The sequence below is a fragment of the Apodemus sylvaticus genome, chromosome 6 (genome assembly GCF_947179515.1).
Source record: "Apodemus sylvaticus chromosome 6, mApoSyl1.1, whole genome shotgun sequence".
Classification (NCBI taxonomy): Eukaryota; Metazoa; Chordata; class Mammalia; order Rodentia; family Muridae; genus Apodemus; species Apodemus sylvaticus.
The window spans coordinates 83,875,674-84,019,852 of NC_067477.1; positions in this window are offsets into that span (position 1 = coordinate 83,875,674).

The following is a 144,179-nucleotide window of genomic DNA, read 5'->3' on the forward strand; positions in this document are numbered from 1 at the left end:
CCTTCTTCTCCTCCTTCTGTTTGTCCTCTTCCTTTTCCTTCTCTTTTTCTTCTTCAATCACATTCTAAGTGGAATGAGTGGAATAAGTGCTGCTGAAATGTGTAGGAGTTGAGACATGCACTAGAGCACAGGAGACCTACCAAAGACCACACCCTCACAAAGAATGTGCATCCAATATTTCTTAACACAATTAGAGTACAGCACAGTTCTTTCCAGAAGAAAGTTAATACAAAATGCATGTCTGACACGTTTGTCATAGCCTTCTAAGTGATGATAATACTTAACATTTATGGAGCAATTACTTCACATCCTGTACCATTTCAAACCCTCAATAATCCTCCTAAGAGTACCCCAAGGTGACTATTATGCATTATTCATATTTTAATGTTGAGAAACTGGGGTACAGACAAGGTGAATTCTATGCTCTATGTGGTAATGGTGGACTGTGCATCCAGCCACTCAGGCTCCAGAGTAGACCTAGGCACTCTGCTGTTCTTCCATCTACATGTTGCGAAAGCTCATGACAAGGCTGTTACTGGAGAAACTGCACACTCTTGTTGATGGGCAAAGCCTTCCACAAAGCCTCATTATATCACACGCTATCACACCGCCAAACACTCACTATGAGGGAGTTTTTCCATCTCATAAGTTTAGTTCATTGCTTGACTTTACAAGTGATTATAGTTGGTGAACTGTAGATTGCTTCCACAGTACAACAGTTAGAATCATCTCTTGGAGTTTTAAAGAATCTGTCAAATATATCAATAAATTTTATAATTAGAATAACTATATTTTGATGAAAACAAATCTTAGAATACTTGAAAAAATCATTCATTAGCATTTTATAGGGCTTAGTTTCTTATTTTTGAAACTATAGATGAAGGTTTTTGTACTTTGGTCCCCTCCCTAATCATGTTTTAGACAACAGGTTTTTAGGGCCCTCATGCTAGAACACAATGCTGCTGATAGAAAATATTTGAGAAAACCCAGACATGAAACTTTTGAGAAGACACTATTATCTTTCTCTCTTCCCTCTTCTCTCTTCTCACTTCTTACTTCTCTCCTCTCCCCTTCCCTCCACTTCCCTACCCTCCTCTTGTCTTTGTTCCTCTTCTTGTGCTCCTGTTAGACTCATGGTAAATTGCGTGTGTTGCTGCAAGTATGTCATGTATCAGACACCAATCTACACTGACTGCGGTCAGAATGTGGCCATGGGTGGAGGCAAAGTATAGGCTTCTGAGATCTTTCTGGTTCCTAGATCTTAGAGAATGGGGAAGAATGGCAAACAAAGGGTCCTGTAAACTCATAGTTTACAAGCAAGATGCAGGATTGTGAATTGATTCCTTTCCAAGGTTTATTTAGGTTAAGCCTGGAAATGAGTGTGTTATTTTGTTAATTTTAATTCCATATAGTTTAAAGATATTTATTGAACTTTCACTGGTTATTTGTTCATCTAGAAAGGAACATATTCTTCATGTGGTTGTTACTAAGTCTTCTATCAGAGTAGACATTTTTCACTTTAGTTCCCAAGAAAAGATTGTGATTTAAGTTCATTTGACTATGGAAGAACACTTTTGGAAAAGCATCATTCATGCTTTTGGGGTTTGGGGACCACTGTTTCATCGGTAAATGCATTGTCTTTGTTTTTATTTTTCTTGTTTAGAATATTTTATATGTTCATCTGATTTTATTGTTATCATCTTAAAAGTTCACAGGGTTGTATGGAGGCTAAAATACACACTGATTGTAATAATTACTATTTGTTTACTTAGAATGTCTATTTTTATACACTTGGAATAGAGAACTGTTCTTTCACAATCTATCAAAATCAAACAGTTAAACAAGCTTGTAACTAATATATTTGAAATATATATTTAAGGATCTATAAAACAGTGAAGGAAACAGTTCATATAATCGAGTTAAGTAGATGGGTTAGATTAAAAAACAACGCTTTGGGATAAAAGAGACTCAGCTGTGATGATTATGGGTAAGTGCTACCCGTTGTAATTTGAATTATAATGGAATTGAATTTGGAAAAGAAAATCAAGTCATACAGATCTTAGTTTTGTTTCAAAAATCCTAGCCACACCAAGGCTTCAGTTAGCAGATTCCAAAACTGACAGAAGTAGCAAGACATTTTTTCTTTCTCCTTTTCTTTTTGTTGAAAATAGATATCTTTCATAGAATATGCTCTGATTATAGGTTCCCCTCTCCATTCTCCTCCCATTTCCTCCCCACCTCCTCTCCCATTCAGTTCCTTTTGGTTCCTCCCTAGAAAACAAACAGCTATATCAGAAATAATAATGAAAATAAATAAAATACATGGAGAAACCCTTCTATTTAAGTTGCAGCCTACCATGTCTGGATAGCTCCTCTGAGCTTGGCACAAAATTGAGGACTCCTTTTCCTAGCAGTGCTTCCTCTTCTCTGCCTGACCTTATTTAGGGAGCCTTACTTCCATACCCTTTACCTGGAGAAAGCTGAATAGGTCTTGGCAAACCTACAAATTCAACTTCCTCTTTCCTGGTCAGAGATTGCCCAGCAAGTATGTGGGAATCCTGACTGCCTCTCCATGCAAATGAGGCATTCACATTACTTTAAACTCCAACCAATGATTTATGTTCACCTTGAAAACTCCTTCCTGAACTCCAAAGTTCACATATAACCCTTTTCTATCCTAAATAAGGTGTATGTACACAAGCTGATTCATTAAAGATTGTCTAACACAGTTTCACAGAGTGCCCTGCAAAAGAGCTGTAACACTAAAATCCTCTGAGAAGCTCCCTCGCCCTTCCCCCTCACCCCAAAGCATTGCTAGCCAAACTGGATTCCTGCAGACCCCACCCACTCTGGGCTCTGCTTCACTCTTCCAGTCCGGTGTGAAGCAGCATCTGAACACTTCGACAGAGAAAGATGGCACCCACAAAAGTACAAAAATGAGATTTTAAAAAACCAGCTCAGGACAAAAACAAAACAAAACAGAAAATCAAAAACTAAAACTAAAATCCCAAAACACCAAAAAACAAAAACAAAATTAAAAAAACCAGAAAGAAAACCCAAACCAACCCAACCCAAACCAAACAGAAAAGGCACAAGAAGCATACATAGACACAGAGATACTCATGTTTGCACCCACAAATCCCATAAAAATTCAAAACCAGAAAATCAGAAATGATAATAATTGTACAAATAACCTATAGGGTTAGAAAATTCCCTGATGATATTATGAACAAAAGATTTCCAAAGATGCTATTGATTTGTTTCTGCTGGCCATCTTCTACTGGGCACAGAACTTACTGCTAAGAATGGTTTGTTTCCCATCTGAGATTTTTTAATTTCGTTGTTGTTTGCAAGTGGTTATCAAGTGGAGTCAGAGTCTGGGTTAGGGATCAGGGCATGAGTTCATATCCTTTTTCAGCTCCAGGACCTCATCTATTATAGACTTGGGCAGGCCCTGTGTATGCTAAGTCTCTGTGAGTTCATATGTATATTTGATCCTGTTAATTTAGAGGGCCTTGCTCTTTTGGTTTCTCTATACCCTCTGACTTTCACACTTTTTTCTTTTGCAGGGTTCCCTAGTCCCTGAGTTGAGGGACTTGATAAAGACATCTTTCAGGGGTAGGGGACTGAGTGTTCTAAGGTCTCTTACTCTCTGCCATTTTTCTAGCTGTGGGTCTATGTACTTACTCTAATCTAATTTAGGAGAAATATTTTCTTATGATGGCTGAGCAAGGTACTAATCTATGAGTAGAACAGAATGTCAGTAGGAGCCATTTTACTGCTAACTTTCTTTAGCAGAATAGTAGTATTTGGTTTTACTCCAGGTCCTTGGCCTATCTAGTCTCAGGTTTTGGCCACCTAAAAATCTCTGGATGTGCATTCCATCTAGTGGAATGGGTTTAACTCAGATAGTGGTTGGTTACTCCCACAAGATTTGTACCACTGTTGCACCAATGTGTTTTTCAGGCAGGTTACTCTCCTAGATCGAAGGTTCTCTAGTTGGGTTGGTAACCTGGAGACTAGTTTGTAGTAGTGAAGGCTGTAAGGAGGCACCAGCTTAATTTCTCTTTGTTTAGTGAGTTATGGAGACATTGTCAGAAATAGTGCTATCAGACTGTGGAGAGTCACTGATAGCTTTGTCAATAGCCTGAGTTGTTTGGGGTTTTTATGGGACCTATTTGGCCAGCAACTCAATTAGATATAACATATTCCCGGTACTGGAAGCTTTATTGGTAATGAGTTTTCTAGCTCTGTCTCCTCTGTTATTTTCTGATTTCATGTAGACTGCTTCTATATATGCATATATTATCGAGAGCTTCTACTTTATTAGAATTTCCATATAACTCAAAAGGTTCTTAGTTTCGACTGTCACTAAATATCTTCAGCCACTCACTTTGTTTTTTACCCCTTACTCTGATCTTCTCAATGCAGTCACCCATCATTCATTCATAACAGCCTATTCTGTTTGCTCTTCCTATTGAGAGATACCCCTCTCCTCTAGTTTCTTACTCTATGACTAATCTCTGTGGTTATATAGAGTGTAGTATGTTTGTTAATGACTTAACAGCTAACATCCTCATATAAGCAAATTGATGCCATGTTTGTCTTTCTGGGTCTGACATAATTCACTCAGGATACATTTTTTTCTAGTTCCATCCATTTATAAGTAATTTTCAAGATTTAATTTTAAGTGAGTTCGGTTTTTAAATGTAGCATATTTTCATTGTCCATTTTTCTGCTGACAAACATCTAAGTTGTTTCCAATTTATGACTGTTATGAATAGAGCATCAATGAACATAGTTGACCAAGATCCTCTGTTATAGGAAGAAGCATCCTTCGAGTTTATGACTAAGAGTGGTATAGCTGGAACCTGAGGTACAGTGATCCCCAGCTTACTCAGGAACCACTATATTGATTTTCATAATGCCTTTATGAGTTTGTATTCTCACCAGCAATGAATGAATGTTTCCTTTACTCTACATTCTCACCAGCATGAGATGTCTGGAGCAGAAATTCTAGTTTTGTTGGCCATTCAGTTATGTCATGTCATGATTTTCTGGAAACTGTTTTATGAGAGGATTTTTTTCTGAAGCAGACACATGGGAGAATGTATTGTTGAGAATAGACACATGGTGTTTTTCTGGAAGAGCCCTAGAAAACAGGTATGTGGCGTTTTCTAGAGCAGACACTTGAGAAGACTCCTGATGCTTGGAAAGGATATAAGTCTAACCCAACAGACAGTGGGTGATGCTGTGACTTTGGTTCAACTTGCCTTCTTTGATTGGCAGAAGCTCACAGTTTCTTCTGACTTGAACTGCCATTGCTGTTTAATTAATGGTGTTTGAGAGTAGATGAAGCTACCATGCTGATTCTTGTGAACTGAATTCCTGATAACCTAACAATGAAGACTGTAATTTTCCTAAGGAACCATTGCTAAATAGGTCCACATCCTCCTTTGCCCTATTAATCTTTCCTTTCCACTGCCTCTGATGGGTGGTGAGCTACAAGGAGGTTAAAACATTTAAGAACCCTTATTAAAGTAGATTTTGAAAAACCTAAGCCTACAGACGTCTTTTATTTTATTGATCTGTTCTGATTTGTATAAGATGAAATCTTAAAAAAAGAAAACAAACACTTTTTATTGTTTCTTTCTGATTTTCACATGGTACCCCTCAATATCACTGATGCCTGCACTCCACCATTGCAATGTCTTCCCCAACAGAGAAAAAAACTCATTGTGGAAGCTACGGTGTGACACAGTATATTCCACAATGTGCCCTTTTGTGCACACTTCTTCACTTGCAAATGCTTATTACAATGACTTCTTGGTTTGACACAAGACCTCTGGCTTCTGCTGTTCTATCAATACTGAAACTTCACTGGGACCTCTCTCAGATAATCTGTTGTGTCATGCAGATCCTATAGTTTTGGATCTGTAAAAACAGTCCCTTCAGATACTCTAATAGTTCATTGATGGAGTTAATATTAGGGTAGGCCATTCAAAGCCCTGGATCTGGGTCTGAGAGGTATCTGAGCTGGTCAGCCTGGCTGAATTTCCCACCCTCGCGCCCACTGGGGCTGGCTTACTGGTAACTCACACAACCAGGGCTAGCATTCCCCTGCTGTCAAGGTGAGGTGAAGGGGACATTTCCCCAAGTGACACAGCTGGTGAGGCACATGACTAGTTCTCCCACTCTTATGACCCAAGTGTCAACTCTTCTGCCTGCCATAGATAGCTAGGGATGAGGGACAGGAAGAAGGCATCTCTCCTCAGTCTGTTCTGTCAACTGCTGTATCAGGTGAGGGCCAGGGCCAGCTCCTCTAATCTCATGATGCCAGAGCCAGGTCTCTTGCCTGCTGCAGTTGGCAAGGCGAAAGGACTGGGGAGGACATCTCTCCCTTGCCCACACTACTGTACAGCAGACAAGTTGTGAGGCTGACTCTCCCATGCTCACATCCTTGGGGCAGCTTACCCATTTGGTGGAAGGCATGGTTTTGTTCCAGGCAGTGGCATCTGAGTGCTTTGCAGATGGCTCACCTTGTGAGAAATACCTGAGGGTTAGCTCCTGTGTGCCGGGCATATACCATTGTGACATTATCTGCAGCGCAGCCTCAGCTGTCTTTCCTGGGACTGGCTGTGGGGGTGAGCCCTGTATGCTGTATGCTCTTTGTAGCTTTTTCTGTCACTTTGTCTGTACTGGGTACGATGACATACTAGAACTTTCTTAGTAATCTATTCAATTAATGGTGGATATATTAAAAATATATGATGGAATTGAAAGTATGATTATTGAGTCAACCAAAACCTTAGAGAAAGTTTGATGAAGAACAAATAAGAAACATGCAGTTTTCCTGGGGCACACAATTGTTCTCAGAAAAGTACATAATGCACACTGACTATCCCTTGCAAGAAAAGATTAGGGAAGTTAATGAGTACACATGAACATGAAAACATTAATTAGTTTAAGAACAAGGAACTCACCATGTAAATGCCAAAACTTGAGTAGTTAGAAAATAGAAAAGGTTGGTCAAGAGTCAACAAGATCTTGTGCCAAGAAATACATTTTCTTATTATGGCCATGGTTGTGGAGGACAGAAATTAAGATTCCGTTGATGTAGACTCAGATAAAAACGTGTAGTAATTGTTTAAGACATAGTGTGCTAGCCACAACGATCATAGAGATGTGCTTAATTATGAACCCATAAGGTTACATATCTGCCTGGGGAAAAATAAAGTATATGCCAAAAAAAAAATTAAACAACAAAAACCCGAAACTATTACAAAAAACCTTCAGAGAGCTATGGTCTGGTTTCTTGGAACATATATGAGGAAACAAAACTGAAACTGTATGCTTTATGACTTTGAAATGAAGTAAATAGAGAGAAGCCTGAGCTATTCGGGGTCATCTCCTATACAACAAGCTGATAGTCATCTCCTTCATCACTCTGACATCTATGTCACTGGGGTCATTGAAACTCACTGGAGCTGGACTCCAGCACCCACTCCCCCGCCAGCAGGGTCTCCTCTAATGTTGTTGCCCAGGCAAGGTGCAGGCCCTGCTCTCCTGAGTGCTGGAGCAGGTGAGGCTTCAGGCAGCTCTCCTGCTCTTATAGCTCCATCAGTACCAGCTTTCTATGCTAGCTCTCTGGACCAGCTCGCCCATGCTCTCACCACGAGGGTCAGCTCTACTCTGCTGCCCAGGTGAAATACAGGGCCCGCTCGTCCAAGTGCTGTAGCTGGTAAGGGCGGGGACAACTCTCTTGATCTCATGACCTCTGGGCAAGACTCTCAGCTGCCACAGGTGGTGAAGGGGAAGAAGCGGTGAGGGTATTTTTCCCCCATCCATGCCACCTAATGGGGGACTAATGACTGGGATATCTCTCCCGTGCTCCTATCCTCTGGGACAAGTGGCCTACTTTCCAGAGTACTGCAGTGTAATAGGGATGGGGTCAGCTTTTCTGGTCTCTCCCCAGGGCCATCTTTCCCAAGATTCCTAGATGAGGGGTAAGACCAGTGCTGCAGCACAGCTCAGATGGTCATGGTGGTGAGAGGCATGGTTATAACCCCAGCTCTGGAGGTAGAGACAAGATCCTCAGAACTGTGGCCAGAAAGTCTAGCTACTACATATGTTCCAGACTCAGTGAGGGAAGCTGCCTCAAAAGGCAGGAGGAGAGCAATCATAGAAGGCCCTTAAAATCACCTTCTGGCCTCCAGTCACACAGTAAGACATGTATCCTCATCCACAACAACCACCACCCACAATGAGTAAGTAGCTAAAATAAATAAATAAGCAAGTAAATAAAAACAATTAATTAAATAGATAAAGAGCAAGTGCAGGAATCAGCAAGCACTTGATAAATAAATAATATGTTATTATTTTTCACTGAGCTGAATTGGTCTCTTCAGGAATGGGCCATAAGCATGAGGGCTAGGGGAGGGGACAGTGCTTGATTTAAGGAGATCACATTAGCATGTGCTTTCCTAAATGCTTTGATTTTTTTTCCTAGATGGAAATCTGATATTTTGATATGATTTTGCCTAGACTGTGATATTTTGGTTTTCAAAATTCTGGGTTGATACAGTGATACAAATCCATCTCCTGTGACCATATGTTTTTAGTAAAAACCAAGATATTCCAGTGTTTTATATGAGTGTCAGGGGGAGATAAATCTAAGAAATGTGATAGAAGGAAGTTGGGGGAATTAGGGAGAGAAACAAAACAAAACAAAACAAAGCAAAACAAAACAAAACAAACAGCAGTAGCAGCAGCAGCAGCAACAACAAGGACACCACCCATCGGTGTAAGATCAGGAAGCCTGTGATGTTCCAGCCATTTCTCCCAATCACTCCCCTACTGGAAAGTGTCATCGCTCTCCCCAAATCTTGGTCCGTCACAGACTCTCCCCCTTCTTCTTTTTGTGTATCTCCAACTAGTGCTGACTATTGGGAAAAAGCAACAGAAAACGAGCAGCAAAGGGGTGGGGGAGTCCAGTTTTAAGAACAGAAAGTTCCAGCCTTAGAATTCAAAATTTAAAAGGGTAAATCCAAGGCTAAGAGGCTTTATGCTCTGTTCTTGATGAATTAAAATGGGGATTGTAGTCGTTTCCCTCATTCTCCACATTCTAATAATTGTCTGAGCTTGTTTAAACTACTACGGAATATATTTGTCACCATTTAGAGCCCATTGTGGTAGGATTGATGCATTGATACAGTATTTGAAGGCTTTCTGTGATACTAACACATATAAAATGATGGATACAGATAGCCCAAATATTATAGAAAATATGCTGTTTTACATGCTCCTCATCTAAAATATAAAATGTGTTTGAGACCAATAGTTTTCTTTTATTGCTTGTCACAGTGATGGTAAGCCATCTCTCAGCAGTTTGAGGTAAATTCTGGTAACTGCCATAACAGAAGTTACATAGGCAAGTCTGAAGTATTATATGTGCATAGTTGTCAAGTAAAGCTCATTCAGCTAGTGTGACACACTTGAGAGTGGAGGGGATTATGATTTTAGTAATGCCAGTGTTTAGGAGTTGGGTTTTTTTATTTTTAATTTTATTTTCTATATTCTTTGTTTACATTCCAAATGATTTCCCCTTTCTTGGTTCCCCGCTCCCCATAAGTTCCATAAGCCCTCTTCCCTCTGCCTGTTCCCCAATCAACCACTTCCCACTTCTCTGTCCTGGTAATCCCTTACAATGCTGCTTCAAGCCTTTCCAGGACCAGGACCCTCTCCTTCCTTCCTTCTTGGGAATGATTTGATATGTGAGTTGTGTCTTGTATATTCAGAGCTTCTGGGCTAATAGTCATTATCAGTGACTGCATTCCATGTGTGTTCTTTTGTGAATGAGTTACCTCACTTAGTATGCTATTTTCCAGTTCCAACCATTTGCCTAAGAATTTCATGAATTCATTCTTTTTAATTGCTGAGTAGTATTCCATTGTGTAAATATACCACATTTTCTATATCCATTCCTCCATTGAGGGACATCTTGGTTCTTTCCAGCTTCTGGCTATTATAAATAAGGCTGCTATTAACATAGTGGAGCATGTGTCTTTATTGCATGCCAGGTAATACTCTGGATATATGCCCCAGTTCTTGGAACTGCTTGGATTAGCTTATGAGGGGCAGATTTGTTGGAGGAGCTATGTCACTGATGGTGAGCTTTGGGGTTTAAAAAAACTCAAATCATTTTGAGTCTTTCTCTTTTTGCTTCCAATTCTGGTACAGAGTGTAAGCTCCAGGTCACTACTCCAGTGATGTGCCTGCCGCTGCTATGTTCCCTGCCATGATGATTATTACACACTCTAGCCTTTTAAAATTATAAGCCTCAAACTCTTTGTTTTTTAAATCATTTTGATTATGATATCTTATGATAGGAACAGAAAAGTAACTAAGAATCATATTATATATGTTTGTATGTGTGTATGTGTGTTGGTGATGCTTATAAAAAACCCTGGGTCCTACACATGGTGCACAAATACTATATGGCTGATCCAAATTCACAGAGAATCCTGTGTTTGTTTATGTGCATCTGTATTTATGTGTGCATGTGTGTGTGGTCTACACATAAATGTGTATGCAAATGCGCATGGTGGAGCACGTATGGAATCCATGAGGAAATGTTTTGTCACCTACTTTATCTCTCTCCACCTTGCTCCCTTGATACAGAGTCTTTCTTTTAACTTGGAATTAGGTGAGCAATCATCAAGTCCCTGCAATTCTGGCCCCACCCTTCTCCTCCCCACCCCATCACAACAATACAGTTATAGGTGCTTAATCCCAAGTTCAAAATTTACAGTCCTAGGCAATTGAATTTAAGTACTCATACTTGCATAGGTATGTTCTTATTTTCTAAGATAACTCCCCAGGCCTTGCCTCTGTATTTTTAAATATAACATCAAATTTAATATCACTGAAACCTGGTAGTTTCTGCTTCATCCTACCTAGTATGTGTTTAAATTCTCTGGTTACATTATAGGATATAGAATGCAGTATTGAGTCTATGTCCATCATTTAGCAATTTGCAGATGCAATTCCCATCAAAATTCCAACACAATTCTTTATAGACCTTGACAGAGCAATTCTCAACTTCTTATTAAAAAAACAAAATAAAAAACCCAGGATAATTAAGGAATCCTGAAAAATAAAATAACTTCTGGAAGTATCACAATTCCTGACCTCAAAGCTGTACTACAGAGCAGTAGTGATAAACAAAACTGCATGGAATGTGTACAGGAACAGACAAGTTGATCAATGGAATCAAACTGAAGACCATGAAATAAACCCGCATATCTATGGATATTTGTTTTTCGACAAATAAGGCAAAACTATACAAAGGAAAAAAGAAAGTATCTTCAACAAATGATGCTGGTCTCACTGGGTATCTGCATGTAGAAGAATGTAAATACAACCATATCTATTACAGGGCACAAAACTCAAGTTCAAGTGTATCAAAAACTTCAATGTAAAACAAGATGCACTAAATCTATTAGAACAAAAGTGGGGAATAGCCTTGAACTCCTTAGTACAGGAGACAATTTTGCAAAGGACACTGTTAATATTGCAAAATGGCAGCCTACAGATTGGGAAAGGATATTCATCAACCCTACATCTAACAGAGGTCTAATAACCAAAATATATAAAGAACTCAAAATTAGAGACCAATAATCCAAATAACCCAATTAAAAATGGAGTACAGAGTTAAACAGAGAATTCTCAATGGAGGAATCTCAAATGGCTGAGAAGCACTTAAAGAAATGTTCAAAGTTCTTAGTCACTAGGGAAATACAAATCAAAATGATCCTGGGATTTCATCTTATACCAATCAGAATATCTAAGATAAAAATCTCTAGTGATAGCACATACTGGCAAGGAGCAAGGGAAACACTTGTCCATTGCTGTTGGGAGTGCAAAATTCTACAACCACTTTGGAAATTAATTTGGCAGTTTCTCAGAAAATTGGGAATACTTCTACCTCAAGACTCAGCTATACCACTCCTGGGCATATACCCAAAAGATGCCCCCACTATACCACTGGGACACTTACTCAACTATGTTCATAGTTATTTATTTGTAATATACAGAAACTGTAAAGAACCTAGATGTCCCTCAACTGAAGAATAGATAGAGAAAATGTGGTAATCTACCCAATGGAATACTATTCAGCTATTAAAAATAAAGACATAATAAATTTCACAAGCAAATGGATGGAACTTGAAACAGTATTCTGAGTGAGGTAACCTAGACTCAAAAGGACATGCAAGGTATGTATTCACTTATAAGTGGATATTAGCCTCAAAACACAGGATACTCATGCTATATTCCACAGACCCAAAGATGCTAAAAAAGAAAAGCCCAAGCAAGGATGAGTGAATCTCACTTAGAAGGGGAAATAAATAGGAGGCAAATGAAGGGAGGGAATTGGGTGGGGGAGCAGATGGGGAAGGAAATGGAGGGTTGTGGGGACAAGAGAGATGGCCAGATGGTCATGAAAATGAATGGAAATTTGCAACTGGAGGAGAGGGCATAGTGAGGATGGGCCAAAGATCTGGGATAGGTGAGGTAGTCAAGAATCAATGGGGGTGACTTTAGCTGTGACTCACAGCATTGGGGATATAATAGAGCATGGAGAGGCCACCCATGGATCCAGGCAAGAACCCCAGTGGAGTGATAGAGACACTAACCCATCCACAAAACTTCACCCCCAAATTTATTCTGTCTACAAAAAATGCTAGGATAGAAGGAGAGACTGAGGGAATGGCAAAGCAATAACTTGTCCAACTAGAGACCCATTCTTAGGGAAAGCACCGATCCTTGATATTATTGATGATAGTCTGTTATGATTGCAGACTGGAGACTAGCAAGGCTGTCCTCTGAGAGGCTCCACCCAGGAGCTGATTCCAGAAGGATGTAAAGACCTACAATCAACCACTGGACTGAAGTATGGGACTCTTATAGAAGAGTTGGGGGGAAGGATTGAGCACACCTAAGGGGATAGGAACTCCACAGAAAGACAAACAGAGTCAACTAACCTGGACTCTTAGGAGTGTCAGAGACAAATTAATCAGCCAAAGAGCATACGCAGGATGGATCTAGGGCCCCTGAACATATGTAGCTGATGGGTAGCTTGGTCTTCATGTGGGTCCTGAATAACTGGAGTGGGGTCTATCCCATAAGCTGTTACCTGTCTGTGGGATATGTTCTTCTAGTTTTGCTGCTTTGTCTAATCTCAGTGGAAGGCCTGATGTGTCAGAGTAAGGGGATATTATTATTATTTATTATTATTAATGAATGCATGTTTTGTGTATGCATGCATTTCTGTGTGTTTGTGTGTGCATGTGAATGTGAGGCTAGAAGAGTAATTCAGATCCCCTGAAGCTGAAATTAAAGGTGGTTGTGTGTCACTCAATGGTGGTGCTGGGAACTGAACTCTGACCCTCCTGAAGAGCAGAAAACAATTTTGATCACTAAGCCATCTTTCTAGCCCAAGATGAACTGTTTCTTAGTCAAATAAGTTTTCTTCATTTTTTACCTTTGCCTTGATTTCTTTTTCTGTATGACAACTTAATCACTATCTCTCACATCTCAGACTTCTTTATAACCCTTCAGTACCCACGACACACTCCCTCATCAAATAGTAGGCACTAGCATGAATGAATATTTAGTAAATTCTTAGTAAAACAAACTTCTATGGAGTCTTGCATACAGTATTTATAAATTACAGTTTTAATGACTAGAAAAAAAGGTTTGGTATTTTAGGGGCTGAAAGTCTCATTGCAAAATTGCCAAAGTTGAGAAAAGAGTTTCATTTATTGTGAACCATCCACAGAGATAACTGCACTTCTTTGATCTGCTGTCCTTTCTGCCTGCTTCTTTTCCTTCACGAGGCTCAAAGCTGTATCACATTTTCCAATGTTCATACAAACATTTAAATGTATGCACCAGATTCAAGATGCTCATCCAAAATCACATCCATATGTGAGGCCTGAGGTGCAGGCCTACACTATATCTTTGTTTTTGCAACTGATTATTTTTGGCATATTTGCAGAACAAAGTTTTCTCCAAAAACAGCATGAAAATAAGTCAACAATTCTAAGTCACTGCACTCACCATGGCATGCCTAGCAGCAACCAGCTCCTATGTTTCTCTCTAGGGTGCCCCAGGGTATTTGGGAAGGGGGCTTTTGATGTGAAATTGCATGTAGATGAAGTGAAGACAGTGTTTGTACAGCTGCTGGTAACCTTAGAAACTCTGCTCTGGAAATCCACTTTAAGAGGAAAGTGAAAAAACAGAGATCTCCCTTAGTGTCAGCATAATTGTATTGCAACGTGACTTGATCTTTTCTTTCCTTCATCAGTTATATACTTCATGTGAAAATTCATTTTTGCTGCATTATGTCAGAAGAGAATCTTCATCTCTGCCTCTCTCTCTGGAAAACACTAGATATTAGCTGTAAATTCTCTTCTGTGATCTTAAAACTATCATAATAAGGGAGTGTGCACATAAGTCCACTCCCACAAACATAGACAAACAAAAGCTCTTTCCTGGATTTATTCCTTAAGTGACTATTACCAGTCATAATTGAAAATTTAAATAATTCTTATTTATCTATCTGCAGAGTTTTAATCAGAACTCAAATTAGTTCTTTCTTTATCTGTTTCCTAATTGATATTCTTACTGAATCTGGACTTACCCTTTTGGTAGGAGGTTAAAAAGGAGGGGTGAGGAACCATGGAGAAGAAGGAGAAAACAGGAGGAGGAAGAAGAGGAGGAGGAGGAGGGGGAGGAGGAAGAGAAGGAGAAGGGAAGGAACTGGAAGGAAAGGGGAGTGGGGAAAGACAAACAACAGGGGGGGGGGATTAGAAAAGCAAGGAGAGGACAAGTTAGTGTTTGTGCTTGAAGAACAGGTCCTTCAGAACCAGCCAGAATGGTCCTGCTCCCTGGTTATCCCAGCACTCAGGTAGTAGAGAAGAGATGGCAGTGAGTTTGATAGTAGGCCGGGTTACCTCAAGGAGGAAAAAAAGCAGCAAGATAAAACAAGGCCCTGAGGTAAAGCTCAGTGCTGAGCATTTCGTAGCATATGCAAGGCTCTGTTTGATGACTTGCCTATCAGAGTAGACTAACCAATGGGCTACAGATGGGCTAGGATACAATTACCAATGCCCACAAGTACTTGCTGACTGGAGCTGGATATAGCTGTCACCTGGGAGGCTCTGCTAGTGCAGGAGAAGAAACACAGAGGGGGCCACTCTCAACCACCCATTAAACTGAGCACAGTGTCCCCAATGGAGAAGCTAGAGAAATGACCCAAGGAGCTGAAGGGATTTGCAGCACCACAGGAGCAACAATATGAGTCACCCAGTACTCCCAGAGCTCCCAGGGACAAAACCATGAACCAGAGAGTACACATGGAGTTACCCGTGGCTCCAGGCAACAGAGGATGGTCTTGTTAGACACCAAAGGGATGAGAGGACCTTGGTTCTGGAAAGACTTGATGCCATAGTGTAGAGGAATACCAGGACGGGAAGCAGGGGAGGGTTGATTCAGGAAGGGGAGATGGCTTATGGGATTTTCAGGGGGAGAGGGGAACCAGGAAAGGGGACATTTGAAATGTAAATAAAGAATATATCTAATAAAACAAAAAAGGTATAGAGAAGGAAGAGATGACAGCATGAATAAGAAAGAAAGTAGAACTGACATGTGGCACCCCAAAATGGACATGAAGCTAAGCCCAGGTCAAATTTAAATAGCAACAGAAAAAAATAGCCTTTCTCTCATGGTCTGATGAATGGATACAAGTTAAATATGCCAGTCAATCTATAGTACATTTGCATGTACATACACAGGTAATATGTAAGTAATGACTTAGGGGATTGACTTGGCTCAAAGAATGATTCAAATGTCACCTTTACTACCTGCTTAGAAACAGAACTAAATATTCAAATGAGAAATGTAGAAGAATCTACATGTTCTCTACAGTCCATAGACTAGTGCTGAAAATGTGTTCTCTTGATATCTGGTCAGAGCAATTCAATACATTGCACATTTGTTCTATATAAAACTCAAATTATCTACAATCATAAAGTATGAGACTCTCAGGAATGGTTTGGATGACTGGCACAGGGAAAAACATTCCAGAACACACATTGTTTTTTAGAAAATTATGTAATATCACTCCTCCTTCTTATTTTGCTTCTAAGTTTGTAGGTAGAACACATAATTTATCTCTCAAACATCTGTGAATATAAATATCTCAGCACATTCGTAAGTCTGTGCATACACGATCTCTTGAGCATTTTGGCTTCACTTTTCAACTGTGCTTTCTTTTGTAACCACTTATGAATTCAAAGAAAAAAATCTCAAATGCTACCTTGAAAGGAGGAAATCTGACTTGTGTTAAACATCATTTGAATTTTGACAACTTAATTGAACTACATGAAACTGAGAACAAAATGAGCAGCACTTTCATTAGATTGGAGCTTTTATAAAATGTTTCGGTAGCAAATCTTTTCACATCTGAACTCTGATTCACCTGCAGGCCTTCAGAAACCAAGTTGTTCAATAAGATATAATCAGTCTGCAGTGTCAATAGGATGGAACTTTGTTTCCTTATTGTGGTACTCTTGGTAAGCAGATATCTCTATTTCTTATTTTAATTTCTATTAAAATATTACAAAATAATACTATATAGTTTTCTCACCAGTTTTACTATTTCCACAAGGATGGCAACTTCATTAGTACTTTGCTTTCCAGCTATAAGCTGGAAGATTTTAGTTTGGTGAGCTCAAGGTTTTAACTCTGATCAGACAGAATCATGTGATTAGAGTATGCAAAGAATGTCTAGTTTTCCATTTTGTTCAGGAGGTACCAGGTTTTCAGGCTTTCAAGCTTTCAGGCTTCCAGGGATAAAGGGACTTATTAGTAAAAGATTGTTTCCCAGTGGATTACCATCAAATAAGATGACTCCTGAGGGAAATGGGCACAAATGCCGACTATCCATTCCTTTGGAGTTCAATATGAATATGTGAAAATTTGAATCATTTGGAACTGAGTTTAAATGATTATTGCAGTTGAGTTACAATGTCAAAGATTTGTACATTTCATTATTGGGTAAACTCTGGTGACTTCAGATCAGAGAACACTCTTGTCTGGTCAGAGTAGATGACCTGATTCAAATATTGTGTATGTAGTGTGAGCTAGCAGCAATTTATTTATTTATTTATTTTATTCTAAGACATCAAAGGATGTTGATGATGGAAGAATTTTTTAATATGGACTTCTGAAGTAATTCTAATACTTCTGATTAAAGAACTTTGCTCAGAAGTGATATGTCATGGCTATTCCTGGTTGTCACTTTGACTACATTTGGAATGAACAACATTCCAGAAATGGAGGACACACCGGTGATCCAGATCTTAAGGCTAGAAGATACAGATTTCTGACCTGGATCTTGACATGGAGATATTGAGGCATAGTGGCCATGAAAATATCAGGGTTAGGAAAAGTAGTACACACTTTTAACCCTGGGAGACTGAGACAAGCAGATCTCTGAGTTCAAGGTCAGCCTGGGACAAAGCAAATTCCAGGTCTAGGTGTGGTAGTACACACCATTAATGTGGGCCAAAACCTTCTGCTGGAGGCCTACATAGGGACATTGGAAGAAGGAAGATTCACTCTTCTTCAACACCTTATATTACTTGCCAGCACATTTATTGGAACCTGTTTCTACAGAAGACCAACTCAAACAACTAGTCTCATGGGCCTGAACAATTGGTAGATTCTTGGACTTCCTATCGACAGCAGACCATTGTTGGGTTAGTTGGACTACAGACTATAAGCTGTCACAGTAAATTCCCTTAATATATATAGACATTCTATAAGTTCTGTGACTCTAAAGAACCCTGAGTAACATATAATGAGATACTTCTCATATTTCATTAGGTAAATATATTTACATAGACTTTCCTCACTGTTAAAGAGTAGTAAATTACCATGAACATGGAAGAAAAATAAGAATATTTGTGAACATGTCTGATAACTAACACAAAAGCCAAACTGGACCTTCAGACTGTAGGTTGATCCCTTGGATCCTACCCATCACTACAGCAAAATATCTACAAGTCTGTGAGATCATTGTGCTCAGTAAATTACCATTAATTGAGCAGAGGTTTTTAAGATGTCTAAAATGAAGCATGTTAAATTTCAACATTAATTCATACATTTCCTTTTTATTTTTGAACAGTAGCATATCATATAGTTAAAACATTGAAAAAGATTAAAATGGCTGCACTAACACACTTAATGATAACCATTCTTATTAGTAGTTTCTGGCATGTTCTATTAGTATATTTTGTAAATTGTCTTTGTATATTTTATCTTTATGTCTCTTCCTTTTAAACATATATGTTTAGCATCCTTTATTGACTATACTGTGTTTTGCAACACTTGCAGTTTAATACCTTTGGAAGTGTGATTTCATCACAATCCTAGAGATTTTTCAACATTACCACCTAGAATCTTTACTTCCTTTAAGTTACATATAATCTTCTAAAGAGTGATGATTTTATAGAGGAAAGGGACTTGTTAGCTATAATGTTGGTACCATAAATCATACTGTAAACTTAATTCCTTGTATATATGGGAAGGGCCCAAGGATAAATACCTTGAAGTGGGTTTACTGTATCAAAGCAAAGGGTTTTACAGGGTGATTTTTACAAATTACTCTCCACATGTGAGAAATTCCCTATAAATGCTTTTCCTAAAGTATTTAAATCTTTAAGAGGTTTTTTTTTTTTTTGTAGTTTGATACATAAAAAGTTGAACTTCATGAGATATAATTTAATTAAAGAGCTGTTTGTAAAGTTGAAATTATCCCAAGTTTAGAAATTCTTGGGACAATCACTAACTCTTCCACCAATGCTAACTCTAAACACAGAGATATCATATGTTTTCTATGTGGCTAGATGGTTTTTGTTTTTGTTTTGCTTGATATCAGGCACTCAGCTTATTTGTTACTGTTATCTGAATGTGTTGAAAGGTGCTTCTTGTCCCATCTTTTTCATAAACATAAAATTTTTTTTGCTAAGTGGTAACAGAGCGTTTCTGTGAGAGACAAGGTTTCATTAACAGATTTTAACTATATAAAACAATGTGTGTCATTCTGATATTTTCATGTGTATACAAAGCATATGTGGATCATATTCACCTCCTTTGTCAGGGACATTATCCCTCTTCTCTCTCCACCACCTGCCAAGGACCAGCCTCAGCAAGGAGAGATGGGTTATGAGAAAAGAACACTTGAAGAAAAAGCACGGATCCAAGCTGGTTGCCTAGATTCGGCAGAGGTGGCCTTCCAGATTGTTTGCTCTCTCTTCTTTCTCCCTTTTCTCTCCCTCTGTTCTCTCTCTCTCTCTCTCTCTCTCTCTCTCTCTCTCTCTCTCTCTCTGTGTGTGTGTGTGTGTATGGCTCTGTGGTGCTGTGTGTATATACACACATGCACTTATGCGCGTGCGCACACATACACACACACACACACACACACACACACACACACACACACACACACAAGCATTCTGCTGCACTCTAACCAGCTTTTTCTTGCAATTCTAAAAACTCTCTGGTTGAGACAGTTCTCCTAGCTCATAGCTGCTATTAAACGTTATTGGATCTTCTGAGCAAGTCAGAAATCTTATTAAGAAAAAAAAATCTTGAAGATCTGTATTGATCTCCAAAGATCTCCAGATAGGTTTGCTCTCTATATAGAAAAATTCTAAAGAAAAACTGCTATCTCTTTTTGCTATCTCATATCGTGCAGATCCAAGCTCCCGTTTCTTATTTATATATCAATCCAGATGCTTACTCCAAGTTTCCTTTTGATAATCCTATGAATCTGCACTTAGTGACCCAGCCCATTGATTCTTTTTTTTTGAAAATTTTATTAGATTTTTTTTAAATTTATATTTCAAATGTTATCCCCTTTCCTGGTTTTCTCTCTGAAAACCCCCTATCCCATGCCTGCTCCCCCTGCTCACCAACCCACCCACTCCTGCTTCCCTGCCCTGACATTCCCCTATACTGGGGCATCGAGCCTTCCCAGGACCAAGGGCCTTTCCTCTCATTGATGCCCAACAGGGCCATTTTCTGCTACATATGCAGCTGGAGCCATGGGTCCCTCCATGTGTACTCTTTCGTTGGTGGTTTAGTCCCTGGGAGCCCATTGATTCTTAAGAGACAGCAAGCACGCATTTTTTTTTTCTCTTAACATGGAAGAACTGCAGGGATGGAAATGGAGAGGAGCCTGAGGAAAAGAAGGTACGGGGACAGGCCCAAAGTAGGATCCAGCTCAAGGGGAGGCCCCAAGGCCTGGCACTATTACTGAAGCTATGCAGTGCTCACAATACGGGGCCTAACATAACTGCCCTCTGGAAGACCCAAAAAGCAGCTGAAAGAGTCAGATGCAAATATTTGCACCCAGCAAATGGACAGAAGCTCTTGACCTCTGTTGTTGAATTTGGAAAAGGCTGGAAGAAGCTCAGGAGGAGGACAACCATGTAGTCTCAATTAATCTGGACCTCCCAGATCTTTCAAACACTGGACCACCAACCAGGAAGCATACACCATCTGATATGAGGCTCCTAACACGTATTCAGTAGAGGACTATGGGGTCTGGGTTCAGTCAGAGAAGATGCACCCAACCTTCATGAGACTGGAGGTCCCAGGGAGTTTAGAGGTCTGGTGGGATGTGGGTTGATGGGGACATTCTTGTGGAGATAGAGGGGGCAGGGAGGAGGTATGGAATGTGAAACAGTTGGAGGATGGACTGGGAGGAAAATAAAATTTGGAGTGTAAAGAATAAATAAATGAATGAAAGAATAAATAAATAAATAAATATATAAATAATAAAAGATTTTTTTTTAAAAAATTGCAAAAATCCTCAGAGATCTGTCAGGTTAAGCTAGTCAGGTACGTTTCTGACAGGTTGGCTCTTGTGTAGGTGCCTTTGCTCCTTTACATTAATGAAGCCACTCATAATTTATATTGCATCCTTATATCTTGCATAGTTGAGAAATTATATGTATTTTGAGCTCATGTATTTAGAGCTCTTTTCCACAGACTTGTGGGCTGTCCTGAAGGTGCCAGTGTTTACCATTTTGCTGACACATTAACCACACCCCCGAATCCTGACTCATGCTGTTCCTAATTCTCATGGAGTCATTAATTTTAACAGAGAGGACATTCCTTGGAGGAATGTGAAAATATGTACAATATTATGCAAACAAGCCTTATGTCCACAGCAGCCATCAATGCTCATGGAAGCTCACAGTGGGGCCCTGTCCCAGGGGCAGAAGCCATGACACCGTGTCACTCTGTTCCTACCAAGGCCATGCGGGCTTCCCACCTTCCTTCTTCACCTAAGCTATCTTTCTACTTCACGTCTTGCCTTGTCTTTGTTTATTTCTCATTTAGTTGGTAGATTTTACATATGGAAACCATATCACTGCTACATTTCTTGGGTCTGGCTTATTTTACTTGACAGTATGATTTCTACTTCCATCAATTGTCCTCGAGACAATTTTGGTTTTTTTTTTTTTTTTGGTTCTTCATGACTAAATAGTACTGTGTAGTGTTTATATACCACATTATCTCTAGTCATTCATCTCTTGATGGCTATGTTAGCTGACTCTACGAAATGACTATCATTAATATTGTCACAAAGATATGTGAATAAAGAATCTTAGCATATGACAAGAAGTAATATAGCTGAAAAGAACCAAAATTAGAAACAAATATTAATCAAATGAATAGAGATGATAAAAATTCAGCACAGATCTCCCCTCCCAACAAGAATGAAAAGAACAAAACAAAACTGTCAAACTTCTCAAATGACCAATCAAAATAAAACTGGATATTCAGGAAAAATAAAACAGACAAAAAGTCATGTTATTAAAGCAAAGATAAAGTGTACAACAGATAAACTTAAAAGATAAAAATTTCAAACTGAAAAATTTCTGAAAATGGAATGTAAAACTTAAATTTGAGTCATAACAAATATTGGAGCCTCTGACTACTGATACTTCAGCTGAAATACCCTGATAACAGTGCACACATTAACCTTTTTGCCTTGAAAGTATTTTCTTTTTTTTTTAATGTTTTTTTTATTCGATATAATTTATTTACATTTCAAATGATTTCCCCTTTTCTAGCCCCCCCACTCCCCGAAAGTCCCGTAAGCCCCCTTCTCTTCCCCTGTCCTCCCATCCACCCCTTCCCACTTCCCCGTTCTGGTTTTGCTGAATACTGTTTCACTGAGTCTTTCCAGAACCAGGGGCCACTCCTCCTTTCTTCTTGTACCTCATTTGATGTGTGGATTATGTTTTGGGTATTCCAGTTTTCTAGGTTAATATCCACTTATTAGTGAGTGCATACCATGATTCACCTTTTGAGTCTGGGTTACCTCACTTAGTATGATATTCTCTAGCTCCATCCATTTGCCTAAGAATTTCATGAATTCATTGTTTCTAATGGCTGAATAGTACTCCATTGTGTAGATATACCACATTTTTTGCATCCACTCTTCTGTTGAGGGATACCTGGGTTCTTTCCAGCATCTGGCAATTATAAATAGGGCTGCTATGAACATAGTAGAACATGTATCCTTATTACATGGTGGGGAGTCTTCTGGGTATATGCCCAGGAGTGGTATAGCAGGATCTTCTGGAAGTGAGGTGCCCAGTTTTCGGAGGAACCGCCAGACTGATTTCCAGAGTGGTTGTACCAATTTGCAACCCCACCAGCAGTGGAGGAGTGTTCCTCTTTCTCCACACCCTCTCCAACACCTGCTGTCTCCTGAATTTTTAATCTTAGCCATTCTGACTGGTGTAAGATGAAATCTTAGGGTTGTTTTGATTTGCATTTCCCTAATGACTAATGAAGTTGAACATTTTTTAAGATGCTTCTCCACCATCTGAAGTTCTTCAGGTGAGAATTCTTTGTTTAACTCTGTACCCCATTTTTAACAGGGTTGTTTGGTTTTCTGGAGTCTAACTTCTTGAGTTCTTTATATATATTGGATATTAGCCCTCTATCTGATGTAGGATTGGTGAAGATCTTTTCCCAATTTGTTGCTTGCCGATTTGTCCTCTTGATGGTATCCTTTGCCTTACAGAAACTTTGTAATTTTATGAGGTCCAATTTGTCAATTCTTGCTCTTAGAGCATACGCTATTGGTGTTCTGTTCAGAAACTTTCTCCCTGTACCGATGTCCTCAAGGGTCTTCCCCAGTTTCTTTTCTATTAGCTTCAGAGTGTCTGGCTTTATGTGGAGGTCCTTGATCCATTTGGATTTGAGCTTAGTACAAGGAGACAAGGATGGATCAATTCGCATTCTTCTGCATGCTGACCTCCAGTTGAACCAGCACCATTTGTTGAAAAGGCTATCTTTTTTCCATTGGATGTTTTCAGCCTCTTTGTCGAGGATCAAGTGGCCATAGGTGTGTGGGTTCATTTCTGGATCTTCAATCCTGTTCCATTGATCCTCCTGTCTGTCACTGTACCAATACCATGCAGTTTTTAACACTATTGCTCTGTAGTATTGCTTGAGGTCAGGGATACTGATTCCCCCAGATTTTCTTTTGTTGCTGAGAATAGTTTTAGCTATCCTGGGTTTTTTGTTGTTCCAGATGAATTTGATAATTGCTCTTTCTAACTCTGTGAAGAATTGCGTTGGGATTTTGATGGGTATTGCATTGAATCTGTATAGTGCTTTAGGCAGAATGGCCATTTTAACTATATTGATTCTACCGATCCATGAGCATGGGAGGTTTTCCCATTTTTTGAGGTCTTCTTCCATTTCCTTCTTGAGAGTCTTGAAGTTCTTGTCATACAGATCTTTCACATGTTTGGTAAGAGTCACCCCAAGATACTTTATACTGTTTGTGGCTATTGTGAAGGGGGTCATTTCCCTAATTTCTTTCTCAGCCTGCTTATCCTTTGAGTATAGGAAGGCCACTGATTTGCTTGAGTTGATTTTATAACCTGCCACTATGCTGAAGTTGTTTATCAGCTGTAGGAGCTCTCTAGTGGAGTTCTTTGGGTCACTTAAGTAGACGATCATGTCGTCTGCAAATAATGATAGTTTGACTTCTTCCTTTCCAATTTGTATGCCTTTGACCTCCTTATGTTGTCGAATTGCCCGAGCTAGTACCTCAAGTACAATATTGAAAAGATAAGGAGAAAGGGGGCAGCCTTGTCTGGTCCCTCATTTCAGTGGGATTGCTTCAAGTTTCTCTCCATTTAGTTTGATGCTGGCTACCGGTTTGCTGTATATTGCTTTTACTATGTTTAGGTATGGGCCTTGAATTCCTGTTCTCTCCAAGACTTTAAGCATGAAGGGATGCTGAATTTTGTCAAATGCTTTTTCAGCATCCAATGAAATGACCATGTGGTTTTGTTCTTTGAGTTTGTTTATGTAGTGGATTGTATTGATGGATTTCCGTATATTGAACCAACCCTGCATTCCCGGGAGAAAGCCTACTTGATCATGGTGGATGATCGTTTTGATGTGTTCTTGGATTCGGTTGGCAAGAATTTTAATGAGTATTTTTGCATCGATGTTCATAAGGGAAATTGGTCTGAAGTTCTCTTTCTTTGTTGGATCTTTTTGTGGCTTTGGTATCAGCGTAATTGTGGCTTCGTAGAAGGAATTGGGTAGTGTTCCTTCTGTTTCTATTTTGTGGAATAGTTTGAAGAGTATTGGTGTTAACTCTTCTTTGAAGGTCTGGTAGAATTCTGCACTGAAGCCATCTGGCCCTGTGCTTTTTTTGGTTGGAAGACTTTCTATGACTCCTTCTATTTCTTTAGGCATTACGGGACTGTTTAGATGGTCTAGTTGGTCCTGATTTAATTTTGGTATTTGGTATCTGTCAAGGAAATTGTCCATTTCCTCCAGATTCTCCAGTTGTGTTGAGTACAGGCTCTTGTAGTAGGATCTGATGATTTTTTGGATTTCCTCAGTTTCTGTTGTTATATCTCCCTTTTCATTTCTAAGTTTGTTAATTTGGATACTTTCTCTGTGCCCTTTGGTCAGTCTGGCTAAGGGTTTATCTATCTTGTTGATTTTCTCAAAGAACCAGCTCCTGGTTTTGTTGATTTTTTGTATGGTTCTCTTTGTTTCTACTTGATTGATTTCGGCCCTGAGTTTGATGATTTCCTGCCTTCTACTCCTCCTGGGCGAAATAGCTTCTTTTTGTTCTAGGGCTTTCAGGTGTGTCATTAAGCTTGTAATGTATGCTCTCTCCATTTTCTTTTTGGAGGCACTCAGGGCTATGAGTTTTCCTCTTAGCACTGCTTTCATTGTGTCCCATAGATTTGGGTATGTTGTGTTTTCATTTTCATTGTGTTCTAAAAAGTCTTTAATTTCTTTCTTTATTTCTTCCTTGACCAAGGTATCATTGAGTAGAGTATTGTTCAGTTTCCACGTGTATGTGGGCTTTCTGCTGTTTCTGTTGCTATTGAAGACCACTTTTACTCCATAGTGATCAGATAGGAGGCACGGGATTAGTTCTATCTTCTTATATTTGTTGAGGTCTGTCTTGTGACCAATTATATGGTCGATTTTGGAGAAGGTACCATGAGGTGCTGAGAAAAAGATATATTCTTTTGTTTTAGGATAGAATGTTCTATATATATCTGTTAAATCTAATTGGTTCAAAGTTTCAATTAGTTTCATTGTGTCCCTGTTTAGTTTCTGTTTTCCTGAGCGGTCCATTGAGGAAAGTGCAGTGTTGAAGTCACCCACAATTATTGTGTTAGGTGCAATGTGTGCTTTTAGTTTTAATAAAGTTTCTTTTACGAAAGAAGGTGCCCTTGCATTTGGGGCATAGATGTTCAGCATTGACAGTTCTTCTTTTTGTATTTTTCCTTTGACCAGCAAGAAGTGTCCCTCAGGGTCTCTTTTGATGACTTTGGGTTGAAAGTCAATTTTATCTGATATTAAAATGGCTACTCCAGCTTGTTTCCTGAGACCATTTGCTTGTAAAATTGTCTTCCAGCCTTTTACTCTAAGGTAGTGTTTGTCTTTGACCCTGAGGTGTGTTTCCTGTAAGCAGCAAAATGTAGGGTCCTGTTTACGTATCCATTCAGTTAGTCTGTGTCTTTTTATTGGGGCATTAAGTCCATTGATGTTAAGAGATATTAAGGAATAGTGATTGTTACTTCCTATCATTTTTGACGTTATTTTTTAAATTTGATTGCTTAACTTCTTTTGGGTTTGAGGAAAGGTTACTATCTTGCTTTTTCCAGGGTGAAGTTTCCCTCCTTGTATTGGTGTTGTCCTCCTATTATCCTTTTTAGGACCAGGTTTGTGGATAGATATTGGGTAAACTTGGTTTTGTCATGAAATATCTTAGTTTCTCCATCTATGGTGATTGAGAGTTTTGCTGGATATAGTAGTTTTGGTTGGCATTTGTGTTCTCTTAGAGTCTGCATGAGATCTGCCCAGGACCTTCTAGCCTTCATAGTCTCCAGTGAAAAGTCTGCTGTGATTCTGATAGGTCTTCCTTTATATGTTACTTGGCCTTTTTCTCTTACTGCCTTTAGTATTCTTTCTTTGTTTAGAACATTTGGTGTTTTGATTATTATGTGACGGGAAGTATTTCTGTTCTGGTCCAGTCTGTTTGGAGTTCTGTAGGCTTCTTGTATATTCATGGGCATCTCTCTCTTTAGGTTAGGGAAGTTTTCTTCCATAATTTTATTGAAGATATTTGCTGGCCCTTTAAGTTGTAAATCTTCACTCTCATCTATGCCTATAATCCTTAGGTTTGGTCTTCTCATTGTGTCCTGGATTTCCTGGATATTTTGGGTTACAAGCTTTTTGCATTTTGCATTTTCTTTAACTGTTGAGTCCATGGTTTCTATGGAATCTTCAGCATCTGAGATTCTTTCTTCTATCTCTTGTATTCTGTTGTTGATATTTGCATCTCTGTCCCCTGATTTCTTCCCAAGGCTTTCTATCTCCAAAGTTGTCTCCCTTTGAGTTTTCTTAGTTGTTTCTACTTCTGATTTTAGATCCTGGATGGTTTTGCTTAGCTCCTTCACTTGCATGTTTGTGTTTTCCTGTAATTCTTTAAGAGATTTTTGTGTTTCCTCTTTCATGAGCTCAGCCTGTTGACCAAAGTTCTCCTGTATTTCTTTAAGAGATTTTTGTGTTTCGTCTTTCATGACCTCAGCCTGTTGAGCAAAGTTCTCCTGTATTTCTTTAAGTGTTTTTTGCATTTCCTCCTTGTTGGCTTTTGTATTCTCCTGGATTTCTTTCAATGATTTTTGTGTTTCCCTTGCAAGGGCTTCTAACTTTTGATCCATTTTCTCCTGAATTTCTTTAAGTATGTCCTTCATGTGTTCCTGTACCAGCATCATGACCAGTGATTTTAAATCCAAATCTTGTTTTACTGGTGTGATGGTGTATCCAGGACATGTTGGTAGAGGAGAATTGGGTTCAGATGTTGCCATATTGCCTTGATTTCTGTTAGTGACGTTCCTGCGTTTGCCTTTTGCCATCTAGTTCTCACTGGTGTTAGTTTGTCTTGTCAGTGCTGGACTCACCAGTGCAAGCTGCCCCTTCCCAGTTGGCCTCTGGTGCACAGCTTACCTCCTGCACTGCTTGTAGACAGGGTGCTGCTGCCCAGGCTGTTCAGATCCCAAAGCAGGCACCCGAAGGCTCCCGCTGGGGCCTGATGGATTCACTGGAGCACACTGACTTCTCCCAGCTGGCCGCCCGGAAACCCAGCTAGCCACTTGCAGGACTTGGAGATGTGGTGCTGCAGCCCAGGCTGATCTGGGCAGCCGAACTCCCAACCGGGTTGGTGCACACAAGGCTAGCCTAGCTGCTCAGGCCCTGAGTCTAGGCAAAAGCCTGGCAGGCCAATGTCGGTGCAAAGTTCCCCTCAGCTGTGGGTGTTAATTGGGTGTGTCAGGTGGCTAGGATGGTGGTGTGCGCGAGTTCCCTGAGAGTGCTGGGAGAGTCTGCTGGGCTAACAACCTCCTGGCTGGGTCAGCACACAGATGGCCCAACGAGCAGCCCAGGGCCTGGGGGCAGTCCAGGGCCTGACTGTCTGAGACCCCTGCTATGTCCGCCTTGGGCTATGCCTGTTAGCTGGTTTGGTTTTGCCTGCTAGGTCTCTCTGGCTTCCCGTAGGCAAAATGGCAGCGGTGCGCGCCGGCTCAGGCAAACAAGCTCCTGGCTGGGTCGGCACACAGATGGCCCGCCGAGCAGCCCAGGACCTGGGGGCAGTCCAGGGCCTGACCGTCTGACACCCCTGCTATGTCCGCCTCGGGCTATGCCTGTTAGCTGGTTTGGTTTTGCCTGCTAGGTCTCCCTGGCTTCCCTTAGGCAAAATGGTGGTGGTGCGCGCGCTGGCCCGGGAGGAAAAAAACCTCCTGGCCGGGTTTGCACCCCGGTGGACCCCCGATCAGTCCAGGGCCTGGGTGCAGGCCAACGCCCGTCGGGCTTAGACCCCTGCGATGTTGGTCTCGGGTTATATTTGCGTACCTCAGTCTGATTTCTCTGGCGACCGAGAACCAATATGGAGCCCTCGTAACTGACTGGCGGGAGGCAGAGTTCTCGAAAGTATTTTCTTAATTTCTGAGTTCATAATTTCTCCCTCTCCTTTCCTCCTTCTAAACTCTCCCACATACATTTCCTAATTCTCCTTCTAATTCATGCCTTCTTTTTCACTCACTGTTGCTTCATGAGTATACATATTTGTGTATACATATATATTCTTAAATATACCCTGTTCAGTCCATATAATGTTATTTATATGTGTGTTTTTAGGGCACAGAATTTGGCACTGGACAACTAATATATGTTCTTGTCCTTGGGGAAGAATGCCTCTCCTGCTCCTAGCTTTCCTCAGTTGCTATTCTTGTGTGTGTGTGTGTGTGTGTGTGTGTGTGTGTGTGTGTGTGTTATAGGGCTGAGGACTTGTTCATTTATTCCTGTGGTTATTGAAGTAAGTATGAAGATTTTTCTGCTCTTGAAACATTTAACTTATTCATTTAAAAATTTCCTTCAACTAATAATGCATCATCTCCATCTCCGCTTCCTGCTCCTGATCTCTCGCCCTCTCCTATTCTCTCCCACTCTTCCCTGCTCTGCTCTGCCTAGTTTTTATAGGAACTTCTTGTAAAACTTAGGTGTATCCAATTTGTGGCCTTCCTGCTTTGACCTGCTGAGTATAGCTCATTAAATTAATATGATAAGTAAAATCTATCTTTTGTTTTCATGAGTAATGCATGATTTCTTGTTGCCGTTATTGTTTTGCTTTCAAGCTCTAGCTCTCTCTAGCTTTGGTTGTCTTAGAACTCACTACATAGAGTAAGCTGGCCTTGAACTTAGAGGTCCACATGCCTCTGCCTCTGGTGGGCTGGGACTAAAGGCATGTATCATGGTGCTCTTTGTTTTCTTTTGTGTCTGTCAAGAGAGCTTTTAAACCTATCTTCAACCACAATTTATACATTTTTACCAGCGTTTTTTTCTTGACAATTTGATATTTGTTCTTGCTTGTGAAAGTGGAATTCTTGAAATTCTTGTTTCAGGTTTCACATTTTGTTAAAAACACTCAATAATTTGAATCTCCCATTCCTACCACCGAACCTTCTTCCATTAAGTCAAGGTAGGGTATAACTACAACATATTCATTCTGGTCTTGAAAGGATTCCATGATTATAAAGGATTAATATATTTGATATCGGTCATCAATCTTTTTCAATAAATGATAACAAAAGTACTCAATGGTCATTTGAATTTTCAAATAAAATTTCATAAGCAATGCTATGTTCTGTGTTTAAATAGAAAAAATAAGCATGAAACTTTGATGATTACTTTTCACTTTGAATATTCTATTTATTTATATTGTGGATATCAAAAGGGATGATAACAAAATCTGTACAGAAAAATTTGTAGTTACCTCAAAACACATGTTTCTAACTTATTTTATAAAACTAGCTGAGGTTATCTTATCTTTGGTTTCTTTCTTGAAAGGTTAAAAAACAGCAGAGAATTCATTCAGGAAAGTAAAAAAAAAAATGACCACAAGGCTTCCAATGCTTTTACTATATTCTAACCATCTGATTGAACATGACATACAACAGAAATCATCTTTATGTTACTGAGGAACTTAATAAGCATTATCCTTTCTGCTTTTGGAAGTATTCTTGATGTATTTCAACTTGTTTTTATAGTGTATTTAAAGAAGCAATGTTAAATTATCCATGTTGTAATGGAGAGTCAGTTAATTTGGTACCTCTTTTATATAACAAGATTGATTTGGACTTTCCTCATTCCCTTGAGATAAAATTGAATCTTCTTGAATACTTTTATACCTAATTTACATTGAACTGCATTGAATCTTATGCAAAATTAACTACCAAAAGATCATGAGGATATGGAAATAAAAAGTGACATGACAAGGAAGCCAAGCATTGCTTCCCAAGCTTTCTCCTAACTTTATGTCTCAGCTATTTCTCTTGGGAAAAGAGATTACATGGAATAATTTTGGGCTAAATTTAACTTTCACTTAGGGTCCAAATTCTGCTTAGAAGCACTGATTTAAATGCATGTAAGTAGAACCACACTTTTATGCTTTCATTGTAATTGCTCTTTGATTTAGGAATTTAGAATATTACCATAAAACCATTCAGACATAAAATTTTAAGAAGTAAAACTTTCTCACAATCATGACTATATGGACAGCACAAATTGGACTATGTATGTCATTTTAAAAAGTTGAATACATGAAGTTTGGAAGTATACAGTAGTTCAGGGTACATCAGGGAAAAATCAAGGGAAGAAGGTGAGGGGTGAATATGATAAAATACATTGTAAGAAATTCACAAAGAATTAATAAGAATACTGTGGATAAGGGGAGCACTCCCCATTGCTGCTGGGAATGTCAAATCTGTACAGCCAGTATGGAAATCAATATGGCAGTTCCTCAAAAAATTAGAAATTGATCTACCTCAACACCTAGATATGGATGCTCCATCCTACCACAAGGATACTTGGTCATCTACATGTATTGCTGCTTTATTCACAATATCTGGAATTTGGAACTAATGTAGATTTCTCTCTGCTGAAGAATGGAGACCAAAAATGTGGTACATTTATACAGTAGAATATTATACAGCTGTTAAAAATCAAAAAATTTGTAGGCAACTAGATTTAACTAGAAAAAAATTGTGAATGAGGTATCCCAGACCCAAAAAGACAAATATGATATATACTCACTTATAGGTGGATATAGCTGTTAAGTAAAAGATAATCATCTTATAATTCACAGACACAGAGTAAGTAACAAGGAGGGCTCAAGGAGGGACTTATGGATCTCCCAAGGAAGGGGAAATAGAATAGAGTTTTAAGGAAATAGAATAGACAGGTAGGAGTGGGAACAGGAGGGATCAGGTGAGATGTGGAGGTTTGGAGGGAGAGAGTACTCAGAGACTGAAATAGGGCAGCATTTCAGAGATGATGTTGAAACCTAGTGCTCTGGAAATTCCCTGGAGGATATGAGTATACAGAGTCTGAACTGGCCATCTTATCTGACCATATAAGGCTTCCAGTGGGTATTTACACAATGGAATACTACTCAGCAATTAAAAACAATGAATTCATAAAATTTTTAGGCAAATGGTTGGAACTGGAAAATATCATCCAAAGTGAGGTAACCCAATCACAAAAGAACACATATGGAATGCAATCTCTGATAAGTGGATATTAATTAGCCCAGAAGCTCTGAATACCCAAGGCACAAATTGCATAACAAATGACTCCCATGAAGAAGCAAGGAGAGGGTCCTGATCCTGGAAAGGCTTGATCTAGCATTGTAGGGGAGTATCAGGACAGAGAAAAAGGAGGGAGGTGATTGGAGCATAGGTGGAGAGAAGAAGGCTTATGGGACATATGGGGAGGGAGGAACTGGGAAAGGGGAAATCATTTGGAATGCAAACAGAGAATACAGAAAATAAAAAAAATAAATAAAACACTGTATGTTTTAAAAACAATAAACAAAAAAATTTTGTTTTTTGTTAAAAAAAAAAAAAAAGGCTTCCAGTGGCAGGATGGGACACACCCACAATGCTGTCCACTTTCAACCTGGCCTGCTTATAGGATATATTGGGGCAATTGTGCAACAAAGCTGTCCAATCAGTGACTGGTTTAACTTGGGGCTCACACAGTGAGAGGGAGCCTATATCAGACACTGTTCAGATGCCTGGAATGAGAGGCTAGACATCCCAGAGACCTAGGATGGGAGCAGGTATGACTGGAAAAAAAGTAAATGAAAAGATTTCTAATAATACTCTGCTATACTTGTGAAGTGGTGTCTAATCATCACCAGAGAAGCTTCCTTCAGCCACTGATGGAAGCTGATGCAGAGCCCCACAGACAAACATTGAATGGAGTTTAGGGAACGTCATGGAAGACAGTGAAGAAAGTAGGAGCTGAAGAGGTCAAGGATAAGAGGAGAACACAGCCCACAGAACCAACTAACCAGGGCTCATATGGGCTTCAGAGATTCAAGTGACAACTAGGGAGCCTGTATGGTTGTAGTCTAGGAAGCATATATGTTGAGGTTGTGTAACTTGGTGTTCTTGTGGGACTCCTATGAGCAGAGGTTGTCTCGGACTCTTTTCCCTGTTCTCGTGACCCTTTCTCTCTTACCAGTTTCCCTGTTCCATATTGATATGAGGGTTTGTGCCCAGTCTTATTGTAACTTGTCTTACAGTGTTTGGTTGATATCCCTGAGAATCCTGGTGTTTTATGAAGGGAGTGGAAGAGAAGTGGATCTTGCGGGGAGATTAAGAGGAATGGAGGTAGGGAAAGCTGCAGTTAACATGTATAAAGAAACAAAGTAAGGTTTATAGAGAACATGTAGACCCAATAACTAAGGCGTTCTTGCCTTGAGGTATATAGCAAAAATTATCCAGGACAACCAATCCAAATCTGTGTTAGTTTTAGCAATCATTCATTATGATTTGGTTGAGTCTTTAACACAAATAGTAGAGAGCTTGCAGACTGTAAGAAGAAGGATCTGGCACACAGCTTCGTACCTGCTTATGGCCTGGGTCAGTTTTTCTTGGGAACTTTGGAGTCAGTCTTTTTATGAAATGTTAACATCAGGAAAGGCAGCATTTCAATGAAATCTCATATTTAGGGGTGCCTAATTTCTGTCAAGAACAATTAGCATACAGGGCCTATTCTAGAGGTGAAATGATTATGTTACACCTGTCACATTTTCTATACTTGAAAAGTGTGTGGAAGCTCAGACTTAAATGAATTAGTGGAAGCAGTTTATGACTACTGCAAAGCAGATATGACTGGCTTTTTGGAATAAAACATTTGTCTTTATTTTGTGATAGAAATGTTCTTTTCCTCTGCTTGGCCTAATATAATAAATTTTTAGGAATCTATTCCTAGAGATGTAAATAGCATGTAAGAAACTGATGTACAGATCTAGATTTATCCTGCTTATTATAGTTTGTAATACATTCTGGATTGGGGTGATTCACTTGTATATGATAATCTATTAATAAGACATAATTTCAGATTTTGCTTTTATTTCTTTTGGCTTCATACAATAAGGTGTTATCATGGGATGGTGTGTAGAGGAGAAGGCTCCCAGGTTGTACTCACCTTATAGGCCAACGGATCAATCCAGTGTGATGATTTGGATAACATATTTAGCATTGTGATTGGTGTACTATAATAATTATCAAGTTCTGCTTTGACTATTTTTTCAGGTCTGCATTGCAACAATACCTACTTTTCTTTTGGAATTGTTTAATTGCTCAGGTTTCGCTTTATATATTGTCTTCATTTTATAGGTAAGACTTTTGTTTTAAATACAGTGGGATGTATAAAAATTCCATGAGCTTTCTTCTTTCTATTCTTATCTACATTTTCCTCTCCCTTTATTTTTTGCTCTTTCTTTTCTTTGCCCATACCCATGTCTGCATCCACGCCCTTGCCATGTCTCTCCTTTCATAACATTCTCTGTTTGTCTGTCTTGAAGAAGGTGATGGGAAAGAAAATAAAGTTAAGGAAAGAATGCCATAGCCCTTTGAAGAATACTGATTTGCATAAGTCCCTTGTCTGACACCAGACTCATTTAGGGTACCTCTGTCTTTTTGAAATGGTGTGTGAGGGAGTGCTTACTGCTTTGTTAGACCAATTGTGCTTATCTGTTCTCAGCTCCCCCTTTAATCCACTTCATTAATAATGTGAATTGTATACCATGGGAATCAGCAAACATTGAAGGGATAGGTAGTGGCTACTCCTTTATCACTAATGCCTCCTATGGATGCTTGTAGGTTACTCTGTGTGATAAAATGGTGTCCTGAGGAGCTAAGTTGCTTATGGAAAGAACTTATTTAAGAAGATGGCAAATATTTTTATGAGGAAGCATCACATGTCAGAATGAACACTCTGAGAACTTACCATGTCTACAGCTCTTTTCACTGTGCTTAAAGACATGTTTTTTTAAAAAAGAAAATACTGTTAATCCTATTTAATAGAAGATATACTAAGGCTCAGATTTTAAAAAGTCTTCAATAAAGAAAACACAAAGGCAACTCACTGATTAGTATAGAACTAGCCATGTATAGGTATCTTTTGTTAATGCTGACAATGATGTAGGGATAAATGATTGCCTCAGAAGTATTTCCTTGTTTTAAATACTTCATATCCATTAAAATTTATAGGTACACTTCCCTTTAGTGGAGAGCTGTGTTCTTGTTTATTTTGCAAAGTGCAGAGCTCTGTAGAACTTCTACTTTCCTTATTTGGCTTCTAACCAGAATGCTACTGACAGCAAGTTCACTGTGGTGACTGAAAATATCTTTCTTCATATGTATGCTGTGATTTATATATAATGGGGTTAATGGCTTTTGAATTTTATGAAATGATATGAATTTGTATTCTGTTCATTGTTTCCATTTCTTTTCAAGCTGACAATACAGTTACAGTATTCATGTGTTTCTCACAGTTTGTGAATAAGTGTTTCTCAGGAAACATTGGGCTCAAAATAACTTGTTATTCACTCCAGTACCCACAAATGCAATATTATCTAAGAATGATTATCTGTAACAATAAAATCATATAGTAGCAAACATAAACTTGACAGAAAAGAATTTCAAGTAGAAATTTTCCTGTTAAATTTGAATGACAGGGTCTATTCAAAAGCCAAGGTGGAGCCCATAGAAAAGATAAAATCTGGAATGAGAGTGATTTTCCCTGCAAACACTCACTAAAAGCTCTAGTTCCTGCTTGTCACTAGTTCCTGCTTGACACCAACCAGTTTGATGAAACCCAGATCCTATGCTTTATGCCTCTTGTGAAGGGGGTAGAATTACTTGAGACCTGAAGATGCACGTTAGATATCTGAGCAAGAGTCATCCACTGATATGAAAAGAAAGATAAAGCGCAAAGTGATTCATCATTATCTCTGAGTATTTCTGCAGACAAAACTCATTTTACTTTGAAATCTGACAATTTGTAACTCTTAGTCACTATGAAAATCATCAACTACTCAACCTACTTACATCTCATGAGACATTCATGATCTGTATTTAATTGTTGCAAAATGCTAAGCCTGCAATGAAAAGAAAGAAAAAAAAACTAATTTCTTAGTATTTGAATATTAGCTAGTTTATTCAGTCTTTATGTTCTTATTTTTACTACATTTTAATTACAAATTAGTATCTTCTGGAATCATAAATGATGTGTCTAACATTACACAATTGATGAGGAATAAGTTATGTCTTACAGTTTTTCAACCTAGGAATTGAATGCTCACAAAGCATCCATGAAATTATACCATTGGCATTAATAGAAAAAAATTGATAGGGAGAAAACCATTATCACTTCTAATTTAAACACCTGACAAGGATTCTTTTGACTATGTAAACTCTTAATTGGTTACCCTAGAGAAGATGAGAATCTTTTTTCATTAAGGTAGATAGCCATAAATATTGTAGGCTTTGAGGAAAGATATCAGTGAAGGATATAATTTTAAATGCAAACATTTAAAACTACAAATAGTACTGAGCTTATATGTTAAATAAGAAAAAGTATCAATAGAATGGCCAGCTATATGCTATACAGGTTTTGAAGAAAGTGGAACCCTCACTTTTGATGGGAAAAGAAATTTGGGCAACCACTCTGGAAATAAGTATAATGATTCTTTCAAAAAAGAAGAAAAAATAAAAACCAAACCAAATCAAACAAACAAACAAATAAAAACAACCCAAACATAAAAGTAAAACTACCATATGACCTAATGTGATGGTTTGTATATGCTCAGCCCAGGGAGTAGCATGATTATAAGGTGTGGCCCTGTTGGAGTAGGTGTGTCACTGTGGGTGTGTGTTATAAGACTCATCCTAGCTCCCTGGATGTCAGTATTCTGCTAGCAGCCTTCAGATGAAGATGGAGAACTCTCAGCTCCTCCTGCACCATGCCTGCCCGAATGCTGCCATGTTCCTGCCTTGATGATACTGGGCTGAACCTCTGAACCTGCAAGCCAGCCCCAATTAAATGGTGTCCTTTATATGACTTGATTTGGTCATGGTGTCTGTTCACAGCAGTAAAAACCTAACTAAGACCCCCAGCTATATCACTTCTTGGATATTGTCCAAAGGACTTGACATCTTCCTCTGCAGATACTTGCTGAGCAATATTCATAGTTGCCCTATTCTCAATAGTCAAGAAATGGAAACAACCTAAACCCACTTCAACTGATAAATGGATAATGAAAATGTGGCACATTTACACAGCTCTCAAGAAAACCAAAATCATGAAAGTTGCAGGTAAATAATTGGTCTTAGAAAAGGTAATGTTGAGTGAGGCAACCAGGCCCAGAAAGGCAAACTTTGCACATTCTCTCTCACAAGCAGCAACAAATCATGCAGATGTGGTTACAAGTCATGAGTAATTACAGAAACCAGGGAAGTATAAAGGAACCTGCAGGGTGGAAGAGGTGGAGAGTGGAATAGAAAAGACACAGATAATGTGAATACAGTAAGATACAGATAATATAAATACAGCAAAATACAGGAATAGGAATACAGCAAGATACAGGTAATAGGAATACAGGAAGATACAGGTAATAGGAATACAGGAAGATACAGGTAATATGATCTGGGAAATGAAAAAGTAGGATGGTGGTTTCAGTTGAGGAAAGGGAGGGAGGTCAATATAGAAGAGGAGGGACTAGGGACAAATAGCACAAGGTTGTTTAATACCTAAAGTTATACATAATACATACATCTATATCAATGGAAGCTAAGCCACTTGAGTTACAACACTCCCCATAAATACCATTAACTAATTAAAATCCTAATACTAGGCACAAAAACATGTTTTCAAATGATTTACTGGCAAAGTCCAAGTAACTCCCCAAACAATAAACCCTATTGATATACCTCTAGGTTACTTGTCAGAGGTTAAAGGCCAGCCCTGATTGTTGAAGATGCCACCCACCTACCCACTTGGGGCATAGAACTAAGATAGCTTGAGCTGGATCTAACCTGAAAGATTCCTTCATATGATCTAGCTTTCATGGTACCAGAAAATACTACATAAGTATTAAAGAGAAGATATTAATAATTCTATCCATCTGTACCACCTATGAACCATAGCAATGGCCAGCATGGTAAGATCTGTGTCACTCACATGTTAGTGGTTGCCAAGAGCTGATTATTGGACTTAAGGCCCACTCAAAACAGGAGAGAAGTCATGCCTTGTCTATTAACCTCCCCAAACCTCCAAGGTTAATAAAGTCATGGACTCTAGAAAAAAAATAATCTATTACTTCTTTGCTAGACTAGAATAAATCCTTCCAATTTCTAAATCAAATCCTTATACCTATAGATAAATGTTACTACCACATTTAATCAAAACAATCTCTTTTTACAGCAAATGGAGACCACTATAGAATGTCACAACCAGACACAGGGCAGAACTCGATGATTTGTGGGGAGGCCAACCCCAATGGCTGTATATACGTAACAGTTCTTGCATTTATGATTCAGGGAACGTAAGAGAAGGGAGAGTGGAAAGACTATTAGAGCCAGATTATCAGGATATATGCTGTGATATAGTCTTTCCCAGAAATGGCTGAATAAGCAAGCCTGGAACAGTGGCAACATCAGGAGACATATTAACAGAAACAGTGAAGGTTCAACAGGTCCCATTCCTAGGTGAAGAACTACGGGCTTCTAATGACTTCAAGGAGACAGAGAATTAGCTTCTTCGAGGTATAAGCCTACTTATTGGCTATACAATATAAGATGGTTACCCATGAAACCATATATACACAAGCAATAAAAAAATGGACTCAGCAGATTCTATTTTTATGTTTGTATTTTATATATTTATACACACACACACACACACACACACACACACATATATATATATATATATATAAAACAATAATAAAATCAAATAGACTATCAATATGAGAGAAAGAAGATATGGTAGGGGTTGCAAGGAAGGAACCAGTGAGGATGTGGAGAGAGTAAGGGGAAAATAGGTATAATTCTATTTAAATTTAAAGACATAAAATTTTAAAGAAATCTCATTATTTACCAAGTCCCTGATGCAACTCTCCAGCTCACACTGGTTGTATATAACATTAGTACAGGATATTAGAATAGTCTCATCAGTAATGAGGCCTTCTTTCTTTAAAGAGAGCATGGATCCCCTGTTGCTTTGTATCAAGATGGCCAGAGATTGGGATATGACAGCTCCTAATGTGAACCTCACATAATGGAAAGGTTCTTGGTGCAGATTGGAAACTAAAGCTAGTAGAGCAAGAGTGAGAAGAATCCCCAGGAATCCTTAGGTTCCTACAGAGATGTCCCCTTCCTCTGAAAAATCTTATGGAAATCTCTGGTATCCTGCTCACAGCATATGCTAGAGAACCTCTAGGTTAAGGACCCTTTTATTCTCTCATTCTCCCACTTTCCTTTTGTATTTGGACTATCCTTATTTCCAGAGGAACTGGGGTTCCCTACTTTGGGGTTATCATTCTTACTAATAAAAGATGTTAGAAACTGACATGAAGGAAGCTTGAGGACAAGTTTAACAGTCAAGATAGAAACAAGGTAGTCAAGTTGCAAGTCTCTGCAGCTCCCGAAAAGGGGAGATGGAAGAGGAAACTCCATGCTCCGTGTAGCAACCATGAGCCAGACACAGAACCACATGGCAGAAAGGGAAGAAGGGGCTTTCAGAGAAAGCTGAAAGAGCCCCAAGTTTCTGAGTGAGCATATGCAGGGATTGGCCAGTATCTAAAAGAAAAGAATCAAAGACCAAGCCTTCGATATGGAGGACCAGGGGGATAAGACCGTGTACTGCCGATGCTGGAGGTCTAAAATATTCCCGTTCTGCAATGGGGCTCACATAAAGCACAATGAGGCGACTGGAGACAACGTGGGACCTCTGCTCATCAAGAAAAAAGAAACCTAATGGATAGTTGTGAGGCTGCACCTCAGCGTGCTGTGATGTCACCTGATGATTTAAGTAGAATGGCACCAACCCACGTCTGATTGCCCCCACCCCCGGTCTAGGTGTGGTTGGTGCCTGCCAATCACAGATCTCTTATCCATGGCGTTGGCCTTGCTAATGACACATTTGTTGAAAGAAGAAGAAAGGGAAAGGCTAAACCAACCTCATTCTATGTGGGTTATTTTGGTCTTGTAAGGATCCATTCCTTTAAAATAATGGTCTTAGAATATAGTTGTATCTTGAGGTTAAAGTATTAAATTATTCCAAAATCATGTACATGTACAAAAAACAAACAAACAAACAAAAAACAGTGTTAAAGACGTGTACAAACTTGTTGAAGAACTCATGATTATTTCATACAGTAATAAAGAAAATGGCCTTTGAACTGTTCATATTTAGTTCCACCCCGCTACAGAAGTGTACCAGTTGGATTCAGAACTTGTAGATTTCATATTCTGGATTTAAATACTGTGTCATTTTGTTTCATTCCACTACTTCCATTCATAGAACAGCTCCCTCTAGAAACAAAATTAATTCCTGCCATAAGTTGCTTCATAGTTATTTACTGTTTTGTGCAGCATTTTTAACCTCATAGACATGCCCTTGGGACTCATGTGTCATCATCTAAGCCAATGTATACAGGACAAAGAAAGGTGTTGGGGGTAGGTCAGTCATGGAGCCAAACCTTAGCATCTGTGAAGCCCTGAATTCAATGCCAACTCAACCATACCATACCATACCATACCATACCATACCATACCATACCATACCATACCATACCATACCATACCATACCATACCAGGACACATAGGCTTGCACCCGCACACACACACACACACACACACACACACACACACACACACACACACACTGCAGACATATGTGTGCACACACAACACACACTTTCACACACAAAGAAAGGAGAAAAAGAAAATAAATTAAGGAAAGAAAGAAAGAAAACTAATTTAGAGCAGCCAGCACCTGGGTGCAGTTCTGCGTATTCCTCCAAGCTTCCTTACAGAATTCATTTACTTGAGCAGCTGGGGAGCTTCTAAAGAGGATTCCTGGGAAAATCTTAATGTGTAATGGAATCTGCTAACCAGTGTTGCAAGGGACTCCATTTAGTGAGCTTGGCAGGAAGGAAAATCAAACCGTTTAGCACGTTTCCCTCCGAATCCATCTATAAACTCCCACTCTGTTCCATTCTTTACCTAGAAGCTCTTTCCTGCTCTCCACAGAGCCGTGGCTGTGCATTCTCTTTTGTGGGCAATAGCTCTATCTGATTTAATAAATACCATTTTACACTAATGTAACTCTTAAGAGGATTTGGAACCATTAAGAATGTGGTATTTAAAAGCCTCATTGGACCCTATCAATGTTCTCTGGAGCAAATTACAGGTTTAACACATTAAAATTATATCTTGAGAGGTTTCTCTGAACATTTTCTAAAAGTAGGTATTGAAGATATTATTGAAAAATAATAGGAAGACTGCACAGAACATTTTCTAAGAAATTCACTACTGAGAGAATGATTCAGTCCTTTACCTAGCAAATTATCTGGTTGATTCATCAGCAAAAGTGCACCAAGTTAAAGTTGCTATAATTATTCAACTGAAAAGTATTATTATTATTATTATTATTATTATTATTTATTATGTGTGCATGCACATGTTTGTGTGTGTATGCTGTGCATGGTGGCATGTGTTCTATAAAGCTTGTATGGAGGTCAGAGAATAACTTTGTAGTAGGTTTTCTTCCTTTACCTTTATGTTGATTCTTGGGAAGGAATACAGATCATAGAGCTTTCATAGCAATCAACCTAACATGCTAAGCCATATCTCTCCTCTTGTGGTTTACCTTTTTATATTAATTAAAACATGGCTTTATTCAATTTCTTACTAAACTCCTGTCTGTTTCAAACATTGGAATATGACCTTCCAGTTTGCAAGGCAGAAACTAAACTAAGCATCTATTTTCAAAACATCTCCATCTTAAAATCTTTTTTAAAAAGCAGCCAAAGAAAAATTATAAAGGAATTTTCATACATCCTCTCTGCCCCTCCTTCTTGCCCTCTTTTTCCCTTCCCATCCCCTTTCTCCCTCTCTTCCCCCTTTTCCCCTCCTCTTCCTCTTTCCCTCCCTTGTTTACGCTCCTGTGTCTACACACTTCTCCCAGGTCTCCAGGTCTGGACACACATATTCTCTTTGTGTGCTACTATTCACAGATGTATTATTTTAAGACAGTGAGCTTTCTCTTTAGCCTCATCTCTTCATCTCTTTTGAACTGGCACCAAGATTTCGGTATGTGGACCATGCTGAATGCTAGCTGGCCAAATCTACATCCCTGATTTCAGTGTTTTAAATAAAATCTGGATGGAGAAGACAGTGTCAATGTGGTGAATATTAGGGGTAGATTTTAAAACCCAAAGAGCCCATTTGGAGCCAAAGAGGGACTTTTGGATTCTTCCAAGCCTCACAGTTGAGCAGATCCAGCCTAGCTGCAGTATCAACCTGAGTCTGCTACTCTGTTGCTCTGAAAAAATGCTTTCACTCTGGCTGCTTTGATGGGGATTAATGGGCTCTGTGCCCTGAAGGGAAAAATTAACTAGTACTCATTTCTATCAAGAGTTTCCTCTTGGGAATGGCAAGCAGTTTACCCTCACTCTCTCCAGAATTGCAGAAAAACTATGTCTTAGTGAAATTTAGGACCAAGTGACTAGCTGCAGAAAAGAAGATCAGGTATAGAATATTGAATTTGTGAAACTGATGTATTTAGAAAATGCCTTAATACACAATAGCAGAGACTGGTATCCAAGGTTGTGAGAAGCAGAATTATGATGGAATCTATTTTGGGCAGTAATATTCCTATCCTTGTTATTAAGTATGGTGAAATTCATTCTTATTGTAATTGACTTGTTTAGTACTAAGTATTGTAACAGATAATACTGAAAAAAATTCTAAAAGCTCCCTAGTCATAATTATATTTTCTATGATAAACTTATCCTCCTATGGTTCAAGCAAAATTTATGCAATTCTATTAGTCTACATATAATTCCAAACCACTAGCTAGGCACAGAGACTGAGTACTTCATACGTAAATTATAAAAACACTGAATTTTGAAGACTCCATACAAAATTTAGAAGGACAATGGTTTTTACACTAATTAGAGATTACGAATCTCAGGACAAGCAGCTCAATTCCTTGGAAAATATGAGGGTAATACAAAATCCATGATATGTTTTCTCCATATTCAATTTATGGTACCCTTCTGTCATCACAGTCCTTGTGAAAGGGCTAGTTTGTATACATAGTGAAACTCCTGTTAAAAAGAGATCCTGTTTCGAGTACAATTCCAGCCAGTCTAGGAACAGTGTGGGAGAGAACCACCATAATTCATAATTTCAGGAAATGATGAATTCCATTGCCTTGCTCCCTAAAACCATTTTCTTTTCTTTTTTTAATTGGATATTTTCTTTATTTACATTTCAAATATTTTTTTTCCTTTCCAGGTCTCCTTTGGAAACCCCCTATCCCATTCTCCCTTCCTCCTGCCTCTATGAGAGTGCTCTCTCACCCACCCACCCACTCCCATCTTCCTGACCTGGCATTACCCTACCCTGAGGCATCGAATACCCTCAGGCCCAAGGGACTCTCCTCCTACTGCTGTATGACAAGGCCATTCTTTACCACATATGCGGTCAAAGGCATGGGTCCCTCCATGTATATTCTTTGGTTGGTGTTCCAGTCCTAGGGAGCTTCAGGGGGATCTGGCCCATTGAAACTGTTGCTTCTCCTATGGGGCTGCAAACCCTCTCAGTTCCTTCAGTCCCTTCTCTAACTCCTCCATCGGTAACCCTGTGCTTAGTCCAATGGTTGGCTGTGAGCACTTGCCTCTGTATTTGTCAGGCTCTGGCAGAGCCTCTCAGGAGACAGCCATATCAGGCTTCCATCAGCAAGCACTTCCTGGCAGCCATAATAGCATCCAGATTTGGTAACTGTATATGATATGGATCCCCAGGTGGGACAGTCTCTGGATGGCCTTTCCATAAGTCTCAGCTCCACACTTTGTGTCTGAATTTCCTCCTGTGAGTAATTTGTTCACCCTCCTAAGAAATACTGAAGCATCCATAGTTTGGTCTTCCTTCTTCTTAGGCTTCAAACAGTCTGTGAATTGAAATTTGGGTATTTGGAATTTGGGGGCAAATATCCATGTATCAGTGAGGACATACCTTGTATGTTCTTTTGTGACCAAGTTACCTCACTCAGGATGATATTTTCAAGTTCCATCCATTTGCCTAAGATTTTCATGAAGTCCTTGTTTTAAATAGCTAGGTAGCACTTTATTTTATAAATGTACCACATTTTTTGTATCCATTCCTCTGTTGAGGAACATCTGTGTTCTTTCCAGCTTCTTGCTATTATAAATATGGCTGCTATGAACATAGTGGAGTATGTTTCCTTATTATACATTGGAGCATCTTCTGGGTATATGCCCAGGAGTGGTAAAGCTGGGTCCTCAGGTAGTACTATGTCTAATTTTCTGAGGAGCTGCCAGACTGATGTCTAGAGGAATTGTACCCTCTGGGCAAATATCCCACCAGCTTGCAATCCCACCAGCTTGCAATCCCACCAGGAGTGGAGGAGTGTTCCTTTTTCTCCACATTCTTTCCAGCATCTGCTGTCACCTGAGTTTTTGATCTTAGACATTCTAATTAGTAGGAGATTGAATCTCAGGGCTGTTTTGATTTGAGGTCAGGGATGGTGATTTCACTAGAAGTTCTTTTATTGTTGAGAATAGTTTTTGTTATCCTGGGTTTTTTTTTTTTTTGTCATTCCAAATGAATTTGATAATTGCTCTTTCTAACTCTATGAAGAATTGTGTTGGAATTTTGATGGGGATTGCATTGAATCTTTAGATTGCTTTTGGCAAGATGGCCATTTTCACTATATTAATCCTGTCACTCAACGTGCATGGTAGATCTTTCCATCTTGTGAGGTCTTCTTCAAGTTCTTTTTTCAGAGACTTGAAGTTCTTGTCATAGAGATCTTTTACTTGTTTGGTTAGAGTTATACCAAGATACTTTATATTGGATTGTTGTACCAGGGAGCCGGGAAACTCCACAACCTTCTGTGCATAGCCCACCAGGAGAGAACGATCTCCCAGCAGTACTTTCACTTCTGAGTCCAGAGGAGAGATCTCTACCTTCTCTCTGGAGGGGACCTTCTAGGAGCACACACGGCATAAGATCAGTGGAGCAGCTAGAACTGAAGTCTTCCCGCCTGCATTGGCACCAGGGAGCCAGGAGACTCCACAGCCTTCTGTGATCAGTGGAGCAGCTGGGACAGAAGTCTTCCCACCACCATTTGCATCAGGGATCCAGGAGACTCTGCAACCTTCTGTGCATAGCCAGCCAGGAGAGAGTGATCCCCCAGCAGCTTCTGAGCTCAGAGGTAAGATCTCCACCTTCTCTCTGGAGGGGACCAGCTAGGAGCACACAGGGCCTAAGATCAGTGGAACAGCTGGAATGGAAGTCTTCCTGCTGCCATTTACACCAGGGAGCCAGGAAATTCTACAGTCTTCTGTGCATAGCCCTCCAGGAAAGAGAGATCTCCCAGTAGTGCTTTCACTTTTGAACCTAGAGGAGTAAGGACACAGGCTTACAGGCCCACAGGAGGAACAAACACCAGCCAGATACAACAATACCAACTAGCACCAGAGATAACCAGATGGCAAAAGGCAAGCAAAAGAAACCTACCAACAGAAACCAAGGCCACATGGCAACATCAGAACCCAGTTCTCCCACCACAGCAAGTCCTGGATACCACAACACACCAGAAAAGCAAGAGTTGGATTTAAAATCGTATCTCATGATGCTGATAGAGGGCTTCAAGAAAGACTTAAATAACTCCCTTAAAGAAATACAGGAGAACATTGGTCAACAGGTAAAAGCCCTTAAAGAGGAAACACAAAAATCTCTTAAAGAAATACAGGAGATGATGGATCAACGGGTAGAAGCCCTTAAAGAAGAAACACAAAAATCCCTTAAAGAATTACAGGAAAACACAAACAATCAAGTGAAGGAACTGAGTAAAACCATCCAGGATCTAAAAGTGGAAGTAGAAATAATAAAGAAATCACAAAGTGAGACATCTCTGGACATAGAAAACCTTGGAAAGAATTCAGGAGTCATAGATGCAAGCATCAACAACAGAATACAAGAGATAGAAGAAAGAAACTCAAGTGCTCAAGATACCATAGAAAACATTGACTCAACAGTAAAAGAAAATGCAAAATGCATAAAGCTGGTAATCCAAAAGATCCAGGAAAGCCAGAACACAATGAGAAGACCAAACCTAAGGATTATAGGTATAAACCAGAGCAAGGATTTACATCTTAAAGGCCTAGTAAATATCTTCAACAAAATTGTTGAAGAAAACTTCCCTAACCTAGAGAAAAAGATGCCCATGAACACACAAGAAGCCTACAGAACTCCAAACAGACTGGACCAAGAACAGAAACTCCTCCAAGCACATAATACACCAAATTCACTAAACAAAGAAAGAATATTAAAAGCAGTGAGGGAAGAAGGGCAAGTAACTTAAAAATGCAGACCTATTAGAATTACACCAGACTTCTCACCAGAAACGAAAGCTAGAAGATCCTGGACAGACCTCATAAAGACCTTAAGAGAACACAAATACCAGCCCAGGCTACTATACCCAGCAAAATTCTCAATCATCATAGATGGAGAAATCAAGATATTCCACGATAAAACCAAATTTACACAATATCTGTCCACAAATTCAGCCCTACAAAGGATAATTGATGGAAAATGCCAACACGAGGGAAACTACACCCTAGAAAAAGCAAGAAAGTAATCTTCTTCCAACAAACCCAAAAGAAGATACCCACACAAACATAAAAATAACATCAAAAATAACAGGAAGCAAGAATCATTATTTCCTAATATCTCTTAACACCAATGGACTCAACTCCCCAATAAAAATATATAGACTAGCGAAATATTTTTCATGTAACTCTTCAATTTTATCAGAAAATGTTTATAATTCCCTTTTTAATTTAGTAATTTTTTATGTCTACCATTTTATCTGCATCATTTTTCATGATAATCTTCAATTTTAATGTCTATATACTTCCTCTATTTTATCAGAAATGTTTTCAATGTAAATCTTTGATTTTATCACAAATGTTTCTTTTTTTTAATTTTTTATTCGATATATTTTTTATTTACATTTCAAATGATTTCCCCTTTTCTAGGCCCCCACTCTCCGAAAGTCCCATGAGCCCCCTTCTCTCCCCCTGTCCTCCCACCCATCCCTTCCCACTTCCCCATTCTGGTTTTGCCCTATACTGCTTCACTGAGTCTTTTCAGAACAAGGGGCCACTCCTCCTTTCTTCTTGTACCTCATTTGATGTATGGATTATGTTTTTGGTATTCCAGTTTTCTAGGTTAATATCCACTTATTAGTGAGTGCATACCATGAGTCACCTTTTGAGTCTGGGTTACCTCACTTAATATGATGTTTTCTAGCTCCATCCATTTGCCTAAGAATTTCATAAATTCATTGTTTCTAATGGCTGAATAGTACTCCATTGTGTAGATATACCACATTTTTTGCATCCACTCTTCTGTTGAGGGATACCTGGGTTCTTTCCAGCATCTGGCAATTATAAATAGGGCTGCTATGAACATAGTAGAGCATGTATCCTTATTACATGGTGGGGAATCCTCTGGGTATATGCCCAGGAGTGGTATAGCAGGATCTTCTGGAAGTGAGGTGCCCAGTTTTCTGAGGAACTGCCAGACTGATTTCCAGAGTGGTTGTACCAATTTGCAACCCCACCAGCAGTGGAGGAGTGTTCCTTTTTCTCCACACCCTCTCCAACACCTGCTGTCTCCTGAATTTTTAATCTTAGCCATTCTGACTGGTGTAAGGTAAAATCTCAGGGTTGTTTTGATTTGCATTTCCCTAATGACTAATGAAGTTGAGCATTTTTTAAGATGCTTCTCCACCATCCGAAGTTCTTCAGGTGAGAATTCTTTGTTTAACTCTGTACCCCATTTTTTAATAGGGTTGTTTGGTTTTCTGGAGTCTAACTTCTTGAGTTCTTTATATATATTGGATATTAGCCCTCTATTTGATGTAGGATTGGTGAAGATCTTTTCACAATTTGTTCGTTGCCGATTTGTCCTTTTGATGGTGTCCTTTGCCATACAGAAACTTTGTAATTTTATGAGGTCCTATTTGTCAATTCTTGATCTTAGAGCATATGCTATTGGTGTTCTGTTCAGAAATTTCCTCCCTGTACCAATGTCCTCAAGGGTCTTCCCCAGTTTCTTTTCTATTAGCTTCAGAGTGTCTGGCTTTATGTGGAGGTCCTTGATCCATTTGGATTTGAGCTTAGTACAAGGAGACAAGGATGGATCAATTCGAATTCTTCTGCATACTGACCTCCAGTTGAACCAGCACCATTTGTTGAAAAGGCTCATTTTTCCATTGGATGTTTTCAGCCCCTTTGTTGAGGATCAAGTGGCCATAGGTGTGTGGGTTCATTTCTGGATCTTCAATCCTGTTCCACTGATCTGCCTGCCTGTCACTGTACCAATACCATGCAGTTTTTAACACTATTGCTCTGTAGTATTGCTTGAGGTCAGGGATACTGATTCCCCCAGAATTTCTTTTGTTGCTGAGAATAGTTTTAGCTATCCTGGGTTTTTTGTTATCCCAGATGAATTTGTTAATTGCTCTTTCTAACTCTGTAAAGAATTGAGTTAGGATTTTGATGGGTATTGCATTGAATCTGTATATTGCTTTTGGCAAAATGGCCATTTTAACTATATTGATTCTGCCGATCCATGAGCATAGGAGGTTTTCCCATTTTTTGAGGTCTTCTTCCATTTCCTTCTTCAGAGTCTTGAAGTTCTTGTCATACAGATCTTTCACATGTTTGGTAAGAGTCACCCCAAGATACTTTATACTGTTTGTGGCTATTGTGAAGGGGGTCATTTCCCTAATTTCTTTCTCAGCCTGCTTATCCTTTGAGTATAGGAAGGCCACTGATTTGCTTGAGTTGATTTTATAACCTGCCACTATGCTGAAGTTGTTTATCAGCTATAGGAGTTCTCTAGTAGAGTGTTTTGGGTCACTTAGGTAGACTATCATGTCATCTGCAAATAATGATAGTTTGACTTCTTCCTTTCCAATTTGTATCCCTTTGACCTCCTTATGTTGTCGAATTGCCCGAGCTAGTACCTCAAGTACAATATTGAAAATATATGGAGAAAGGGGGAAGCCCTGTCTAGTCCCTGATTTTAGTGGGATTGCTTCAAGTTTCTCTCCATTTAGTTTGATGCTGGCTACTGGTTTGCTGTATATTCCTTTTACTATATTTAGGTATGGGCCTTGAATTCCTGTTCTTTCCAAGACTTTAAGCATGAAAGGATGCTGAATTTTGTCAAATGCTTTTTCAGCATCCAATGAAATGACCATGTGGTTTTTTTCTTTGAGTTTGTTTATGTAGTGGATTGCATTGATGGATTTCCGTATATTAAACCAACCCTGCATTCCCAGGATAAAGCCTACTTGATCATGGTGGATTATCGTTTTGATGTGTTCTTGGATTCAGTTGACAAGAATTTTAATGAGTATTTTTGCATTGATGTTCATAAGGGAAATTGGTCTGAAGTTCTCTTTCTTTGTTGGATCTTTTTGTGGCTTTGGTATCAGCGTAATTGTGGCTTCGTAGAAGGAATTGGGTAGTGTTCCTTCTGTTTCTATTTTGTGGAATAGTTTGAAGAGTATTGGTGTTAACTCTTCTTTGAAGGTCTGGTAGAATTCTGCACTGAAGCCATCTGGCCCTGTGCTTTTTTTGGTTGGAAGACTTTCTATGACTCCTTCTATTTCTTTAGGCATTATGGGACTGTTTAGATGGTCTAGTTGGTCCTGATTTAATTTTGGTATTTGGTATCTGTCAAGGAAATTGTCCATTTCCTCCAGATTCTCCAGTTGTGTTGAGTACAGGCTCTTGTAGTAGGATCTGATGATTTTTTGGATTTCCTCAGTTTCCGTTGTTATAGCTCCCTTTTCATTTCTAAGTTTGTTAATTTGGATACTTTCTCTGTGCCCTTTGGTCAGTCTGGCTAAGGGTTTATCTATCTTGTTGATTTTCTCAAAGAACCAACTCCTGGATTTGTTAATTCTTTGTATGGTTTGCTTTGTTTCCAATTGATTGATTTCAGCCCTGAGTTTGATGATTTCCTGTCTTCTACTCCTTCTGGGTGAATTGGCTTCTTTTTGTTCCAGGACTTTCAGGTGTGTCGTTAAGCTGCTAGTGTATGCTCTCTCCATTTTCTTTTTGGAGGCACTCAGGGCTATGAGTTTACCTCTTAACACTGCTTTCATTGTGTCCCAAAGATTTGGGTATGTTGTGTCTTGATTTTCATTAAATTCTAAAAAGTCTCTGATTTCTTTCTTTATTTCTTCTTTGGTCAATGTGTCATTGAGTAGAGTATTGTTCAGCCTCCATGTGTATGTGGGCTTTCTGTTGTTTTTGTTGCTATTGAAAATCACTTACACCATAGTGATCTGATAGGAGGCATGGGATTAGTTTGATCATCTTATATTTGTTGAGGTCTGCCTTGTGTCCAATTATATGGTCGATTTTGGAGAAGGTACCATGAGGTGCTGAGAAAAAGGTATATTCTTTTGCTTTAGGGTGAAATGTTCTATAAATATCAGTCAAATCCAATTAGTCCAAAGCTTCAATTAGTTTTACTGTGTCCCTGTTTAGTTTCTGTTTTCCCGATCGGTCCATTGAGGAAAGTGGAGTGTTGAAGTCCCCCACAATTATTGTGTTAGGTGCAATGTGTGCTTTGAGCTTTAGTAAGTTTCTTTTACGAATGAGGGTGCCCTTGCATTTGGCGCATAGATGTTCAGAATTGAAAGTTCTTCTTGGTGGATTTTTCCTTTGACCAGCAAGAAGTGTCCTTCTGTGTCTCTTTTGATGACTTTAGGTTGAAAGTCAATTTTATCTGATATTAGAATGGCTACTCCTGCTGTGTTTCCTGTGACCATTGGCTTGTAAGATTGTCTTCCAGCCTTTTACTCTAAGGTAGTTTTTATCTTTGACACTGAGGTGTGTCTCCTGTATACAGCAAATTGTAGGGTCCTGTTTCCTTATCCAGTCTGTTAGTCTATGTCTTTTTATTGGGGAATTGAGACCATTGATGTTAAGAGATATTAGGGAATAGTGATTATTACTTCCTGTCATTTTTGATGCTCTTTTTATATTTGAGTGGTTATCTTCTTTTGGGTTTGATGAAGGAAGGTAACTATCTTGCTTTTTCCAGGGTGTGGTTTCCCTCCTTGAATTGGAGTTTTCCTCCTATTATTCTTTGCAGAGCTGCGTTTGTGGAAAGATATTGTGTAAATTTGGTTTAGTCATGGAATATCTTGGTTTCTCCATCTATGGTGAATGAGAGTTTTGCTGGGTATAGTAGTCCGGGCTGACATTTGTGTTCTCTTAGAGTCTGCATGAGATCTGCCCAGGATCTTCTAGCTTTCATGGTCTCTGGTGAGAAATCTGGTGTGATTCTGATAGGTCTTCCTTTATATGTTACTTGGCCTTTCTCTCTTACTACCTTTAATATTCTTTCTTTGTTTAGTGCATTTGGGGTTTTGATTATTATGTGACGGGAGGTATTTCTGCTCAGGTCCAGTCTGTTTGGAGTTCTGTAGGCTTCTTGTATATTCTTAGGCATCTCTCTCTTTAAGTTAGGGAAGTTTTCTTCCATAATTTTGTTGAAGATATTTGCTGGCCCTTTCTGTTGTAAATCTTCACTCTCATCTATACCTATAATCCTTAGGTTTGGTCTTCTCATTGTATCCTGGATTTCCTGGATGTTCTGGGATACAAGCTTTTTGCATTTTGCATTTTCTTTGACAGTTGAGTCAATGGTTTCTATGGTATCTTCAGCATCTGAGATTCTTTCTTCCATCTCTTGTATTCTGTTGTTTATATTTGCATCTATGGCCCCTGATTTCTTCTCAAGGTTTTCTATCTCCAAAGTTGTCTCCCTTTGTGATTTCTTAGTTGTTTCTATTTCTGTTTTTAGGTCCAGGATGGTTTTGCTCAGTTCCATCATTTGTTTGTCTGTGTTTTCCTGTAATTCTTTAAGAGATTTTTGTGTTTCCTCTTTCATGACTTCTGCCTGTTGACTCAAGTTCTCCTGCATTTCTTTAAGTTTTTTTTTTGCCTTTCTTCTTTATTGGCTTCTATCTCTTGGGCCTTATTCTCCTGCATTTCTTTAAGTGTTTTTTGTGTTTCCATTATACGGGTTTCTAGCTTATTCATGTTCCCCTGTATTTCTTTAAGAGATTCATTCATGTCCTTTTTGTGTTCTTCTAGCAGCATCATGAACAGTGATTTTAAATCCAAATCTTGTTTCTCTGGTGTGTTAGCATAACCAGGACTTGCTGATGTTGCAGAGTTTGGTTCAGATGCTGCCATATTGCCTAGATTTCTGTTAGTAGCGTTCCTGCGTTTGCCCTTTGCCATCTTGTTCTCTGGAGCTAATTGGTCTTGTCTCCGGCTGGTGTTTCAGCCTTCTGAGAGGCTCTAGGGCTATTTCTGCAACACTGGAGGGCAGGGTTTCCCCTGTTGCAGATTGCTGATGTGCTTTCCTCCTCTTGGGTGCCCTTGTAGCCCTAGCATTCTTTGCCCCAGATTGTGTCTGTGAGCCAGAAGGTGCTGGCTTGCTCCTTCAGGGAGTGCTGAGGCTGTATGCTGCAGGGACCTTTTCTGCGTGCTGATCTCTCTGCTGGGCAGCGGAACTCCCAACCGGGTTGGTGCACACAAGGCTAGCCTAGCTGCTCAGGCCCTGAGTCTAAGCAAAAGCCTGGCAGGCCAATGTCTGAGCAAAGTTCCCCTCAGCTGTGAGCGTTAATTGGGTCTGTCAGGTGGCTAGGATGGTGGCGTGTGCGCGCTCCCTGAGAGTGCTGGGAGAGTCTGCTGGGCTAACAACCTCCTGGCCGGGTCAGCACACAGATGGCCCACCGAGCAGCCCAGGGCCTGGGGGCAGTCCAGGGCCTGACCGTCTGAGACCCCTGCTATGTCTGCCTTGGGCCATGCCTGTTAGCTGGTTTGGTTTTGCCTGCTAGGTCTCTCTGGCTTCCTGTAGGCAAAATGGCGGTGGTGTGCAAACCGGCCTGGATAAACAACCTCTTGGCCGGGTCGGCACACAGATGGCCCACCGAGTAGCCCAGGGCCTGAGGGCAGTCCAGGGCCTGACCGTCTGAGACCCCTGCTATATCTGCCTCGGGCTATGCTTGTTAGCTGGTTTGGTTTTGTCTGCTGGGTCCCTCTGGCTTCCTGTAGGCAAAATGGCAGTGGCGCACACCGGCCCGGGCAAACAACCTCCTGGCTGGGTCGGCACACAGATGGCCCACCGAGCAGCCCAGGACCTGGGGGCAGTCCAGGACCTGACCGTCTGAGACCCCTGCTATGTCCACCTCGGGCTATGCCTGTTAGCCTGTTTGGTTTTGTCTGCTAGGTCTCTCTGGCTTCCCTTAGGCAAAATGGAGGTGGCGCACGGGCATGTGCGCCCCGGCGGGGGTGGGGTTGGGGGGGGGTGGGGGGGCGGACCTCCTGGCCGGGTTTGCACCCCGGTGACCCCCCCCCCATCAGCCCAGGGCCTCGGTGCAGGCCAACGCCCGTCAGGCTTATACCCCCGCGATGTTGGTCTCGGGTTATATTTGTGTACCTCAGTCTGATTTCTCTGCCTCATATCTGACTGGCGGGAGGCAGAGTTCTGATGTGGCTTCTGCGTGGTGAAAGGTGCCATAAATCCCCCGCTGCTTGCAGCCTGGCTGGCCAGCTATGGGCAGTGGTCGTGGGCGCAGGGTCTGCCTGGACCCTGTCCGCTTGGTTCTACTGCTGATGGCCCTTCCTCTGGACCAGCCGCTGCTGCTGCTGCTGCTCCACAAATGTTTCTAATTCCACCTTCAATTAATTTAGAGAGTTTTTATATCTTCCATTTTATATGTAAAATTTTCCATGGAATAGTCAATTTTAATGTGTTTGTCTATTTCTTAAATTTTACCAGAAATATTTTCCATGTAAATCTTCAATGTTATCTAAAAATGTTTATAATTCCACCTTCAATCAACTTAGTATTATCTTTATGCCTATCATTTTATCTACATAATTTCATGATAATCTTTAATTTTAACATGTTATTTCTATACTTTTCTTCAATTTTATCAGAAATGCTTTCCATGTAAATCTTCAAGTTTATCGGAAAATGTTTATAATTCCACTTTCAACTTAGGAATATTTTTATACCTACCATTATTATATCTATATAAAATTTTCCATGATAATCTTCAATTCTAACATGTTTTTCTACATTTTCCTACAATTTTATCAGAAATATTTTCCATGTAAATCTTCAATTCTATCATAAAATGTTTCTATCCCATATTTCAATTAATTTAGCAATGTTTTACATGTCTATCACTTTACTCTTTAATTTTCCATGAATATTGTCCATTTTAAGGTGTTTATCTGAAATATTTTCCATGTAAATTTTAATTTTATCACAAAATATTTTTATTTCCCTTTACTTTCCTTTTCAATAAATAAAAAAAATTAAAAAAAGATAATTTATATTGATTGTGACTATTGTGAAGGGTGTCATTTCCCTAATTTCTTTCTTAGCCTATTTATCCTTTGAGTTAAGGAAGGGTACTGATTTGTTTGAGTTAATTTTATATCCAGCTACTTTGCTGAAGATGTTTATCAGTTGTAAGAATTCTCTGGTGGAATTTTTTTGGGTCATTTAAGTGTGCAATCATATCATCTGCAAATAGTGATAGTTTGACTTCTTCCTTTCCAATTTGTAACCCTTTGACCTCCTTTTGTTGTCTAATTCTGTAGCTAGAACTTCAAGTAATATATGAGAGAGAGAGAGAGAGAGAAAGAGACAGAGAGAGAGAGAGAGAGAGAGAGAGAGAGAGAGAGAGAGAGAGAGAGAGAGAGAAAGAGAGAGAGAGAGAGAAGAAATCTCCAAAGAAATATATGTAGGATTTTTTTAAATTGAAGGTGAGATAGGTGTAACCATCTTTTCTCCTGCTTATCTTACACATCACTATTAGAAATAAAAATCTCTCAGTTCTTTTGACATCCTAAATGCTCCTAGTCCCCCTCAAAGAGTCCTTTCCTCTCTCCCCCTCCCCTTCTCCTTTGAGAGGATTCCCTCTACACACACACACACACACACACACACACACACACACACACACACACACAAAATCATGTCTCTGCAGAATTAGGCATATCCTCTCTTCTCCCACTGAGATCAGACAAGGCAGCCTTGTTGGCTAACTGAGTCCATAATCAGGCTACAGTTTTAGGGACAGACCCCACTCCAGTGTTTGTGGGACCTGCATGAAACCAATTCTCACATCTGCTACATATGTGCGAGGGGCCTTGGTCCTCTTTGGTTGGTTGCTCAGTCTCTGAGAGCTCCCAGGGGTTCTTGTTAGTTGACTGTGTCGGTCTTCCTGTAGAGTTCTGATCCCCTTCCAGGCCTTTAATCCTTCCCCCAACTCTTCCTTAAGAGTCAATGTTTGGTTGTGAGTTTCTGCATCTGTTTTCACTCAGTTGCTGTGGGTAGAGTCTCTGAGAAGACAATTATCCTAGTTGCCTCTCTGCAAATATAGCAGTATTATTAATAGTGTCAGCAATTGGTACTTGCTCATGGGATGAGTCTCAAGTTGGAGCAGTTATTATCTTGCCATTCCTTCAGTTACTCTCTGCTCCATCTTTGGTCCTAAATTGTTTTCAGAAAGGAAAAATTTTGACTTGAAAGTTTTGAGAGTTGGTTGATGTCTTTATCCATCCATTGAGGGTCCTGCCTGCCTGTAGGAGGCGGTCTCTTCAGATCCAGTGTCCCCACTGTTAGACATCTTTCCTAAGATCACCTGTGAGCCTCCCCATCCAGATCTCTGGGACTTCCTAAAGATTGTCCCCAAACCCCCACCTTTGGCAGCTGCAGATTTTCATTCATTCTCCTGGCCTTCTGGCCTTCTGGCCCTCTGGCCCCCTGGCCCTCTCTCCTATCTCTCCCCACTCTTGCTCTTGCCTACTCCATCCTCCTCCTACTCTATTCTCTCTCCTAGTTCCCTCCCTCTCTCTGTTTCCTATGACTATTTTAGTCTCCATTCTAAGTTAGATTCAAGTACTCTTATTTGGGCCTTACTTCTTGTTTAATTTTTTGAGTCTGTGGGATATATTATGGGCATCCTATACTTTATTGGTAATATCCACTTATGAGTGAGTACATACCATGCATGTGCTTTTGAGTCTGGGTTACCTCACTCAGAGTGATAGTTTCTTTTATCATTATTATTTTTTTCTAAATTCTTTGTTTGCATTCCCAATGCTTTTCCCTTTCCCCTTTCCCCCCTCCCCATATGTCCCATAAGCCTTCTCTCCACCCATTCTCCAATCACCTCCCTCCTTTTTCTCTATCCTGGTAATCTCCTATAATACTGGATCAGGCCTTTCCAGGATCAAGGCCCTCTCCTTACTTCTTCATGGAGTCATTTGATATGCTACTTATGTCTTCAGTATTTAGAGCTTCGGAGCTAATTAATATCCACTTATCAGTGATTGCATTCCATGTGTATTCTTTTGTGATTGGGTTACCTCACTTAGGAGCATGTTTTCCAGTTCCAACCATTTGCCTAAAAATTTCATGAATTCATTGTTTTTAATTGCTGAGTAGTAGTCCATTGTGTAAATATACCACATTTTCTGTATCCATTCCTCCATTGAAGGACATCTGGGTTCTTTCCAGCTTCTGGCTATTATAAATAAGGCTGCTATGAACATAGTGGAGCATATGTCCTTATTGCATTCCAGGGAATCCTCTGGGTATATGCTCAGGAGTGGTATAACAGGGTCTTCCAGAAGTGTCATGTTCAGTTTTCTGAGAAACCGCCAGACTGATTTCCAAAGTGGTTATACCATCTTGCAATCCCACCAGCAGTGGAGAAGTGTTTGTTTCTCCATATCCTGGCCAACACCTACTGTCTTCTGAGTTTTTAACTTTAGCCATTCTGACTGGTATGAGGTGAAATCTCAGGGTTGTTTTGATTTGCATTTCCCTAATTACTAATGATGTTGAGCATTTTGTAAGGTGCTTCTCAGCCATCCAAGTTCTTTAGGTGAAAATTCTTTGTTTAGCTCTGTACCCCATTTTTAATAGGGTTATTTGGCTCCCTGGGGTCTAACTTCTTGAGTTCTTTGTATATATTGGATATTAGCTCTCTATCAGATATAGGGTTGGTGAAGATCTTTTCCCAGTTTGTTGGTGGCCATTTTGTCCTTTTGACAGTGTCCTTTACGTTACAGAAACTTTGTAATTTTATGAGGTCTCATTTGTCAATTCTTGATCTTAGAACATAAGCTATTGGTGTTCTGTTCAGGAACTTTTCCCCTGTGCCCATGTTCTCAAGGGTTTTCTTTAGTTTTCCTTTCTATTAGCTTCAGTGTGTCTGGTTTTACGTGGAGGTCCTTGATCCACATGGAGTTGAGCTTAGTTCAAGGAGATAAGAATGGTTCAATTCCCAATCTTCTGCATGCTGACCTCCAGTCGAACCAGCACCATTTGTTGAAAAGGCTAACTTTTTTCCACTGGATGTTTCCAGCTCCTTTGTCGAAGATCAAGTGACTATAGGTGTGTGGATTCATTTCTGGGTCTTCAATTCTATTCCATTGGTCGACTTGCTTGTCCCTGTGCCAATACCATGCAGTTTTTAACACTATTGCTCTGTAGTATTGCTTGAGGTCTGGGATACTGATTTCCCCAGAAGTTCTTTTACTGCTGAGAATAGTTTTAGCTATCCTGGGTTTTTTGTTATTCTAGATGAATTTGAGAATTGCTTTTTCTAACTCTATGAAGAACTGAATTGCAATTTTGATGGAGATTGCATTGAATTTGTGTATTGCTTTTGGCAAGATGGCCATTTTAAATATATATATTTATTTTTATTCAATATATTTTTTATTTACATTTCAAATGATTTCCCCTTTTCTGGTCCCCCACTCCCCGAAAGTCACATAAGCCCCCTTCCCTCCCTCTGTTCTCCCACCCATTTCTTCCCACTTCCCTGTTCTGGTTTTGTCTTATACTGCTACACTGAGTCTTTCCAGAACTAGGGGCCACTCCTCTGTTCTTGTACCTCATTTGATGTGTAGATTATGTGGTGGGTATTCCAGTTTTCCAGGCTAGTATCCACTTATTAGTGAGTGTATACCATGTTTGATATTTTGAGACTGGGTTACCTCACTTAGTATGATGTTCTCCAGCTCCATCCATTTGCCTAAGAATTTCATGAATTCATTGTTTCTAATGGCTGAATAGTACTCCATTGTGTAGATATACCACATTTTTTGCGTCCATTCTTCTATTGAGGGATACCTGGGTTCTTTCCAGCTTCTGGCTATTATAAATAGGGCTGTAATGAACATAGTGGAGCATGTATCCTTATTACATGCTGGGGAATCCTCTGGGTATATGCCCAGGAGTGGTATATCAGGATCTTTCAGAAGTGACATGCCCAGTTTTCTGAGGAACCACCAGACTGATTTCCAGAGTGGTTGTACTAATTTGCAACCCCACCAGCAGTGGAGGAGTGTTCCTCTTTCTCCACATCCTCGCCAACATCTGCTGTCTCCTGAATTTTTAATCTTAGCCATTCTGACTGGTGTAAGGTGAAATCTCAGGATTTTTTTGATTTGCATTTCCCTGATGACTAGGGAAGTTGAGCATTTTTTAAGATGTTTCTCTGCCATCCGAAGTTCTTCAGGTGAGAATTCTTTGTTTAACTCTGTACCCCATTTTTAATAGGGTTATTTGGTTTTCTGGGGTCTAACTTCTTGAGTTCTTTGTATATATTGGATATTAGCCCTCTATCTGATGTAGGGTTGGTGAAGATCTTTTCCCAATTTGTTGGTTGCTGATTTGTCCTTTTGATGCTGTCCTTTGCTTTACAGAACCTTTGTAATTTTATGAGGTCCCATTTGTCAATTCTTGATCTTAGAGCATACACTATTGGTGTTCTGTTCAGGAACTTTCCCCTCCTGTACAGATGTGCTCAAGGGTCTTCCCCACTTTCTTTTCTATTAGCTTCAGAGTGTCTGGCTTTCTGTGGAGATCCTTGATCCATTTGGAGTTGAGCTTAGTACAAGGAGACAAGGATGGATCAATTTGCATTCTTCTACATGCTGACCTCCAATTGAACCAGCACCATTTGTTGAAAAGGCTATCTTTTTTTCCATCGGATGTTTTCAACCCCTTTGTTGATGATCAAGAGGCCATAGGTGTGTGGGTTTATTTCTGGGTCTCCAATCCTGTTCCATTGATCCGCCTGCCTGTCACTGTACCAATACCATGCAGTTTTTAACACTATTGCTCGGTAATGTTGCTTGAGGTCAGGGATACTGATTCCCCCAGAATTTCTTTTGTTGTTAAGAATAGTTTTAGCTATCCTGGGTTTTTTGTTATTCCAGATGAATTTGAGAATTGCTCTTTCTAACTCTATGAATAATTGAGTTGGGATTTTGATGGGTATTGCATTGAATCTGTATATTGCTTTTGGGAAAATGGCCATTTTAACTATATTAATCCTGCTGATCCATGAGCATGGGAGGTTTTTCCATTTTTTTGAGGTCTTTCTCTAATTCCTTCTTCAGAGTCTTGAAGTTCTTGTCATACAGATCTTTCACATGTTTGGTAAGTCACCCCAAGGTACTTTATACTGTTTGTGGCTATTGTGAAGGGTGTCATTTCCCTAATTTCTTTCTTAGCCTGCTTATCCTTTGAGTATAGGAAGGCTACTGATTTGCTTGAGTTGATTTTATAACCTGCCACTTTGCTGAAGTTGTTTATCAGCTGTAAGAGTTCTCTAGTGGAGTTTTTTCGGTCACTTAGGTAGACTATCATATCATCTGCAAATAATGATAGTTTGACTTCTTCCTTTCCAATTTGTATTCCTTTGACCTCCTTATGTTGTCTAATTGCCTGGAAAAGATAAGGACAAAGTGGGTAACCCTGTCTAGTCCCTGGTTTTAGTGGGATTACTTCAAGTTTCTCCCCATTTAGTTTGATGCTGGCTACCGGTTTGCTGTATATTGCTTTTACTATGTTTAGGTATGGGCCTTGAATTCCTGTTCTTTCCAAGACTTTAAGCATGAAAGCATGCTGAATTTTGTCAAATGCTTTTTCAGCATCCAATGAAATGACCATGTGGTTTTGTTCTTTGAGTTTGTTTATATAGTGGATTGCATTGATGGATTTCCGTATATTGAACCAACCCTGCATCCCTGGAATAAAGCCTACTTCATCATCGTGGATGGTCGTTTTGATGTGTTCTTGGATTCGGTTGGCAAGAATTTTATTGAGTATTTTTGCATTGATGTTCATAAGGGAGATTGGTCTGAAGTTCTCTTTCTTTGTTGGATCTTTGTGTGGTTTTGGTATCAGTGTAATTGTGACTCTGTAGAACAAGTTGGGTAGTGTTGCTTCCGTTTCTATTTTTTGAAATAGTTTGAAGAGTATTGGTGTTAGGTCTTCTTTAAAGATCTGATAGAATTCTGCACTAAAACCATCTGGTTGGGAGACTTTCTATGAACCCTTTTATTTATTTAGGGGTTATGGGACTGTTTAAATGATCTATTTGATCCTGGTTTAATTTTGGTGTTTGATATCTCTCTAGTAATCTATCCATTTCTTCCAGGTTCTCCTGTTGCTTTGAGTATAGGCTTTTGTAGTAGGATCTGATGATTTTTGGATTTCCTCAGTTTCTGTTGTTATGTTATATCTCCCTTTTCATTTCTACTTTTGTTAATCTGGATACTGTCTCTGTGCCCTTTGGTTAATCTGGCTAAGGGTTTATCTATCTTGTTGATTTTCTCAAAGAACCAGCTCCTGGTTTTGTTGATTCTTTGTATGGTTCTCTTTGTTTCTACTTGATTGATTTCAGCCCTGAGTTTGATGATTTCCTGTCTTCTACTCCTCCTGGGTAAATTGGCTTCTTTTTGTTCCAGAGCTTTCACGTGTGTCATTAAGCTGCTAGTGTATGCTCTCTCCATTTTCTTTTTGGAGGTACTCAGGGCTATGAGTTTTCCTCTTAGCACTGCTTTCATTGTGTCCCATAGATTTAGGTATGTTGTGCCTTCATTTTCATTAATTTCTAAAAAGTCTCTGATCTCTTTCTTTATTTCTTCTTTGGCCAAGGTGTCATTGAGTAGAGTATTATTCAGCCTCCACGTGTATGTGGGTTTTCTGTTGTTTTTGTTGCTATTGAAAACCACTCTTACTCCATAGTGATTGGCATGGGATTAGTTCTAACTTTTTATATTTGTTGAGGTCTTTCTTGTGAACAATTATATGGTTGATTTTGGAGAAGGTACCATGAGGTGCTGAGAAAAAGGTATATTTTTTTGCTTTGGGGTGAAATATTCTCTCTATATATGTTAAATCTAATTGGTCCAAAGCTTCAATTAGTTCCACTGTGTCCCTGTTCATTTTCTATTTTCCTGATCGGTCCATTGAGGAGAGTGGAGTGTTGAAGTCACCCACAATTATTGTGTTAGGTGTAATGTGTGCTTTGAGCTTTAATAAACTTTCTTTTACCAATGAGGGTGCCCTTGCATTTGGAGCATAGATGTCCCAGATTGAGAGTTCTTATTGGTGTATTTTTCATTTGACCAGCAAGAAGTGCCCCTCAGTGTCTCTTTTGATGACTTTGGGTTGAAAGTCAATTTTATCTGATATTAGAGTGGCTACTCTGGCTTGTTTCCTGAGACCATTTGCTTGCAAAATTGTCTTCCAGCCTTTTACTCTAAAGTAGTGTTTGTCTTTGACACTGAGGTGTGTTTCCTGTGTGCAGCAAAATGTAGTGTCCTGTTTACGTATCCAGTCTGTTAGTCTATGTCTTTTTATTGGGGAATTGAGTCCATTGATGTTAAGAGATATTAAGGAATAGTGATAATTACTTCCCGTCATTTTTGGCGTTATTTTTTATATTTAAGTGGTTATCTTCTTTTGGGTTTGATGAAAGGTTACTATCTTGCTTTTTCCAGGGTGAAGTTTCCCTCCTTGTATTGGTGTTTTCCTCCTATTATCCTTTGTAGGGCTGGGTTTGTGGAAATATATTGGATAAACTTGGTTTTGTCATGGAATATCTTGGTTTCTCCATCTATGGTGATTGAGAGTTTTGCTGGGTATAGTAGCTTTGACTGGCATTTGTGTTCTCTTAGAGTCTGCATGAAATCTGCCCAGGATCTTCTAGCTTTCATAGTCTCTGGTGAGAAGTCTGCTATGATTCTGATAGATCTTCCTTTATATGTTACTTGACCTTTTTTGTCTTACTGCCTTTAATATTCTTTCTTTGTTTAGTACATTTGGGGTTTTGATTATTATGTAATGGGAGGTATTTATGTTTTGATCCAGTCTGTTTGGAGTTCTGTAGGCTTCTTGCATATTCGTGGGCATCTCTCTCTTTAAGTTAGGGAAGTTTTCTTCCATAATTTTATTGAAGATATTTGCTGGGCCTTTAAGTTGTAAATCTTCACTCTCTTCTATGCCTATAATCTTTAGGTTTGGCCTTCTCATTGTGTCCTGGATTTCCTGGATGTATTGGGTTACAAGATTTTGCATTTTGCATTTTCTTTGACAGTTGAGTTCATGGTTTCTGTGGTATTTTCAGCATCTGAGATTCTTTCTTCTATCACTTGTATTCTGTTGTTGATATTTGCATTTATGGCCTCTGATTTCTTCCCAAGGTTTTCTATCTCCAAAGTTGTCTCCCTTTGTGATTTCTTAGTTGTTTCTACTTCTGTTTTTAGATCCTGGATGATTTTGCTCAGGTCCTTCACTTGCTTGTTTGTATTTTCCTGTAATTCTTTAAGAGATTTCTGTGTTTTCTCTTTCATGTTCTCAGCCTATTGTCCAATGTTCGCCTGTATTTCTTTAAGTGATTTTTGTGTTTCCTCCTTATTGGCTTCTATCTTTTGATCTGTATTCTCCTGAATTTCTTTTAATCATTTTTGTGTTTCCCTTGTAAGGGCTTCTAACTTTTGATCCATTTTCTCCTGAATTTCTCTAAGAGATTTGTTTATGTCCTTCATGTGTTCCTGTAACAGCATCATGACCAGTGATTTTAAATCCAAATCTTGTTTTTCTGGTGTGTTGGGGTATCCAGGACTTGCTGTTAATGGAGAAGTGTGTTCAGATGCTGCCATATTACCTTGATTTCTGTTACTAGCGTTCCTATGTTTGCCTTTTGCCACCTAGTTCTCACTGGTGTTAGTTGGTCTTATTGTCACTGGCTGGCACTTCAACCTCCTTTGAGCCTGTAAGGCTATTTCCACAACACTGGATGGCTGGGTTTCCCCCGGTACAGATTGCTGATGTGCTGCCCTCGGGTGCTGTTGGAGCCCTGGTGTGTCCTGCCCCAAACAATGTTATACTTGGCTTGTCTCTGTGGTCTGAACCTGGTGCTGTCAGTTTGCTTTGTCAGGGAGCGAAAATGGCAGTGGGGGTCCCACAGGGCACCAACCCCATGCCTGACTGGCACACAGACAAACTGCTGCTCTCCCAGATCCTGGGCACAGGAGGCAGCTATGAACATAGTGTAAAATGTGTCTTTATGGTATGGTGAAGCATCTTTGGGGTATATGCCCAGGATTGGTACAGCTGAATCTTGAGCTAAAACTACTCCAATTTTTCTGAGAAACCACCAGATTGATTTCTATAGTGGTTGTTCAAGTTTGCAATCCTACCAGTAGTGGAGAAATGTTCCCTTTTCTCCACATCCTCCTCAGTATGTACTGTCCCTTGAGTTTTTGATCTTAGCCTTTCTGATTGGTTTAAGGCAGAATCTCAGGGTCATTTTGATTTGCATTTCCCTGATGATTAAAGATGTTGACCATTTCTTTAAATGCTACGTGGCCATTTGCGATTCCTCTGTTGAGAATTCGCTGTTCAGCCCTGTGTCTCATTTTTTTTTAAATTGCATTATTTGGTTTGTTGCAGTCTAATTTTTGAGTTCTTTACATTTTTTTTAAATATTAGCCCTCTGTCAAATGTTGGGTTGGTGAAGATCTTTTCCAGATCTGTAGTCTGCTATTTTGTGCTATTGACAGTGTCCTTTACCTTACAGAAGCTTTTCAGTTTTATGAGGTCCCATTTATCAATTGTTGATCTTAGAACCTGAGACATTGATTTTCTGTTGAGGAAATACCTGTACCAGTGAGTTAAAGGCTATTTCCCACTTTTCTCTTCTATTAGATTTAGTCTATCCAGTTTCATGTTGGGGTCCTTGATCCTTAAATAGTTTTTGGAGATTTGTAAAAAAAACATGTTTTTAAAGGGAATTTGGTGAAAACAATTATCAGAAAAACTCATCAGTTAAATAAATGGCACATTTCATTAAATACTCTGTTATTTGTCTGACAGACTAGTTTAGGAATGTGCAGGTATTTAATCTTATAGAAAATCATATTTGGTTGATATCTCTAGTTGATATCAATCTAGTAGATTTGGTTGATCTCTAGTTGATATCCACATGTGCCAAGCAAACATAGAGTTCTCAGTTAATAGTTATAAAACCCTTTTTCTATTTACTGTTTTATTCTGATATCTGCAAAATTATTCTCTTTCATTTCCACATGTCAACCTGTTCTGAGGAATAACAATGAAAGAAGTTACAATATGGTTCAAAGACATGTATGATTAGGTTCTTTGGGTCTGTGTATTGCAGTATGGTTTTCCTGTACTTTATGGCTAATATTCAGTTTTAAGTGAGTACATACTATGCATGTTCTTTTGGTTATTGAACCACACAACAGTTAACAGACCCAAAGAACCCAGCAATGAGGAGGGCCCAAGGAAGGTTGGTTAAATCTTTCTCAGAGGGGAAATAAAATAAATACTGGATTGCGATGGAGGGATGGAACTGGGTAGGATGGGAAGGAAAAAGGACTAGTGGGAGGATTGGGAGTAGGGAGAACAGGAAAGACAGACCATAAAAATTGGTGGTAGACTGAGGGATGGGGAGACTCCAGGATGGCAATGGAGGTGACTCTAGCTGAAACTCCTAGCAGTGGAGGATATGAATCTGGAAGTGTCCACTTTCTGTAGCCAGGCAAGACTCCCAGTAAAAGGATAAGTACAGCAACCTACCCACAATATGTGTCCTGTCTACAAGATGTGCAGGGGCAAAGATAGAGCAGAGATGGAGGAAATGGCCAACCAATGACTGACTCAAAGTATGATACCATGCGCAAGAACCAATCCCTGATACTATTAATGATACTCTGTTATGCTTGCAGACAGGAGCCTAGCATAACTGTCCTCTCAGGGACCTGACCCAACACCTGACCAAAACAGATGCAGATACACACAAATATTAGGTAGAGCTTAGGTAATATTGTGGAAAAGTGGGGGGAGTATTGAAGGATCCGAATAGGACAGAGACTTCACAGGAAGACCAACAGAGTCAATGAACCTGGAACCTTTGGGGCCCCCAAGACTGAACCATCAACCAGAGAATGAATATGGACTGGACCTATGCCCTCTGCACATATGTAGTAGATGTGCAGCTTGGTCTTCATGCCAGTCCCCAACCACTGGAGTCTGGGCTGTTCCTTAATTTGTTGCCTTGACTGTGGTTCTTATTCCCCTAATTGGGCTGCCTTGACTGGCTGCAGTGATAGAGGATGTGCCTAGTCCTACAGTGAAGGTAACTGGTGTTTTGTTTGTGGAAGGCCCACAGCTGGCTACTGCATACATGCTGGAAGGTTCAAAGCTGGCTATTATATAAGATGTATTTGTATGACGATTTCTATAAGCATTTGTTTTTCTAATCTTGAACAAGATCACACAAGGATATTAATATGAGTCTGCTTCCAGCCTTGCATGTGTTTCTAAAATTATCAAAGAGAAATGACTAATATGTGTTGGCGTTGCTCTGTAAAAAGGAATTCTTATTAGCTATATATTCTTACCTTCTTAGATGTGAAAAAATCTTAGGATCATAGCTTCAATCATTGTAAGGAGGGGTGAGTTAAAATCATGGGATTTTCTTTTTTCTCTGTCATTTTCAGGGTAGTGGATTAAAATATAAATTATGGATCTATGAGATAGACACCAATGAAACACTAATGCTGGCATACTTAGATACTCCTTCATTTCAAATTGTTTTAGAAAGAAGTGTTGCCTATAAGGATGGAGTTTAGCTAATTTTAAGTGTTTGTGTGACACACTGTGCTAAGGTGGAATTTACTGTAAAGTTGACATGGGGTGTAGAGAATAACTCTGCAGTCTCCACAGAATGGTTAGGGTATGCTTATGTTTCCTAAAGTCTGCTGTTGAGCTGGTTTCATTACTGTGTTCCTCTTGTTTGTATGGAAGTTTCAAAATGAATACACATCAAAGACTATGTTTGAGGAAATTAAATTTGTGTATGCTTAGTATGTTCCATCAGTAAGTAATGAAAAAAGTCGTGGTTCATTCTATCTTCCCTCCCTCCTCGACAGTTGGGGCTCCTAAGATTCCCTCAAAGTTTATGATGTTTCTTTCCAAAATTTTATGAGAATTTGTCTCTTCTCTATGATGAAAGGACTTACTGAGAGAGGTTAATATGATTATATTTTATGTGGGTTGAATAGTACACTCAATGTTAGCTTTTTAAACACTTAAAAATAACTCTCTCCTTACATCTTTTATTTACTCTTAACATTGGTCAGAACAAGCCACACATGTGATATCTCTGAATATTAAGAAAGTTTCCTTTTCTCAGGGTCATGAAATCTATCCAATATGAACACCGGGGAAACTTGCTTTTTAGAACCTCAGTTAGGTATTAATATAACACAATATTAAACTCAAGATAGAAAAGATCCGCTTGCTTAGTAATTATTTATGGAATTGAAAATAAAAAAAGAAAAATATTTTCTTGACTCATTTCATTATATTTTGGAGAAAACAACCAAAATAATTTCATTGAAACTTGCAAATAATAAGCAATCTCACATCATTTATTCCCATAAGATTCAAGGAAAGTACTAATTTTATTTCCAGAATTTTTATATTTTTAACTAACTAGATTTTATGAATAGCTGTCCTATTCAACTAGTTACTAGTATAATGAAATATGATGCTAAATTTAGACTGTAAGATGCTTGACTCCCTTGCTCTCAAATAAGGGAAGTGTTATTAGAAATAGGATTAGCTCAATACTCCACGTATTAGGTGAACTGAAAACCTACAATTACCCCTTTTTGGCATTGTTCTATTTGAATCCTCCCATCCTCATTTACTTATAGTTTATTTATTTACCCACTCTTTTTTAAGCCTGAATTTCACTATTCCTTTCAATTCCTTGTCTCTTTAGGAAATTTTGTACAATCTGCTTGCTAAACTGACCTGAGCTATCTTCCTCTCCATGTTTTAAGTTTCTCCATTTTGTTTGGGATTGAACTCTAAAGTTCAGCACGTGTGAGGCAAGAATTTTTCTTTTCCATTATGGAACTAGAAGTTTCCAAGCAAAGCAGGGACTTCCATTTATAAATCTACCTTATAAAAGTCCTTAGCTTGGCAGTTAGGATGGTGTTTGAGGCAGAAGTATTGCAAATTCCAGGTCAACTTAGGCTACAAAGCGAGATTCTATCTCAAAGCAAACAAGCAATCACACACACAAGAAAGGCAAGACAAAACAAACAAAACAAAAGCCAAGCAAAGGCAAAAGAAGCACCGTAAAGTATGCTTTTCTATTTCCAACTGAATCTCTATGATGTAAGCTGAGCATTGCCCAAGCTACTCCATTTAGAACATCTGCTCCATGATCTAAAGATATGTCCACCGTCTTTGCTTCTTGAGTAAGGACCTTGAGCTGAGCATGCTTAGGAATACACCTGTTCCCAACATGCCAATCCCTTCAAGAAGTTGAATACTTTGTTCCTAGAGGACATTGCTTTAGAAGTAATTTTTCTGCTGCCTGGTACTAATAGATCTCTCGCCTGTCATTTATTCTTGGCCATAATTGTTTGTTTGTGTACTCACATTAATGGGAACCTGTGTCAGAGCAGGAGCTGAACAAAACTATACAGATTGACATGTGAAAGCTTTTTTTAAAAAAATGCACTGCCTAAGCACTATGAGAAAAACAAAATCCAAATCTCCCACAATACCACTGAGCTCCTTTTGTGTTGGCCATCTACTGTTGGGGATAGAGCCTGCTCTTCCGTGTGTGCTTTCTATACTCAGTGAGACTACCTTGGAGAAAACCAATTTTTTTTCTTTGCAAGTAGTAGTTGATTGCAGGTAGCTTCTGTCTCAGGAATGAATGAGTGGGTCCACTTCCTGTCTCGTCCCTGGACCAGCGCCCCTCTCCCATCCCCCCTCCCCGGCTTAGACCTGTGCTGGTCCTGTCTCAGAATTCATATATTATTATATCTAAAATGTCTGTTTCCTTGGTATTCTCCGTCCTCTCCGGCTCTTACACTCTTCCTGCCTCCTTTTCCACAGTGTTTCCTGAGCCCTATGATGAGCTCCATCAAACGGAGCGATTTGATGGAGACATCCCATTTAGGACTCAAGGGTTCAAGGTCACCAACTCTGCACATTGTCCAACTATATTTGTTCCTGTCTGCTGCAGGAGGATGTTTCTCTGATAACAGCTCAGTCTTTTCAGTTTGTTTTTATTTTAGATGATTACTATTTATTATTACTACTTTAGAAATATGTTTGTATTCTAATGAGAGAAAGAAAGGTGTGGATTTGGGCAGATGGAATAATGGGGGGATCTAGGAGGAGGTGGGAGAGGAATCTGTAAACAAAATATAATATATTAGAAAATGCATTTTCAATTGAAAAACCTGTGCAAGTAGCCTGTTTGCAGTGGTAGACTGGAAGCCTTTCTTTACCTGAGCTTTATCTAAGGATCCCAACATGCAGGAAGAAAGCAATCATTTTTAAAAGCTTTTAAGACACTAGAAGGAAGCAGGGGCTCTAAGAGTTATATATGGTGTGTGTGTGTGTGTGTGTGTGTGTATGTTTTGCTTTGAAGGCTCTTTCCTCATAAGCACACTTCAATTCTTGGGACTGCTTTAGCTTTCTTAATAAGCTGTCTCTATGCTTCTGATAATGGATCCACAACACTGGGCATACTCCCTGTTTCTCTGATCTCCAAGGCTAACTTGAAAGGCAAGGCTTTTTCTGCATTTCTTCTCCTGATGGCTAGGACTTTCAGATCACCTCTATAGTTCTCCCAAACGCTAATAAAACTGTCCTTGAGTTTCATTATAACTCCATTTTAAAATTCTTTTATTATGTACCCAGAAGAGGGGCTCTCAGTTTCCCTGGCAACAAGCTCATTGCACTCAATTACATACAGCATCCCTTTGATTTTCATGGTATCTAGTTGTATTGGCTTAGAAACTGTATTGAGCTTCACTGCAAAATTTCTCAGTCAGACTCCACATGGTCCTCTTTCTCTCTTGCATGCATGTATGCATTTTCTGTACTGTCTACATGTCTCCTTGAGGATTCATCCTTAATTTTTATAGTCTATTTATGTGTTTATTGGTAGGTTGGCTTATAACTTATTATGGATTTTAAGATTAGTTATTGAAACTAGTAATTGCTAACTAATAGCCATACTTCTTGCCTCAAAGTAAAACAGATATAAAATATCCACCTTAGCATTTAAGCAATACTTCACAGTGTCTTCCATAACAGATTTGTAACTTGTAAGCGGGCTCATCATAATTTAATTAAGTTAGAATGTGGGAAGAAATTCAATGCCTTTATATTCAGCTGTTTCCAGGGAAATTCAATAAAAGGATTGTATTTTTATTTCAGTTTTCTACAAATAGAGAGAATAGCTGTTGCCTTTCCAACCTCCCAAATCTTATATAATAAAAATAATACGTCTTTATTGCCAGTGATAGAAAAGCAGTGATTAAATTTAAAATGATGTGGGAGATAAAATTCCGGACACCTGTTAAAAACACAGTTGCAGTAAAAATGTTGACAGTGTTTTGTGCTGGCTAAGCCACAGGCAAAGGAGACTATTACACAATACAGAATGTAACATTTAAAATGGGAAGCTAGGAGTGAAAGAGATGCCTTTGCAGTTAAAGGGCTTGCTGCTCTTGTAGATTCAGTGCTTGTACCCACATTAAGTGCCTCACTTAACCTGTAGGCAAGGTTCCAGGGGCTCTGACACCCTCTTCTGGCCTCTGGGGAAACTTTTGTGTACATGGTGTGCATATGTACACCAAAGCAGACACACACTCATAAAATTTAAAAGATGCAAAATTGTTTCATACAGCAGTTTAGGTTTAAAATTTTGTCTGTTCTTAAGCTTTCATAATTCAGCACATGTTGTTCTGATGCATCATGTCTGCACAGCCAAAGCCATACTCAATAAAATGAGTCAAAGAAGCAGTTCTATGTGTTTATGGGCAATCACACTTCATTCTCAGAGCAATAGAGGTTTTATTATGATCCTCCTCAAATAAAAAGGCAAAAGAATGTTCATAAAGTTAGGCTTTTTAAAGTCCAGACTCAGATAGCTGGTGAACAGAATGCAAGCAATATTGATAAATATGTTCTCAACAATATCCATGATCTGTACCACTTTGGAGTGAACTAAAATCTAATTAATGGAGATGAATTTGTCTAATTCTAGAGATTTATCAGTCTGTTTAGAGAGGCCCAAAACAGAATTGCTTGGTTGTTTTATAGTGGCACCTCATTCATTTTATAAAATCAAAAAAGTTATTAATTAGCATATTATCTACCATTTTAAAACAACAATCAAATTGTAAACTTGAATAAGTGAGACTAGTGCTGTCAATTTACTTTTTCACAGTATCCTTGGCTTTGATCCAAGTTGTTGAGATCTTTAATGGATCAGTACTTCATTTTTAGTGAACAAATTGTGTTTAAGCTTATACAGTACACTTGAGGTAATACAGTAACTCAAATAAATAGCAAAGAACATCAAAGTTACAAATGGTTACATCATTAAACAACTCTACTAGTCCGATGACACCCAGTGATGGTTCTTGGCATAGTCCCAATAAAACAGGCTGTGACTGATGTCAAAGTCTGAGTAGCAACAATATTATTTTTTATTTCTAAATATTTAGGCAATGACATAAAAATCCTGTTCTTAGAGTTTGCCTATATTTAGCCATATCCTTTTTTTACATGACCATGTATTTTCTCACGTAGGCAAATCTGATAGATTTAGCAATCAAAAAAACCTCTTTTTATTCTGAAGTGGATACCCATATTTTACTCTCCTACATATTCACTGATCTCAAAATGCCAACGTGACATAACTGCATAAATCTAAGATATACTTCTTGGCTAGCCTGATTAATTTCTAGAATATTTAAAAACTGGCAAATATACGAAGTAGAAATATTGAAAGCAGAGGTAAGACATAGGAGGGGGTGAGCAGTGAGTTGACTAATGATTTTTTTAATTTCTGGTTTTGTTCATATTTTTACACTTAAAAATATTATTTTGATTTAAATTTTAATTTACGTGTATCTTTGTGAGCCTGTGTGCATGCGTGCATGTATGGAAACCATAATTGTGTGCAGTTCCCTCAGAGGTCAGAAGAGGGCGCTGTACACCTAAGAACTGTAGTTCCAGGCAGTTGAATTCCCAGTACCACGTGGGTCCTGGTGGGTCCTCTGCAAGAGCAGTCAGTGCTTACATAACACAGGAGCCATCTCTTCAGCTCTGGTTCTGATCATCTTTGAACATAGTAATTGAATTTTTCTGACTCACTGGAATTTTTTTTGATCATTTAAAAACAAAAATATAATTATTAATATTTTGTAGAAATCCATTTACTTTGCCTAATATGTGAAACAATGTTGCTCTTTGGGAATGAAAATTCATTCAATTTTTTTTCGACTGATGATAATTATACTCATAGATGCAACTATGATTATTGTAACTTATGTTTATAATGCGTGTCACACCTTCTCATGTATGATCTCACCCATTCTTCTAAGGAGCATCTTGTTCAGTTTCTGGGGATGTGACAAATAGCATTATCAAAAGCAGCAGAGGAGACAAAGGGATGTTTTTCAGTTTAGAGTCCATCCTCTAGAGAAGTCAGCTCAGGAACTCAAGCAAGAAGCAGAGGCAAAAGCTGTGGAGGAATACTTGGTGTTGGCATGCATACGGTGCTGTGTGTGTAGCTTTCTCAGACAGCCCAGGACCTATCCAGGTAAAAATGCCACCCACACTGGCATGAGTCTTCTTAAATCAATGAATAACCAGAGATATGTTCACTGGCCAGTGCGATTTGGATAATCCTACAACTGAAACTCTCTTCTTTGAAGACTCTAGGCAAAGGCAGTTAGAACAAAGTAGGACACTTGTTATCCTGAAGTCATTATTATCACCACAGTTCACATTGAAGAAGATGAAGCATGGAGAAAGCAGTAATGTTGTCAGGATCATCCAGCCCTAAGAACCAAAGGCAGGACAGAAATGTGCGGTTTGCACTCAAATTATTCTGTTCTCTAATCAGTAAATAGCAATGCTGATACTAAAAGTATAATGTGTACCAGAGGGAGGAAAAGAGAGAGAGAGAGAGAGAGAGAGAGAGAGAGAGAGAGAGAGAGAGAGAGAGAGAGAGAGAGAGAAAGAGAGAGAGAGACAGAGACAGATACAGAGAGAGAGACAGAGAGAGAGACAGAGAGAGACAGAGGCAGAGACAGAGAAAGGTTCTTTGGAATATGCCTTAGTTAATGGACTTCCTAACTCCCTTGATTGTGAACTTGTACATCAGGAAACTGTTTATACACAAATTTTCAGAGTCTTTCTTATCATTCATCCACAATCATGAAACAACAATGTTTGCTCTTTTATTATAAATGCAAGCTTTTCCAAAAGACTTCAAATGCATCTTAGCAAATTTTATAACATAGCCATACAATTGGCAGGAAATGAAAGTTTTATAAATTTATGATTAATACCAGGTGGTAATATATAGCTCTGGAAGATAATTTAGTGTATTTTATATTTAGTCTTGTAATGCTATTTTTAATCCTTTTTAAAAGACATGATGAACAACATTACCATGTGAACATAAACTAAGGAATGGAGGTTTATTGCTTGGGCCTGAGGAGGGTGATGAGGAAAAACTGTGTGTGATCGCATGACATGGGAGCTTTCCTCTACTTATACATGCTCGTAGATGTCTGCTGGCTGGAATGCGTCATCATAATTTAATTCTATTCTCAGCGAGTCAAGTGCAGAAGACCTCAGGCTTCAAAAGAAGCACTTGATCTTCTTGTTTGAATTTAAAAGGGCTTCGGAAACCTGCTTTCTTTGTCTGTAAGGAAATATGTCACAACTTTTATGTCTGTCACTAGCCAGACACTTATTAGGGTACTAGTCATAAAATACTGCATCCAATTAAGGAAAACAGGAAGCCTTGGACCCTCTTTTGCTCTTGTTGTGAAGAACTCTGAGGTGTAGACCCAAGAAAGGTGGAAATAAGTTGAGATGTTTATTTGCCTGCCATTCAACGGGTCAAGCAGAAGTCAAGTTACACACAGGCTCTAGGTTACCCAGACATTTTGTCTAGTGCCTAGAATTTATTGTACAAACAAAAAAGTGCAGTGCATCTGTGCTAAGCAATGTCCTGTAGTCACACTGGGGGACTCATCAGTGGACTCAGAGTGCCCTTCCAAGATTATTATTAGTTGTTCTGTATTCTTCTTGAGAAAGAATATGAATTTATTTCTTCTTTCATAGAAACATGTGAGTAGACCCTTGAAAGGCACTTAACAAGATTCCTGAACCATCAATATTCAATATTACTGCTAATAAATTAATAATCTGAACTCTCTATTTTATGCTCAAATTACAATTTTGGAAAATTCCTTCTGTTTCTGAGTATTTTCTATCATTAAAATACAATACCTACTGTGCTGTAATGTATGTAGACATATCTGTCTGTATTCTACATATATTATATGATAATATAATATAATTACATTTTGCTATTATTTATGAACCACTTCAACCAGAATCTTAAATTGTCAAATTATCTTTCATTATAGGCATTTTAAACTGTACATGATGAAAGTGACCTACATTGTACAAAAAATTTAAAATATTTACTATAACACAAAATAAAAATCACTAGAAATTATAAGGCTACATACATCCTCCTTAGCTCTGTAGCAACTTTCTTTCAAGGAATTTAGACTGTTTAATGTTGATTTAAGCAGTAGCATACAAAGCCAAGTCTCCTAATGTAATTCAATCTATTTTATAGGCTATTCAACTTAGACTTAGGCTAGCTATCCTCATCAACTGAAATTGTATCTTATTCTGGGTAAAATAAAGAGATCTTTATTTTTTGCTCATTCACAGATACCCATGAGTTTTATTTCATATAAGCCCAGATACTTTGAATAAATTTGTATATCTATGCATTTGTATATATGTATACTATATATAAATATATGTGTCTGTAATTATATACACACACACACACATACACACACACACACACACACACACACACATATATATATATATATATATATATATATATATATATATATATAAAATCTTGAGACTCTCTCCATTTTCCACTTTTAAATGAAAATTTTAGTATTGCTGTTTGAGGACTCACTGGGAAGACCAAAGAAAAAATATTTCCTCTTTTGATTTAGCAACAGTTATATCTTAAGATAAATGGATAAAAATAGTTGAAATTCTAATTGGTCAATGTTTCTGTGGTGCATACTGGACAGTTGTAACATTTTTCCAAAGAAGATTGTTACCAATAATTTACAAGCAGTGAATTCACTAAAGTCAAACTCAGAACTTGGTCATTGAAATGTTTTCATTTTCTTTGTAAACACTGTGGCTGTGCAGTACTAGCAAACTTCAGCAAGCTGAGATGTTGGGGGAGAGCTGGGAGTGGAATGAATCTTACCAGTGCAGGGGCAACAGAGATATCCTTTTCCATAGAGACTTAAGCAGTAGCAGCAGTTCGTAGAGTGTGTGCTTAAAGCCCTGGACTCTCTCCTCAGAGACACATGAACTTTATGCTGAAAAAAATTGCTCTGAGAGATTAAATGCAAACAAAAATTTTGAAACACAAGATAGCTTTGTGGATTGGAACCACCAGTGGGACTAGATGTTTGCTCTCCACAGAGAGCAGTGTGATTTAACCCGTTCCCACTGAGGATTCCAGCAAGCTTTTGGTTCCTTACAGAATTTGACAAGCTGATTATGAAATTTTCAGGGAAAAACAAAGGAGCTGAAATCCTGTTGAAGAAACAAATCAAAATCAAACCAACCAAAAACAAAATCATGGAAGACGTTAGGACTGTTTTTTAAGAATCATTCTCAGTTGATTAATCACTATACATGATATGTAGGAGAAAGAGGAGCCGTCAATGAATCAGAGGCTCTCAGAAATGGCTCTACACAGTCATCTGAGTTTCAAAAAAACAGCCAGATCACTCAAATGAAGAAAGAAATATGCTTCAAGACATTTCTAGAATATTTGTGAAAAATTAATGAAACTAGGTCCCTAATTCACACTATTCAATTTAATGTGAGAAAGAAATGTGAGTTAATTTTTAAGTAAGATAAAACATGTAGCTCAGTTAAGATATATTCCCTTCTTTTGCTATGTAGCCATGAAGATGAAATACAAAATATACTTTAGTACTGGATTCTTAGCATTTGAATAGAAGAACTGGAGATAGATTCTTTAAGAGACTGGATGAAGAGTCATGTCCAGGCACATCTACTTGTTTTACTGATTATAGACTTGATCTAACTCTTTGATCTTATCAGGATATTGAAGACATGGACATTGTTTCACCTTTTACTTTGTTTAGGGACCACATTTTCTCACAAGTCTACATCTTTCCCTTTAGTTATAAGTTAGGATGCTTACACATTATTTAGGCTGGACTGTGGTCTCTATAATAGGGAACAGGGATCGTATACAGGAAATAAGCATCTGAGGTGAATTTCAGACTCTGAAGTTTGAGGATGTAGCGATGGAATGAAAATGAGGATATATTGGGGAAAAAAATGAAAGCCAGCTCAGTCCCAGAAGAATTGTGAAAAATGGACTAGCCTGGGCTAGCCTTTCCATTTATATAACTCTGGTGTTTCTTTTCTTAGCCACGCTCCTGCCTTCATTTCTTATTTGGGATATCAAGAGCCATTGCAACACTGATCCAAGGCTCCAGACAATTCTCTTAAAACTACCCACTCCATGTATTCTCTCACAGAGAGTGCGGCAACCAAAGGAGCTGGTGAGGAAACACTGAAGGTCCTCGCATTTCCCTTGGGCTCCAAACATCTGTACCTGTGGATGGGGATTTCAAGGTAAACTCACTGAAAAAGGGACTCAGGCAGGGCCTGTTTCTGTATGTAATATGCAGAACACTTTTATCTCTAAATTGCCACAACAGAAATCCTGAAGAGCTCTCAGGAATTTTAATATAAGAGGAAAGCAAAATTCAGACTCTTAACAGTTGAATGCAGAAAGGAGTAATTAGATGCAGATGGGTAACTGGATCCTGAATGTTGGAACACTGGGCAATTGTGCTATGTATCTACTGTCTGAGGATGCATCAAGTTCTTTGCCTCGTGCGTTTCGCTACCGGATAAAATTAAGTGTTCTGTAAACAGAGTCAGAATTAGGACTAACATATCTGCTTAGCGCCCCCTTAGACCTGTAGTTCATGTAAAACATACCACCAGCCTGTTTGGCCCAGGGTGCTCTAAGAAAATAATTAATAGTATTAATTATCACAGTCCAGGAGTCAATTTTAATACCATGTCACTGAAAGGTGATCCTGGGAATACACTTTAACATCTCACATTAGTTGGAGAGAAAAATTGTGGGGCGAAGAACGATAATCTACCACAGTCTGCAGGTTGCTTTTTACGTTGCTCCTCACAGAGTCTGGGTGAAAGTAAAACTGATTTTTCATTTACAATTTGGTTCTGATTTGAGTCCAGTCGCTCTACAAGCCTGCCTTCCTCCTTCAGGTACCTTGGAGCCTCAGGCCATGTTTGTATCTGTCTGCCTGGAATCACTGACAGGAACCTAGGCTAGTTGTCCTCTGAGAGGCTCCACCCAGCAGCTGACCAAAACATGCAGAGAGCCACAGCCAAACATTAGACTCAACTCAAAAAGTCGTGTGGAAGAGGTGGTGGAAAGATTGAAGAACGCGGAGGGGATAGGACTCCACCAGAAGACTAACAGAGTCAGCTATCCTGCACCCTTGGGGGCACCCAGAGGCTAAACCACCAACCAAAGAGCATACAAGGGCTAGGCCTACACCCCCATTATGCCCCTCCCTGTATACGTAGCAGATGTGAAGCTTGGACTTCAAGCAGGTCCCCCAACAACTGGAGCGGGGCTGACCCTGACTCTGTTGCCTGCCTGTGGAGCCAGTTCCCCTACTTGGGCTACCTTGTCTGGCCTCAGTGGGAGAGGATGTGCCTACTCCTGCAGTGATTTGAGGTGCCAGGGGGGTTGGCACCCAGGGGGCAGCATCTTCTTCTCAGAGTGTAAGTGGAGGAGTGGGGGGACTGTGTGAGGGGAGACTTACTTGGAACAGAGGGGCTCTGATGTAAAGTATATAAATCAATCAATCAATTAATTAATGGGGGGAAATGCTTGACTTTCCAACTGTCATGGAATGTCATTAAATCAGTGTTTGAAACAAGTAGGGTTCTCTTTTCTTTCCCAACCTGTCTTTCTGTTTCTCTTCCCCTCCCTCTTCTTTCTCTTTTGTCCCCTTTCTCTGCATAGGCATATGTTCATTATAACCCTGCTATGGCAAACAGGCTTTGACCTGCCTTTTGTCATTTTAATTTGCCATTTCATTTGCCAACAATATTTGCCTCGTGTCTATAGCAACAGTCTAACTTGTGATAGAACTAAAATAATTGAAAGGCTTGTAAAAGTTGTTTCAACATTCCAAGTTACAAGCGCCTTCTACTGAAGCTAACAAAATCATCTTGCCTGTAGTCCATGAAATCAAAACCGCTGAAATACAAAGCCGATGCCATAATTATCTCTGAAATTTCTGGTATCAAAGGATTTAATCTTTTTTGACAAAGTATAGTTGTTGTATAACTAAAAATTATCAACACAGTTTAGTCTCTTGTGCTAGGGCAGAACCAAAATAGTGGTGGATAACAATATCAGTCTCTACTTCTGGTGCAGTGGGACTGAACCTCGGTGTGAGACTGGAGCAGAGAGGAGGACGGAAGTAGTAGATGTCACTGCAAGGCTGACTTCCAGGAAGAGTATGGTAGCTTCGTTCCCCACACTCTCTTCAGTAATTGATGCTAGATTTATATTCTTCTTTCACTCTTTCCATTAACAAATTCCTGTGTCGATACCTATTTCTATATGCTTTGTCATTGGTATACTAGCATTTCAAGTGACTTGTGAACAGCTATTACAGATGCATTCTGTATTCTCTGTTTAACTCTGGCATCGAGATGTATTTTTCCTGTGCCTTTACTGTTGAGTGATTTCACACTTTTACTTTTAAGAGCTCCTTTTAGTGTTTCTTGTAGTGGTGTTGAATTCTCTCAGCTTTGCTTGTCTGAAATCTCTGTATCGGTTCTTCACTAGTAAATGACTATCTTCATGGAAAATACTCTTTTTCTCTACACTTTGAGTATAGCACTTGGTATTCTCCTGGATTGCAAAGTTTATGCTAAGTAATTCAGATGAACATATCAATCTTCTTTTGTTTGTGACGTCATTTTATTGCAAAGTTCTAATTTTCCCTTTAAATTTTGATTATTTAATTTATTATTGGGTATCATTCAGCAGAATGTTGCTGAATGCAGACCACCTTTGAGGCAACTTAGAACCTATTTAGAATCTACTTAGAGCCTTTTGGGTATATGAGCCAGAGCACCAATTTCTCTTTTAGCTTGGGGACTTCTAAGCCATTTTTTATTTGAAAAGTGAAAATACTTCCTACTCAATTTTCTTTTCTCCTTTTTTTTTTTATAGAATTTTCATTGTGCTAAATGATGCCATACAAGCTTGTAATCTTCCACACACTTCTTATTCTCATTCTAAATTTTCTCTAACTGGGTAATTTCAGATAATCATTTTTAAGTTCATTGAATCTTTGTTTAAATGGGTAAGTCTGCTGTTTGAGTTCTGAATAAAAAAATTATTTCAACTATTATATTTGTTTTCTCCAGACTTCTTGAGGCGTTTACATGTTCTACTTCCTAGTTAAGTTCCTCATTTTGTTCATGGAAATTACGTCTAATGCTGTTGAGTTGTTTGTATTTTCTTTATCTGGCTGCACTCCTTTAAGAAAATTGTTTTGTCAGTAGACATGCTAAAGTTGATGGGGGAAGCCCAGGAGGCGGCCCCAATCATTCATTCTTATCTACAGACAAGTAAGGAATGCTTAGAGTTAGAGAAACAGTCTTCTCCAGGGAAGAGCCCACTGATTCTTGATTACTCAAGCAGTGTCTAGCTACTCAAGCATGGATTCCATCTCACGGAGTAAGCCTTGGAAATATCAGATACCGATTGGTTAAAATCACAAACTTCATACCCCCTTGCACTGGCATATCGTGCAGACAGGACACCATTGTAGATCAAAGGGTTTATAGCTGTGTTGAGGTTTATTTTTCTCATATGGAAGCCCCACCATTCTTAAACAATGATGCTAACATGTAGTGATGAGGGCTATATGTAGGCAACAACCTGACTTCTCTATATTCAGTGTGTTGTATAGGTGTTGTCTTAAGCAAGGAGGTCTTCCCATCAGTTTGTGGAGACCAATCTATTGACTTGGCAACAGCCTAGGTTGTTGGGGGTTTCCTTGTCACATCTTTGGCCCACAATTCAATTACATATAATTTATTCACAGTACTGGAAGGTTAATTTGGTTTCAAGTTATTCAGTTGGGGCTCTATCTCCCCCATAATTTGGCTATTGCCAGAACACTTTCTTCTTCTTTTTTTTTTTTCTTTCTTTTTTTTTAAAGACCTGAGCCGGTGAATGATATCTTGAGGGACTGTGAGAGTCTCCAGGAAAAAGGGCAGAGGGCCTTTTACCTCAAGTGCATTTTTCTTCCCTAGAATATAATTAGACATGATTCTGGGTATCCTGTGACAAACATTTACATTCAACTTGTGAGTTAGGTTTCTTCTTATTAGATGTGAGATTATAGCTATAGAAACCAATTTGGTCAGCATACCCTGAATCTGGATATGACCTTCTGCCTTACATTCATATGTTCCAAGATACAATTCATAACAAATCCCAGGCAATTGCATTTAAATTGGTCCATCCTGAAAAAATTCCAAGAAAGGGCTGTTCTATTAATATTTATCATGTGCTTACTGATGTTTATTTACACGTTTTTCTGAACTGAAACAATCTTCCTTGGATCATTGCTCTTTTTGTTTCATTTGTGAATAAAGTATCCTGAAGCTAAAGAAAGGTTGTCTACAGTTTTAGACTTTGATCCACCCCATTCTTTTAGGATCTCAGATTCCAGGTCCATCAGACACAGCTCTACATAGGTTGGTGAAAGTTGACAGACTATTTTATTTTAATCACCTTCATATATATATATATATTCATATGCATTTTATGAAGCTTCAGGTTCAGTTTATCTTGATCTTTATGTTGAGGTTTTTTGATCTACTCGCATTTGAACATTTTGTAGTGTGTTAATATAGATCTATTTGGATTCTTCTACATTCTGTCAACTCGTTTGACCAGCACTATTTGTTGAAGAAACTGTTGTTACAGTGTATATTTCTAGATTCTTTATTAAAAAAAAATCAGGTGCAGATTTGTCCTGGTCTTCAATTTGATTCCATTGATCAACCTGTCTGTATTTATACCAATATCATGATGTTTTTATTACTATGGCTATGCAGTGCAACTTGTAGTCAGGGATGATGCTACTTTTAATAGTTCTTTTACTATTCAGGATTGTTTTAACTATTCTGTATTTTTCATTTTTCCATATAAAGCTGAAAATTGAGCTTTCAATGTCTAGGAAGAACGGTGTCACTTCCTGAGTACCCTGTTATACCACTACTGGGCATATATCCAGAGGATTCTTCAGCATGCAATAAGGACACATGCTCCACTATGTTCATAGCAGCCCTATTTGTAATAGCCAGAAGCTGGAAAGAGCCTAGATGTCCTTCAATGGAGGAATGGATACAAAAAAATGTGGTATATTTACACAATGGAGTACTATTCAGCCATTAGAAACAATGAGTTCATGAAATTCTTAGACAAATGGATGGAGCTGGAGAACATCATACTAAGTGAGGTAACCCAGTCTCAAAAGATGAATCATGGTATGCATTCACTGATAAGTGGATATTAGCCTAGAAACTTTGAATACCCAGGACATAATCCACAAATTAAATGATGTCCAAAACGAATGGAGGAGTGGCCCCTGGTTCTGGAACGACTCAGTGCAAGAGTATAGGGGAATTCCAGAACAGGGAAGTGGGAAGGGGTAGATGGAAGAATAGGGGGATGGAAGAGGGCTTATGGGACTTGCGGGGAGTGGGGACCCAGAAAAGGGGAAATCATTTGCAATGTAAATAAAATAAAATAAATAAATAAATAAAAAGAAAACACATTGAAAAAAATATCCAATATCTTTAAAATTCAAAGTTTTTTAAAATATTCAAAGTCTCTTAACTGTGGGCTCCACTAAAATACTTTCTTCCTTCAAGAGGGAAACATCAGGGCACAGTCACAACCAAAAGCAAAACTCAAACTCCAATAGTTCAATGTCTGGGATCCAACTCACGATCTTCTGGGCTCCTCCAAGGGCTTGGGTCACTTCTTCAGCTCTGCCCTTTGTAGCACACAGCTTGTCTTCTAAGCTCCAGCTGCATGTACTCCACTGCTGCTGCTGTTCTTGGTGGTCATCACATGGTACTGGCATCTCCAAAATGCTGCTATCTTCCACTGTAATTAGGCTTCACCAATAGCCTCTCATAGGCTCTCATTAGGGTGACAAGCCTCTGCTCCTATGCATGACCCCTTCAAGTCCTGGGCCATCAATTGCAACTGAGGCTGCACCTTCACCAATGGCCTTCCGTGGCCTTTCACTGTGCCAAGAGCCTCAGCTGCTCTTCATGACCCCTTCATGCCTTCAAAACCAGTACCATCTGGGTGACTCTTACACAGTACCAAGTCCAGCTACAGCACAAAATACAACTGTGACTATCTCTGGAACATACTCTCTGTGCTCTCAGAAAACACTTCCAAGAAGATTTCATCTCAGTGATGCTGGTCTCTTCTTAATCACCGCTAATTTCTTAGCTCCAGCTAACCAGCATCAATAGTCCCAGTAACACAAAGGTTTGCTTTAGTGATCTGGTATCTTGTTACTTACAGCTGATTCTTCAGCCCCAGTTAACCAAAACTACAGAATCTTCACAATCAAAACATGGCCACTTTAAGAGTCTTTAATCTTCCCTCTGAAATTTCACAAGCCAGGCCTCCATCTTCTGCACTGTTTGTAACATTGTCTTCCAATCCTACAGAACTTTCCACAGCTTTTCTAGCTCAAAGTTCCAAAGTCCTTCCACAATCCCCCCCAAAATACGGTCAGGTTGTCACAGGAATACCCCACTACGCAGGTACCAATTTGTCTTAGTCAGGGTTTCTATTCCTGCACAAACATCATGACCAAGAAGCAAGTTGGGGAAGAAAGGGTTTATTCAGCTTACACTTCTGCATTGCTGTTCATCACAAAAGGAAGTCAGGACTGGAACTCAAGCAGATCAGTAAGCAGGAGCTGATGCAGAAGCCATGGAGGGATGTTTCTTACTGGCTTGCTTCCCCTGGCTTGCTCAGCCTGCTCGCTTATAGAACCCAAGAGCACCAGCCCAAAGGTGGAACCACCCACAAGGGGCCCTCCCCACTTGATCACTAATTGAGAAAATGTCCCACAGCTGGATCTCATGGAGGCACTTCCCCAACTGAAAATCCTTTCTCTGTGATAACTCCAGCCTGTGTCAAGTTGACACACGAAACTAGTCAGTACAGAAGTCAACTATCACCATGTGACGGTCAATGAGCTTTTACCTGTAGTAGCGTTTCTTTTAAGAACTGGGTATTCTTGTATTTTGCTTATAAAGGTTAAGTATAATATCTTCTTGGTTGATTTTTTTCATTGATGAATATGTAGTGTCTTTCTCTGTCTCTTCTAGTTAGTTTTAAAGCCTCTTTTGTTATATATTAAAATGGTCACACCAGCTTGTTTCTTAGGCACATAAGCTTGGAATATCTTTTTTCTATACATTTACCCTGAGGTGATATCTATCCTTGATCTTAATGTGTGTTTCCTGGATGCATCAAAAAATGGATACTGTTTTGAATTGATTCTTTTGGTCTAGATCTTTTAACCAGGGAATTGAAACCACTATTGTTAAGAGTTATTAATGAGCAAAATTTATTGATTCCTGTTATTTTGTTTTAGTGATGTATGTGTGTTTTTCATTTTTTGATTTTCTAGTCAGGGCTTATTTGAGGTTTTGTGACTGTGATTAACTTCTTTAAGTTGGAGTTTTCCTTATAGTGCTTTCCGCAGACTTGAATTTTTAGAATGCTGTTGCTTAAAATTGGTTTTTATCATGAAATATCTTATTTCCTCCCTCTATTGCGATTGAAAGTTTTGCTGAGCATAGTAGTCTTGTGGTATCTGTGGTCTCTTGGAGTTTATAGAAGATCTGCCTAGGTCCTTCTGACTTTTAGAGTCTTTATTGCAAAACCAGGTGTAATTATTTTTTAAATTAATTAATTTATTTATTTACATCATAAATCATGCTGTCCTTCCTTATAGTCCCCATTAACACCCAAAGAAATTACTAAGATGGAAAGCCCAAACAAGGATGACTGAATCTTAATTAGAATGAGGAATAAAAATAGTCATAGGAGGCATGGGGAGGAAGGGAACTGGGTAAGAGAGAGGATAGAGAGGAGATTGGGGGATTCAGGATCAGATATGGGGAGAAACAAAAGAGAGTAGTGCCAGAGGGCCAGGAGAATGAATGGAAAACTGCAACTGCTAGGAGTATCCGGATAGGAGGAATCTCTAGGTAGCACCAGAGACCTGGGATGGGGAGGTTCCCTAGATTCAATGTGGGGTGACCTTAACTGAGATTCCTAACAGTGGGGACATGAAACCAGAGGTCACCTCCTGTAGACAGGCAGAACCCCCAGTAAAGGGATAAGGACACTAAGCCACCCACAAAACTTTCAAACCAAAATTTGTTCTGTCCCAAAGAAATGCAGGAACAAAGATGACTGACCAGACTTGAGACCCATATCATGTGCAAGCACCAGAGGAAATTCTAAAAGGTCTGCCTTTATATGTTACTTGGGTTGTTATTGGTTTTGTTTCCTTCCTTCCTTCCTTCCTTCCTTCCTTCCTTCCTTCCTTCCTTCCTTCCTTCCTTCCTTCCTTCCTTCTTTCTTTCCTTCCTTCCTTCCTCCCCCCCCTCTTTATTTATTTCTTGCCTTGAAGCTTTTGATATTCTTCCTTTGTTCTTTATGTTTGGTGTTTTGATAATTATGTCATGGTGACTGTCTTTTCTGGTCCAGTCTATTTGGTGTTCTCTGGGCTTCTTTCTACCTTGGTAGGCAAGGGAAAATTTCATCTATGATTTCATTAAAAATATTTTCTGTGCCATTAACCTGCGTTTATTCTCTTTCCTCTATTCCTATTATTTTAAGATTTGGTCCTTTCATAGAGTCCCACATATCCTTGGTGTTTTGTGCTGAAACTGTTTTAAATTTAACATTTCTTTTAAATGCAGCATCCATTTCTTTTATCTTGTTGTCAGTGATTTGGATTTTTTTTTTTACATCTCTTGTACTCATATCAAGACTTGCTTCTGAGTTTCCTATATGAATTACTATTACTATTTTCATTACAGAGATTTTTTTCCTGCTTTATTTTATTCAATTTCCATTTTCATGTCTTGAATTGTTTTGCTCATTTTCTCTGTTTGTATTTTCGTAGATCTTTTTTAAAAAGAGATTTATCCATTTACTCTTTAAGGATGTCTATCATATTCCTAAAGACCACTTATGGTATTTGTTTTATGTTTCAGTTCAGTTGCAATTCTCGAGGGCATATTTTAGTAGGGCTATGGGATCATAGTAGGACATTCTGTCTTGGCTGTTATTGATGTTATTTTTATGTTGGCATCTAGGTGTCTGGGGTTTGGATGACTGTAATATCTGAAAAGATGGTATATCCCCCCCATCTTTTCTTTATTCAATATGTTTTCCAGATCTTGGCTTCTTCTTCTCTCTTAGTATTTTAGGATGGTGTTGTACCTATGTTACCTGGTAGGGAATTTTCTGGTATTGGACTAGGTGTGGCCACTATGGTTATTTGGTACAATGTGTTTCTAGGTATTGGGAGCTTACCTTTAAGGGCTTGTAGTCTGAAGAAGGGGCTTAGAGGCTATAGGAGGAAAGCAAGCAAGTGTTCCATCAGGTTTTGTTTGGGAATAGGAGCAGAGACTTATGAGAAACTCCAAAAATAGTTATTACAGAACTGGGAATGAGATGGGGGTGGTGCGTAGAAGAGAGGGGAGATTAAAAATCTGTAGATAGGCTACAAGATTCCAGTCAGAGTCACCTTTGGTATTTGGGGATGTACCTGCTAGTATAGAGGGTTAGAATAAAGCAAGGACCATGGAGGAAAACTGTTTTAGAGGATGATCTGTGGGATGCACTAGGGATCAGGGGAGGGAGTTGGGCGTTGGGGGAGGGTTGCAGCAGGTGGTCTGCTACAGAGCTGGGGTGAAAGTAAGGGATTGGATTTGGAAGTGGGGAAAGCTGAAGATCTGTAGTTAGCCTATCTGCTTCTCTAGTTTCCAATCTTTTAGTTATTTAATAATTTGTTTAGTCAAGAAGATAAAACCAACTATATTAATATTCTGTTTAAGACTTCTGATATTTGTATCAGGATAATGGATTTTCTTATCCACGTTTTAAAGAACATTTATTGTGGTCTCTAGTGGGATGCTTATTATTTAAATAGAGACTTCTCATTGTCCCTATGATCTTTTTATAGGAAAGTGAGCATCTAATTTGAAATTGGTACTAGACTAGGATATTGCCCTACTTCTCTTGCTGGTAAGAAGCTAACCCTGGGAGTTCCCTAAGGCAAGTCTTCCTTTAATTTAAAGTCTCTAGTTTATCCGTGAAAGCCTTAATCCAGTACAACAGAGACACAGCACACTAATTAATTACCTTGCCAGTTGCCCTGGGGACTGCACTAGCTCCCAAGCTAGAATGTCTCTGATATGGGAGACGTTTGGCGCTCCATGTGCAAAACATTCCTTTTGCTGGAGTTCCCATTGAGATGTCAGTTGCTCATCTCTGCAGGCTTGCTTTTCCAATTAAATCCCATCTGTTTTGTTTTGTTTTATACTTAAAAATTCTTCAATTATCCTTGCCTTCTGAAGAAATCCTTTCTATTATCCTAGGATTGATTCTTCTATAATTTCAAAGTTTTAGGAGGGATCCTTACATCGTCAGCTTGACCTAGAAACTGAATGATGGATTTTGAAAAGTAACATTATATTCTAAAAGGAAAGCAAAGATTTTATTTCTAATTAGAATAGCACTTAAAGGGATATTAATTTAATGTCTAAAATCTACATTAGATAGGACAAAATAATTTCTTTTTTTTTAATTATTCATCTTTTATATTTAAGTGGAAACAATACGGTTTGGGAGGAAGGAAGGAATCCAGGAGAAGTGAGCATGATGACAATGCATTCATAGCTTGGAAAAATCAAATACAGAGTGTGCAGAGGAAAAAGCTTTAACTTCTTACTTGTGCCAAGTGGTATTCCAAGTTAACATTTACTGGGGGACCAGCATTTTCTGTTCTTTGCCCTTTGCTTTAAATCCATGACATATCCATCACTGATTCAATAATTCTTATACTTGAAGACTAACTCTTTCTCTCTCTCTGTCTCTCTGTCTCTCTGTTTCTCTCTCTGTGTGTGTGTATGTGTGTGTATGTGTACATATACTATGTGTGTGTTTCTCTCTGTGTCTATGTGTTTTTCTCTCTGTATCTATTTGTCTCTGTCTCTCTCCCTGTGTATGAAGCTACCTGTTGAAGCCAGGGCTTGACATTGAGATGTCTTCCTCACTTGTTTTCCTGTCATATTTTTTGAGACAGGGTCTTTCATTGGACTTAGTGTTCCCCATTTTGGCCAAACTGACTGGCCAGTGAGCCTCAGGGATTCACCAGACTTCCCTGCCTTGTTCCCAGCACTGGGGTTATAGGCATGTGCCACTGTGCTCAGCTTTTTTTATGTGGGTCCCGGGTATCTGAACTCAGGCTCCCATGAGATCGGAAGCCAGGCCCTTGTACCCATATAGAAAGCATTTTACCAGCCAGGTGGTGGTGGCGCACGCCTGTAATTCAAGCCCTTGGGAGGCAGAGGCAGGCAAATTTCTGAGTTCAAGGCCAGCCTGGTCTACAGAGTGAGTTTCACGACAGCCAGGGCTACACAGAGAAACCCTGTCTCAAGGGGGAAAAAAAAGCATTTTGAGAAAAACAAAAAAGCAGACAAAATAATTTCTTATCATATATTCCTGATTTCTACTAATGGTTTCAAATATGCAATGACTTGGGTCAAAATAGTCAGTTAGTAATGATTTGAATAAAGTGGTTCAGTCCTTACCATGATCATTCAAAGTAAACACAGAGGAGTAATTTTGAAGAAGATTTCTCTCAGGGACACAATTAAATATATTTATCATAAAAGTGCTCTGTATTATATGAGTGAACACAACATTTAATGAGGCATGAAATAGTATTTTGATACTTATTTTGAAATAAAGTCAAGTTTAAACTATTAATTTCTGTGTTGTCAACATAGTGACATAGGCATATGCCACCTTGTGGGAACAATATGGAAGGACCAATGGCATTGCACATTGCAGACAGCACAAGAGAACCACAGCACCCTGTCTAACTTTACTGTGAACCAGTAATCCTACAGTGGCCATGAAATGTTTGCAAGTCATTTAGATAACAGTAGGAGAGATTTCCATTTGCACAGTAGTAGTAAAAGTATCAACAATAGCAGTAAATCATCAGAACAAAAACAATACCAACAGTCTTTCAGCTCAGAGGATAGTTCTTTGTAAATGAGCTAAATGAAAAGTCCTATAAAAGCTTGGTTAGATCCTAAATCTTTTAAATCCATGATTGGCAACAATATAAACTGCCCAGCTTCCCAACTTATCTGTGGCTGTGTCACAGAGTATATGCATCTGGGATGACATCCTACAGAAGCTGGTAATTTCTTAGGCATCAGTAATATTTATCTGAGGCACTAAAATGAAAGAATCAAAATAGGAAAGACCCAGAAATTTAGATATGCTCTAAATTTTGAACAACATTTTAAACATTGCTTAAGTATAAAATAAAAATCTCACATCCTTTGTCGAAGATCAAGTAACCATAGGTGTGAGGATTCATTTCTGGATCTTCAATTCTATTCCATTGGTCCACTTGTCTGTCACTGTGCCAATACCATGCAGTTTTTAACACTATTGCTCTGTAGTATTGCTTGAAGTCAGGGATACTGATTCCCCCAGAAGTTCTTTTGTTGTTGAGAATAGTTTTAGCTATCCTGGGTTTTTTGTTATTCCAGATGAATTTCAGAATTGCTTTTTCTAACTCTGTGAAGAACTGAGTTGGGATTTTGATGGGGATTGCATTGAATCTGTAGATCGCTTTTGGCAAGATGGCCATATCTTCGATAAAGGAGCCAAAAACATCCAGTGGAAAAAAGATAGCCTTTTCAACAAATGGTGCTGGTTCAATTGGAGGTCAGCATGTAGAAGAATGCGAATTGATCCATTCTTATCTCCATGTACTAAACTTCACTCTAAGTGGATCAAGGACCTCCATGTAAAACCAGACACACTGAAACTAGTAGAAAAGAAACTGGGGAAGAACCTTGAGGACATGGGCATGGGGGAAAAGTTCCTGAACAGATCACCAATAGCTTATGCTCTAAGATCAAGAATTGACAAATGGGACCTCATAAAATTACAAAGTTTCTGTAAGGCAAAGGACACTGTTAAAAGGACAAAACGGCAACCATCAATTTGGGAAAGGATATTCACAAACCCTACATCTGATAGAGGGCTAATATCCAATATATACAAAGAACTCAAGAAGTTAGACCCCAGGGAACCAAATAACCCTATTAAAAATGGGGTACAGAGCTAAACAAAGAATTTTCACCTGAAGAAATTCGGATGGCCGAGAGGCACCTTAAGAAGTGCTCAACATCATTAGTCATTAGGGAAATGCAGATCAAAACAACCCTGATATTTCACCTTACACTAGTCAGAATGGCTAAGGTCAAAAACTCAGGAGACAGCAGGTGCTGGCGAGGATGTGGAGAAAGAGGAACACTCCTCCACTGCTGGTGGGGTGTAAGATGGTACAACCACTTTGGAAATCAGTCTGGCGGTTCCTCAGAAAACTGGACATGACACTTCCGGAGGACCCTGCTATACCTCTCCTGGGCACATACCTAAAGGATTCCCCGGCATGCAATAAAGACCCATGCTCCATTATGTTCATAGCAGCCTTATTTATTTATTTATTTATTTATTTTTAAAATATTTTCTGGGCTAATTAATATCCACTTATTTATAATAGCCAGAAGCTGGAAAGAACCCAGATGCCCCTCAAAGGAGGAATGGATACAGAAAATGTGGTATATTTATGCAATGGAATACTACTCAGCAATTAGAAACAATGAATTCACAAAATTTTTAGGCAAATGGTTTGATCTGGAAAATATCATCCTAAGTGAGGTAACCCAATCACAAAAGAATACACATGGAATGCAATCTCTGATAAGTGGATATTAATTAGCCCAGAAGCCCTGAATACCCAAGGCACAAATCACATAACAAATGACTCCCATGAAGAAGTATGGAGAGGGCCCTGATCCTGGAAAGGTTTGATCTTGCATTGGAGGGGAATATACGGACAGAGAAAAAGGAGGGAGGTGATTGGAGAATGGATGGAGAGAAGAAGGTTTATGGGACATATGGGGAGGGGGCATCCGGGAAAGGGGAAATCATTTGGCATGTAAACAAAGAATATAGAAAATAAAAATATAAAAAAAATTTACACATCCACACAAATTTAACAAGGAATAGAAGTTTTAATAATTCATTAATACAGAATATGGTATTGACTTTCAGTCCATAACTTGTCAATTAATACTAGGGAGCACAGATAAAATTATATGCAGACCACCATTTCTGTTTCAGGTGCTACACTCCAGTGTCATGGAAGATGATTGAAGAGAGAGCTCTGTCAATATCAAACTGAATTAAGCTAATCTAATAAATGTGTAATGTGGTCCCAGGAAGAATGGGATATTGTACTTGGTTTTCTCTTGGGGAATCATAGGCTTCAAAGTACAAACCCGCTGTTAAAGATTTATAGGCTAAGTAGAGAGAAAAATATATACAAGACATATTATAGAAAGAGAGGTAATGTGAGTACATGAAAAAAATGAGGAAAAGAGAATCAGGAAAAACAAACTGGGGAACTAAATACCTTCATGGACTCACTTTTTCTTAATTATTATGAATGACATTTCTTTGGAGTTAAAGAAATGACTCAAAAATTTAACTATCTTATAATGTTCTAAAAATATTCTTTTTTATTTATTTATATTTTTATTCTTTTTATTCGATATATTTTTATTTACATTTCAAATGATTTCCCCTTTTCTGGCCCCCCACTCCCCAAAAGTCCCAAAAGCCCTCTTCCCTCCCCCTGTTCTCCCATCCATCCCTTCCCACTTCCCTGTTCTGGTTTTGCCCTATACTGCTACACTGAGTCTTTCCAGAACTAGGCCACTCCTCCGTTGTACATCATTTGATGTGTGGATTATGTTTTGGGTATTCCAATTTTCTAGGCTAATATCCACTTATTAGTGAGTGCATGCCACGATTAATCTTCTTATATTTGAAAACAAATTACTAATTTCATTTAATGTTTCCCCATTTTCTTGTCAACATTTTCCAATTTAAGGGAATTGTGTGTGTGCTTCTTGCTTGTATATCAAATCCTTGTACAGAGCCAGGTATGGAATAATATCTGACAATTTTACCCTTTTAACTGACAAACTCAGGAATGCAATTTATTGCTTTGAACAATGGATCTATAGGCCATAACTCAAATGGCCTATAACACTGTAGTTGCTTGAAAAATATGTTAGGTTGTTAGTAAATAATAGAGTTAATAATGACATTATGGAACATTTAACATACAACTTTATAGAAACTATAATCACTTGTAACCCTGCTGCATGCAAGGTTTTTGAATTTGTTGAATATCTTTTGTTATATTTCCAAGTGAACTTATCCATGGTTATGGATAGCTTGTTTTAAGGCAGGAATCTGATAAGGTAAATGTTCTTCTTTGGCATGATTTCTTTATGTCTTAATAAATATTTTATTAAAAGGAAGTTTAACATGCATTCATTTCATTGTTCCAAATGATATTTTTAGTTTTAAAAAAAATATTTTGTTTAATGAAAGCACAGTTTATAAAGATTAGGTACTGGTTACTTAATTGAGAACTTCAGCTATAAATATGTCAGTGAGTAAGTTTTCACTAATGCTTTTGCTTACCCATGCATTCCTTAATATATATTATTGAGACTTTGCATTGGGTGCCAAGGATTCTATGAAGAACATTTTGGCAGGTGGAGAAAGTCAAAGGCTGTGCTCATAGATCTGCAGTGGAAGTGTTTCTTGCTTTTCCTTTCTATTTTCTCCATCAGGTAGGAACCACAGCAAAAACAGAGAAGGCAAATAAAATAAGTCTTTGTCTAGAAACTGGTTATTTGGTGAAAGTGGCTGTTTTGTTCCCAATGGAACAAGGGCCCAGATAACACCAGGGGAAGGGTGGAGGCTGTAGGCCTGGAATGTCGCAGCTTGAATAGGCCGAAGATAACGACAGGGGAAGAGTGGGGGTTGCCAGCCAGGAGGGTCACAGCTAAATGCTGTGGGGGGAAGGGATAGAACGTAATGTGTTCCCCAAAACTTGACAGGGTTCATTTAATTTAAGTACTTGTAAAAGATTAATAGTGCCATTTTGTAGCTTAAGAAACTCCATAGAATAAAAATAATCAATTTTATCTACTGGACTCAGTGTTGGAAACTAGATTCCAAGATGAAGTTCCTATTTAAAAGATAAGTATTATTTTCTTTCTCCTTTTACAATGAAGCACCACTCTTTGATGTGAAACCAGCTTCCATGTTTTAAGTGAATGTTTCACAAGGCTGCTTGTGAACTAGTAACTATAAAGGACTCAGAAGTGGGTCTACAGAAAATCCCTTTGCATTAGAGGGCAGAGAAGTCTGAACTAAATGGGAGTTAGTTGCATGCATGCCTCTCCACCTGCTTTTTACTTTGTCTGTGGAGTAGCCTTCTGGACAGCTATTAATTGTACATACTGAATATTTATGTGATTCCTTATCATTTTTAAAGAACACTTTATTTACTTGTTATTTTTGTGTGTGTGGGTGTTTTGCCTGTATACATGTTCATGCACCAGGAAAGGACATCAGATCCACTGGTACTAGAGTTACAGATTGCTGTAAACTGTCATTTGGGTGCTCTGAAATGTACCTGGATCTTCTGGAAGAACAGCCGGTGCTCTCCATGGCTGAACCTCTCCAACCTCATTCATCTACTTTGGATAGCTACTTTTTCTGTGCTTTATTTTTTCCTTTCCCTAACAATGCGCTCCTATTTTGTGCACTTGGAAAATATTTATCTCTCACTCAATCTCAAGCACAAATATTTGTCTATTTTTGCCTATCCCTGCTCATTCTCCATAGCCAGTTAAAACAATACTGGCACCCTTATGTGTGTGAACACAGAATCGAATGCTCTCCACTCTTTAGCATCTGTCTCACGTCACTTCACTCTGCTTCATTCTCACCTGTCTAAGTCCCTAGTGCACAGTGCCTACATTTACATAATTGATAATTGATATTGCTTTATAAGCTTCATCAGCTATCATTCTATCATACCCACCCTACCAGAGATAACAAACAGCTGCTGTTTAATTGAATGAGAATAAATGAATGTTTCAATTTTATAGAAACACATAATCTATCTAAGAAAGCATGAGCACTGAACATTCTAAATTTTAAACATTAGGTTTACAAAAACTGCTCAAGCTAAGTTTAATTTTGAATTGCTTTCACTATGATGTACTTGGATTTTCCAAAATATTTTTGAAGTATTTGGAGGCAAGGTCTTTCAACCCATTCCTGACTTTCTAACTTTATTCTCTCACAGCTCATTCCTGTCACTGTCTTGAATATTTGTTTATGAAAGTCTTCATGTACTTTCATGTAGTTTGAATGTTGTTTTATTTCAGATTGTACAATCTCATACATTCTTGTTTATTCAGTATTTTCAGAAATGCTTAGGTAAACTCTATTTTAAAACAATGGACCAGAATAACCTAATGCAAGAAACGTATCAACTTATTGTAAGACACACAGAAAACTTTATTATCCCAGATGTTGCCATAACAGTGTATTGTCTTATGCAATGAGTGTGAAAATAGCATTAGTGATTGTAACGGACACTTTATAGGATATGAGAGAGAGAGAGAGAGAGAGAGACAGACAGACAGACAGACAGACAGACAGAGAGAAACAGAGAGACAGAGAGACAGAGAGACAGAGAGACAGAGACAGAGAGACAGAGAGAGAACTGGGAGAGATAACTTGAATGGGGCTGTTGTTTCTGGAATGAGCTAGAAATCTAGGACAATGGAAACTCCCAGGAATCTTCCTTAAACATGTCTATAAATTATTTCATATACCTTGCTGTAAATTATCATTGTTTTACAGAGGCTGATTAATTGCAGAAGCAAAGAGAAGAGTTCTGAGAACCTTTCCGCGGTTCTGTCAGATCCTTAGTAAAATGAACAAATGTTAAATATCTATTGTACAGCAGGTAATGTTGGTGACTCAGTGAGAAAGGAGACATAACATGATGGACCCATTTGTTGGAAAAAGATGCATCATTTGTCATTTGTACAGTTATGCAGCAAGGGTTCCCTAAGCATAGGAACAAGGAGAAGATCTTATCAAATTTTGTGAGTTCTAAAGAATGGTAGCATTGGCAATGATCCTGGGTGGCAGGATCATTGTGTCTGAGTATATATCCTCTGGTTTATTTAAGCATCAAATGTTTTTATAATGATTTAGTTTTATTTATAACTATTTTTAATTGTGTGTGTGTGTGTGTATGTGTGTGTGTGTGTGTGTGTGTGTGTGTAGTGCATGCATGTATGAGTACAGGAGTTGGCAGAGGGCAGGAGAGACTATTTGAAGCCCTGAGCTGAGGCTGGATTACAGGCAGCTGTGAAATGCTTGATATGGGTGCTGAGAACCAAGCCTGTATCTTCTGTTAGAGCAGCTAATGTTCTTAACCACAAAGTCGTGGTTCCATTCCTTCCATCTAACTTTATGTACTAAGATTTAGGACTATTTGAAAGCATCCTCTTCTCAAATTTTAGACCCTCCCTTACTAGCCCTTTTGAACATGCCTATAGAAATGTTGAGTGTGTGGATGACATGTTAGAGTATTGAATAAAATAGATATATAGCAGGCACTTTTATTATACTTGGTATGATTCTTGCCAGTGTAACTCAGGGCTAGCAATGTCCCTCACTGTGGGACAGGGTATATTCTGTTGCCATTCTCATAAAAACGCTATGGACCTGGCACACACACACTCAGAAGAGCTCTTTCTGTGAATCGTTTTCTTGACTTTCCTGTTCAATGACATCAAACCTGTATCTCCAAATTGGATATAGAAGTAATGCTTACAAATCAGAGAATGTCTCTGATCAATATCTATTTTCTATATTTGTTATATTAACTATTTCAGACTGCAGGCTTACCCTCAGAGCACTGTGTAAACATTATCTCTACCTTGAAATGTGAAGACAACACCATATCTTAGAGAAAACTTTTCTTTTTTCTCTGAGTAGACAGATCTACTTTCCATTAAATTTAAGTGTCTTGGTCCTGTTACCAGCACAAATGTTTCATAGTGGTTGATTTTATAGAATTAAGTTTTATTTTCTGAATATTGACAAGCATAGGATTGTCATCCATATCTTATCATTTCTCTTTTTGTCCAAACCTGGAATATGTCTTGATGAATCAAATATTGAGTGGACACATAGACTACTCTCTGGTAGAATTGTTAATCCAAGAGAAAACAATCAGGAGACTTTTGAGAATTTTGTGCTCTTTTGCATTTCATTTATTTTACAAGTTTAAAAGCAAAATTACATAAATACTCTTTTGAGGAACTACTGAGATGTTTTGGGATTGTATTGTTGTTTACATTTGGTGCAATGATTGTTCACCAAAACCAACAGGACTCCGTAAAGAAGAGTTCTGTTGCAGCCCCGGTGGGCTTCATCTCTGGTTTTACTTAGTAAAATTCTGGTCGGGCAAAGGTTCATAGTAGTGGCAAAGAATAGTTTCTGCAAATACTACTGACTGGAGAAAACAAAAACAAAACACAACAAACAAACAAACAAACAAACAAACACATCCAATCAAACAAGAAGTCTGGAAATTTGCCAGGCCCAAGAACCTACAAAATATGTCTGGGTTGATATTTTAACAGTGTTTGAAGATTTTTTGTTGTTGTTGCAGTGATAAACATGATCAAAAGCAACTGGGAGGGGAAGACTTTATTATAATTTAAGGGCTACACTACAAATCAGGCAAATCAGGGCAGAAATTCAAGCAGGAACCTGGAAGCAGGAACTGAAGTAAGAGCCTTGGAGGGGTGCAGCTCACAGCCTTGGTCCCCAATGCCTCGACCAGCCTGCTTCGTCATCCAACTCAAGACCACCTTGTCCCAGTGCACTGGGCCCTCTCATATCAGTTATTAATCAAAAACATGTCAGACAGACCGGAAAATCTGATAGACAGTTGTTTAGTTGTGGTATGCTATTCCCAATGACTCTAGTTTATGTTAAGTTGACATAAAAGTAACCAGAAAAAAAAGTGGTGTGAATTCCTGAAAACTCTTCTCTGGATTACAAAACAATATAAGAGTTATAAATTATAAAACTCCATCTTCCCCAAATCTGGTTTCAGCATACCTAAATTTACATATGTTCCAAATTTAAGAATGGTCATGACTAGAGACCGTCTTATGTCTGTAATAGAAAGAATTACAATTATATTTTATTAATTCCATTTCAGTTAAAGACATTTCTCAGAATGTCAGAGTTATTACTTAACTCTCATACTATATTTATTTTAGATACTTATTTATTATTATATGTAAGTACACTGTAGCTGTCTTCAGACACACCAGAAGAGGCCATCAGATCACATTATGGATGGTTGAGAACCACCAGGTGGTTGCTGGCATTTGAACTCCAGACCTTCGGAAGAATAGTCAGTGCCCTTAACTGCTGAGTCATCTCTCCAGCCTTCATACTATATTCATATTACTACATCATTAATATGCTACATAGTGTATTTATATATACTGCATCATTATCCAGGTAAACTTCTTCCAAATTGCTTAACTTATCAGAAACATGGTGCCCCTTTCCAAATTTGCAGACTTCTGAATCTATCTAAACAGACTGTGACTCAATAGATCAGAGGATATGGGAAAATGGAGTGCCATGGTCATACATATGTGTGTGTGTGTGTCCTCTTGCCCAAGGACATACACAAGTGTGAACAACAACACAACAAGCATGTGGATGTCAGAAGACAATTTGTCGTTGGTTCTTTTCTTTTACCATGGGGCCTTAGAATTAAACTCAGGCTGTTAGGCTTGGTGGCGAGGGCTTTGCCCAATGAGCAGTGCTGGCCCTAAGGACAATTTTCATACCTTTTATACTTTAATATTTTATACTTATAAGTATAATATATTTATGTATAAATATAACATAATGAATTTATTTATAAATATATACTCTTTATATTTAATAAATAAGAATATTTTATATCTTTTGCCTTAGCTATCTAGAATTGCACACTGATGAAAACATTCAGAATAATATCAAGCGAGGAAGACTACAGTTTTCAGCTAACAAGATTCATAAACACTAATGAGGACAATGTCAATGCTTTAAGACGAATTACTTTTAACTTGAAATCTATGATTTTTGGAAACTCAGCAGTCTGCTGTTTCCCTGAAGTAGCGAATGAAAGTTATCCGTCTAGCCATTCCATTCAGTGTTCTTCAGTTTAGCAGGAACATGTCTGACAGCATCCTTCTGCACCCCTCCTTCCTCCCATTTGTTCCTTTCCTCTGCTTCTCTTCTTTTTCAAGCACATTGCAGTCTACTCAGCATCTTCTCCCCTCCCCCCACTCCTCTGCCTCTCAGCTCTCTCCAGCCCCTCCCTTTCTCTCTCCCACCCCTCCCCCTCTGTCTCCCACCTCTTCCCCTTTATCTCTCTCCCCTCCTCCCTCTATGTCCTGTCCCTTCCCTCCTTTTTTCCATGCACATTTCCATTGTCCTTCTCTTGAGGCCTCTCGTCCTGCTCTATCCCTTCCAGTTCTCCCTCTCTCCTCCTCATAGCTCGGACTCTCTCTCTTGCTTTTTAGCAATTTTGCATTCATTCTCTATCCTTTTCTTATGCTTTACCTCCACCGTTCCTTTTTGAAATGTTACAATGTATTTTTGTCTTAACTATCAGATTATCTAACTAGTCTTTAAAACATGTAGATTCATATGCACTTTTTATGTGAGTGCTTTATTTTTTAAAGATGTTTCAAAACTTATGGAAATAAAAATATAAAACATAAAAACTAAATTAGTAATTGTGTTTACTTAATCCATTTATCAATTAGTAAAAATACCATTTCTCAAATGTGTCCAGATGATCATACAAAATACTCAAATAGTACCCTAAATGTACTTAATTTTGTGCTTGCATAACTTCTTTTTTTTCTCTCCACGAATCATGGTTCATTTAGTCAACTACCATTTTATTTTAAATCACTCTATTTTAAATCATGCGCCATTCCAGTTTCTTCCATATCTGTACAGCTCCTACAGTCTTGATGCTTTATCTATATGTCTTTTATGGCTTCTTCTCAGGAACATCAGTATTCTCTGTGCCCTTGCATAGTTACAGCACATTTTCTTTCAATACAGTCTTTTTATCTTATTCAGATTAAGGGTGGAGTATAAGGTTCATGCCTAGAGGTTTGATTCTTTGTTACTGTGCAATCAACAAAGCATTCATGCTTTGCCTCTCTTTCTCTCTCTCTCTCTCTCTCTCTCTCTCTCTCTCTCTCTCTCTCTCTCTCTCATACACACATGCTCATTGCGAACACTTTTTCACTTCTGAGGACCAGGCTTTAAGTATCTGTATAAAGGATTGTACAAATTGACCTTGGAGGTACAGTGGCTTGTTTGCAGTCCCCCAGAGGGAAACATTTTAGCATGACACAGGTCAGTCAGTCTCCCTTGGAGATCAGCAGAAGCTGCAAAGCTCACAGATGGCATCCTATCAATTAGCTTAGCATTTAATTATAGAGGCCTTCAAAGCAGCCTCTCATGGATTCTCCCCTATCTAGAATGGTAAGCTTACCATTGAAATTCTCCCATATATTTTATATAAAGAAGTTTGATTAGATTATGTCCATGGGTCTATTCCATTTATAAATTCTCTTAAAATATTCACTGAATAACTGAGCACTAGAAATAAGTAAAAATTTAGCTAGTTGAGAAAAATATACCTTGTATTCTCTTTCTGAATGCTCCTATACAATAAAAGGGCACAGTTGAGTCTTTGTACTCCAGATGGCGGTCAGGTCATCAAATGCTCATTAGTATGTGTAGTCATTCCTGAACTGATTGGGAGACAAGAAATGTTCACTTATAAAGCTTAATCTTCTTGATTTCCACTTAAAGGGGTATCTATTCACAAGGCTATGACAGTGCAAGCTCATTCCACTTAAAGAGCCAGCAGATTTATTCGTGTCAATCAATGCCATCTGAATATAAATATACAGTTACTTTGCGTGCTCATGGAAGATTCACAAACCTTTTGTATATAACAAGCTGGCCTGAGGAGGAAGCAGTGACTATGTTTTTCCTTTTCTCTTATCTTAATTCATTATGATTTGTTCTACTGCCCTGTCTGTATAAGTGCCGCTGCAGGCTCCTGTGCCAGGCCATGTAAACAATCACACACTGCTTTTGTTATTTAGATTTTTCAATTCTAGATGAGTCCCCCACCATTGCTTAGTTTTCCTTCTTCAGGATGCTTATTTTGTCATAGGCAAACACAACTTGTCCTTTCCCATCCTCCTCCATAGGATCTTTCCATGTGACATGAGAAGTCTATTGTCCTAGACGTGGAACTAAGGATGGTAAGCAAAGCAACTGGCTTTACTCTAATGTCCCTTTTTCCTTTTGTGAACTGGCAGGCAGAGGAGAAGAAATCCTAAGAAAAGATACTACATTGTAATAAAATGAAACAGGCAAATCATTGAGCAATTTCCTTACTCTGTGTAATGGTTAAGGTAATGCTGAATTTCCAGTTGCTTATATTAACTGCAGAGCAGCAAAGCAGCTATCACAATATTCCAGGTCCCAGATTCTCTAAGTTGTGATTATTGTTTTCTTTCCATTAGCCTTTGAGGAATTAACCTACCTGAAGTCATATCTCAGTAAAACAGATATATACATCTCATCACATGTTTTGTATAATGCAGAAGAAGCACATTAGGCACATAAACAACAGATTGTTATGTGCTGAATATGGAGTTGTAGTTATAGTAGGAGGAGTTCATGTCTATTAAGTCAAATTAGTTATTTATGTTGTTTATACAATCAAGAAAATGAAAAATATAAATATTTATAAAATAGAAAGAAACAAGTCCTTCAGAACTTATAAAATGTCTGATCTCTTGATGAAAGAAATAGTCTTTGGTTCCAAACTGTTTATTGAGTGTTCATCATGGAAAATGGGTATGTGCTACCTTCTTAGGTTGGCCCAGAGATTAAATACCTATTGCAGAAAGAAATGTCTAGGCAAGGACTCCCATGAACTAAGCCCTCAGGGTCTCTAGATATCTCATTAACATGGAGAGCTGTGTTCTGTGCCAAGTAACCATTGGTCACCTCCCTTTGTGGGTCACAAGTTCTGGGCCAGTAATCTTAGTAGGGAGCAGGGAAATGCCTACTGTCCTCAAAGGGTATCTGAGTCTCTCAACCCCCTCAACCTTACCAAGTTTCCTGGCATGGTCCACTACCCCACAATAGATATTTGTATTTTTAACAAAATTTATTGTATATTTAATTTATTAATATAAAACTTTGTACACCCACCAGTATTATAACAAAGGCTTTTTTTTAGAAGGGCAGTTTAAGCTTTGATCAAAAAATAGTTCAAGATGTAATGACTGTAGTGGGAAGTAGGGAATGACTACAGAATCTTTGTGGTAAGTGGCGCATCAGAAGATGTATATGGATCAAATAACCAACCAAACAAGCCAGTCAGGAACAGGCATGCATTATCTGCACATATGTGTGCAAAAAGACAGTTCAGTAGTTTAAGCCATTCTTACAAACTAATTGCATAACAAAGTTAAAAATCTAGTCATTGTACTAGTTAAATAATTCATCAGTGAAAAAAAGCCCTGTGGCAAAACATCACCTAATCATATTTTCTAGGAGACATGAATAGCTAAATAAATCACATTGTCACTAGCACTAGTGACACACTATCGTCGGATGCTACAGACATTTCCCTTTGCTCTTTATGATTCTGACTGTGATGTTATATATTATTTTCCAGGGGAGGGGGACAGGGAAAGAGAATAGCATTTGAAATGTAAATAATGAAAATATCCAATAAAAAAAGGGAGGGGAGTTTCCTCTAAATAAGGAATAATCCTTTATCATTTCAATTATCCCTCATTTGCGTTTTTGGATTTGATTTTGCTTTGGCTTCTCTTACAGACGTTCCAGTTACCAAATCCTTCATCTGTGATGTCTCTGATAGTTCTGTATTTTTTCTTTACCCTTTCTCCTTGACTCACTTTCCCCTTTCTGCTTTCCTGTATTTTTAAATTTTCTCCCAATCAACCCTAAAACCACCTTCTCTAACAAATCCTTGCCACAGAAGAAAGACTTCTACAGTTTCACTCTTGTGTTGATATGCTGTCATGTAACTCTGATATTTCTTTCTTCATACAAATACCAAAAATATTCTTTGATTTGACATGACTTTTTGTTGTTGTCATTGTTTTATAGAAATTTCAAACATGTGTTGGGAAAATGAGAAAAATCCTGTCTACTCAGGTGCCTGTCTGGTTTGACATCTGGGTAAATGAAAGTAAACTCTTAATACCATCTGGGTAAATGAAAGTAAAATCAGGACCAAACAAAAGGAAAAATAAAAACAAACAACTCTTCTTCCCCTCTTCCTCTGAACAGCAGATGAGAGATTAGGTTACTACACAAAAGCTTGTGTAGGAGAGAAGGGACCACATGAGCTGGTTTGGAGGCCAGGCCCCAGCAGAGACAAGGAAAACCACTCTTAGCATAATTGCAGTAAAGAAGGGGGCTATTGAAGATGTCACATCTTCTATACTCTTTCCATATCATCTGATAACCACTTTGGTTATTTTGTAAGGAGTGCAAGTAAAGGTAGGAGCGTAAACTGAAGCTCTGTGCCCGCACTCCCTAACTGTGAACACTCCAACCCAGGACCACAGAGTTCACATCTGAATCTGCGCCTGTGGTGTTTCACTGTTGTCTAGTAGAGTAAAAAGTAATTTTTACAGTAGAAAGCCACACTTGCTCTGTTGTAATATAGTGCTAAAGAGGAAATAATGTTCTCTGTGTGTTCTGGAGGAGCATGGGGTATGTGCAGGCCCTAGAAGATGTGTGTTGTTAAAAAGAGCCAATCACATCAAGGACTCATGGGAAAACGTGCTCTTCTCTCTGGGTGAGACTCAGGGGTTGGCAAAATTTGCTGGTTTCTGAGGAGATGCTGGTAGTGTTTGCAGACATTTTCCACCGTAACTCCCCCATTCACATAGTCTCAAGCTTGATCCCTATAGTGACTGCTCCTACCAAGGTTAGCTAACCCTGCATCCTAGTTCAGCTCTATGTAATGACCCCTGAGTGCCCTCTCTGTTAAATTGTATGTAATAGCCAGGCTAAGCATTCAAGGACAGGCTGGGGCTCCTCCATCAGATAGTTCAAGTCACCCTAGCATGGTATATTTTGCATTTTCTTCATTCTTTCACTGTCTTTGCCATGTAACAGTGCAGTGTGTAACACTCACCATCTTGAGTACTTTACAGAGTGGTTACAGTCCACAATATCTTTAGTGTTAAAGTATCTGAGTGGGAATTCTTTCTTACACCTGAGAGTCTAAAATCAGGCACTTTCATGAATAGAATCAACAAATTCTATGTGTAATGTCTGTTGTAGAGTGATGCATTGTATGTAGTGTTCAGTGAAGGATACTGGATAGAGTCATCAGTCTGTCTTGGTAAGACGAGGTATCTTGATGTTTCAATAGTTTCTTGAAGTTGCACACATAACTTCCCTAATTTTCTGGGTGTCACAGATATACACTCCAGGTATGTCTTATGGTCCTACAATGAAGAATCAGTTCAGATATCTTTACCCACCCGCACCCCTTCTTCCTTCCAACTTGGTCCTCTTCCTCTGTTTTTTTTTTTTTTTCTTGTTGTTGTTGTTCAGCATTAGAACCTTGGTCCCCTAGTAACATTTGCACACTTTTCTTTCCCCCAGAAAGGATCTGCTTCATAAAAGTAAATTATTTTATATCAATTTTCTAACATCAGATGTAGAGCACATAAAATACTCAATTAAAAGTTAATATATACAGAGGAATACTAGTTTTATATTTAAATTCAAGGAAAGTCCATTCTTTCGAGCAAAGCATGTGCCATTGTCCAGGAAAGACAATGGACTTTGGCAGTGTCAAAATTACCAGTATTTTGCTTCGTGAATCTAGAAGTTTACTAAACATCTGTAAAACAGTTGAAATTTTAAATATCTAACATGGCCAGAGAACAGCTTATCAAATGTAATATAATGTATTCACATTATTCGTCTCTTTTTATTGAGACCATTCTGATAAAAACACCTGTCAATGAGTTGTGAAATCACCTCTTTAAGGTAACCTATTTTGATGCTTAGTCCCATACATGTTTTCCTAATGTTTAGTATTCATGTACTGTATTTTCCTTTTATCCTTATTTGGGGACTTTGACTCAAAATACAATTTTCTCACAACATCTGAAATTGTCCTAGGAGATCAGTCATAATCTCCCTTGCTGAGGCCACCACTCTCAGTACCAGCTAGAGAGAGCATTTGCTTTTTATTCTTCTGAACATTTGATCATGCTTTCCTATAAATATGATGCTATCTAAACAAGGCGTTTGTATTTACAGGCATGGGTTTTGCCCTACAATTCGTTTGAGATTCACAACACTGGGTTTTCTATCACAAACTGTGCACATCATGACACATATTCTTCACAGAGAAGTTTTAATATCTAAGAAGTAAATTATTTAAAGTAAATTGTAGCATAAATATGCTGCAGGATTAAGGATGTTATCACATTGAAAAGCTCTCTGACACTTTTGAAAAGATTACCACAAGAATGAAAGTTGCTCTTTTTTGCTCTTTTTTTTTTCCTCTCAGCTTCTGATGTTCTGCCATTTTCAAAGGCTTTGTCTTTGCTTCTTTAGTCAGACATCTGGACATGCTAATGGATGAATTCACATGATTATCTATGCTTTCAAAGAAAAAAAAAGCACTGAAAGATTGTTTCCTCAAGTAAGTTTATAAATCTGAACTGCACACCAATGGCAGTTTGAACCACTGTCTCGTCTCTCTAGCCTCAGTCCTCAGAGACACACAGATGGATAGTTTGGAAGATGCACTACACATAACTTAAAATTACTCATGGGATTCCTGAGTAGTTTTAATTACTCTGCTTTATAACTGTTCAGACAAAATTGGCTGACATATATTTTTCCAAGGATGAAAAATATCTGTAACCATGAGCTATGCAAACATATTATTCAAATTATACAGTGCATCTTCCTCAATGGAAATCATTTTATTAGTAATTCTACTAAAATGAAGCAATCATTTTAATAACACTCTATAATTATATTCAGGGTAATTTTGAAAGGTTCGCTGGGACTTTTGGCCCATGTGACAGTGACTATAACCACAGCTGAGGAGCCATGGATGAGGATGAGTAAGCTCATCCTTCAGATGCTTCTCTGTAGCTGCTTCAGATTGGAACCCGATACACTCATGCTTTTTAGGTAGTAACTTGGAGACTTTAATAGCCAGAAAAATTTCCAGACATTAGTATAAATCTGGCCACAGTTGGATGCACTATTAACTGTCATTACTGTGTTGGATGATTCACTTCAACCTCTACTGGCAACATGAAATGCTTCTGCTGCTGCCTTGCAAAAAATTGTCCTCCAAGATTGCTCGAGGTTAGATATCTATACACATGACATAATGCTCATAAAATGCAATCATTAGCAGATTGAGAAAAAAAACCCTTACTTCTAATAAAACACCCATAAGCATTCTGTTCCTTCTTATTGAACCCATATTTTACTTACTATCTCTATATAATTGTATGGAAGAACAATTTGATGTCCCTAGAATAATTGCAGTAAGACAAATAAATCAGACATAATATTAATTTTATATTTTAAAAATTCTTTAAAAGTTAACTGTGATAGGTTCCTGGTATTCATCACCATTCACAAGCTTGCTTCCATGTAATTGGTTTAGTGTGTGGTTTTTGTTTACTGCTGCAGGAGGAACACTGTGGCATGCTGTAGATCTATCTATCTGTCTGTCTATCTATCTATCTATCTATCTATCTATCTATCTATCTATTTATCTATGTCTGTCTATATAATGTATTATATATGTTTTATAGCATACATATTATATATATACATATAAAACTTGTTATTTTTATTTATGTATTTTTATGCATATATTCTGGTAAGTTACCTCTTCTTCAAGTCCTTACAGATATTCCCCACCTCCCAATCCACCCAAATACTCATGATTCTTTCTCACAGAAATACATTCTATTTCTTTTTTTCTCACATTAGAAAACAAATAGCTAAATTAAAAAAAAATAACTGAAGATATTCGCTGCTGGCCGGGGCAGAAGAGCTTCACTAGGTACTGTATCACCCTGAGCTTTAGATCTCTGGGGGTGCAAACCACCAGGGGTCTGCCTGCGCTCAGGAACTGAGCACATAGGAGGTTCATCTTCCAGACCTCCCGGCGTGGGGCCTGTGTCTTGCCTGGAGACCAGCACAGGGAGAGAATCCCCGCGGTCATATTTGCTGCTGGCCGGGGCAGAAGAGCTTCATTAGGTACTGTATCACCCTGAGGTTTAGATCTCTGGGGGTGCAAGCCACCAGGGGTCTGCCTGCACTCAGGAACTAAGCACATAGGTGGTTCATCTGCCAGTCCGCTCGGCATGGGGCCTGTGTCCTGCCTGGAGACCAGCAGAGGGAGAGAATCCCTGTGGCCATATTCTCTGCCTGCTGGAGCAGAAGAGCATCACTAGGTACTGTATCACCCCGAGCTTTAGATCTCTGGGGGTGCAAACAGTCAGAGGTCTGCCTGCACCCAGGACCTGAGCACACAGCTGGAAGGTCATGGGTCCTGTATCCTTTGCAGAGGACAGCAGAGGGAGCTACTCCCTTGGCCATCTTTGTGGCCTGCCAGGGCAGAAAAACATCACTACGTACTGTATTATCCTGAGCTTAAGATCTCTGGGGTTGCAAATCTCCAGGGGTCTGCCTGCACTCAGGACCTGAGAACATAGGCAGTTTATCTGCAAGCTGGTCGGTCATGGGGCCTGTATCCTACATGAGAAACAACAGAGGGAGTGACCCCCCACTCACCATCTTTGCTCCATAACAGAGCAGTCTGAGAACACCTGGTTCACCTTGACAACCCAAGTATAACATTTCCTGAGGCAAGACTGAGCATCGCTCCAAAGGCACAAAAGAGGAAGGCAGTATGTCAGTAATCTGTGCCAGAGGGAAACCCAGTCATCCAGTGTCTCAGAAATAGCCCTAAAGGTCCACAATAGGTTGTGGCACCAGCCAGTGACAATAAGACCATCTAACACCAGTGAGAACTAGATAGCTAAAGGCAAGCGTAGGAACTTTGCTAACAGAAACCAAGGCATTATGGCAGCATCTGAACCCAATTCTCCAACAATAGCAAGTCCTGGATACCCCAACACATCAGAAAAACAAGAGTTGGATTTAAAAGCACTGGTAAGGATGCTGTTAGAGGAACACATGAAGGACATAAATAAATCTCTTAAAAAAATTCAGGAGAAAAATGATCAAAAGCTAGAAGCCCTTACAAGGGAAACACAAAAATCACTTAAAGAAATTCAAGACAATATGGGTCAGAAGTTTGTAGCCAACAAGGAGGAAATGTAAAATTCACTTAAAAACATACAGGAGAAGTTTGATCAACAGGCAGAAGTCATGAAAGAGGAAACACAAAAATCTCTCAAAGCATTAGAGGAAAACACAAACAAGCAAATGACAGAACTGAGCAAAAACTTCCCGGATCTGAAAACAGAAGTAGAAACAGCTAAGAAAGCACAAAGGGAGACATCGTTGGAGATAGAAAACCTTGGGAAGAAATCAGGGACCATAGATGCAAATATAAACAACAGAACACAAGAGATAGAAGAATCTCAGATGCCGAAGATACCATAGAAATCATGGACTCAACAGTCAAAGAAAATGCAAAATGCAAAAAATCTTATAACCCAAAACATCCAGGAAATCCAAGACACAATGAGAACGCCAACTCTAAGGATTGTAGGCATTTATGAGAGTGAAGATTTACAACTTAAAGGGCCAGCAAATATCTTCAACAAAATTATGGAAGAAAACTTCCCTAACCTAAAGAGAGAGATGCCCATGAATATACAAGAAGCCTACAGAACTCCAAACAGACTGGACCAGAACAGAACTACCTCCTGTCACATAATAATCAAAACCCCAAATGTACTAAACAAAGAGAGAATACATAGGGCAGTAAGAGAAAAAGGGCAAATAACATATAAAGGAAGACCTATCAGAATTACACCAGATTTCTCACCAGAGACCATGAAAGCTAGAAGATCCTGCGCAGAGCTCATGCAGACTCTAAGAGAACACAAATGACTACTATACCCAGCAAAACTCTCAATCACTATAGATGGAGAAACCAAGATATTCCACGACAAAACCAAATTTACACAATATCTTTCCACAAACCCAGCCCTACAAAGGTTAATAGGGGGAAAACACCATTACAACGAGGGAAACTATACCCTGGAAAAAGCAGGATATTAAGCTTCTTTCATCAAACCCAAAAGAAGATAACCACACTAGTATAAAATTAACATAAAAAATGATGGGAAGCAATAACCACTACTCCTTAATATCTCTTAACACCAAGGGACTCAATTCACCAATAAAAAGACATAGACTAACAGACTGGTTACATAAACAGGACCCTACATTTTGCTGCATATAGGAAACACACCTCAGTGTCAAAGACAAAAACTGCCTTAGAGTAAAAGGCTGGAAGACAATTCTACAAACTAATGGTCTCAGGAAACAAGCCGGAGTTGCCATTCTAATATCAGATAGAGAAGACAGGAAATCATCAAACTCAGAGCTGAAATCAATCAAGTAGAAACCAAGAGAACCATACAAAGAATCAACAAAACCAGGAGCTGGTTCTTTGAAAAAATCAACAAGATAGATAAACCCTTAACCAGACTAACCAAAGGGCACAGAGAATGTATCCAAATCAACAAAATTAGAAATGAAGAGGGAGATATTACAAGAGAAACTGAGGAAATTCAAAAAATCATCAGATCCTACTACAAAAGCCTGTATTCAACACAACTGGAGAATCCGGAGGAAATGGACAATTTCTTAGACAGATACCAAATACCAAAATTAAACCAGGATCAAATAGATCATCTAAACAGACCCATAACCCCTAAGGAAATAGAAGGGGTCAGAGATAGCCTTCCGACCAAAAAAAGCACAGGACCAGATGGTTTCAGTGCAGACTTCTATCAGACCTTCAAAGAAGACTTAACACCAATACTCTTCAAACTATTCCACCAAATATAAACAGAAGGATCACTACCCAACTCCTTCTAAGAAGCCACAATTACGCTGATACCAAAACCACACAAAGAAAGAGAATTTCAGGCCAATTTCCCTTATGAATATCATTGCAAAATTACTCAATAAAATTCTTGCCCACCGAATCCAAGAACACATCAAAATGATCATCCACCAGGATCAAGTAGAATTCATCCCAGGGATGCAGGGATGGTTCAATATAAGGAAATCCATCAATGCAATCCACTACATAAACAAATTCAAAGAAAAAAAAAACACATGACCATTGCATTAGATGCTGAAAAGGCATTTGACAAAATACAGCATCCTTTCATGCTAAAAGTCTTGGAAAGGACAGGAATTCAAGGCCCATACCTAAACATAGTAAAAGCAATATACAGCAAACCGGTAGCCAACATCAAACTAAATGGAGAGAACGTTGAAGCAACCCCACTAAAATCAGGGACTAGACAAGGCTGCCCCGCTCTTCATATTATTTAATATAGTTCTTGAAGTCCTAGCTAGAGCAATTAGACAACATAAGGAGGTCAAAGGGATACAAATTGGAAAGGAAGAAGTCAAACTATCATTATTTGCAGATGATATGATAGTATACTTAAGTGACCCAAAAAACTCTACTAGAGAACTCTTACAGCTGATAAACAACTTCAGCAAAGTGGCTGGCTACAAAATCAACTCAAGCAAACCAGTAGCCTTTATATACTCAAAGGATAAGCAGACTGAGAAAGGAATTAGGGAAATGACACCTTTCCCAATAGCCACAAACAGCATAAAGTATCTTGGGGTGACTCTAATCAAACAAGTGAAATACCTATATGACAAGAACTTCAGATCTCTGAAGAAGGAAATCAAAGAAAATCTCAGAAAATGGAAAAATCTTCCATGCTCATGGATTGGCAGGATTAATATAGTTAAAATGGCCATATTGCCAAAGGCAATCTACAGATTCAGTGCAATCCCCATCAAAATCCCAACCCAGCTCTTCATAGAGTTAGAAAGAGCAATGCTCAAATTCATCTGGAATAACAAAAAACCCAGGATAGCTAAAACTATTCTCAACAGAAAAAGAACTTCATGGGGATTCAGTATCCCAGACCTCAAACTTTACTACAGAGCAATAGTGATAAAAACTGCATGGTATTGGTACAATGTCAGGCAAGCTGATCAATGGAATAGGGTTGAAGACCCAGAAATGAACCAACACATCTATGGTCACTTGATCTTCGACAAAGGAGCTGAAAGCATCCAGTGGAAAAAAGATAGTCTTTTCAACTAATGGTGCTGGTTCAATTGGAGGTCAGCATGCAGAAGAATTTGAATCGATCCATTCTTATCTCCTTGTACTAAGCTCAACTCCAAATGGATCAAGGACCTCCACATAAAACCTTACACACTGACACTAATAGAAAAGAAACTGGGGAAGACCCTTGAGGACATGGGCACAGGGGAAAAGTTCCTGAATAGAACACCAATAGCTTATGCTATAAGATCAAGAATTGACAAATGGGACCTCATAAAACTACAAAGTTTCTGTAAGGCAAAGGACACTGTCAAAAGGACAAAACATCAACCAACAGATTGGGAAAGGATCTTCACCAACCCTAAAGCTGACAGAGGGCTAATATCTAATATATACAGAGAACTCAAGAAGGTAGAACCTAGAGAACCAAATAACCCCATTAAAAAGTGGGGTACCAAACTAAACAAAGATTTTTCACATGAAGAACTTCGGAGGGCTGAGAAACTCCTTAAGAGATGTTCAACATCATTAATCATTAGGGAAATGCAAATCAAAACAACCCTGAGATTTCACCTCACACCAGTCAGAATGGCTAAGTTCAAAAACTCAGAAGACAGCAGGTGCTGGCAAGGATGTGAAGAAAGAGGAAAACTCCTCCGCTGCTGGTGGTATTGTAAGATGATGCAACCACTTTGGAAATCAGTCTGGTGGTTCCTCAGAAAAGTGGGCATGGCATTTCCGGAGGACCCTGCTATACCACTCCTGGGCATATACCCAGAGGATTCCCCAGCATGTAATAAGGACACATGCTCCACTATGTTCATAGCAGCCCTATTTGTAGTAGCCAGAAGCTGGAAACAACCCAGGTGTCCTTCAACAGAGGAATGGATGCAAAAAAAAATGTATATTTACACAATGGAGTACTATTCAGCCATTAGAAACAATGAATTCATGAAATTCTTAGACAAATGGATGGAGCTGGAGAACATCATACTAAGTGAGGTAAACCAGTCTCAAAAGATCAGTCATGGTATGCACTCACTGATAAGTGGATAATAACCTAGAAACTTAGAATACCCAAGAAATAATGCACATATTAAATGATGTACAAAAAGAACAGAGGAGTGGCCCCTGGTTCTGGAAAGACTCAATGCAACAGTATAGGGGAATACCAGAACAGGGAAGTGGGAAGGAGTTGATGGAGGAACAGGGGGAGGGAAGAGGGCTTATGGGACTTGCGGGGAGTGGGGACTCAGAAAATGGGAAATAATTTGAAATGTAAATAAAGAATACATCGAATAAAAACAAAAACAAAAAAACCCTGAAATACCAAAATGTGAAAACAAACAAACAAACCCCAAAGAGATGCAGAAATCCCATGAAAACACAAAATCAGAGGAACTGTACTATGTAAGGAAAAGACCTGTGCGTCTTAAAAACCAAACAGTCCAGACAAAGCATTGGAAGGCAAAACCCCTCCAAATATAGCTTTGGGTATGTTTTGTGTTGTCCATTTTACTGGACATGAGGTCTGCCTTTAAGTGTGGTGTGTATACCCAGTGAGATCTTGTTGGAGAAAACTGTTACCTCTGTCAGCAGATGTTATGTGGTGATGGCTTCTGGGTCAAAGGTGTTGCTGTCTCCTGTTTCTCTCTAGTTGCAGATACCCCATTTGGATTAGACCTGTGCAGGCCCCACGCATGCTGCCATGATATGTATGAGTTTTTATGTATATCTACCCCGTTGCATCTAGAAAACCTTGTTTTCTATGTGTATTTGTCTGCCCCCCAGCTCCCCCCATTATTGTGATCTTTATTATGCCCTCTCTTACACACAATTCCATGAGCCCTGAGGGGAGGGATTTGATGTGATATCTTATTCAGGGTTCAGTAGTCCAAAATCTCTCACTCTCTGCACATTGACAAGTCTTAGGTCTCAGAGTTTGTTTCCATCTACTTTAGGAGGAAACATTTCATTGATGGTTGGGCAAGGCACTGATCTAAAAGTATAGTAGAAATTCCATTAGGAGTAATTTCATTACCATGTTCTTTTAGCGGAAGAATAGTATTTGCTTTCTCCCAATGGCACTGACCTTTCTAGTCCCAGTTCTTGAATCCTGTTCAGTGTCTGTGATGGGTTCCATCTCATGATGAGGGTGCATGTTACTACTGTAGATCAAAGGGTTTGTAGTTGGGTTGCTATTTAGCTTTTTCTTCTGGTAACATGCAAAGTATGTCAGGGCTAGTGCCATGAACACTAGTTAGTAAGGATGAAGGCTCTAGGTAGGCGGCAAATAGACTTCTCCATGTTCAAAGAATTATGCATGCGCTGTCATCACCAATAGAGCCTTACTATTCATTGGTGGACAGCCACGAAAAGCCTTGTCAGCAGCTTGGGTTGTTTGGGAGGTTTCCACGAGGAACCATTACCAACAACTCAATTTGGTATAACATATTCATAGTACTGGAAGTTTCGTTTGGTAGTTAGAGAGGTCTAGCTCTGCTTTCTCTCCATGCCATTATTGGTGATTCCTGGTATATCACCTTAATATTTATGTTTAAAGAAGTTTCTACTGTAGTAGGTTTCCATATATCCTCTCTAATGCCTCTTGACTTTAGTTTTTCCTACCTGAATTCCTTCCCTTACTCATTTCTTCTCTTCCCTGACTCCTTACCACCCCACCCTGTCCATTCAACTATATATTCTGTTTCTCCTTCCACTGGAGATCCTTTTCTCCCAAGTAGTCCTTTACTCTACCCATCCTCTGTGGTTGTGCCAATTGTACCCTCTTTACAAAGACTAGAAGCTAAATCAAAATATAAGAGAATCCATATCATATTTGTCTTTTTGGTTCTGTGATACCTCAGCATGATTTTCTCCTCCTCTTTCCATTTACTTATGAATTTCATGATTAATTTTTACTTTTTTTTTTAACATTTGAGTAAGTTTCTTTATCCATTCATTCATTGATAGACATGGTGGTCTCCAGTTTTGGGCAATTATGAATGAACATGTTTGAGCAAGTGTCCTTCTAGTAGGATGTTTGAGACATTTGTGTGTATTTCCAAAAACTGTAATGCTGGATCTTGAGGTAAATATTTCCATCTAAATCATCTGAGGAACCATGACACATTGCTTTGTGAAAAATATTATATCACTGATTTCTTTCTCAATGCATTTATGCTTTGCACATAGGAAGCTATTTGTGTATACTTCTACTTTGCTGAAATGGTTTGCCTGCTGTAATGGTTTCATGGTGAATCGTTTGGGTCATTTATGCACACAATCATATCAGCTGCATATAAAGATACTATGGCTTCTTCCTATTTATTTGTATCCTTTGGTCTCCTTAGGTTTCTTTTTGTTCTAGCTATGCCTTCACAGGAAATACTGAATAAATATGGAAAAAAGTAGACAACATAGTCTTGTTCCTGATTTTAGTTGAGATGCTTTTAGTGTTTCTGTATTTAGGTATTTGGGTTGATGTTGGCTTTTTAACATGAATTGGTGTTTGGATTTTGTCGAAGGACTTTTCTGCATCTAATGAGATCAGGTGGCTTTTTTCTCTCAGTTTGTTTATAGTGTAGATTACAATTATTGATTTTTATATGTTGAACCTTTCCTGCATCTCTGGGATGAAGTCTACTTGATTATGGTAAAATGAGTTTTTGATGTATTCTTACATTTGATTTCCAAGTATTTTAATTTTTTCTATCTATGATCATATGGAAAAATGCCTGTTTTCTTTTGATTGGATCACTGTATGGCTTAGATTATCAGTGTAGCTATGGTTCCAAACTGAAGTAAGTTGACTTGCATTAAATTCTCTCTCCCTCACTACTCTAAGTAGTCTTCCTTTCCTGTCTGTTCTCATGAGAGCTGGGTGTATCCCATCTCTGACTCATTCTTTCAAATCTCTCTGATTTGTCACTTTGTCTGCCCCTCTATTAGACATTATTGTGTGGGATTAAAGGTGTGTGTACTGAAGGCATGTGTGTATTCCAGTCAGAGAGATCAAAGGTGGCAATAAGGACATGTCTGTATTCCATCCAGAGGGATTAACGGTGTGTGGCTTGTCTGAATTCCAGCTGAATCATATCTTTGGTTGCCATCCCTTGCCAGAGAAGCATGTTAGTGAATTAAAATTCCTCTACTCTTTTGTACTTTCAGTATGTTGATAATTGTCTTGTACAGAATTTTTTCTTTTCCCTTCCATTCTATTTGGTGTTCTATACCATGACAGGCACCTCCTTCTTTATGTCAGAACAATTTTCTTTTGTGCTTTTTTTGAAAATAGTTTTTATACCACTGACCTAGGCTTCTTCTCATTCCTCTATTCTTATTATCCATAGACTTGTCATCTTCATAGTATTTCAGATTTCCTGGACCTTTTGTGTCTGGATCTTTGAATATTTAACACTTTCCTTGACTGAGGTATCCTATTTTTTCTTCCATGTCTTGAATGTCTAAGATTCTCTCTTCTATGTCTTTTATTTATTCTGTGGCTGAAACTTCACAGTTTTTGTTTAACTTCCTAAAATTGTATTTCTAGTTTTATCTCAGTTTGGATGTTTTTTAGTGATTCTATTTTGATGTTCATGTCTTAGACCATTTTCAACATTTTATTCCACCATTTTCAGTTTTAAAGACTTTATTAATGTATTCAGTCTTTAAGGTCCTTAAATATAAATTTATAACAGATATTTTGAATTCCTTGTCTTATATATTAGCTATATTGCATTTCTCAGGGAATACTGTAGAAGGGTTGCTGAGTTCTGGTGGAACATATTCTCCCAGATGTTATTGATTGGTTTAGTTAGGTGTTGTCTTAGTTAGAGGTTCATTGCTCTAAATTTTTATAAAGGCAAACATTTAATTGGTGCTGGCTTACAGTTTCAGAGATTAAATCCATTATCATAATGGCAGGAAGTATATCAGCCTACAGCCAAACATGGAGCTGGAGGAGCCAAGGGTTCTACATCTTGATCTGAGGCAGCCAGAAGGAAACTCTCTCCTCACTGGGTAGAGATTGATAATAGGACCTCAAAACCCACCCCCACAGCGGTGTACTTCATCCAACAAGGTTACCCCTACTTCAACAAGTCCACACCTCCAAATAGTGTTAATTCCCATGGGCTAATCTATATCCACACCATCACAGATGTTTATCTCTTTAAAATTTGATGTCCTCCCCATGACCTGATTCTAGGATGCATGACATGATGAGTCTCAATGGGGAAATCCTCCAGGCCACAGAGATGGTGCCAGCAGGTCTGTCCTGTTGTAGTAACCTTACCACACTGTTCCTGTGACATAATCATTTTAGCTGTACCTTACTTTACAGACTTGGGATAAGAAAACACTATCCTTTATGTTTTTTCTATATTTTTATGCTTAATGAGAACTATTTCATTATCTTCCATTTATTTGCTTTTCAAGTTTAAATGTCTTACTTAAGTCATTTTTTTTGTAACTGCTAACAAATCTAACTGAAACAGAATTTCTAACTTGAAATTAAAATAATGAATTGATAGGACAGGCTTCCTATCAAGAAGATTGATCTTCTATAAGATTAGAAGCCTTCTTACTGCAAGGGCAAAATAAGTTAATTCATATTTTCTCTAAAACTTAAATATTGCTGTATCTTGACAGATTTCCAGAAATTTCCTATACCCCAACTTTCATCCTGATAAGATGAAATGTTCTGGCAAATAATTTTCAAATACTCAGTGAATTTCAAATATTCAGTAATTTGAAAAAAAAGTCCTAACTGTTAGGAACTCCCAGTTTTGCAGCTTTTTTTTTTTTTTTTTTTTTTTTTTTTTAGATATAAAAACCTGTGTTCATGACTGTTGTCTTAGGGAGTTGGGCCTATCTGAGGGAAAATAAAGCTTGCTTAAATTCAACTAAAAGAATTTGAGTAGTGTCTTTCCTTTCCTTTGTGGAATTAACAAAATCACTATAAATATAAAAGATGATGGAGATATGTGTACATCTGATGAGCATCATTTTCATTTGCTACACGGTTAATTGCCCAAAGATAACTCGAGAAATTTGTAGTGAAAATAGAGTGGCACACTTAAAAATTAATTAGAATGATAGCAGGAGATCATAACACAAGTGACTGGAGTGGTAGGATGAATAATGGTTGGGCTTTGAGGTCCTCTTTTGGAACCTCAATAAGCATTCTTCTTGTTTTTACCAGTGAGACCTGTGTGTGGGATTTGTCACAGTGTTTATGCCTGCAAAGCTTCTTGGCCATGCTACTCATGTGCTTAAAAGTTTACTGACATATTATCTGAGGCATAATCTTTAATTATAGCATTTATACTGGGAAAACACTCCTGTTAGCATACTGAAGCTGCATTCTACAGTGTTTGCTATTATTTCATTTATTGAAAGTAGGAGCTTGAGTGATCCTAATTTGAATTAAAAATTTGAGAATTTCATGCATGAAATTCTATATTATATTTACATCTTTTCTATTCCTCCATTTCCCTTTCAAAATCTCCCCATGTCTCCCATCTTATTTTTCAAATTCTTACTTTTATAATTATTGTTTTACACACACACACACACACACACACACACACACACACACACACTATTGAGTTCAATTAGTGTTTTGTGTAGTACAAATGCTTATGGTTGACCACTGGGGATTAGAAAACTGATCAAGAGTATTGTTTCTATAGAAAACTAACTCTCCCTCCCTCAGTAGGCTTTGATTCCCAGTGGAAGGTTGGAACTTGTAACACATTCTCTATCCATATCGAAATGCTAACTGAGGTAGTAACCATGTAGTCCTTGGTCAGTCAAACACATTATTGAGATTTTATGGAGGCAACATCTCTTTTATATATGGAAGATACTATCTCACAGCAAGCTTCCTAGTCCTCTAGCTCTCAGTCTTTCTCCCTCTCATTTCTGATATTCCCAAGCCTTAAAACCAATTCACAGACAAATAGAACAGAATAACAAAAAATACACCCGATTATCAAACACTAAGGTGCTAAGAGCACAAACTAAACCTGTATTTTTTCCAGTAAATTATGCTGCAGACAATGTCTATCAACATGAAGAAGAATGAAACCACAATCTCTCATTATGTACAAAAGTAAATTCAAAATGTATTGAAGACTCATAAAACAAGATTATGAAGTCATTGAAAAAAACATGGAGGAGACATTTGAGAATATTCAGAAGCACAAGTATTTTCTGGATATGATTCTAAAAGCATAGGTCATGGAAAGTAAAAGGAGTTAAATGGAATTATGTCAAGTGAAAAACAAACAGTATGTCTCTCAGGTCAAACTCCAACAGTGTTAAGATAGGACTCTCAGAAAGTGGGGAATCATTTTCACAATTCTGATGAATGCATTTTAGTGCCTGGCTTGCTTCCGCCATTATCTTTTAGATTCCTTGTTTTGGGAATAGTCCCATCTACAATCAAGATGAATATTCCCACACCATTCACATAATCAAGCTATTTTTCAGCAGGCATTGTCAGAGGTCTGACACTGAGATGATTTTAGGTTCTGTCAAGTTGACAGAATTAGCACTAATTATCACCATAATTCCCCCCCCAAACAAAAACAAAACGAAACCAAAAATCCCTTTTGCTTTTATTTAGCCCTTTTGCAATCATCACAGAATTCCACAAAACAATGCAGAACAAAGTTCTGAAGTTCTGTGGTCTAGGTTTTGTATGATTTTGCTTCAACTAGGTCCTGCTGAATAAATTAGGGTGTTATTAAGAGTAAACATGCTTTAAGGAAAATGGAGTTGAGTTTACCAGAACCACCAAAACATGGAATGGAGTCCTGAAAGATGCAGTCTGCACATTAATCTCTTCTATCGCATCTCCCCACAGTACTTCCTAGGTGTGTAATATCCATTGTCAGGTCATTATATGTATGTCTTAATTTCAAAAACACCCTAGGAGAAAATACCATTACTTCCATTGTTGGTGTAATTAAACTGAGACATGGGGTGGGTGTTTGAATGGCTTGGGGTAAAGTAAGCCAAGAACAAATATCCCAGCAGGTTCAGCTCCTCACTGCTTTCTCTTAGACACCCCAGCTGTGCCACTGTTACCAGAGCCTCTGTTGAGGATTTCCCATTTTACATCTATGCCAATTTACCCTTTCCATTTTTCAAAGCACATATTCAATTTATTTGCTCATGATGGTCTGGTATGAGAAAACATGAAGCCAATTTATTAAAACAGCATCTATTTCATCTCTGTAGAAAGTCAATAATAGCATATATTGCTTTATATAATTAACATAAAGTATTTGAAGATGAAAGCAGGGATCTCACAACTCACAGCAGAAAAAAAATGCCATTTGGTTTATTTATTCCATGTTAACTTGTCAAATTGTCAAAACATGCTAATGCTTTCAGATTTAAATAAGCATTTAGTATATTAAGGAGTAATTTGTCACTGAAGAGAGCAAGGTGCCCCAATCAGCAAGAAGTTGACATTCAAAAATTAGAAAAATATTTATAATTTAAGTGATTGTCTTAAAATGTAGTGTAATATAGAAACATTAAAATATTAAGACAAATGAAAACATAAATGTCGAGAATTCAGCATCATGAATTCTCTGAAACCATCCTAGGATTTGCCTCCCTTCCTGTTGTAGTGCTGATATTTCTAGCACCCCGGGGCTGTTTATCTCCAGCTAAAGTGACTGGCTGTTGTGCTGGGCTATTATGGTTAGAAGACTGCAAGCAGAAGGCAGGCATAATGAGAAAGCACTCAAAAGCAAGTGGCCCTGTAGCCTTGCCAGGTCCCCATTACTCTATACTGTAAATGGTTGCCCCTCCTTCATTGTGGGAGCTTAACGCTTCAGGTTAACACTATCAGATAGTGTTAACACTAACACTTCAGATAGGTTAACACTATCTCTTTCAGGACTGGGGAGATATATAAGCTAAAAGTAACTTATAAGCAGGTAACAAGACAGATAATATGGTAATGCAAATAAAAGTCCCCCACCACGGCTGATGCCCAGTACTGAGATGAATACTGTGGTGAAGGGAGACAGTTGCCACCCACCCACCCACTATTGGCTAATTTGGGCTCTGTCACCTGGTGATGCCTTCATTGTGGTATCAGTCCATGGTAGATCCCATTTATAATACCTAGGAGGAATACGTGTGATGCCCAGAACAGTGTGGCATAGATAGAAAAGTCCATAGATTCACTGCACGGCTGACCAGAGCCTTGATGCTCAGAGTGATCTGGAATCTTGCACACCACCTGGGAGGAGCTCACAGCCAAAGGTGATTCAGGGGTGTGGGAGAACTTGTGGTGCTTCCCCCTCCCCAATTCTCTGTGAAGCAAATCAGATTGAAAGCCTGAATGGTTGTTTCTCCACTTCCCCTACTTGACACACTTCCTTTAAACTGCTTTTGGAGATGTTCCTCAGGTACAACTCAACTGTGGAACAAAAGTGGTTAGCTCCACAGGAGACAGAAAAGATTCGGTGTTTTACACATGCCGTTCAAAAAATGACAAGCTAGCTCCCACAGCTTTTGAAAGAAGATCCTTGATTACAATGTGTGTACTTATTAACGGAAACTTTCCTGAAAAGTCACAGGAGAAGGAGATAGCCATAAGGAAACGAGATTTTTTTGTTCCATTTACCATTCTGTCAACTGCTCTCACTGCTGAGTGATGGATAGTGCAGTAAAATGGGAATGCTCAAAGAACAGTTTTTGTTGTACTATGCTGACACCTAGTGGGAAAGCATACATCGGAAAGCATGCATATACATATGAAACCATACATCAGAAGGTATTGTATATGGAAGCCTTATGGGCCGTTTAGATGTCTATTCAATGAGTGCCAAGTTTTAAGAATACACAGTGTTTTCTTTGCCTCTCAAAACAAAACAAAACAGACAAAATACAAAACCACAAACTTACCAAAACCTAATGCACCCATTTCACAATTACTGCCTGCCTTCTTGTATTACAGTTTGCATCTGTAGGCCAATTTATTTATCTATTATTTATTTATTTGTTTGTTTGTTTGTTTGTTTGTTTATTTATTGTCTTTTTCTTCTGTCTGTAACATGACGCTGTCCATGCTGAAAATGATATCGTGAATGTTAGAGTCAACATAGGTACACCAAATGCTTTTAGCCAAAACCTACTTTTTCCTTTCTGTCTCTGGACTGAAATGGCTTCTGTCTTTCTTTGGTCCTTGCTACCATCACTGTGGGGCCTCTGAGTGGCTGATCCCCGTGCTCCACTTCACCAGCCGAGAGCTGTTTCCCCTCTCTTTCGTGTCAGCACCTTCAACTTTCAGACATCTCCCTATCAGCCTTTAAACTACTCAGCCTCTCCCCTACCTTAATGGATAAATTCTATTACCTAGATACCAGCAATGGCAAAAAAAATCAGCTGTCAGTCACAGCCTTTAACTGGCAAGTGCAGGTTTGCTCTTTCTCCTTTCTGTCTGATCAGCAAAGGGCGCAGGGATACCTAGTGTCCCTTTAGGCCCGGCTTGTATACTCAGACAATACACAGATTGTGAGCAAATGGTAAAGCAACAATCGTACTTGCTTCCTCATTTCCTAAGTTCATACCGACAACATAGCAGTCTGGACTTCGACCAGCTCCTTCCCAAACCAGTGTTCATCACTGGCTTTTGGCTCCACAGTCAACACGAACAGAATCAGAACTTAATCACAGAGCGACTGTTGGAAATCTTAGGCATTTCCATAAATGCTGACACCGCTGGCTGTTTGCACTCGACTTTTCAACCATGATGTATAAAACCTGCAACACTCAGTTCAAATGTTTTCGGTTTTAATTCAAAGTGATTAAAATTTCTGATTCTTATAGCATGAAAGGAATGCTATAAGCATGTGATATTTTCAAGTATATGAAAGTACATAGGGCAGGTTATTTGAATTGCCCTAAAATAGGATAATCCCTCTGTTCTCTTTAAATCACATTGCTTTAAATCACATTGCTAGTTTGTAGCCACTAGGTGGCAGAACCATGTTCTTAAAGAATGAACATTTATTTTATTTTGAGATAGTTGCAGGTTCATGAGCAATTGTAAGTAACAACACAGACAGAGCTTTATTTGCTATTTATGGGTCTTCCTCAAGGGTAACATTATGATAAACTCTAGCACAATATCATAGCCAGGACATTAACATTGTTGCTATTGGCCTTATTCGGATCGCCTTAGATTCACTTGTACAGTATGCCAGAGTCCATGAACTTTATGTAATGATATCATATGTAGAAACTCATGGATCCACCAAGAAAGTCAAGACAAGAATACCAAGATGTTAATTCGATTTTATGGTTTTTTTCTTATTCCAAACAATTCAGTAAACCAAAATGCGTAATCAATATTTGAAATCAGCTTTTTCTCCACTCATCATGATTTCTTGGAGACTCATCTAGATAGCTATGTGTTAATATTTCACACACGCTTATCTCTAAGTGGCATTGTGTAAGTGTGAACATACAGAGAGGGTCCAGCTTTCTACTATCATAGTAGCACTTTGAACATTCATTGGGGAATTATATATATATATATATATATATATATATATATATATATATGTCTTCTTAAATTATTGGATAACATGCCAAGAGTAGTTCTCCAGTGTTCATTGTTACTGTCAATTTGACACAAACTTTTCACCCGGGGAAAGGAAATCTCAAGGAATCACCCCCATCAAATTGGCCAGGGGGCATATCTGTAGAGTATTTTATTAATTGCTTTTTCAAAAGTATTCAAATTATTTTCATACGACGTATTTAGCGCATATTCTTTCCCATCCCCCAACTCCCATGTCCTTACAGGTCCTCTCTATGTTCCTATTCACCCAAATTTGTGCATTCTCACTATTAAAAAGAAACAAAGAGGAAAAAAATCCAAGAACAAAAAGCAAAAATTAAAACAGAAACTGAAAAAGAAAATCAATAAGACAAAACATAACAAAAAAAAAATGCCACAGACACATTTTGTGTTGGCTAGTTACAGGACATGGAACCTGCTCTAGAGTGTGGTTGATATATCCAGTCTCACCCCATTTAAAAATATTGACTTCCCTTTCCCACCATGTATGAAGTGCAAATAAGTTCTTACTTAGGGCCAGGATTTTATGTCCATTTTCTTTTCTCAGTGCTGGGGTTTTGAACATGTGCAGCCTTGTGGTTCCGTCACACTCTGTGAGTTCACATGGCCATCAGTGTTCTTGTGTCTGAAAGAGTCATCACTCATCTTGGACTTTTACAAGCTTTCCATCTCTATCTTCTTACACCCCCACCTCTTTTTCTCCTCCTCCTCCTCCTCTCCCTTTTCCTCCTGAATCTTTTTTTTAATTAAATATTTTTTATCCTATATATTTTTTATTTACATTTCAAATGATTTCCCCTGTTCTAGCTCCCCACTCCCCGAAAGTCCCAGAAGCCCCCTTCTCTCCCCCTGTCCTCCCACCCACCCCTTCCCACTTCCCCGTTCTGGTTTTACTGAATACTGCTTCACTGAGTCTTTCCAGAACAAGGGGCCACTCTTCCTTTCTTCTTGTACCTCATTTGATGTGTAGATTATGTTTTGGGTATTCCAGTTTTCTAGGTTTATATCCACTTATTAGTGAGTGCATACCATGATTCACCTTTTGAGTCTGGGTTACCTCACTTAGTATAATGTTCTCTAGCTCCATCCATTTGCCTAAGAATTTCATGAATTCATTGTTTCTAATGGCTGAATAGTACTCCATTGTGTAGATATACCACATTTTTTGCATCCACTCTTCTGTTGAGGGATACCTGGGTTTTTCCCAGCATCTGGCAATTATAAATAGGGCTCCTATGAACATAGTAGAGCATGTATCCTTATTACATGGTGGGGAATCCTCTGGGTATATGCCCAGGAGTGGTATAGCAGGATCTTCTGGAAGTGAGGTGCCCAGTTTTCGGAGGAACCACCAGACTGCTTTCCAGAGTGGTTGTACCAATTTGCAACCCCACCAGCAGTGGAGGAGTGTTCCTCCTTCTCCAAACCCTCTCCAACAGATGCAGTCTCCTGAATTTTTAATCTTAGCTATTCTGACTGGTGTAAGATGAAATCTCAGGTTTGTTTTGATTTGCATTTTCCTAATGATTAATGAAGTTGAACATTTTTTAAGATGCTTCTCCACCAACCGAAGTTCTTCAAGTGAGAATTCTTTGTTTAACTCTGTACCCCATTTTTTAATAGGGTTGTTTGGTTTTCTGTATTCTAACTTCTTGAGTTCTTTATATATATTGGATATTAGCCCTCTGTCTGATGTAGGATTGGTGAAGATCTTTTCCCAATTTGTTGGTTGCCGATTTGTCCTCTTGATGGTGTCCTTTGCCATACAGAAACTTTGTAATTTTATGAGGTCCCATTTGTCAATTCTTGCTCTTAGAGCATACGCTATTGGTGTTCTGTTCAGAAACTTTCTTCCTGTACCGATGTCCTCAAGGGTCTTCCCCAGTTTCTTTTCTATTAGCTTCAGAGTGTCTGGCTTTATGTGAAGGTCCTTGATCCATTTGGATTTGAGCTTAGTACAAGGAGACAAGGATGGATCAATTCGCATTCTTCTGCATGCTGATCTCCAGTTGAACCAGGACCATTTGTTGAAAAGGCTATTTTTTTCCATTGGATGTTTTCAGCCTCTTTGTCGAGGATCAAGTGGCCATAGGTGTGTGGGTTCATTTCTGGATCTTCAATCCTGTTCCATTGATCCTCCTGCCTGTCACTGTACCAATACCATGCAGTTTTTAATGCTATTGCTCTGTAGTATTGCTTGAGGTCAGGGATAGTGATTACCCCAGATGTTCCTTTGTTGCTGAGAATAGTTTTAGCTATCCTGGGTTTTTTTGTTTTTCCAGATGAATTTGATAATTGCTCTTTCTAACTCTGTGAAGAATTGAGTTGGGATTTTGATGGGTATTGCATTGAATCTGTATATTGCTTTTGGCAAAATGGCCATTTTAACTATATTGATTCTACCGATCCATGAGCATGGGAGGTTTTCCCATTTTTTTGAGGTCTTCTTCCATTTCCTTCTTCAGAATCTTGAAGTTCTTGCCATACAGATCTTTCACATGTTTGGTAAGAGTCACCCCAAGATACTTTATACTGTTTGTGGCTATTGTGAAGGGGGTCATTTCCCTAATTTCTTTCTCAGCCTGCTTATTCTTTGAGTATAGGAAGGCCACTGATTTGCTTGAGTTGATTTTATAACCTGCCACTTTGCTGAAGTTGTTTATCAGCTGTAGGAGTTCTCTAGTGGAGTTTTTTGGGTCACTTAGGTAGACTATCATGTCATCTGCAAATAATGATAGTTTGACTTCTTCCTTTCCAATTTGTATCCCTTTGACCTCCTTATGTTGTCGAATTGCCCGAGCTAGTACCTCAAGTACAATATTGAAAAGATAAGGGGAAAGGGGGCAGCCTTGTCTGGTCCCTGATTTTAGTGGGATTGCTTCAATTTTCTCTCCATTTAGTTTGAGTAAAAGTGGTCTTCAAAGCAACAAAAACAACAGAAAACCCACATACACGAGGAAACGAAACAATATTCTACTCAATGATACCTTGGTCAAGGAAGAAATAAAGAAAGAAATTAAAGACTTTTTAGAACACAATGAAAATGAAGACACAACATACCCAAATCTATGGGACACAATGAAAGCAGTGCTAAGAGGAAAACTCATAGCCCTGAGTGCCTCCAAAAAGAAAATGGAGAGAGCATACATTACCACTTTAATGACACACCTGAAAGCCCTGGAACAAAAAGAAGCCAATTCACCAAGGAGGAGTAGAAGACAGGAAATCATCAAACTCAGGGCTGAAATCAATCAAGTAGGAACAAAGAGAACCATACAAAGAATCAACAAAACCAGGAGCTGGTTCTTTGAGAAAATCAACAAGATAGATAAACCCTTAGCCAGACTGACCAAAGAGCACAGAGAAAGTATCCAAATTAACAAACTTAGAAATGAAAAGGGAGATATAACAACGGAAACTGAGGAAATCCAAGAAATCATCAGATCCTACTACAAGAGCCTGTACTCAACACAACTGGAGAATCTGGAGGAAATGGACAATTTCCTTGACAGATACCAAATACCAAAATTAAATCAGGACCAAATAGATCATCTAAACAGTCCCATAGTCATAGAAAGTCTTCCAACCAAAAAAAGCACAGGACCAGATGGTTTCAGTGCAGAATTCTATCAGACCTTCAAAGAAGAGTTAACACCAATACTCTTCAAACTATTCCACAAAATAGAAATAGAAGGAACACTACCCAATTCCTTCTATGAAGCCACAATTACACTGATACCAAAACCACACAAAGATCCAACAAAGAAAGAGAACTTCCGACCAATTTCCCTTATGAACATCGATGCAACAATACTCAATAAAATTCTTGCCTACCGAATCCAAGAACACATCAAAACGATCATCCACCATGATCATGTATGCTTTATCCCGGGAATGCAGGGTTGGTTCCATATACGGAAATCCATCAATGCAATCCACTACATAAACAAACTCAAAGAAAAAAACCACATGGTCATTTCATTGGATGCTGAAAAAGCATTTGACAAAATTCAGCATCCTTTCATGCTTAAAGTCTTGGAAAGAACAGGAACTCAAGGCCCATACCTATACATAGTAAAAGCAATATATAGCAAACCGGTAGCCAGCATCAAACTAAATGGAGAGAAACTTGAAGCAATCCTCCAGAATCTTTAGCCCACGAGGGGAGAAATTTAATAGAGACATACTGTCTAGGGCTGAGTGCTCTAAAGTCTCTTACTCTCTGCACATTGTGCACTTACTGGTCTTAGGGCTAACTATTATCCACTGCAAGAAGAAGCTTCTGTGATGTGAGTTAAGCGATTCACCAATCTGAGGGTATAGTAATATGTCATTAGGAGTCATTTTATATCTCTGCTCCTTAGCAGAACAATAGTAGTAGGCGTCCTCTAGGGCCTGTGACCTATCTAGTCTCATGTTCTTGGCCCTTTTAACAGGGTCATGTATATGTTTCATCTCATGGAATGGGCCTTAAATCCAATTAAAGAGTAGCTAGTCACCTCTGTAACATTTGTGTCACTATTGTACCAGTATATATACCACATTTTATTATTTTCAAATTGATGCAGGAGTCCCGGTTCACTTTGGGCAGTTCCCTGAGAAGAAAAATTGTAATTGAGCAAGTTTCAGAAAATAAGTTAGTAAGAAGTGTTCCTTCATGGTTTCTCTTTGATTTGTCATCTCTCAGTGATAGATTATAAATTGTAAAATGGAATAACTGGTTTTTCTCCAAGTTTCATTTAGTTGGCATTTTATCATAGCATCTTGGAAGCAAAGTAAGATAATTGGTTATGAAACATGGCTAATTTTTTCACCACAATATATATTAGTTGATCAGTTTGTCTAAATATTAGGCAGCATTTTGTTGTCTTTAGTCATTCTTATGAATGCGTATACTGTCTCCTTGTAGTTTGATTTGCACTTTCCTAGTGGCTGACTTTGACTATCCTTCCTGTCCTCATCAGGACACTAGACATTTCATGACATCACTGACATGGTTGTGCCATACTTTACCCATCTACCAAATGGTTTGCTTTTTTAATGGATGTGTTTTTTAAGAGTTCATGATATATTCTCAATGCTGATCTTCTCTCAGGATTTTGGCTTTGGACCATTTCCCCATCCATGCATAGCTTGTCTTCTTATTTTCTTAGCAAAATGAAGCATCGTTATCTTTTATAGAGCAAAGGGCATTTTCCCATTAATTTATTTACTTACTCAATTTACATCTCTATCATTGCCTCTCATCCCCCACTCACACAGTTTATCTCCCACTCCCTCCCTTCTCCTCAGAGGGTGGAGTCAACATTAGTATCACCTAGATCCTGGCATATCAAGTCTCTGCAGGGGTAGGTACATCCTTTCCCACTGAGATTAGACAAGGCAGCCCAGTTAGGGAAATAGGATTTACAGACAGAAAACAAATTTAGAGACAGCCCCATTCCACTTGGGGTACCCACATGAAAACGAAGCTGCACATCTGCTACATATGTGCAAGGGACCTAGCTCCAGTCCAGGTATGCTCTTTGTTTGGTGGTTCAGTCTCTAAGAGCCCCCAGTGGCACAGGTTACTTGACTCTGTTGGCCTTCCTGGGGAGTTCCCATCTGCTATGGGATCATCAATCCTTTCCCTCAGCTCTTCCATAAGACTCATCAAGCTCTGCCCAGTGTTTGGCTGTTGGTCTCTGCATCTGTTTCAGTCAACTACTGCATAGGGCCTCTCAGAAGAAAGTTATGGTAGGCTCCTGTCCGCAAGCATAACAGATAGGGAATCATTAATAGTGTGAGGGATTGGAGCTTATCCCTGGGACAGGTCACAAGCTGAGTCGGTTATTCGTTGCTCATTCCCTCAGTGTCTCCTTCATCTTTGTCCCTGACATTTTTTTGTAGACAGGACAAATTTTGGGTCAAAAGATTTGTGAGGGGATTGGTATCTTTATCCCTCTACTGGGGGTCCTACCTGTCTACAGGAGGTGGCCGCTTCATATTTTATATTCCCAATGCTAGGAGTCTCAGCTAAAGTCATCCTCATAGACTCTTGGAAGCCTCTCCTATCCCAAATCTCCTAGCATGTCCTAGAGATGTCGCTATCCTCAGACCTAAACCAGCCACATATTTTCATTCAGTCTTCTGGCACTTGGGCCCTCTCTTTTGTCTTTCCATACACCTTATTCTGAAAATCCCCTTTCCACTCTGCACTGTCTTATCCAATTCTCTCTCCATATCTGCCTTTTATGACTATTTTGTTCCCTTGTCTAAGTGAGAGTCTAGCATCCTTGCTTCTGCATTACTTTTTGTTGAGCTTCTTTGGATCTGTGAAGTGTAACATGGATATCTTGTACTTTATGGCTAATATCCACTTATAATTGAGTACATACCATGCATGTCCTTTTGAGTCCGTGTTACCTCACATAGGATGATATTTTATAGTTCCATCCATTTTCCTGCAAATTTCATGATGACCTTGTTTTTAATAGCTGAGTCGTATTCCATTGTGTAAATGAACCACATTTTCTGTATCCATTCTTTGGTTGAGGGACATCGGGGTTGTTTCCAGTTTCTGGCTACTATGAATCAAGCAACTGTGAACATAGTTGAACATGTGGTATGGTGAAGCATCTTTTGTTTATATTCCCAGAAGCAATATATCTGGGTCTTAAGGTAGAACTATTCCCAGTTTTCTGAGAAATAGACAAATTAATTTCCAGAGTGATTGTGCAAGTTTGCACTTCCACCAGCAATAGAGGAATGTTCCCCTTGCTCCATATTCTCACCAGCATTAGTTGTTGCTAGAGTTTTTGATCATAGACATTCTGTTTGATATAAGGTGGAATCTCAGGGTTGTTTTCATTTGCATTTCTTTGATGACTAAGGATGTTAAACAGTTTTTCTCTTTAAAATTTTTTATTACTTTTTAAAATTAATCATTTCATTCATTTACATCTCAAATGATATCCCCCTTCCTGGTTAGCCCTCCACAGGTCCCCTCATCCCTTCCTCCCTCTCCCCTCTCCTTTGTCTCTATGAAGGTTCGCCCACCCACCCTCCCACCCACTCCCACCCTATCATTCCAGCATCCCCATACTCTGGGGCATCAAATCTCCACAGGACCAAGGGCCTCCCTTTCCACTGATGTCAGACAAGGGCATCCTCTACTACATATGTGTCTGGAGCAATGGATCATTCCCTGTATGCTCTTTGCTTGGTGGTCTAGTCCCTGGGGCACTGGGTGGTCTGGTCAGCCAACATTGTTCTTCTTATGGAGTTGCAATCCCCCTGTACTCCTCCAGACATTCCACCATTTCCCCTTGCCCTTGGTCCCTGAGCTCAGTCTGATGACTGACTGCAACCATCTGCATCTGCGTTGGTCAGCTGCTGGCAGAACCTCTAAGGGAATAGCCACACCAGGTTCCTATCAGCAAATGATCCCTTTCCACTGATGTCAGACAAGGGTATCCTCTGCTACAGTGTCTGGGGTTGATGTCTGCAGACAGGATGGGTCTCCCAGGTAGGGTGGTCCCCTGATGGTCCTTCCTTCAGGCTCTGCTCTATTTTTTGTCCCTGTCTTTTCTTTGGACAGAAACATTTCAGGATTATAATTTTTGAGATGGATGTGTAGCCCCATCCCTTGATTAAGGGCTGTGCCTATCTACCAGAAATGGTCTCTACAGGTTCTTTCTCTCTTTTGCTGAACATTTAGGCTAAAGTCATCCCTGTTGGGTCTTGGGAGCCTCTCACTTCCCTGGTGTCTGAGACCCTCCAGTGGCTATCCCCAGCTCCCCATCCCCCACTGCTACATATTTTTATTCTATTTCCCGACCCTCTGAACCTCTCTCCTGTCCCCTCTAGTGCCTGATCCTGCTCCCCCTTTTTCTCCCCCTCTTTGTTCCTCCCAGACTCTCCATCCCTCCACCTCCCATGATGATCCTGTTTCCCCCTCAAGGCAGGACTGAAGCATCCACACCCTGGTCTTCCTCCTATGCTCCATATGGTCTATTGATTGTACAGTGGGCATTGTGAGTTTTAGAGCTAATAGACACTTATCAGTGAGTACACACCATGTGTATTCTTTTGTGTTTGTGTTACCTCACTAGGTGATATGTTTTAGTTCCATCCATTTGCCTGCAGATTTTATTGAAGACATTGTTTTTTAATAACTGAGTATTATTCCATTGTGTACCACATATTCTGTATCCATTCCTCTGTTGACAGACATCTGGGTTCTTTCCAGGTTCTGTCTATTATAAATAAGGCTGCTATGAACACAGTGGAGCATGGGTCTTTATTACATGTTGGGGAATCTTCTGGGTATATTCCCAGGAGTGGTAGAGCTGGGTCCTCTGGTACTACAATGTTCAATTTCTGAGAAACTGCCAAACTGATTTCCAGAGTGGATACACCAGTTTGCAATCCCAACAGCAGTGGAGGAGTGTTTCTTTCTTCACATTCTCTCCAGCACCTGCTGTCTCCTGAGTTTTTTTTTTAATTTTTTTTATTCGATATAATTTATTTACATTTCAAATGATTTCCCCTTTTCTAGCCCCCCCACTCCCCAAAAGTCCCGTAAGCCCCCTTCTCTTCCCCTGTCCTCCCACCCACCCCTTCCCACTTCCCTGTTCTGGTTTTGCCCAATACTGCTTTACTGAGTCTTTCCAGAACCAGGGGCCACTCCTCCTTTCTTCTTGTACCTCATTTGATGTGTGGATTATGTTTTGGGTATTCCAGTTTTCTAGGTTAATATCCACTTATTAGTGAGTGCATACCATGATTCACCTTTTGAGTCTGGGTTACCTCACTTAGTATGATGTTCTCTATCTCCATCCATTTGCCTAAGAATTTCATGAATTCATTGTTTCTAATGGCTGAATAGTACTCCATTGTGTAGATATACCACATTTTTTGCATCCACTCTTCTGTTGAGGGATACCTGGGTTCTTTCCAGCATCTGGCAATTATAAATAGGGCTGCTATGAACATAGTAGAGCATGTATCCTTATTACATGGTGGGGAATCCTCTGGGTATATGCCCAGGAGTGGTATAGCAGGATCTTCTGGAAGTGAGGTGCTCATTTTTTGGAGGAACCGCCAGACTGATTTCCAGAGTGGTTGTACCAATTTGCAACCCCACCAGCAGTGGAGGAGTGTTCCTCTTTCTCCACACCCTCTCCAACACATGCTGTCTCCTGAATTTTTAATCTTAGCCATTCTGACTGGTGTAAGATGAAATCTCAGGGTTGTTTTGATTTGCATTTCCCTAATGACTAATGAGTTAGGCATTTTTTAAGATGCTTCTCTGCCATCCGAAGTTCTTCAAGTGAGAATTCTTTGTTTAACTCTGTACCCTATTTTTTAATAGGGTTGTTTGGTTTTCTGTATTCTAACTTCTTGAGTTCTTTATATATATTGGATATTAGCCCTCTATCTGATGTAGGATTGGTGAAGATCTTTTCCCAATTTGTTGGTTGCCGATTTGTCCTTTTGATGGTGTCCTTTGCCTTACAGAAACTTTGTAATTTTATGAGGTCCCATTTGTCAATTCTTGATCTTAGAGCATACGCTATTGGTGTTCTGTTCAGAAACTTTCTCCCTGTACCCATGTCCTCAAGGGTCTTCCCCAGTTTCTTTTCTATTAGCTTCAGAGTGTCTGGCTTTATGTGGAGGTCCTTGATCCATTTGGATTTGAGCTTAGTACAAGGAGACAAGGATGGATCAATTAGCATTCTTCTGCATGCTGACCTCCAGTTGAACCAGCACCATTTGTTGAAAAGGCTATCTTTTTTCCATTGGATGTTTTCAGCCTCTTTGTCGAGGATCAAGTGGCCATAGGTGTGTGGGTTCATTTCTGGATCTTCAATCCTGTTCCATTGATCCTCCTGCCTGTCACTGTACCAATACCATGCAGTTTTTAACACTATTGCTCTGTAGTATTGCTTGAGGTCAGGGATACTGATTCCCCCAGATTTTCTTTTGTTGCTGAGAATAGTTTTAGCTATCCTGGGTTTTTTGTTGTTCCAGATGAATTTGATAATTGCTCTTTCTAACTCTGTGAAGAATTGAGTTGGGATTTTGATGGGTATTGCATTGAATCTGTATATTGCTTTTGGCAAAATGGCCATTTTAACTATATTGATTCTACCGATCCATGAGCATGGGAGGTTTTCCCATTTTTTGAGATCTTCTTCCATTTCCTTCTTCAGAGTCTTGAAGTTCTTGTCATACAGATCTTTCACATGTTTGGTAAGAGTCACCCCAAGATACTTTATACTGTTTGTGGCTATTGTGAAGGGGATCATTTCCCTAATTTCTTTCTCAGCCTGCTTATCCTTTGAGTATAGGAAGGCCACTGATTTGCTTGTGTTAATTTTATAACCTGCCACTTTGCTGAAGTTGTTTATCAGCTGTAGGAGCTCTCTAGTGGAGTTTTTTGGGTCACTTAGGTAGACTATCATGTCGTCTGCAAATAATGATAGTTTGACTTCTTCCTTTCCAATTTGTATCCCTTTGACCTCCCTATGTTGTCGAATTGCCGAGCTAGTACCTCAAGTACAATGTTGAAAAGATAAGGAGAAAGGGGGCAGCCTTGTCTGGTCCCTGATTTCAGTGGGATTGCTTCAAGTTTCTCCCCATTTAGTTTGATGCTAGCTACCGGTTTGCTGTATATTGCTTTTACTATGTTTAGGTATGGGCCTTGAATTCCTGTTCTCTCCAAGACTTTAAGCATGAAAAAATGCTGAATTTTGTCAAATGCTTTTTCAGCATCCAATGAAATGACCATGTGGTTTTGTTCTTTGAGTTTGTTTATGTAGTGGATTGCATTGATGGATTTCCTTATATTGAACCAACCCTGCATCCCTGGGATAAAGCTTACTTGATCATGGTGGATGATCGTTTTGATGTGTTCTTGGATTCGGTTGGCAAGAATTTTATTGAGTATTTTTGCATCGATGTTCATAAGGGTAATTGGTCTGAAGTTCTCTTTGTTTGTTGGATCTTTGTGTGGCTTTGGTATCAGCATAATTGTGGCTTCGTAGAAGGAATTGGGTAGTGTTCCTTCTGTTTCTATTTTGTGGAATAGTTTGAAGAGTATTGGTGTTAACTCTTCTTTGAAGGTCTGATAGAATTCTGCACTGAAACCATCTGGCCTGTGCTTTTTTTGGTTGGAAGACTTTCTATGACCCCTTCTATTTCTTTAGGCATTATGGGACTGTTTAGATGGTCTAGTTGGTCCTGATTTAATTTTGGTATTTGGTATCTGTCAAGGAAATTGTCCATTTCCTCCAGATTCTCCAGTTGTGTTGAGTACAGGCTCTTGTAATAGGATCTGATGATTTTTTGGATTTCCTCAGTTTCCGTTGTTTTATCTCCCTTTTCTTTTCTAAGTTTGTTAATTTGGATACTTTCTCTGTGCCCTTTGGTCAGTCTGGCTAAGGGTTTATCTATCTTGTTGATTTTCTCAAAGAACCAGCTCCTGGTTTTGTTGATTCTTTGTATGGTTCTCTTTGTTTCTACTTGATTGATTTTGGCCCTGAATTTGATGATTTCCTGCCTTCTACTCCTCCTGATTGAAATAGCTTCTTTTTGTTCCAGGGCTTTCAGGTGTGTCATTAAGCTGGTAATGTATGTTCTCTCCATTTTCTTTTTGGAGGTACTCAGGACTATGAGTTTTCCTCTTAGCACTCCTTTCATTGTGTCCCATAGATTTGGGTATGTTGTGTTTTCATTTTCATTGTGTTCTAAAAAGTCTTTAATTTCTTTCTTTATTTCTTCCTTGACCAAGGTATCATTGAGTAGAATATTGTTCAGTTTCCACGTGTATGTGGGTTTTCTGTTGTTTTTCTTGCTATTGAAGACCACTTTTACTCCATAGTGATCTGATAGGAGGCATGGGATTAGTTCGATCTTATATTTGTTGAGGTCTGTCTTGTGACCAATTATATGGTCGATTTTGGAGAAGGTACCATGAGGTGCTGAGAAAAAGGTGTATTCTTTTGTTTTAGGATAGAATGTTCTATATATATCTGTTAAATCTAATTAGTCCAAAGCTTCAATTAGTTTCATTGTGTCCCTGTTTAGTTTCTGTTTTCCTGATCGGTCCATTGAGGAAAGTGCAGTGTTGAAGTCACCCACAATTATTGTGTTAGGTGCAATGTGTGCTTTGAGTTTTAATAAAGTTTCTTTTACAAAAGAGGGTGCCCTTGCATTTGGAGCATAGATGTTCAGGACTGAGAGTTCTTCTTGTTGTATTTTTCCTTTGACCAGCACGAAGTGTCCCTCAGAGTCTCTTTTGATGACTTTGGGTTGAAAGTCAATTTTATCTGATATTAAAATGGCTACTCCAGCTTGTTTCCTGAGACCATTTGCTTGTAAAATTGTCTTCCAGCCTTTTACTCTAAGGTAGTGTTTGTCTTTGACCGTGAGGTGTGTTTCCTGTAAGCAGCAAAATGTAGGGTCCTGTTTGCGTATCCAGTCAGTTAGTCTGTGTCTTTTTATTGTGGCATAAATCCATTGATGTTAAGAGATATTAAGGAATAGTGATTGTTGCTTCCTATCATTTTTGACGTTATTTTTTAAATTTGAATGCTTAACTTCTTTTGGGTTTGATGAAAGGTTACTATCTTGCTTTTTCCAGGGTGAAATTTCCCTCCTTGTATTGGTGTTTTCCTCCTATTATCCTTTGTAGGGCTGGGTTTGTGGATAGATATTGGGTAAACTTGGTTTTGTCATGAAATATCTGAGTTTCTCCATCTACGGTGATTGAGAGTTTTGCTGGATATAGTAGTTTTGGTTGGCATTTGTGTTCTCTTAGAGTCTGCATGAGATCTGCCCAGGACCTTCTAGCCTTCATAGTCCCAGGTGAAATGTCTTCTGTGATTCTGATAGGCCTTCCTTTATGTTACTTGGCCTTTTTCTCTTACTGCCTTTAATATTCTTTCTTTGTTTAGTACATTTGGTGTTTTGGTTATTATGTGACAAGAAGTATTTCTGTTCTGGTCCAGTCTGTTTGGAGTTCTGTAGGCTTCTTGTATATTCATGGGCATCTCTCTCTTTAGGTTAGGGAAGTTTTCTTCCGTAATTTTATTGAAGATATTTGCTGGCCCTTTAAGTTGTAAATCTTCACTCTCATCTATGCCTATAATCCTTAGGTTTGGTCTTCTCATTTTGTCCTGGATTTCCTGGATATTTTGGGTTACAAGCTTTTTGCATTTTGCTTTTTCTTTAACTGTTGAGTCCATGGTTTCTATGGAATTTTCAGCATCTGAGATTCTTTCTTCTATCTCTTGTATTCTGTTGTTGATATTTGCATCTCTGTCCCCTGATTTCTTCCCAAGGCTTTCTATCTCCAAAGTTGTCTCTCTTTGAGTTTTCGTAGTTGTTTCTACTTCTGATTTTAGATCCTGGATGGTTTTGCTTAGCTCCTTCACTTGCTTGTTTGTGCTTTCCTGTAATTCTTTAAGAGATTTTTGTGTTTCCTCTTTCATGACCTCAGCCTGTTGACCAAAGTTCTCCTGTATTTCTTTAAGTGTTTTTTGCGTTTCCTCTTTGTTGGCTTTTGTATTCTCCTGGATTTCTTTCAATGATTTTTGTGTTTCCCTTGCAAGGGCTTCTAACTTTTGATCCATTTTCTCCTGAATTTCTTTAAGTATGTCCTTCATGTGTTCCTATACCAGCATCATGACCAGTGATTTTAAATCCAAATCTTGTTTTACTGGTGTGATGGGGTATCCAGGACATGTTGGTAGAGGAGAATTGGGTTCAGATGTTGCCATATTGCCTTGATTTCTGTTAGTGACGTTCCTGCGTTTGCCTTTTGCCATCTAGTTCTCACTGGTGTTAGTTTGTGTTGTCAGTGCTGGACTCACCAGTGCAAGCTGCCCCTTCCCAGTTGGCCTCTGGTGCACAGCTTACCTCCTGCACTGCCTGTAGACAGGGTGCTGCTACCCAGGCTGTTCAGATCCCGAAGCAGGCACCCGAAGGCTCCTGCTGGGGCCCACTGGATTCACCGGAGCACACAGACTTCTCTCAGCTGGCCGCCTGGAAGCCCCTCTAGCCTCTTGCAGGGCCTGGAGATATGGTGCCACCACCCAGGTTGATCTCAGTCTGTCCAATATCTCTGGAGTCTGAAACCAAGATGGAGGTGAGCCTCTCCTGACTGGCGGGAGGCCGAGTTCTGAAGCTGTGTCCTGAGTTTTTGATCTTAGCCATTCTGACTGGTGTGAGGTGAAATCTCAGGGTTGTTTTGATTTGCATTTCCCTGATGACTAAGGACACTGAACATTTCTTTAGGTGCTTCTCAGCAATTTAGTATTCCTCAGGTGAAAATTCTTTGTTTAGCACTGTGCTCCATTTTTTGATAGGTTTATTTGGCTCTCTGGAGTCTAACTTCTTGAGTTCTTTGTATATATTGGATATTAGAGGATACACCCTCTGTCAGATGTAGGATTGGTAAAGATGTTTTTTCCAATTTTTTGTTTACTGTTTTGTCCTATTGACATTGTCCTTTGCCTTCCAGAAAGTTTGTAATTTTATAAGGTCCCATTTGCCAATTCTTGGTCTTAGAGCATAAGGTGTCCTGTTCAGGAATATTTTCCCTGTGCCCATGTGCTCAAGGCTGTTCCCCATTTTTTTTCTATTTGTCTCAGTGTGTCTGGTTTTGTGTGGAGGCCCATGACCCACTTGGACTTGACCTTTGTACAAGGAGATAAGAGTGTATTCTTCTGCATGCCAACCACCAGTTGAACCTACACCATTTGTTGACAAGGGTATTTTCCCCCACTGGATAACCATCCTCTGGCTCCTTTCTCAAAGATCAAGTGACCATAGGTTTGGGTTCATTTCTGGGTCTTCAATTCTATGCCATTGATCTACCTGTCTGTCCGCGTACCAATTCCATGCAGTATTTATCACTGTTGCTCTATAGTACAGCTTGAGGCCCGGGATGCTGATTCCCCCAGAAGTTCTTCTACTGTTGAGAATGGTCTTAGCTTTCCTTTTTTTTTTTTTTGTTTTTTGTTTTTGTTTGTTATTCTAGATGAATTTGAGAATTGCTCTTTCTAACTCTATGAAGAATTGAGTTGGAATTTTGAAGGGAATTGCATTGAATCTGTAGATTGCTTTTGGTAAGAGGGCCATTTTTACTATATTAATCCTGCCAATCCACAATCATTGGAGATCTTCTCATTTTCTGAGGCTTTCTTCGAGTTCTTTCTTCAGAGACTTGAAGTTCTTTTTATACAGATTTTTCACTTGTTTTGTTAGAGTCACACCAAGATACTTTATATTGTTTGTGACTATTGTGAAGGGTGTCATTTCCCTATTTTTTTCTCAGCCTGCTTATCCTTTGAGTATAGGAAGGCTACTGATTTGTTTGAGTTAATTTTATATCCAGTCACTCTGCTAAAGTTGTTTATCAGCTGTAGGAGTTCTCTGGTGAAGTTTTTGGGGTCACTTAAGTATACTGCCATATCATCTGCAAATAGTGATAGTTTGACTTCTTCCTTTCCAATTTGTATCCCTTCGACCTCCTTTTGTTTTCTGATTGCTCTACCTAGAATTTCAAGTACTATATTGAATAGATATGGAGAGAGAAGGCAGCATTGTCTAGTCCCTCATTTTAGTGGGATTGTTTAAGTTCTCTCCATCTAGTTTGAAGTTGGCTACTGGTTTGCTGTACTATATTGCTTTACTGGTTTGTTTACTATATTGCTTTTACTATGTTTAGGTATGGGTCTTGAATTCCTGATATTTCTAAGACTTTTAACATGAAGCGTTGCTGAATTTTGTCAAATACTTTATCAGCATCCAATGAAATGACCATGTGGTTTTTTTCTTTGAGTTTATTTATGTAGTGGATTAAACTGATGGATTTCGGTATATTGAACCATCCTTGCATCCCTGGGTTGAAGCCTACTTAATTGTGGTGAATGATTGTTTTGGTGTCTTCTTGGATTTGGTTGGCAAGAATTTTATTGAATATTTTTACATGATATTCATTAGGGAAATTGGTCTGAAGTTCTTTTTCTTTGTTGGATCTTTGTGTGGTTTTGGAATCAGCATAACTATGGCTTCATATAACAAGATGGGTAGTGTTCCTTCTATTTCTATTTTGTGGAATAGTTTGAAAAGTATTGATAATAGTTCTTCTTTGAAGGTCTGATAGAATTCTGCACTAAAACCATCTGGTCCTGTGCTTTTTTGGTTGGGAGACTTTTAATGACTATTTCTATTTCTTTAGGGGTTATGAGACTGTTGAGATTGTTTATGTGATCCTGTTTTAACTTTGGTATTTGGTATCTGTCTAGAAAATTGTCAATTTCATTCAGATTTTCCAATTGTGTTGAATATAGGCTTTTGTAGTAGGATCTAATGATCTTTTGAATTCCTCAGTTTCTGTTATTATATCTCCCTTTTCATTTCTGATTTTGTTAATTTGGATAATGTCTCTGTGCCCTTTGGTTAGCCCAGCTAAGGGTTTATCTAGTTTATTGATTCCGTCAAAGAACCAGCTCCTGGATTTGATGATTCTTTGTATAGTTCGTTTTGTTTCTACTTTGCTGATTTCAGCTCTGAGTTTGATGATTTCCTGCCATCTAATCCTCTTGGGTGTATTAGCTTCTTTTTGTTCTAGAGCTTTCAAGTGTGCTGTTAGGGTGCTAGTGTATTCTCTATCCAGGTACTTTTTGGAAGCACTCAGAGCTAATAGTTTTCCTCTTAGCACTGCTTTCATTGTGTTACATGAATTTGCCATGTTGTCCTTCATTTTCATTAAATTCTAAAATGTCTTTGATTTCTTTCCTTATTTCTTCTTTGACCAAGTTATCATTGAGTACAGCATTGTTCAGCTTCCATGTGTATGTGGGCTTTCTGTTGTTTTGGTTGCTGCTGGAGACCAGCCTTAATCTGTAGTGATCTGATAGGAGGCGAGGGATTATTTCATTCTTAAATTTGTTGAGGTTTGTTTTGTGTCTGATTATATGGTCAATTTTGGAGAAGGTACCATGAGGTTCTAAGAAGTAGGTATTTTATTTTTATTTAGGGGGAAATGTTCTATAGATATCTATTAAATCCACTTGGCCTATAATTTCTGTTAGTTTCACTGTGTCTCCATTTGATTTGTGTTTTGCTGATCTGTCCATTAATGAGAGTGTGGCATTGAAGATACCCAGAATTATTGTGTGAGGTGCAATGTGTGCTTTGATTTTTAATAAAGTTTCTTTCATGAAGGCAGGTGCCCTTGCATTGGAAACATAGATATTTTGAGTTAGAAGCTTTTTGCATTCTATATTTTCTTTGACTTTTGTGTCAATGTTTTCTATGGTATCTTCTGCACCTGAGAGTCTCTCTTCTAACTATTGTATTCTGTTGTTGGTGCTTGCATCTATGAATCCTGGTTTCTTTCCTGGGTTTTCTAAGTCCAAAGTTGTCTTCCTTTGTGATTTCTTTATTTTTTCTATTTCCATTTTTTGAAACTGAATGGTTTCGTTCAGTTCCTTCACTTATTGTTTTTGTTTCCCTGTAATTCTTTAAGGGCCTTTTGTGTTTCCTCTTTAAGGGCTTCTTCTACCTGTTTACCCATGTTCTGTATTTCTTTGATGGAGTTATTCACGGTCTTCTTGAAGTCCTCTATCAGCACCACGAGGATGTGATTTTAAATTCCAATCTTGCTTTTCTGGTGTTTTGAGGTATCCAGGACTTGCTGTTGTGGGAGAACTGGGTTTGGATGCTTCCATGTTGCCTTGCTCTCTGTTGGTAATGTTCTTATGTTTGCCTTTTAGCCATCTGGTCATCTCTGGTATTAGCTGGTCTTGCTGTCTCTGACTGTGACTTATCTGTCTTGTAAGCCCGTGTATCAGTACTCCTGGGAGACCAGTTCTCTCTGTATATGCAGGTGTGTAGGCACTCCTGGGAGACCAGCTCCCTGGTGGCGATATTTGTGTATGTAGCTCTGTGTCCCAGGATCAGCTCTGGGCTCAGGTGGAAATCAGGAGACTTCTGTCCCTGCCTACCCCTGGGTTCTTGTGTCCTGAGGGTTTTGGATTGGCTCCTCTGAGAACCAGGAGTGGTTCTACCTCTACTCTCAGGCCTGTCTGCACTTCTGGAAGGCTATCCATCTCCCACACACCTGGGTATGCAGCCCTGTGGCTGAGGATGGTCACCAGCAGCCACTTGCATTCTTCTAAATGTAGACTTCCAGGTAGACCAGCATCCTTTGTTGAAGATGCTTTCTTTTTTCCAATACATGATTTTGTTTTCTTTTTTGGTCAAAAATCATTTGTCCATAAGTGTGTCAGTTTATTTCTGGGTCTTGATTCAAGTCTATTGATCAATCTGTCTGTTTCTATACCAATACCATTCAGTAAAGGGTTTAAACAATGATGGGCCCAAATTTTCAGCTTTTCTTTCTTTCTTTTTGTTGTTTTGTTTTTGAGACAGGGTTTCTCTGTATAGCCCTGGCTGTCTTGGAACTCACTCTGTAGACCAGGCTGACCTTGAACTCAGAAATCTGCCTGCATCTGCCTCCCAAGTGCTAGAAACAAAGAAAGAGAACCTCAGGCCAATTTCCCTTATGAATATCGATGCAAAAATACTAAATACAATTCTTGCCAACCGAATCCAAGAACACATCAAAACGATCATCCATCATGATCAAGTAGGCTTCATCCCAGGGATGCAGGGATGCTTCAATATAAGAAAATCTATCAATGCAATCCACTACATAAACAAACTCAAAGAAAAAAAAACACATGGTCATTTCATTAGATGCTGAAAAAGCATTTGACAAAATTCAGCATCTTTTCATGCTGAAAGTCTTGGAAAGAACAGGAATTCAAGGCCCATATCTAAACATAGTAAAAGCAATATACAGGAAACCGGTAGCCAACATCAAACTAAATGGAGAGAAACTTGAAGCAATCCCACTCAAATCAAGGACTAGACCAGGCTGCCCACTCTCTTCATATCTTTTCAATATTGTACTTGAAGTTCTCGCTAGAGCAATTAGACAACATAAGGAGGTAAAAGAGATACAAATTGGAAAGGAAGAAATCAAATTATCACTATTTGCAGATGATATGATAGTATACTTAAGTGACCCAAAAAAAAAACTCCACCAGAGAACTCCTACAGCTGATAAACAACTTCAGCAAAGTGGCTGGTTATAAAATCAACTCAAGCAAATCAGTAGCCTTCCAAACAAAACTTGGATTCGACTGCCTATTTGCTACTTAACTGCATTGTTAATTGTATTTTGGAAATAAAAATTATAATGAAAAAACCCTTAAATGATTTGGATTTCACAAGCCCTTTCAGTCAAACTATTGTTCCCATCTATAGCCACTAGGTGGCACAATTGACCTTTAAAAAATTTTAAATTATTAGCAATTGATCTGTGAAGTCTTTTCCACCAAATTTCTTTTATACTTAAACTCAAACCCACTGATCTGTTATAGTTATTAAAAAGAAACCAAGTGGAAGTTTTCTAAATATTGGGCAAATAAGAAGTGCTATATTACTCTGTTTAAAATACCATTTATTATCAGTGTTGAGTGTGGAAAGATGTGTGCCTGTCCATCCTGATAAGTCTGTACTTAAAAACTGCCCATTGTTTGGCTCACTGAAGAGAAACAGAATAAGTTTAGAAATCTAAGACTCAAGAATGAGGTTCAAATACTTGTTATGATGGTTTATTCTTTTATTTTCTAAAACCTTTTGATTTGAGAAATGTTTATTGATTTTGGAAACATCAAGACAGACAATGACTTCCTAAAGGCGTCATTCTCAATCAGGGAGTCCTGCCCCTTTTGGGTGTCACACATAAGACATCTTGCATATCAGATATGTACATCATAATTCACTACTGGTAGCCTACAGCTGTGAAGTAAAAACAAAATACTTTTATGTTTGGGAATCAGCACTACACAAGGAACTGTATTAAAGGGTTGCAGCGTTAAGAAGTTTGAGAGCCACAGGGTTATGACATAAATCAAATTAAAAAAGAAATTTATTAGGAAATATTTGTGCTGGACAAAGCTCTTATAGTCTATGTTTTTACTGCACATTTCAATTCCTGTCCTTTGTAGTGAGTTATTAGCTGACATTGTGTCAATCAATGAATACAGACACTAGAATGTGCTTCACCCAAACCATGTGGTTATCTGGAAACTCTCAGTGGGCCTTGAGCAACAGCCTATCACAAAACACCCCCTGTGTTTAAAACAGGGTTAAAAAAAAAAAACCCTGTGTTTTTTTTAATAGTCTGCCATATTGATTTGTGCACCCTCTGTACCTCAGATGTCACTTTTTACTTTGAAGAAACTAAGTTCTTATTTTAAAAACTAATCTTGAGTGGAACCTGGAGAAAAGCATATTCTGGAATATTTCTCACCTCGGTGAGAGAGCTGTCTGAGATGATGCTCACAGGTGAAGCTGTAACTATGATTTTGCATCCACCTGCATGATAACTACTGTTTTAAACGATGGCCAGAATTACTCCTTGGAGGACTAATACAAATTTATTCAATTTACTAACTATTATACCAAAATGTTCTACTTGTTGAGAAATCAAAGTATTACCACAGACTTGGTTGGACACTGCTTTCACTTGTTTTTCCAATTCTGCATGGTTATCCCGAGTCCCTGGACTTGGAAAACCTTGCCTCAAGATGAGTTCAAGATCTTGTTGTTTCCTTTTAACTTACTATGAAACTGTTTTTATTTTTCTGTCACTCAGAGCTATAGCGAGTCCTTTATATACATAGTTCACAATGTGATGTCATTACATTGTAGAACTAATGCTCTCATTTAAGAACATCATCACTGGCCAGGGACAACAAAGCAATTAAGTAGCAAATAGACTGTTGAATCCAAGTTTTGTTTGGAAGACTGCTTTTCCTGTTCACAACTCTCTTATTTCTCACCTGTAAAACAGAGAGATTAAAACTTTTACATTGTAGGGACAACAGAAGTCTGTGTTTGGGGGACTGAGGGGACTCCTGTGGCACCAGGAGGGGATCCTCAAGTCTTGTAGCTGCTCTAGTTTATTGACACGCAAGAAACAAGAGCAACAAAGAACTCTATGTCAGAAATTTGCAGATGGAAATAGCAGGTGGGTAGAGTTGTGTGATAATAACAAACACCTTCATCCAAATCTCCACTAGTGCTTAATATCTTCATGGACACTGATTTACCTTTTTTGTCCAGTAATTACTTCTGTAAGGACCTGCGCATAGGAAATAAGAGAGGAACCATTGGGACAAGATGCACGAGGCTATTTTATTGCTAATAATGGATGGAAGAGGAGACTAAGGTGATCCTAATACAAAGGTGCATCTAGGTGAGAAGTGTCACCCTGAGGACATCATCAAATTCTGGATTAGAAATATGACTGAGGACATACCCATACCCTACAAACAACTTTAATGCCATGGAAGCCCCATTGTGTTCTTTGATACAGTTCTACAATAAAGAGAACCCATGCAAGCAATTCTTCACTCCCTTTGTATGTTACTAACAACATGTTCATAATTTGCAGGCAGCTTTTTACATCTAGTATTCTTATCGGTTTTTATTCCAACAATAATCTTATTAACTATTTCAAGGTGTTGGATTTGTGTATTAATAGGGAAAATAAACCAGGCCTACATCCATAACATAGTGTGGGATGAGGGAATAAAATCACCTGTTGTAAAGGTGCATTTGTTTTTAAAGATACTGCTCAGACTTATATAGTAAATTAGACTTATATAGAAAGGATAGGACCAGGATATGGACCTGCCAGTAGATGGGGAACTTGCTTTGAAAATAACCTGTCAAGAGGGAAACTAGAGCCAACTTAACTTTGCTGTCTAGTCAAGATTTGCTAATTTGGGTTATATATTAGGCCACTCAGTTTTAGTGGTCAGTGTGGTTCATTGTCATTGAGGGCATAATTTCTACAATAACTAAAGTTGAAATTAATACTCAGAAACAGGACTTACACTATTTAGACCTAAAATCCATTAAGTTGTCTGCATTAGAGGAAGGAGCAGATCCAAGGAGATAAAGCCCATTTGTTATATTGGAATAGCTGAATGGGGGGAAATTAACACAGTGCCCAGAATGAGGAGGGTGGGATCGAATTCTTGTAGGGCTATGCTGTTTTAATGTCAATTGTGATGGAAAGCACTTTTCAAAGTATTTTAAAAGGCACTGAGATAATATTCTGTCACCTTCATGGATGAAATCTTTACCAATTTTTGATCAGTTATGCAAAATTAGAAACATGTAACTGTGACAAGAGCATTGTACTGGTGGAGGTTTTAGAAATCATGTAAAAATTTGTCAATTGATGACAGAGACACAGTGGGCCTAAAGAGAGAACCCGCTTGCAAGCTCTGAGCCTGGTCCTGTTGGTACACTGTTTGCATCTCTACACTAGCAACTCATTTCTGCAGGAAAAGAAAAAGAATCTCTGGGAACAAATGGGCAGACGGATGGGGTGTTCATGCCAGGGAGAGGCTGCATGTTTTGGGAAGTTGTTCCAGTGTTATTGTCCAAGAATGGAAAAGTAACTCCTGCCAAGATAATTCAGTGTTCTACAAAGCATAACACCATATGTATGTACCATAGTCAAAAGTTGCTTAAGAGTCTAAACTATACCAGTAGTTGTGTGTTGATTCCCTTGATTTTATCTTTATTAAATGTCACTAAATAGCCTCTGTACTAAAAAAAGAAAAAAAAAATCCTTGAAGTTTTCACTTGTTTCAAATGACATTTAATTATAAAGGTTTCATATTTTGTGATTTATATTCTAGTATATGCTATTTTGTTTTTATTCAGATTTTGCATTTTTGTTGTTGTTGTTAAGAATGTAGTAACTTTATAGATGTACTATAGTAGACAAAAGCAGAATTGCATTAGATTAAAGGTGTCCCAAATGTCTGAGTTCTGCAAAAAGATAGCATTTAGTATTATTTGCTATTGCTGGATTACAAAAAAATTTCCATGGCTTTCATGTGTCAAAATCATCTGGCAAAATTATTATTTTCTTTTAACACAGATCTATCAGATAGAACTAGAAAGATTATGCTTTTATACATTGTGACTTTTTTTTCAGAGTATTCAGGTCTGGTAACTGCCCTGTGGTAGCAATAGCATTTGTGTCTAATATTGTGGCCCAGAACATGTGTGTATAGGCTCAGTGAGAGCCTAAGTAGGCATGTCCTCAGGTGTCATAGGAAACAACATGTGGCTACTATATGAAAATGTGTAACTTC